A 144,179-nucleotide genomic window follows, 5' to 3' on the forward strand; every position below is an offset into this window, starting at 1 on the left:
ACCTCACAGATTGCCGATCTGGAAGTCGACCTGTCGTCCACGTGCCTGCAGGCTAGAACAGAGAGAATTATACTAATGGGAATTTAGCATCTTTTCCTTATCATAGTGGAGGTGACCAAGTACATTTGTGACCCTCACAAGGACGGCATCACCGATGAACATTCCCAAACCTCATTTGGTTGTCCCAGTTTTCACAAACCTCCCTTGTATCGATGCTTTAGACCCTTAGTGGTCCTCAACTGTGTAACTCAGAGCACAACACAGTAGATTATATCTCGTAATATCCAGCCTTGTTTTTTTTTATCATAGCTCTGTTTTAGTATAGTTAGTTATCTGTAATTCTATATATCGTGTCTTGGACAGTACAAAAACAAAACAAACCTACTTTGAAAATACACTGGAGTATTGAAGAGGCCCATGGCATGGGAAAAGATTGATAATAATATTCATCTAATTCTGATAGAGGAATCCTCACTCTGGCAGAAGAGGTGTCACACTCAGAACCCCACCAGTGGCTTTCAACAGACTTGTCTGCAATTTGGATCTAAGACAGAAGAGGAAAAGACCAGAGGGATAGGCAAACCTCAAACATGGGGGGGCTGGTAACTCTAACGACCCATGTCCTGCTTCCAAACTTCCCGTTCTGTGTCATGCCCCCCTCCTGGCTATAGCTGTTGAACTCCCAACTCTGTTCCACGGAGGCTATTTTCCAGCAGATGCTTATTTTGCTGCTGGGAACTTTCAGACACCAGCCTAGGACCTGACCCTTTTCTAGATAGTGTATCTAGTAATTGACAAATCCTTTTATTTCAGACATCTTTGAGCTTATGATCTTTAGTTTAGTTGTATACAGTTAGAAATTTTAAAAGGATGAGAAAATATAGCAAGGCTTCCTTCCTTCCTTCTACTCCCACTTTCTTCTTTTTCCCCTGCCTCTCTGCCTTCCTCCCTCTCTGCCTTTCTGTTTCCCTGCCTCCCTGCCTCCTTGTCTCCCTGCCTCCCTGCCTCCCTGCCTTCCTGTGTCCCAGCCTTTCTGCCTCTCTTGCCTCTCTGCCCCCCCTTTTTTCTTCCTCTTTTCTTTCATCCTAAGATCTTGCTTTGTATCCCAGGCTGGCCTCAAACTAATGATCTTCCTGACCGGTTCAGTCCTTCTTGCTGAGATAGGGGTGCACTACCATACCAGGCTACAGCCAGGATGCCTGACTGTTCTTGTCCTGCAATGCATTCTCATCTATTTCACTCTCCCAGGCATGCTCCACCCTCTGAGTCTCTGCTCCCTGATCTTGGATGAACTCAGATGCTCAGTGAGGTGGGAGCTCATCTTGCCTGCTCCTTCATGCAGAGATCTACACCCCCTCTGTACCGCTCTGCTTCAGAATCTGACCTCAAGATCCAATGGATGTAGCACCAAAGATACTGTCTTAGTTGAAATCTATCCGTGAAGATAAAGGTAAATTGGGCATCCTCCTTTGGTAAGCTTGCCATATCTGGGTCTGTTTGGAAGACTCTGAAAAGCAGTCTGGCTGGGCTCAGGAGGCATCCTGAGGCTGTTGTGAAGATCAAGCAAAGGGCTTTATAAATGTCAAGCGATATTATTAGCAGCAATTTGCATTCACAGAGAAGGGAGGGAGGCGCACGAAGCGAGGTACTCCAGGCACCTGTAAAGAGAACCTTCCCACAGCCAGCCTGCTCCTCTTGAAGTGTCCATTTCACTACCCAATTGTCTGGTGGCCACATTTCCATCTCCCTTCAGGGTACTGGTTTACTGGCGGCAGAGAAATCCAACCAAATTTCTGCAGGAAATGTAGACACCAGAAGCAGCCAGCAGAGGGAGGGATTGGCAGGGATAAGCAAAGCAGAGCCCTGACAGGTCTTAGAGATCTGGGACCCTGTGGTCTCTGCAGAATATGCTCCAAGAACCCCCAATGGAAGCCTGAGACAACACCTGGCCCTGGACACTCTGTTATTTGACGCTTCCCCTCTATCTTCACATGAAAAAATTTAAATGCAGGAATTAGGCACAGTAAGAGAGTAACCACAAAAAAATAATAAGATATAACAATTCACACACAGCTCTTGTGTGTCTGTAGAGGCCAGTCATGCTTGGTCTTAGGAGATGCCCGATAGCACTCAAAGGTTAATCAAGGTGTGCTGTTTCTAAGGTGGGGACTCTGGTCCTTCTGAACCCATTCAAGACCACCCTGTATCCATCTACAACGTTGTGATTGGTTGCCTGCTCTGGGCAAGGTACAAAAGCCACCAAAGAATCTACTAAACCCATTACCTCCAGGTATGTACTGCTCACTATAGAGTCCTATGCACAAGAGTGAGCTGTTAGTTATAGTCTCGGACTGAGCATTTGTTTAGTGCAAGGGGGGGGGGGACTCAATTTGTCCCTTGATTTCTGTTAAATGAATGAATGAACAAATGAACGAATGAGATTTTCTGTTTTGTAGTTTGGTCTCTCTCTCTCTCTCTCTCTCTCTCTCTCTCTCTCTCTGCCCATACAGTTGCCTTTTCAGGGGGAACACGGGGCCAAAAATGTACAGGGCCTAGAGTGACAGTACAGAGATGTAGGCATTGACCTCAGCTGGGCTGACCTGTGCTGGAGTCACTATGGGAGACCTCTGCTCTTCCGTTTCATCAAGCAATGGGATGGGGGTTGGAGGAAGATTCATCTGCTCATAGGCAGTGGTATGCTGGGACAAGCTGGAGGCAAGGCTAGGCCAACCTAGCCTTATGAGCTCCAACACTCACTGCAGGCGCCTGGTGTCCTACAGATCAGTCCTGGGATGGGGCAGTGCCCTTTAATGTGGGCCTGAGGGAATGTTGGCTCTCTCAGAGTTCCCTCCTCAGGTGTGGTGGGAGTGGCAGTTGAATGGGGCAGTTGGAGAGGAGGGCTCCCAGCAGGTGGGACAAGGGAAAGGAAACCTGAGGTCCACAGAGGAGGAAGCTAGGTAAGAAGGGCCAAGGGGCCATGGCTTCTGGTCACTCGTCCTCTCTCTTTCATCGTAGGAACTTGCTTTCCCCTGTGCAGGTAAAGCCCACCTCTGTTGCAACTCATGGCCTCTGTTTAGTCGTGAGGGGCCTTTGTCACCCATCTTTAGGTAAGACTGCGCCGCACATGTATGACCTTGTCTGCCCCTGTGGGAAGAAGCCATGGCTTGGGGTTTCCAGAGATGAAAGGGGCCTGGGACAGCCCTAGTTTTGGAGCCTTGTGGAATGTAAGAGAAAAAAAAAATAGAAACGAGACAGGATTTGAACATCTGTGACGCGCGGAAACCTACACTGAATAAGTTAGTCTTTCAGATGTGCATACACACATTGTCTTAGTCCAGGTTTCATTGCTATGAAGGGACACCATGACCACAGCGGCTTTTATAAAGGAAAATGTTTAGTTGGGGCCGGCTTACTGTTTGAGAGGTTTAGTTCATCGTCGTCATGGCAAGGGATAGGACAGCATGCAAACAGACATGGTGCTCGAGAAGGAGCTGGGAGTTCCACATCTGGACCTGTAGGCAGCAGAAGGAGACTGCGTGCCACACTGGGACCTCAAAGACCGCCTCCACGGTGACACACTTCCTCCAACAAGGCCACACCCACTCCTTATGGACCGAGCATTCAAACACAGGAGTCTATGAGCCAAACCTATTTAAACCACCACACAGAGGCACACATGCATGCTCACAGAGTACTGTTCACAATTTAACCGAAAGATCAGCCTTTTTTGAAGGGAGAACTTAAATTCACGTGGCACGACTGTGTGGTTCTCATAGGTTTACAATGGGAGCTCTTTCCTTTGCTCAGTCGTGGTAGACCATCTCTATGTTAGTGGGTGACCTTCTTTGGCGATTCCACCATGAGCTACCATTTTAGGGTTGAGAAGACTTGAATAGACCTCCCTCGGCCTCTGTGCTGCTTATCTGTGGCCCGGCCTTCACTTGGCTCTCCTTCCATCAGCCCCCAATTCTGATGCCAACTTCTCATCACTCAAGATTAGCATTGTGGGCTGGCTAGCCATAGGGTGCTGGGGACAGCCAATATGACTGACTAATAAGAAGCAGGGGCAGACCTGAGGAAAGCCACCTAAAGGGTCTCCTCTGAATGGAGGTAGCTCAGGTCTTGAAGGAAGTTCGGAGGTGGGATATGAGACATCAGACAGTTTACACTAATAATGGACTTATTGGTCTGGAGTGTAGTTCAGTAGCATGCGTCAAGTCTTGGATTCAATCCCTAGCACCAGAAAACGAGATGGGGCTTGGCGGGGAGCGGCATGGAGGAAGAGAGGGAGAAAAGGAGCGGAAGAGGGAAGAAAGGAGGAAGACAGGGAGGGAGACGAGAGAATTTATGGGGAGAGATGAGGACAGTGGCTTTTATCCTGGGAGGGTTTTCAGGTAAAAGCTGCCCCCACAAAGGATTGATGGAGTACCAAGGCAGGTGGCCATTGTAGACGTTAAGCAACACCAGAATTCAAATCTGAAATGTGCCCTTGTAAGAGGTCTGAGTTAGAGAGGCAAGAAAGAGTGTGAGAGAGCACAGGAGTGGGCGTAGAAGATGTTTCCTATAAAGCTGCCCTCTAGACGTCTTTTCTCCTCCCACTTTGAACAGAGTCAAGGACAGAGGCAGACAAAGCCAGTTCGAGGGGAGCAGCAGTGCTCTTGTGACTGTAAAGGTTAAGCAACCCAGAACCTCAGAGCCTGGGGCCTGAGGCAGAGCTACAGGCTGTGGCGCAGCTGAGCACTGTGCCTGCTTCTTGCAGGGTCTGATTATAGCTATGAGAGCTGTTGAGATTTTTGGCAAAGCAGGAGGGTTTTTTTTTTTTGTTGTTGTTTTTTTTTTTTTTCTCTTTTTAAGTGCTACTCTTAATACATGTTTTTTACAACTGAAAAAAAAATCAACTATGCAGATCATATAAAATGGACTTCTAAATTGTCTATGCCTGTGCTCTTTGCTCTAGGTAGAACACTCTCTGCTTCTGCCTGCCCAGCATATTGAAGTTAGGTTAGGATCCCTAACCTGAATGCAGCAAGGGGCCCAGAGACCCGTTCACAATCTCTTGCCGGTCTTCAGGAACGATGGCTGCAGGGTCCTCAGGAACGATGGCTGCAGGGTCCCTAACTTAGCGAGCTTCCTTCACACACCCCCCTTCACACACACACCCCCACGCCCACACACCCCCCTTCACACACACACCCCCACGCCCGTTCTATCAGAGCTGCTCCTGCTTCTCTGTGACTGCTGGCAAAGATTCCTCACTCTAGGCAGCTTCTTGCTCCTGCCAAAGGATGGCACGCCAGACGGGAGAGAGACGTTAGCCAAAGCACAGTTCCTGATTTGAAGACTCTCACTCCCCCTCACCCCGGGCCGCCAATTTTAGTAAAATACCATTCCAGCTGCAGAGCTTCCAGGATGTTTTAGGAAACCATAACTCGGCAGGCCCCGGGGGGTGTTCAAGGAAACAACTTCCCAGCACCAGTCTCCTACGTTATGGCCTTCTGGTGCTGGGCATTGTGGGATGTTTGACCTCTTAGACTAGTTGCTGACAGGAGCCTCCACCACTTAGAAGGCGAACGAGAAACCGGAAGTCCTCTAAACTGGAAGTCCTCTGTAAGGCAGGAAGGCTCTGGTCAAGAAGGAAGAGACAAAAGTCGAGCCTGGATCAGAGAGGAATAGAGGTTGGGCGTAAGCCGAAAACAAGGGGAAACAAGACAAAAAAACAAAACACAATGATTGCCTTCAAACAGCAGAGGCATCGTGTGGTCTGTCCGATCCCTAAGACCCCAGCCGGGGTTCACAGGGCAACGGCAACCGGTTCTTAAAGCATTGAACTCCTCTGGGGCTGGGGATTTAGCTCAGTGGTAGAGCGCTTACCTAGGAAGCGCAAGGCCCTGGGTTCGGTCCCCAGCTCCGAAAAAAAGAACCAAAAAAAAAAAAAAAAAAAAAAGCATTGAACTCCTCATTTTAAGATGATTTCAAAGTCACAGAAAGATGACAGGAATAATGATAAGAAATTTCAGCTGTACTCAGACAGAGCAAGCTACCAGGATGACTTTAATATTCTCTGCATGCATTATTTACTAGTGCTGTCTGCGACCTCTGGACCCCCGGTCTGTGCCCCGTGCCAAACTGCAGGTGCGCGTCCCCGTGCTTGGCTTTTACCATCATTATTGACTCATTTGAAAGTCTCGCATAATCTGCTGCATCCCCTCTGAATACTAATTTTTCAAGAATATGGATTCTTACGTAACCAGAATCATCAAAATGATCAGTATCTCCAGTCATCCAGCAATCAAAGGCGAGGTGTTTGACTTTAACTTAATGTTGCCACCAGTCCGCAGTCCTGTCAAACGTCTCCGGCTGTCCCATTCAAGTCCTTTAATGTGGTTTTTCTTGTTCAGCATGCCACATGGTGCTACTCCATCGTCGGTTTCCTCTGAGCAGGAACATTTCCTCACTTTATCTTCCATGATGCCGAGGTCCTCAAGAGCTCCAGCTAGTTTTGCAGAGAGCTCCCGTGGGTGTGTCCAGCCTTCCCTTTAGATCAGATTATGCATTTCCTACATAAGCATGACCTGAGAGCTGTCTCGAGTGGCGGCTATGTCACCTTGGCCTGGGGGTGGGGCAGGGGAAAGGGATTATATGTAAGAGGCTCTTTGCTGTGCCTGTCTCTTCTTGGTTCTCGCAGTTCCTAGATTCTGGAATTCTCTATCTTGAAATGATGGGTGCTTGCTTTCAGAACTCTTGGTTATTATTATTTTTTTCTTCTTTACCTGATAAGCTCTCCCCCCCTCTAATCAGGAAGGATCACAGAGCAGGGAGTGGACATGGGGGAAGACCTGGAAGTCAGAGAGGCTGTGGAAGTGGCTGGTCGGGGAACCCCATATGACTATCACAGGGGCGTGGCTGGAAGACAGAGCAGAGGGAGTACCAGGCCCTGGGGTCTTCTTTAATCTGTGGTTATGGCTGGATGGCATTTGGTTGAGAAGACCAGAGTGTGAGATTGCTGTGAATGCAGAAAATTTAGGAGAGGACTACAGAGATGGAGCTTCAGGTAGAGACGGCTGTGAGGGATTTCTCATAGGCACAAGGGAAGCCTAGTGGGAAGCGTCCTGTGGTCTTTCACTCCAGGGCCCTGTCAACTCTCTGTCTACAGAGTAGGAGAAAACCTCAAGCCTTTAGCACTGTTCAGCTTGCTAACCTGCTTTCTCAGATTCTCATATTCTCTCTCTCTCTCTCTCCCTCCCTCTCTCTCTCTTCCTCCCTTCTTCCCTCCTTCTCTCTCCCCCTCCCTCTCCCTCTCTCTTTCCCTTTCTCCCTCTCCCTCTCCCTACCCACCTCTCTCATTTTTATCATGTGTGCTAGCCTACTTCATTTGTCTTTAGTTTTAAGTGGTAATACACTGCGTCCACCGTGTACAGTTTAAGCTGTTTTCCTATCCGTGCGCGTTGAAATTGGCAAAGAGCCGCTATACAAACATTCTTGGAGAGGCCATCAAAATTGCTTTTCTTTCTTTCTTTCTTTCTTTCTTTCTTTCTTTCTTTCTTTCTTTCTTTCTTTCATGAGATTTCACCCTCTGAGGGTTGTCTGCTTGTGTGTTGTGTATTGCATTTCAGTACTGTCACCAAGAAGCATGAGAGAAGAAGGGCAGAGTCAGGAGGCGGTAGTGAAGCAGATTGCAAAATTTAGGCTACTCCATGTTCAACTGTGTCAGCAGGGAGTCGGTGTCATCTGCCACAGATGCCTGATCGCTGGCTGTGCTGCTAAGATAATCTTGAACTTGACCAATAAGATAATACCGACTTGATTTATAACCATTGGCACAGTTTACATTCTAACCAGCAGGGCTTAAGAGCGTCTGTGCTCCTTACCTGTGCCGAGACCTGCAACCTTCAGGCAGTATGTATGGCGACATTGCCTACTTGAAGAGTCAGAAATAGCTATTGTTGTAGTTTTAAACATTTCTGCAACTTAGGGGCCAGGCATGTTTTCCTGTGTGTTTTAAAAAGAGTGTGTTGTTGTTTTGAGACAGGCTCTTAGTATGTAACATGACTGACCTCAAACACAGTCCTGACTTGTCCTCTCAATGAGGGGACTCTGTGTGCCACTGCACCCGGCTCCCATGTTCAGTGAGCTCCTCTGTCCACTGCCTCCCTACATCTTCTATTTAGCTTCCTAACTGAAGTATTCACCCATTACTGGCCTGTGAAATCTTTAATAAATGGTTTATACATATGTGTCATAGTTAAAGGGCTGTATCTACATCAGCTCATTGCTTCTCTTTTTTTAAACTTTTAACAAATGGTGTCTTCTGATCAACAAGTTTGTGATTTCAGGGTAATGTCCATAGGCAAGCCTTTGACGTTTTGACATTTTACCTTTGCTTTAAGAACCACTTCCCTTTCTGAAGATCGTTAACGTATTTCTGTATATTTATGTCTTGTTGGAGTTTTCCTTTTCTGTCTCATTGGAGTTTTCTAGCTGCTTTGTGTAAATATCTACTTACCCAGTGGTGCTCTGGGTTGACTCTAGGGCATGCTAGGCAGGAGCCCTAACACCGAGCTGTGTCTCCTATGCTGGTGGTTATTACTTTCACTTTGAGACAGGGTTGTGCTAAGTTAGGGGGGACTTGAATCTATGATCCTTCTGCCCCAGCCTTCTAAATAGCCAAAGATTACAGGCACTCACTCCCCAGGACTAGCTATACCTTCATATTTAAAGCATGTCTCTTGCAGACAGCATATCTTATTTCCTGTCAGACAATCTCTGTGTTTAAAAACTGAAAGGTTTGGTTCACATACAGCCAATATAATTTGTGATAATGATCTGGTTTAAATCTATTGGCCCTCCTTTTATCTTCTATTTTTCTCTTATGTTTTGTTTTGTTTTTTAATTTCGCCATTCCTCATTGCCTGCTTTTTAGGTATGTGTGTGATAGACTATTTATATAATGTTTAGTGTCTTCCTCCCTGCCTTTCCTCTTCTTCTTTCGCTTTCCTCTACCTCCCTCTCTTCCTCTCCCCTCCCTCCATTTCTGTGTTTTCTTAGCTTCACCACCACCCTTACTTTAGTGTCATTTTCCAGAGCATACGCTGTGCCCTGATTTGCAGTGTAACCTTGCTATTGTGTGCTATTTCTTCTTTCTTCAAGGAGAGCATTTCTGTTTTAAACTTCTCAGATACTTGTCACTATCAATCTCAAGTGACACACATGCACCACATAGGTACAGGGAGGGGCTAGGCGTTGACGCTAACGAGACAGACACGAAGCCCACAGTCTGTTTAGCTAAACAGGAAAAGTCCTCAGCAAAGGAGAGTTGGGATTGGAACCCTAGTCTGAGCAGGAATTGGCCAAGGGAAGGAGGGACCAGATTGCTTCAGGTGTACGCACAGAGGCCTGGCGCAGTGAGGAGGGATTGGCACTTTGCTCAGGAGACATTAATACATGTAGCCTGGCTGACATTCGAGAGAGGGCAGGGCCCATATTAGCAAAAGGTTTAGACATTTTGGAAATTTCTGTCTCCCGATTGAATTAGGATTCTGGAGTTGTGTCTGTGGTATTCCGGTCATTAATATTCATTTACTGAGTGGAGAGATTGCGAGCAGATCTACTGCACATGAAATGTGTGCCTCTCCCATCTGGCTTCATGTGTCAGTTTCTACTTGAAAAGATTTTCCAGGTTTCGATAGAGGAGGGTTTTTTTTTTTTTTCAGATTTTTGAGAGAGAGACAGAAAGAGGGAGGGAGGGAGGGAGAAAGGGAGAGAGAGAGAGAGAGAGAGAGAGAGAGAGAGAGAGAGAGGCATATTGTTCTAGAGGCATGCCTCTTGTAATATAGGACAAATAAGAACAATTTCCCAAGGTTACCGGAAGCTTGGGGAAAGTGAGCTTCAGTTTCTTTAAGTCTGGTTGTCACAGATGGGACTGTACAGCTCACTCTGAGAGTAAGGAGGTCATTTGACCTTTTCCTGGGCTCAGTTTTCTCTTCATAATAGTGAGGCATTTGTGTGAGTCCATCGGAGGGACACCTCCGTCTTGGGCTATGGTTCACCAGTCATTTACTGGCCACTAACACCTTTGATCAGAATTGCTTTTTAACCACAAGACCTTCCAGAGAGAAATCGCTGAAATCTGAGCCCTGTGTATAAGTAACAATATGGGTGCAGCCTCTATTTGAGGCAGATGGAAGCCAATTCAACATAGCTTAGCAGTAAAGAGGCATTTATTTCTTGTGTCCGGGGAGAAGAATGTCGTGGGAACTCAGGGCTAGCACAGAGCTAGGGCTCAGAAAAGGGGTGGACGTTAGGATCTGAAGAGCCTGCTGCAGGGATCCCCACAAATGGGGGCAGCTGATCTGCAGGCCAGGCAGACTATGTTCTCCCCATCTAGGTTATGAGTTTTACTGGGGGCATTGGTCACAGAATCAATGGGAACATGAACTTGTCCCAACATGGCTGGTCCTGTGGGGTGGCCTTGTGGAAGTTCTTTGTGCACCCCGTGGGTATCCAGGTGGAGGTTACATGCATGTATAAACTCTTGGAGGAGCTAGATGAATAAAGATATCTGTGTAACTGAGCTCACCCAAACCCAGAAAGTGAACCCATTTTTCCTGGGTCTGTCTTGCTGGGCTGAGAACCAGCCTTGCCCGTGGGTTGACCCTCAAAGAAGTCTTCCGGGAGGATTTATGACTCCCAGACAACTGTACATAGGAAGAGGAAGGAAATGAGATGTGATTATTCAACTGGGGTGGAGGTAGGAGGTAGGAGGTGTGGTCAGATACCACCGACCTTCTTAGATCTTGAGAGCAATGGTAAAACCGGCCCGAGGACTCAAAACAAGCAAAGAGGCCGAAACAATGGCTTTCGGCTCCACCCCCAATGTCCTCATTTCTCAGTGGACCGTCCTTATCTTTGATTGTAGAGTGAACGTGTCTCAAAGCCAGGAGTCCAGGGCTCCAGAACACCATCAAGATGGTGGGCGAAGACCCGTACCTTATCTCAGACCTGGATCGCAGAGGCCGTCGGAGATCCTTTGCCGAGAGATATGATCCCAGCCTGAAAACCATGATCCCAATGCGACCCTATGCAAGGTGAGCCAGGAGGAGAAGTTGAGGTGCGCGGGGCAGGGCCCCCACGGATGGTCCGCGCTCTGCTTGCCATGGGCCGCTCCGTAAGTCTGTCCTTCTATCCATCTGTCTGCTTGTTTATGAATCACTGAGTTCTTGCTTCTTCCTGTGAGATACCAGCTCATGTGATGGGAGCCTTTCTTGTGCTTAGACTGCTCACAGCAAATAAACTTTTTATTAACGACTTAATTTAGTCCAGCTTCTCTATTCTTTACAACCACTCTGAAAGTTCTGGTCCCCTCTTCAGCTGATGGGGAAGCAACTGGAGAGAGGTTAAAATGTTTGCAGTTCAGCAGTCAGCCTTTATTTTTTCAACCAAGTACCTCACCATTTAACAGCTGAAAGAAAGCAATGCTTCCCCCCCCCCCCCCCAGCTTACAATTTCACTAGTACCCAGTAACAAAGCAACCTGGGCTGAGGTGGTTTGGGTGTCTCAGGTGGTCTTGACCAGTTTGCTCAGGTATCTGCTGTGCAAGGTGCATGTGCTTCTGAGGGTTCTGCGACTTCCAAGCACACATGCGCAACAATTCAGTGTATTTATTATTTCCTATATCATTAGCCACAACACCAGGCAACACTGCCTTTGCTGAGTAACAGAAGGCCAAGTGGTATCTCTTGGACTTACAGTATGCCTCAAATTTTATCTATTTTCAACAGTTTCTCAGTCCCTGTTTGTGTCTCTCTCTTTCACATACACACACTCACACATGCACATACACGCACACACACACATTCTCACACACACTCAATGCACTCACACAGTCAAACACACGCACACACACACATTCTCTCACACACGGACTCACACAGCTTGCACACACTCATGCACTCCAGTTTGACCATATTCACTCCATATATTTTTCAAGTTTTACGGCGTCAAGTACCATATCCTTGCCATCGACATGAGCACTAAATGTGAAGAAGGAGAGATGTACAGCAGCTCCCCACCCCTGGGTATCTCCACCGCAAAGATGGTAAATAAATGAGGGGCGCTCCCCAGAGGACAGGGACAGTGAGGTAAATGCACACTTCAACAGAATGTCTGTTAAAAATCGGGACAGTCAGAGCGAACCCCATGTAGGATGACGTGCAAATCCATTCAACACATTTTTTTTGAAATATAGTCCAATAAAAATATTAAGGACTATAACCAAAAATAATTAGGTTATAATCTAATAATAATTAGGAAGCGCTAAGCTTCGAGTATGATCGCCTTTGATTCAGGACAACATAGTTAAATGTGTGTTACTCAGTGTCGGCTGTGTTTAACAGCTGACCTGCATTATCTCCTGAACATTCACCATTCACCATCTGCTCTCCTGAGCTGGGGTAAGCTCGACCAAGATCTACCCAAGGGCTAATGATTGCAAGTCTCAGGTTCCATATGTAGCTGTGATTGCAGATTAGAGCCGGGGTATGAGGACAGGGAGCCCAGCATCCAGGAACCTGAGAGTGTTAATTTGCTCTAGGCTGGCACCCAATCCTGTGGATGATGCGGGGCTGCTGTCCTTCGCCACGTTTTCCTGGCTCACACCTGTGATGATTCGAAGTTACAAGCACACGCTGACCGTGGACACCCTGCCCCCACTATCTCCTTACGACTCATCGGATGTCAATGCCAAGAGGTACCAGGGTCACCAAGGGAGTGGCATTGGGAGCAAGGGGTTCCCAGAGTCTCTTCACCTGCTTTTGACACCCCTGTGGAAACTGACACCCACGCGAGCTGCTGACCCTTGGTGGTGGCTGTTCAATGAGATGTGGACCGGACTGCCTGCATTTCTTGCCCCAGTCTCTGGGGAATGTGCTGACATAGAGGACTATAATGTGATGCCGGGGTGGCTGTAGGATAAGTAGTTGGGGACACGCTTTACTCGGTGCTGTTTGGGCCCCTCCTGGGTTGCTGCATGAAACTCTAGGAAATCATTTCTGGTTTTTTGTTTTTTAAGTATCACCATTGTATGTCCGTACTGCAAACTACCCATATTCGCCAATTTTAACTTGTCAAAGTGTACCATTGCTTCCAACTAATTGATGTGATTTAGTAATGTTTAAGCAGTGGAACTATTCCCTACTGTCTCTGTCCCTTTACCAGAGGCAGACATCATTAACACGTTGGCGATTCTGCCTGATCTTTCCTAATCCCTGCAACCATTGTGTCATTGTGTGCAGAAAGATGTCTCCTCTTCTCTCTTCTCTCTTCTCTCTTCTCTCTTCTCTCTTCTCTCTCTCTCTCTCTCTCTCTCTCTCTCTCTCTCTCTCTCTCTCTCTCTCTCTCCTTCATGAGACAGGCCCTTGCTGTGTAGTCCTGGCTGGTCTAGGACTTGCTATGTAGACTAGGCTGGCCTAAGAACTCGGAGAGGTTCACCTGCCTCTGCCTCCTCAAGTCCAGGCTCTGCTTTTTATGTTGAAGTCAAAACATAGAACATGGGGCTGGAGAGATGGATCAGTAGATAAGAACACTGGCTGCTCTTCCAGAGGTCCTGAGTTCAATTCCCAACACCCACTCAGCAGCTCACAACTGTCTATAGAGCTGTATAGGATCTGATTCCCTCTTCTGGTGTGTAGCTGTACATACAAACAGAACACCCATATGCATCAGACAAATAACAAAAAGACAAACAAATATTTAAAAAAATTGAACACAGTTGCTTTTTCTAGTTGAAATTGTGTAGACTTGTTCATATCTGCACAAAGACATCAATCTCGTTCATGAGTGTTTTGCCTACGTGTGTATGAGCACCATGCATGCACTTGCTGCTAAAGGAGGTCAGAAGAGGGTGTCAGGTCGTGGAGTTACAAATGGTTGTGAGCTGTCACACAGTTGCTGTTAATGGCAAGCATCTCAACGGTCCCAAGCTTCGTTCTTTCTAATCGTTGCACTGAAATGGCTCCTGAGGACCTCTAATGTCTTAACCAAGGGAAGGTCCTCAAAGCTGCCATCTTTCTTTTTCCTGGGGGTTTCCCTAACTTTGACCACATGGCCCAAAGTATGACACATGCTGGAATATATACTCAAGAGGTTGAGTGCAAGTTGTGGTCTTGCTGTTAATTCCATGGGAAGAATTGACCTACCCCTTCTCCCTGCTCTGAAGAAATGTCAGCTATTGCTAATTTGCCTACAGTCTTGAGAAGGTTTCCAGGGAGCTTTGAGGGGCCAGATCAGGGTCGGTGGGGTGCTAGATTTTAATCTTGCTTTCTGGTTAGTGATATTCATCAGGATTTTTTTTTAAAAAAATTGTTTCCTTCCCAACATCAATTTAGACTATCTTCTCTCTGATGCTACCCTTTGTTCTCGTCTGATTTCCCTCAGGCCAGGAGATTAAGTATCAAATCAATGCTGACCAATGACCCCCCCAGCTCAGCCCCAGACCTCTCCTCGGAATCTGAATTCCACAAGCTCAGCAGCAACAGTAGCACTTGGATGCCTCACACGTTTCAGTATCTAGAGTGCAGGGTGTCTCATCTGGGTTTACATGGGTGTAGGCTTTTCATTTTTCTTTGCTTGTGTGTTGAATCCATAGCTACATATAGTAGGCAAGAGCTTACTGTTACCCTCTTGACCCTCAGTCCAAGCCTCATGATACTCTTCCTCTTTCCTAAAGTCTCTGTTAACCCCATCCTCACAGTTGCTAAGACTGGGAACCAGGGCTCTAGAATTGGTTCTCATTCTCTTTCCTTCCCACATCTAATCCACCATCAGGTCCTGTTGTCACCCCCGGCCCCCTGTCCTTGAATCTCCTCTTAACTTGCCAGCACTGTACCTCTGGCTTAATGCCCTTCGTGTCCTGTGTCCTTTGCTTTTGACTTGAATACCCACAGCCAACCATGCTCAAGGCCACCAAGTAATCTTTCAGATATGCAAATCATGTCATCACACTGGCCCCACATGGCTCCTGGTCTTCTTATGACTATGGGTATTGTAGACAGAGGCTGATGAGGCAAGGACTTGGGAGGCACCTAGTGCAGATATTATCAACACCTCTGACTGAACATCACCCGCCCGCCGCCCCCATCCACCCACCAGTCTACCCACTATTTACTTGTCTGGAGGAAGAAGAAAGAGAAATGCTACTTTCCCCGAAGGCATCAATTCCTGGGTGGAGGGCTGTGCCATGCACCTTCACACGGTTCGTCCGCCAAAGCAGTTCCAGCTGATTGGTGATATGGACTGTCTGTCCCTTTCCCCCTCCCCTTTTTCTTTCATTGCAGACTCCAAATCCTTTGGGATGAAGAAATAGAAAGGGTAGGGCCCGAGCGGGCCTCTTTGGGCCGTGTGGTTTGGAAATTCCAGAGGACCCGTGTTCTGATGGATGTTGTAGCCAACATTCTCTGCATCATCATGGCAGCCTTAGGGCCGGTGAGTGGGGTTGGCTCTTCCGAATAGTATCCTAGGTCCCCAGCTGGGTAAAGTATGTCGTTATGAGTTCCTCTATGAGTCAGTGGCTTTAGTTCATTGTCTTTATCTCTGTGTTCCTTGGGGGTGAATTTCCACAAAGCCAATTCTTGTCAAGCACAGCCACCAGCGCTGAAATTAATGAGAATGTCTGCCTGTAAAGTCAGCCTGCTGTCATCTGGGGCCTCCTGAGTGGAGCTCCGCCCAGCGGCACTCCCTTCTCTCCACTGTACTGTTTTACAGACAGTTCTCATTCACCAAATCCTCCAGCACGTTACCAACATCTCCTCCGGACACATCGGGATCAGCATCTGCTTGTGTCTGGCCCTTTTTGCCACCGAGTTTACCAAAGTCCTCTTTTGGGCCCTTGCCTGGGCCATAAATTACCGCACAGCGATTCGACTGAAGGTGGCCCTGTCCACGCTAATTTTCAAAAATCTGTTGTCCTTCAAGACATTAACCCACATCTCTGCAGGCGAGGTAAGCTGGGCTGGGAGGAGCTTACATTTGAAAAGTGGGCCCTGTTTCTGAGAGCGTGCGGGCGGTGCTTCCGGGATGGAGTACCGGCCCCGCCTCCTTTTCCGCCGTTCATATTCTGCAAATTCCATGTTAAGTGAGGTAATGGAGATGCAAGACAACACCAGGAAGTGAGACAGAAGAGGGCTCACATCTGAGCTGCGGAGTTTGAAATGCTGGCACAGGGATAGAGGGTGGTGTCATTCAACCCCTTTGATTGCGGGTGAGGGCAATAGGACTGTATAGATCACACTATAGGTATTTGGTAAAACTGATGGGTAAAGATGAGTGTAGTGAGGGGTTGGGGATTTAGCTCAGCGGTAAAGCGCTTGCCTAGCAAGCCCAAGGCCCTGAGTTCGGTTCCCAGCTCTGGAAAAAAAAAAAAAAGATGAGTGTAGTGTGAGCCTCTAATCCCCGTACTCAGAGGACAGAGGAAGAAGCAATGGAACAATTGAGGCTAGCCTAGGCTATGTAGTGAGAACTTGTTCCCTTCTGGGAAAAAAAATTCCAGTTGTGTAAGATTCCAATAGAATGCAATCATGTGCCTTCTACCTCAGAATTGACACTGTCTTAAGCCTCTAATCTTTGGTAATAAAATCTTTGCCACTTATTCAAAATAACCTCCGTGAAAAGAGTTGCTTCTGTTTCCCAGTGGCTCCTTCAACACGGTTCAAACCATCTTATGCCAATTATGAGTAGACCCTGAATGGAGGGAAACAAGAGCTGGGGACAGAGGTCAGCTAACAGTACCCACCTAACACGAAACCCTTGGTTTCGTCCCCAGCACCACATGAACCAGGTGTGATGGTTCCTGCCTGCATATTCCAGCACTTAGGGTCTAGAGGCAGGAGGATGAAATTCACGGTCATCCTTGGCTACACTAACAAATCTGAGGTCAGCCTGGGATACACAAGACTCTTTAAAAAAAAATAGCAAAGAAGAATTTTATCTCACTTTATCTAAAAGGGGTTTGGAAGATGGCAATTCAGGGTTTGGGAGAGGGAAGCTTTGAGAGTCTTCTCTTATTCAACATTTCCTCCTTACCACATGCCTCCCCTAACGATTCAGGACAATTGTAAGAGATCCAACCACCCTAACCCTTTTCAGAAAGTCAGTAGGAAGAAGGAGAAGAAACCAAAAATAATGTGCCTCCCTAGGGTTGAGCTCAGCTCTCCTTAGACATTCTCCCCAGGTCTCGTTCCATGCTTTGGCTTACATGTTGCTTTCAATCCCATAGCCACATGGCCACAGTCTTTGCACAAAAGGGAAAGAGAGTTCTCCTCCTCCTCCCCTTCCTCCCCTTCCTCCCCTTCCTCCTCCTCCTCTTCCTCCTCTTCCTCCCCTTCCTCCTCCTCCTCTTCCTCCTCTTCCTCCTCTTCCTCCCCTTCCTCCCCTTCCTCCCCTTCCTCCCCTTCCTCCTCCTCTTCCTCCCCTTCCTCCCCTTCCTCCCCTTCCTCCTCTTCCTCCTCCCCTTCCTCCCCTTCCTCCCCTTCCTCCCCTCCCTCCTCTTCTTCCTCCCCTTCCTCCCCCTTCCTCCTCTTCCTCCTCCTCTTCTTCCTCCTCCTCCCCTTCCTCTTCCTCCTCCTCCTCTTCCTCCTCCTCTTCCTCCCCTTCCTCCCCTTCCTCCCCTTCCTCCCCTTCCTCCCCTTCCTCCCCTTCCTCCTCCTCCTCTTCCTCCACATCCTCCCCCTTCTTCATCTCTCTCCATTTCCTTCTGTGATGATTTGGAGACAAGACTCTCACTGTGGAGCCCAAGCTGGCCTGGAACTCAAATTCCTCCTGTCGCCACCTTCCAGGTGCTGGGATCACACGCCTGTGCCACCATGCCCATCAGAAGAGTAGTCTTTTAGTTGGGTCTGCTGCTGCCTTGAGTAAAGCTGGACTGTGTTAATAAAGACACAAACAGCATTTCAGCATGATACCCAAAAACCCCCAGTAACCCTTTGCAGCTCTCATCTCTGGGATCCTCAATTCTATGAAACTAGCCCTCCAAAGTCATGTCAGAGAGAGACCACACAACTCTTCACATTGATCCCGCCTCCTGCCAATCAGAGCTTCGTGAAGGGTCCCAAGCCTGAACCTGTGTGCTTTCTTTCTAGGTACTCAATGTACTATCGAGTGATAGTTATTCCTTGTTTGAGGCTGCCTTGTTTTGTCCTTTGCCAGCCACCATCCCGATCCTAATGGTCGTTTGTGCCGTGTATGCCTTTTTCATTCTGGGGTCCACCGCTCTTGTTGGGATATGCGTGTATCTCATATTCATCCCGATCCAGGTAAGTTTGGGATGTGCAACGCAAAACACTTGACATTTGTAACCGGCATACACGCCTTCACTGAGTTGTACGGAGGGAATACACCGGAAGCCCGTACCCCTCTCTATAAACACAGGTGTTCTGTCTTCAGTTGGTCCTCTGTTGTTCTCTAAGAACTTGAATTTGAGTGCTCTGGGGGGAGGAGGGAGGCTTATGCAGTCTGCCAAAGTTCCTACTTTCCTTCCCTGCATCTTGGCATGTCATTATATCAGATTCCCAGTGGTTTCCTCCAGGCCAAGTCAGCTGCCATAATGCAGAGGAAGGACCGAAGATCTCCGCCAAGTCCCCTTAGAACTTTGTTTGGCACTTGTGTTCCGATCCCTGGATTTTTAGGCCAAGTGCAATTCAGCAGTTCTCCCTGAACACAGTTGTTTGTACCTCGATTTCAGATGTTTATGGCCAAACTCAACTCAGCTTTCCGAAGATCAGCAATTTCAGTGACAGACAAGCGGGTTCAGACAATGAATGAGTTTCTGACCTGCATCAAACTGATTAAAATGTATGCCTGGGAGAAATCTTTTATGAACACCATTCACGGTAAGATGAGCAGCTGCTTTGCGAAGCACTTACATAGACGGAGCGCACTCTCTTAAGGGGTTCTTCAAATTCTGCAGGGGCCGGGCATTGCAGTGAGGGCAGGTGCTGAGGGGGCCTCCTAAGGTGCTCTATAGGTCAAAGAAATTTTCCAAGGATTGTAGCAGTTTTGTAATAAACCCAGGCATCTGTTCTAATGAACCCAAGGGTGAGTGGCATATGGTTTTGCCTTTTCTGGGGCACAGGGAGCCTGGTGCTGGCTAGTTACCCTTACAAAAATAATCCACGAACATATTGGAACAGTAAAGGAGCTGTGTCAGGCTGTTTCTTTGACTTAGATGTCTACAGTCATATATGCACACATACACACTCACACATACATACACACACATATACACACACTCACATACACATACACACATACATTCATATACACACTCACATACACATACACACATACATTCATATACACACTCACATACACATACATACACATTCATATATACACTCACATACACTCTCACACATTCACATATACACACACATACACTCACACATATACACTCACATATAAACACACACACATTCACTCACATACCCACGCATACATACCCACACATGTACACACTCACATGCACACATATACACATACATGCACACATAGATACATACACATACATATACACTCACATGTATGCATTCACATGTACACACATACACACTCACATACACACTCACATACACACTCACATACAGATCACACTCCCAGATCTATCTCCTCCTTGTTCCCAGTGGCTTTATTGTACTTACATGACCCACAGACAGAATGTTTCTTGAGCTGACATGAGGATGCATTTGTAGATTGTTCTCTTGATGGTGGTGGTGATTTTTTTGTTTGTTTTTATTTTGTTTTGAGGTCATATTAACTCTAAATGCAAATCCTAGTTGCAGATACATTTACAGACTTGCTGATGTAGCTTAGGTGGTTGTCACTCAAGGACCAGAGTCACACCTCCATACTTGTGCATCAGCACAAATTCGGGATGAAGCTGTGCTTGTGTTTCAGAGACCGGTTCTAGAGAACATGTTTTAGTTCATGTGCTGTCTGTACCTCCAGCTCCCAGGATATGAGGGAGGAGGATTTTGAGGTTTGTGTCCCTCAACTGCAAAACAGAACAACAAAACAAAACAAAACAAAACCAAAGCAAAGCAAAGCTCGTGTCAAACAACTAAACCTTGCTCCTAAAACATAAGAGAACTCGTGTCATCCTTCACCGATGAGAGAGCTCCTATCTGGGACATCAGCAATTCAATAGGACTTCTTTAAGAATATAAAAATAATTCCTTCATATTCTGAACTTGATATAATTTAATTTCACTCTATTCTGATTCCCCTGGACTTAGTTCAACTTAGCCCAACTCAGGGTAGTTCAAGTCAGTCTTGGTTTAGTGGCTCTAGATCCAATTCCTACAACTCGCAGACCAGGGGAGCCACTACACAGTGGCTAGGAAAGGGTTTCCACCGAAAGGCTAGTGAGTATGGCAGGGCTCCAGACTAATCCAGAACCCATCTGCTTCTCTCCATTCCACTGCCACCCTGGTCCAAGCCAGTCTCTTCTCAGAGACTACACAGAGGTAGAAGCAGCCGATGCCTCTCCCCCGCTAGAAATCCATCAGTGGTCTCTGCTCACTTAGATCGTTCAGATTTAGGTCTCTCTAGTGAAGTCCTTCATTTGGCTCAGTAGCTCTCACCTCTGATGACTTTGTTTTCTAATAACTTTTGCTCCCTTTACTCCAGTCATGAGGACCCCTGTTTGTTTCTAGAGCAGCATCCCATGCTCCTCCTTGCTTCAAGCCCCTTTACTGCCTGGCCTTCTGTTAGACATTCATTTTGACTTTGTTTTGATCTTCGGTCCCCTCTCCATCCCTGACTTCTGGAGGCCACCTGGACCAGTGTTTCAAACCTGGTCATACCCTACCAGTGTCCTCTTATCCCTTAGCTCTGGTTATTTCTTTCTGATGACCAAACACAATTTGAGTATTTTATGTATCTGAGTGCTCTGTCTTCAGACGCACCAGAAGAGGGCATCAGATCCCATTAAAGATGGTTGGGAGCCACCATGTGGTTGCTGGAATTTGAACTCAGGACCTCTGGAAGAGCAGTCAGTGCTCTTAACTGCTGAGCTCTCTCTCCAGCCCCTAGACACAATTTGAAATCATCTCACTCAGTTTTTATTATCATTGTTGCTGTTTTTCTTTTGCAACAGTATTTCAGGTTAGCCTGGAGCTAACTGTGAAGCCCATGCTTGCCTCCAAGCCAAGATCCTTTTGCCCCCACCTCCCAAGTTGGTGGGCTTGTAGGCATTTATTTCCGTTTTTCCTCATTGCCTATCTTCCTCACTGGGAGAGGGATAGGACTCTGTTTACTGGCACAGCACCTGTCATAGTAGACACCAAACTAACCTCCCAAATGACTGAACCTATGATTCGCCATTATGTCAGGTAAACTGGGAGAGTACCACAAATTGCCTGAGAGAAGGTTGGGAGTTAGGGCTTAAGGGGAACCCCCCAGTAGGTGCAAAGGTGTGGACACTGTGCATTCTTTAGGAAAAAGGCAGGTGGACAGTAGAGCCCTGGATTCAATGCTTGAAAGGAAAACACTATCTCCTGCTGAGGTCCTGTTCTGTTCAGAAGGCACCATACTGTCTTCTCCTTGTCACAGTGGATAGAAGAATGTGGGATCCAGTGAGGTAAGAAAGCTGTGCTGTTACAGTGCCCATGGAGGCTAGAACTAGGCTGGTTACTATAAACATCAGGGAATACTTGTGAAGACGTAGCATTCTCTTGAAGTTTTGTGTCTGTTCCTGGAACACCTGGCAAGGGCCACGCTTTGAATGTCTCCAGGCTACTATACATGGCTGTGGCTCCGAGATGCTTATGATTCTTCCCTGCACCTAAACTTAGGGAGCAAGCACATAACAGCTCAACCACAGAGTCTGGGCAGTTGAAGGTCCACTCAGATGAGGCTCCCTGGGCCCGGATGGGCCTTTCCATCCTGTTACTCTCCACACTCTTATTCTGGTCTCACTGTGCCCATCCCTGTCTTGCAGAATCCTTGTCAGACTCCTGTCGAATCTGATTTGTGACTCAATCTATGGAGTATCAGGGCTGACAGGGACCTTGCAAACCATCAGCTAGGAGCACTGAGATCCTGGTTCTGCTAGGTTCATGTCCTGGAGATCCAATGTTTCATTTCACCTTCATTTGGAGAAGAATCAGGCAGAAACAATTCATATATTTTCATTCATATCGTTAACTATTCTATTGCTACAACCAAACATCATGACCAAGGACTCTGAGGAGAACTATTTAATTGGGAAGTTTCAAAGGATTTTTTTTTCCATGATCGGCATGGCAGGAGGTACGGTGGTAGGCAGGCAGGTATGGCACTTGAGCAGTAGCTGAGAGTTTATATCTTGATCTATAGGCAGCAAGGAGAGGGATGAGCTAGTTTGGGTCTGGCACGGGTTTTTGAAACCTCAAAGCCAACTCCCAGTGACATACCTTTGCCAGGAAGGCCACATCCATTCTAACAAGGCCACACCTCCTCATCCTTCTCAAACAGTTCCATTAACTAGGACAAAGCATTCAAACATGTGAGACAATGGGGGGGGTCATTCTCATTCAAGCCAGAACATTTTTCTTTCTCTTTGAGCAAGTGTGCATGTGCAGTATGCAGTATGTATACATGCTTGTGTATGTATGGGTGCAGGCGTGTGGAGGCCTGAAGGTGACATTTGGTGACACCTTCATTGATCACTCTTTACCAAGTCCATTGAGGCCAGGTCTTTCACTGAACCTGGGACTTGCTGATTCTGACTTGTCCAGCTAATCGTTTTGCCCCAGATATTCCCTTCTCTGCCTTCTGAGTGCCAAGATTCTAGTCAATGACCCTTCCTGCCCAGCTTTTATGTGGACTCTGGGAGCCCAAATTCTTGTCCTTGCAATTGTACGGCAAACATTTTACCTGCTGAGCCTTTTCCCCAGCCTGGGAGCAGTTCTTAAGGCTGGAGTTTGGCCTGCAGCATAAAATCACTCCCTGATCGCCTTCTCTTTTGCAGACATAAGAAAGAGAGAGAAAAAATTACTGGAAAAGGCTGGATACGTCCAAAGTGGGAACTCAGCCCTGGCTCCCATAGTGTCTACCATAGCCATTGTGTCTACTTTCACCTGCCACATTTTCCTGAAACGCACACTCACTGCCCCTGTGGTAAGAGTTACCTCTAACCAGGCCACTTTTGCACCCTATCCTTGGTGAGCCCCTGGTGAGAAGCCCCTTTCCATCATCTCTCTTGTGCCTGGCCGGCATCAGAACCCCCAGTTGCAATATACCAAATGAGGCCAGGATATTTCATTGGATTAATTAATTAGAGTTAAATTTAGCTGCTCCGTGCTAGAGGTTGAGCCCCCGGCCTTGCCCATTCTAGGTAACCACCACTGAGTGGTTGGACCAGACTCTGATTCCGTATGCCTGTGAGTGCTTGGGCTGAGCTCGGGAGGATCTGCCCACTATTCTGACTCTGTCCATGCAGGGCAGAGGTGGCTGTTAAGAGTTGAGCACAGTTGGTGAATTGGTAGGGGGTGGGACCACCGGTTTGGGAATGGGGTATAAAGGAGACCTAGAGCGCACTTGGCTGCTTGGCTGTTTTTCCCTCCTGTGGTATGTGCTACAAACAGGGGAGCTCTAGATTGTTCTCTGGTAAGGAGAAAGCAAAGGGATTTTCAGGCTATGGCCAGAGTCAGGGTTCTTCCAAGCTTGAGAGCTGGGCCTAATCTGTTGAATTCTTCACTCTCCCACTACCCAGCTGTGACCTGTCAACAGCCTTTGGCCATCCCAGGCTTTGTTTCCTTTGCCCACAAGCAGCCTGGTTGTAGCTCCTGTCAGTGTAGCTGGGAGGAGGGGGTGAGTGAGTAGTTTTACCCTGGGAATGAATCGTCAGGATGGGGTGAGGGTGGGGGGCCTGGGGACTCCTTACATGCTCTATATGACCTGCTTCCACCCACAGCATGTGGGTGTGGGTTGAAGCCTCTGAGGGGAAGGGGGATGGATGTGAAGCATGAGAGCTTTTGACAAGAGAACAGAACATTAAAAGATAAAAGAGGGGGTTGGGGATTTAGCTCAGCGGTAGAGCGCTTGCCTAGGAAGCGCAAGGCCCTGGGTTCCCCTGGGTTCGGCCCTGAGTTTGGTCCCCAGCTCTGGAAAAAAGAACCAAAAAAAAAAAAAAGATAAAAGAACGTTGAGCTAGAGGGGAAACGGATCTTGGCTTTAATTGAAGAAAACACAACTAAGGTAGTAAACCAAGTGTCTACAGGACAAATAGCTGGAGGAGAGTCAGCAAAAGCAAGGGAGGAGTATGGGGGCGTGCGGGGGGGGGGATAGGGCAAGGGATCAGGTATAACTAACTTCCTAGAGGAAACATAGCACCCCCAAGCGAGGATGTCAGGGTGGGGTGGGAGGTCATGAGGAGAAGCAGGAGCTTCTGCTTGGCCATCCTCTGTCAATCCCATCAACACCCACGTTATTTTTGTTCGTGAGAGGGGCGATGTCAGTTCAGGCTCTTTGGGTCCATTTCACTCTCACTGTAAGACTTTTTGGACTTGGTCAGGAGCCCAAAGCCAGAATGTGTGGCAATAGTGTCCTGCCCGAGCAGAGCGCTGCTCAATTATTGTGACTGCTTTTGATGGTCCCCAAACATATATACATGCGCGCACGCACGCACACACACACACACACACACACACACATGCACACACCCTCTAGTTCTATTACATCAAAGAAAGGAAAAACCAAATGATGTTAATTTTTCTGACATGATAATTTAGAAGAAAGCCAAGATCCAGACTAAATCTCCTGATTCAGAATCCGTTTGCTTCCCTTCCTCTGCTAGGGTCATGGCATCCTGAGATTGGCTTCCAGGTCAGTCAGGTAGCCTGTGTACTGTCCATTGAGATCTACTTTTTGTTGCTGTTGTTGCTGCTGCTGTTATTTGTGCCAAGGTGGTACTTTTGGATTTCGAGGGTTAGGAGCAGATGTGATAGAAGCCTTTGCTGCTATTCTCTTAGCAATGTAGAATTCGCTCAAACCTGGGACGGGCCTACAGGGCCTGCTCAGCAGCAGTCAAGGTCACCTGGGATCTGCCAGAGGAAGCTGTGTTATTAATTTCTTAAGTGGGGTAAACAGAGGCTGCTAGATGAAAGTCAGACATGTGAGAAGATGGTGTTTGAGAGATGAAGCCCTGCCCACCAGGGCACCAGCTGAAAGAAGAAAGTTTGTCTTTACCGAGGATCTCCATTATCCAAGGATACGGGATAATGGTCAATGGGGAAACCCCGACAGTCAGTGACTCTGGATCTGTGTGCTCTGCAGAAAGATGCTGTGGCCCCAGAGGGTCAGATAACTCTGACTTGGCCTAGATGAAAGTGAGTTAGGCAAACCTGGACAAGGCTTTGAATCAGCAGTCTTGGTTTGAATAAGGACACTTGTTGTGAATAAGGATATGTATGAAGATGATCAGTTGGGAGATAGTCTGGATGGCAAATAGGTATATGTTTCCCTACCTTTTTTTTTTTTTTTTTTGGCGAAAATTCCCAAAACAAAATAGATTAAAAAGCCACTGCTCCCAGTGTGCCAGCCCATGGTTTCTGAGCCGTGAAATGAAAAAAACATTCCTCTGTGAGTTCCAACTGTGCCACTGCTTCTTCTGTTAGTAAGCATGACACCCTCCCTCCCCACTCCCATGGATAGAGCAGCTTGGAGCTAAAGCAACTTGCAGTTTCTCTGTTTCCTCCTTCAGGCATTTAGTGTGATTGCCATGTTTAATGTAATGAAGTTTTCAATTGCAATCTTGCCTTTCTCGGTCAAAGCAGTGGCCGAAGCCAGTGTCTCTCTAAGGAGAATGAAGGTATAAGTAATGCTGGGTGAGTAGGGCAGAGATCTCACTTTTGGGGTGCCTGGGGTGATGCTTGGAGATGGGGATGGTGTTCAGATCTACTGGGGGCCTGGGTCGTGCCTGCAGCTGTGTGGACATGAAGAAGAGTCAGTGGGCAGCGGAGAGAATGAATGGCCAAGGTTTTGCAGGAGATGCTCTGGTGGGGGGGACATGACGAGAGTCTTTATTGACAGAGGGTGTGCTCCTAACCTCCCACAACCCGTCCAAGGTGGGAGCCTCATTCTCTCCAACAGTGCCACTGACTCTGCACTGACTCCACCCTCAGTTTGTCCCTCGATGAGTGTAGGGACACGTACCACCTCAGGGTTGTCATTGAGCCACTCTGTTCACCAAAGACAATCGGAGACATGTAAGAAATGAGAAGAGGGGAGGAGAGGAGAGGAGAGGAGAGGAGAGGAGAGGAGAGAGGACAGGAGAGGACAGGAGAGGACAGGAGAGGACAGGAGAGGACAGGAGAGGAGGTGGGGAGGGGTGAACAGAGAGAGAGACAGACAGACAGAGATAGAGAGACACACAGACAGAGACAGAGAGATAGAGAGACACACAGACAGAGAGACAGAGAGATAGAGAGACACAGAGAGACAGACAGACAGAAAGAGACAGAGAGACAGACAGATAGAGAGACACACAGAGAGACAGGCAGACAGAAAGAGACAGAGAGACAGAGTATTCATCTTAGGAGCTCTCATTCTGGTACAGAACCAGGGGCCCTCGTAAGCTCCGTGCTTATAAGTGAGTTGCTAGCATGGCATTTGATGGGTGTAAGGTTCCGACAGGAAAAGGAGGACATTCTTGACCACAGAATGGCAGCTTGGCTGTCCTGGGCTCCTGTGCCTGTTTTCTTGTTTCTGAGCCCTGTCCACTGTCCTCTCAATAGGGAGGGGCAGTCCTGTAAGCCAGGACTGGAAGGCACACGGTTGGCTCTTACGGGCATGCAGATCAACAGTCCCTCATTCACTCTGTATATCCCTGTACTGGAAAACAAGTGCAGGCGTTTTGGATTCTGGGAAGGGTGCTCTCTCTTGACTCCCAACCTCCACACTGTGCCTTCACCCTCACAGAGGTCTCCATCACTCGTCTTCTAAACGCAGCATGATTTATATAGGCCAGTCCTCTTTTTCTAAACCTGTTGTCCTCTGACCGATCTCACACTCAGTTCCTCAAGAGCTGTTAAAGTATTGGCCTGCCCACCAACACACCCCTCACCAGCACTGCGAACCCCTGTCTCTCCCAGGACTGTGCCTGAGCCCTTATCCCTGGCCCCGCAGTTTCTCCATCCTTGTTTCCCATCCTGTTTCTACCTTGAGCTGTGAGTTTCAGCAATCCCGGATGGCTTGTTTTATGCTGCGCAAACCACTAGACGGTGCTCTGTTCCCCTGTCTGCCCCGCTGTGGTCTCAACTCTCATTTTCCTGCTCTCTCCTCTCCCTCTTCTTTGTACAGACTCAGCTTAGGTACCAAACACACAGACTTCAAGAAAGGGGAAGAGTAGGCCTCGTCTCTGGTCACTAACAGGCTGTGTCCTTGTCATACTCGACTGCACAATTCTGTGCATGCCCCTTTCTCACAGACAACCTCTTCAAGGCCAGGAACCACTCTTGTTTATATGTGAGTCTCTACTATGTACCCCCGGAGGTCTGACATGTACCATTTAGTTAACTTGCAAGTGTTTTATTGAGCTGAGTGAGGGAGAGGACAAATGGACCTCATTTTCATATGAATCTGTCATGCAGTGAAGGCCATCCCCTGTGGGCAGAGGCTCACTGGCTTACAGACAAGGATGAACCGTAGCTGGTTCTGCATTCTCCAATGGGGGTGACCCACCCAGGCCTGAGGGTTCAAAGATACCAGTTCCAGACAGTTTGAATCCATGGACTATTTATGCTGCAACGCTCCTGGGGGAGTAACTTCTGATCAGTCCTGATTGTCTTAGGTAGAAATGCCAAGATTCTAATTTGGGGGTCGTTAGAGGATATTTTGGGAGGATTCTTACAAATGGATGACATCTACCCACTTACTGTTGTCTCTTTAATCTTAGAAAATTCTTGTAGCTAAAAGTCCCCCATCCTACATCACCCAACCAGAAGACCCAGATACTATCTTGCTTTTAGCAAATGCCACCCTGACATGGGAACAAGAAATCAACAGGAAAAGAGGCCCATTGAAGACACAAGATCAGAGAAGGCACGTTTTCAAGAAACAGAGGGCAGAGCTATACAGTGAGCAAAGTCTCTCAGATCAGGGAGTTGCCAGCCCAGAGCGGCAAAGTGGCAGCCCCAAGTCAGTACTACACAACATCAGCTTTGTGGTGAGAAAGGTGAGTGTATCGGTCAGCTTTGGGTTGTGATAGTGAAATATCTGAGGCAATTAATCTATGAAGGGCCAAAGTCTGGGAGCCTGGGGAGATGGCTCATTAATGAGGTGCTTGTCATGCAAACCTGAGGACTTGAGTTTAGAGCCCCAGCACCTACCTAGAAAGCCAGGTACTGCCGTGCACACCCGTGATCCCAGCACTAGGCAGGCAGAGACAGGGATCCTCTCAGAGATCAGTGTAGACAGACCAGGTTCAACGAGAGACTCCATATCGACAAAAGATGAGAGAAGAGTGATTGAGGGAAAAGCCAGAGTATGGTATGTGGAGGGGAGAGAGAGGAGAGAGGGAGGGAGGGAGAGGGAGGAGAGGAGAGGGAGAAGGAATGGAGAGGAGGGGGAGAGGGAGAGAAGGGATTATTTTGACTGAGTTTTGGATACAGTTCAAGATCAGGCTGTGGGCCTCTAGCAAAGGCTTGGGGTGGGTAGCAAACAAATCACATCGTGTGACAGGAAACAGAATAAAAAAAATGGAAGTTCCATAGTTTCCTTCTAAGGCATGGCTGCAATGACCTAAACACCCCTCCCTATAGGGTATCTGCTCCTAAAAGTCAACACTACTTGGTAACAGTGCTATCATAGGAACTAATGCCCCCTTGAGGGGAATTCAGCAACCAAATTGCAGCAGTAGGTGTGTGTTTTGAAGGCCCCACCCTGCCTCCTTGTGCTATGTGTCAATGGCTTTTCTCAAGCCCCACAAAATGCAGTTTGAGCTGGAGGTGATGCTGGGATGTCTCCAACCAGGTCTTCTGTCTTCCCTGTCCACTTTATAATAGTGTGCGTAAGTGTGTTGGCATCCTCTCAAGTTTAAGAGAAGATGGTTTCCACTGGTACTGATTTCCATGCCTCTGGAGCCACTGTAGTTCCGTTTCACTTTGTTGTTGAGAAGGAGTATTGCTGTGTAACTTAGGCTGGTCTTGAACTAATCGTCCTCCTGCCTCAGCCTGCCTGTGCTGGATTATAGATGTGGGTCACTACACCACCTACTGTTCTAGTTAGAATTTTGTTTCCCAAAGATGCTCGAGGCAGAATCCAAAGTATTTAGCGCATTCTGTAAGTGGCTCGGGTCTAGAAAGCTACTTCACGAATGCTGCCTGCACCTTTGTTGCAAATCCAGGCATTGCTGTTCACTGAAGACAGGAGAGAGCAGAACAGGAGGGCTAAAAAGCAGGCTCCTTACCTACCAGTTTCCTGAGCATGTCTGAGGAAATTAGGGCACAGGTTCAGAGGTCAGGGGGACCCTGAAAACCCCTGAGCCCTTACCAGTCACGGGCTTAAATAGATGGTCCAATTCATGTGACTCCAACTGACTAGATTTAAGGGTGTTTCTAATTTCCCATTATAATGTTAAGAGAGACAATCTACCCAGCACACGATTAACTTTTTTTAAGCTATTCCACCCACTACCCCATTTTGTGACTGAGGAAACTGAGGCACGAGGGTAGCTAAATAACAAGGGCTAGGTCACATAGTGGACTGCACCCCTACGGCATCCAACTCTGCTTTTGTTTGAAGACGGCGTCTCACCGTGAAGTCCAGGTTGTTCGGGAACTCACCAGTTTCCTGTCCGGGCCTCTCCTCTGTACCCTGCTCCCTGTCCTCTCGACCTATACCCCTACTCACCATGAAATACTGCTTTTGTACAACACAATGTGATTTTTTTTAAAAACCAGTCTAGCAAAGTAAATGAGTGTGAGCGTGTGTGTGAGTGGGAGTGTGAATGTGTGTGTGTTGAAGGGGTGGAGGGGAGGGCGTGCTCAGCCAGCCAGCCAGATACCATGGTCCTTCCTTCCCTCTAGAGGGAGGGCTGTAGAACCATTAAACAAAGCTGTGACTTTAGCCCTTGGCCTCTTCATGCTCCCCCTGTCTACATCCTGTTGCCCCGGGAACCTGGTGGGCACTCCTAAGGTGCTGCTGATATTGCTGTGGCAGGCTCAGAGTTAATCTTGTGCCGAGTAACGTAATCTCCCACCTTGCTGCGTGCTTTTTCCCATGCTAACGCTGCAGAAGGAGAGGCTCCATCATCACAGTGGTCAAAGCTCATAAGCAAAGGCCGGCCTCTCTTGCAGCTAAGGAGACCATCTGCCGCGTACGCCCTGAGAACGGTAGCTAACGTTTGATGAGCTGAGGACCGCTGACCTCAAGTCTCAGTTGTATTCTGCTCGGCAAAACCACTGCTTTCTTGTCAGTCTCCCCCACCTCTGAGCCTGCGCCCTAATTTCTTCGGACAGGCTCGGGAAACTGGTAGGTAAGGAAACTGCTTTTTAGCCCTCCGCTTGCTTTGCTGTCTTCAGTGAATGTTAACGCCTGGATTTGTGCAACGAAGGCGCAGGCAGCATTTTGTGAAGTAGCTCCTTTCCAGACCCGAGCCACTTACCAGCTACTTTCCTTCCGGCGCTGCCTGAGCTCTTGAAGAGACGGCTTCTTTGGCAGCTGCACGGACTTTTCTAATAGCGTCCACTTCACACGGTGGTTGTGAGAGCAGAGGGGCTGCGTACAAAACACTTAGCTTGTGGTAAGCTTCAACGCCGTCAGCAACCATCGCCCTCTTTTCTCTTTTAACAATCATGGCTAGCTTACGTGTCGCCCTGAAAAGCTCTAAATTCAGGCCATCCAAGTTCCTCCAAATTTAGCTCCATGGTTCCATGAGACGCTGTCCTCCAGGACCAGACGGGGGCAGGGATGTTACTATGCCCTTAGCCCAGAGCCTACGCCTGACGCCAAGTTCCTAATAATGTTTAGTGAATGTGCAAATGAACAATGAACTGCCCAGAAGATGAAGACTCCTGTGATTTATTCTAAAAAGCATGAGTCTAGGAGGCTCTTGCCTGGCCCGAGAGAATGGCTAGGACTCAAGGGAGGCCTGCAGGGAGCATCTATGAAGCTGGCCCGTACCGAGCATCCCACAACTCATCATTCTGAAGTGCTACTGTGATTTAAAGGGTGAGCTTCTCCAGGGTCGCATCATGGCTACTTGAAAATGATCTGGATTCCCCATATGTAGCCTCTGTCCAAACACAGTAACATTCATGCTATCAGTTACCCCAGGGACCTGTGCGACCCTTGCCTTACCTCTTTCAACTCCTTTATTCAATGCCGCTTGTGACAGGTGCTGTCCCTGGGCCCACGGTCCCGGGACCTTTAAAATGTGGTCACCCGTCTTCTATCTCAGAGTGCTACGACTTTGACAGTAGCCTGCAGGTAGTAAAGGGGTGTTGGGGTGCCATATGGATCTGAGCTCACTTTTTCTGAAGGTGCCTGAGCTTCCTAGAAGCCTGGAGCTTCATTTGCCTTCCGTGTGGGCTGATTTAGCAGAACGGGCATTGTCTTTATGGTGTCCTTCCTCTTCCTCTTTGCTCCTGGTGCTACCTGCACTTCCCAAACAAGATGCCTTCCCCCAAATTCTCACCCAGAGCATATCCAGGCCAGCACACACAGACACATCCACCTGCTGAGTACATTTTTCCTGTGCTTCCATTTCCAGTCACTTCCCCAATACACAGTTGACAAATTGCCTATTTCAGTTGCTCCCCTTCTGTCTATCTCCAACTAAAACACGAGCTCTGGGGGGACCAAGTCTGGGTCCCCTGTTGCGTTCATCCTCTGAGTGCCTCCTCCGTGACCCTGGAGCCAGGGTGAGGTGACTGCTGGTGCTCAGAACGGTGCCTGGAGCATCACAAGTACTCGGTGACAACTTGATGGCTGAGTTGACACAAGTTCAGCTCTGAATTCATCCCATGGAGATAGTGAAATGACTTGGTGTTCTAAATTGAGTTGTTATGATGAAAGATTTTTATTAAAAAAAAAAAGACTTCTGAAATCACCCAGTTCTCTCTTATTTGAAGGATGTCCCCACCCCACCCCACTCCTTACCCCCATCATATCCTCCTTTATCTGCCATTAGTGTCACATCGATGTGTGAGCAGGATTTCCAGGTTTCCAAAAGCCCTCTGGGTAGTCTGTTGGTTGTAGGAGGGAAGACGCTTAATTAAGATGCACATTTCTGCATCCTTGCAAGCTGTGCACACAAGGCTTGAGGCCTGAGGCTGCAGCTACCTACCGCCTTGTAGATGTAAAAATAGTAGCTTCTTGTCCTGCCTGGCCTGGTCACCATCAAGCCCAAGCCACCCCATCCACCCCCACCTCTACAACAATACGGGCGAGTAACTGTCTTGTCTCTGCTTCTCTGACAGGGAAAGGTCTTGGGGATATGCGGGAATGTTGGAAGCGGGAAGAGTTCCCTCATTTCTGCTCTTCTAGGGCAGGTGAGTGTATGGTGAGAGCTGGAGAGAGAGAGACTACATTGGCAGGACTGCGGAAAGGTTTCCTTGCTGTAGACTTTGTAGGGCTGAAGCAGCCTATAGGACAGTGGTCAAGCTTTGCGGCCCAGGGTCAATGTCAAGGATGCTGACAAGGATGCTCATCAGAGTCCCTTGGGTTGATGCATTTGGCAGCTCCATGCCTGGCTTGACAGGAAGTCAAGCCTTTTCACACCCCTTTGGGTTTACCTCCTGAGGACAGGCGTGATTGCTTCCTTCTCCCAGCTCTACATTAGTCTAAATAGGTGAGGAATTGTTACATCTGTGGCTTCTCCCATGGCTGTCCTGGTTTACAAAATCCAGCAAAGCAGCTTGGTGGAGAACAAAGGAGCTGGGACTCATGGTGACTTTTGATGAATTTTTGATTGTTTCCAAAACTCCAAATACCCAACCGAGGGCCTTGTAGCGTGACCCCAGCTGCTCCAAACACTTTGTATAGGAAGAGGGAGGTTCCTAAGTCTTGTCCTGTCTCTGCCACGTCTAGCTGTGAGACCCTATGTGGTAAGGTGATTTACAGGTGGTCTCCATGTTGCCATGTTTTGCAAGTTTCACCCTAAATGAATAAGGCAGGTTTTGAGGAGGTCGGGGAACCATCTCCCCCCTTGGCCTACCATTGTTCCTAAAGGGACAATTGATTGGCTGGGGTTGAAAGAATTTGGACAACCCCTAAAGGAATGGAGAAACGAGGCTCAGCAGACCTCACTAGAATGGGGATGTGAGTCTTGTAGGGACCAATGTGATCAACTTCTTAGACATCCCTTGACTCACTTCAGGAAGAGTGACTGCTTATCTCCTTCATAGAGGTGAGGAAGGAGAGCCTAGGTCTGGTTTGGGTAGGCTCTGTATGTGTGTTTCCGTGAGGGCCCTAGCGTCAGTGACACATTAGAAACCAGCCCCACTCTCTACCTATCAGTACAGGTCTCTCAACGAAGTAAGAGATGACCTGGCCCACGCTCAAACCTCCTGGCGTTGTCCCCAACTAGTTCCTCCATATCTCAGTGTGTGGATGTGTGATGGAAGGAACCTTGCCTCCCTTTAACCTCTACCCTCTGATTTATTCCTCGGAAACATCTCAGAGAAAATAGAACCCATCTTCCATGAAGCAGCGAGGGAATCAGACCTGGGGAGGGGCCTGGGGGCTAAGCCAGTGGGTACTAGATTGGGAGGACTCAACACTTTGTCTCAGTCACTTGTTTGCCATTTTCCCTTGGACAAAGAAACCGAGTCCCACTGGACCTTGTTTTATTCATCTACAAAATGGCCAAGATCAGTTACCAAAGGGAGTGTACGTGCCAGTTACAGCTGAGCCCTCAGAGCCAGTCACAGTGTCAGCTGCTCAGCACCGTCCCTGGAAGGCACCTGTTATTCCTAGAGCTGCTCTTGCTAATGCCATCTCCCTTCCAAGTGTAACTCAAGGCCCCTTCATTGTCAAAATAGCGCTGCATCGTGTGACACTTTCCCTACTCCGCCACACTGCCACTACCCCATGATCGTCAGCCCTACGGACGCCCTCTCCTGATAGCATTCCATCCCGATATCACCGATACTGTTTCCCACTGTCTACCAGAAACACACTTCGTGGGCTCAGCTGACGTGCCTGTGGCTACTCAGTGTCACAGACTGGGCCTCACGTGATTCCTAAATGGGTTGCTCGATGCTACCTACCAAAGCTCCACATGGAAGTGGATTTCCCACTCTTTGTGAAGAAGACGAAGAAAAGAGGAGTTCTGGCCCCCTGAAGCCTGAATTCTTGCATGTTTACAACCATGTGACTGAGCCAGGTTCCTTAAGTGGTGCATTCTGGGGGCGCCCTCTACCCAGGGGGTAGGCTGTGCTTTGCTCCTAGGAACCTGGCTAAGGAGAGATGGACCCATTTGGCATACCTAGTGGAAGGGGGCCTCTCATTACTCATCCATTCTTAAAGTATCTTGCTGTAGTTGGCCCAGGAGTGAGCTAAGTGTAGCTTGTACCGTCCAGTTGGCAGCAGGACTCATGACTACCGGCTCCCTAAATTTCCTGCCTCGCCCTCGAAAGTGTCCCACCAAGAGACCCTCATTAGCACAGTTGGGCTTACAGGGTGTGTATGAGACATCTGTCACCCACCCACCCCCTTATATTTGTCTGACTAATGCTCGTACAGTGAGAGGGCATTTGGGAGCAACGCTAGAGCATTCTAAGGGTTCTCTGGTTATCGTTGCTCCAGATGCAGTTACAGAAAGGGGTCGTGGCTGTCAGTGGACCTTTGGCTTATGTTTCTCAGCAAGCTTGGATCTTCCACGGAAATGTGAGGGAGAACATCCTGTTTGGAGAGAAGTACAACCACCAAAGGTATTACTAACCCGGGATGTATCTGGCTGGCACTGTGGTTGTTGACCCACCTGCTTCAGACTCTTAAGAAAGGCCACTAAGAATGGTGACTGAGTGGAAAGGTTTCTCTAAATGAGTTTTGACGAAACATCCGTGGGGTCTGCCCAGGAACTGGAATTTCTTTTTCTGACACAGAAGTTCAGGAGAGGCTGGGTCTACAGACCTGTGACCACATGGTCTGGTGAGAAGACGGAGTGGTTGTCACTTCCTTCCCAGGGCAGAGTACCATATGCTCTGAGGTTCTCTGTCACAGGGCGTATGTTGCCTCACTGGTGAAAAAGGAGCCTTGCAAGTTTGATTTAGGCTGCATAACTAAAACTTTGCTTGAGATCTCGAGCAGAAGGCAGGCAATCAGGCAGTCCTGACACGGTTTAGTCCACATGGGCACTATCTGGGTACGTCTTTGCTAGTGTCCTCAAATGATCTAATGAGATAAAAATCAAGCTTCTGATTAATAAATCTTTGATAAGTGTTAGGTCATTATCTTTAAGCTCTGGAAAACAGTGATTTCTTAGTCAGGCTTGTCTGAGGTAAGTTCCACTACCATACCTTTAGGGAGGCCCAGGTGTTATATCCCATTTTACTGATGGGAAGACTGAAGCTCAGAAGGGTGAGCTAACTGCCCACACGGCTCGAGTCTTGGACCTGTGCCCTGTGCTCCAGCATCTCTTGTTAACACTGGGGCTACCTGACAGCGGGGTCAGCCAAAAATTTCTCATACACTGTAGGACTGACGTAAGGAGTCAGACTTAGGAATCCGGTTGCAGTTTGGACTTCTCTTATTACCTGAGCCCACAGGCTCTGAATTCTATGGGCTGGCATTGACCAGCAAGCAGGAAGTCTGTGGCCTTTGCTCCTCTTTCCCTGGCTGTGATATCCACAGCAGAAGGCTCACATGTGATCAGCATCTCATGGCCACAGTCCCTGTTTGCCTACTCCCGCACCATCCCTACCTGGAATGTCTTTCCCCCACAGAAGCAGGCTGTAAGGACAGTTACTTAATTTACCAACAAGGACGTGGAAGATAGCCAATACTAACCAAGTGCTTGCCTTCTGCAGGGCACCATAAGGAACACAGTTACTGCTCCCAGTGTTGTCGTACAAGTTACTTTAGCATTGTCGTATGACAGATGGCCGGGCAGAAGCAACTTAGTAGAGGAAAGATTTATTTTGGCTCCTGGTTCCAGAGAGTTTCAGTCCATCTGAGCGAGGACATGGTAGAAGAATTTGTGGCTGTGGAAATATATGGCAAAGGCTGTTATCAGAGTGTCACAGTTACCAACCGTCCTTGGTAGAGACTCGCAGCTTGTCAAGTGGACAGAGGTCTCCCACTCAGTGTGGGGTTCAGGAGTTGAAATGAGAGCGGCACTAGGAAAACCAGCTATTCAGAGCAGTGGCCAGAATCTCAGGCTGTGGGCCACCATGGTGCCTTCGGGACAGGTCTGCTCACTGTGTATATGTCTAGGGTTGAGACGCAGAGAGAGTGGAAGCAGCAGAATGGCAGCTTCTCTCTCACCAGGGGCCTCACATCCCAGTAGACTGTGCGGTGGCAGAAGCCCCGAGAGGTGGACTTCTCCCAGGGGCTGAGTGGAGCTGTGCCTGGTAAAACAAGGAATTGGCCCAAGCAGCTTGTCTGGGCAGAGCTAGCTAAGTCCTCATAAGTCTAAGCTCCCAAGGCTTGAGCCTGGGTGATACCAAGGAGCAAACATCCCTGGACGCTCCAGAACTAGGGTTCATTTCCCACTTTTCCTCTTTCCCCAGGAGTGACGTCCTTCGTGCTTCATTCTAACTCTCTCCAATATGGTAGAGATGATGGGTGGGAAGAGTAGCTTACGGAGCAGAAGGGGCTTAGCAGAGGTCAGGGTTGACATTTGTTGACATTAGTAATCATGTGACAGTACATTGCTCCATCACATGCACCCTCTCTTCCACTCCTGGCCTTGATTCAGCCCTGTGCCTCCACCCACACACACCCTGGGTACCACTTTCAACAACTTTAGCCCACATCTTGATTCCCTTCTGACACAAAGAGCAACGATAGCAATTGACACCCCCAGGACTTTACAGTCACTGGTATCATTCCCGTTGCATGACATGAACACTGTAAAAGGAGAGAGACTAACTCTAAGTCGAGGAGACACCCCAGGGGTAAAGAAGACATGGTCTTTGGGATAAGGCAACTGGCCCCATCCCTGAGCATAGCAGCAGCAAGATCCCCGCCTTGTGCAGATGACGACGGTGATTCCTTTGGGAGCAGCCCAGGCATCCGTGCTCTGTGCTGGCCTTACCATTCTGGCCTCTATGCCCACAGGTACCAACACACGGTTCATGTCTGTGGGCTCCAGAAGGATTTGAACAGCCTCCCTTATGGAGACCTGACTGAGGTAAGCAGAGCTGAGTCCCACTTCCCCAGCTGACTCTGGATCCACAGCCACACATCGCAGAGGCACACTCTAGTTTCTGCCTATCATGGAGTCTTTGGGGTCCGCCAAGTGGAGGTGAACCCAAGCTTACTTGTGTTTGACTCCTCATGGTCTCTTCCACAGACCACTTCCAGCCCTTTCACCATCTCAAGCAGAGTTCCTGAGCAGAGTTCCTAACCTCAAGGCCCAGCTCTATCCTCAAATATCCAGGGTATTTCCCTTAGTTGGGAGTCTCAGGGCTTCTTCTTGCTCTCTGCCTCTGTGCAGCCCAGGAGTGCCAAGTCACCTTCAGACCCAGCCCCTAGGCTCCTTGTCCAAACTGCTGGCTTGGTTCTGGGTTGAACTTGCTGACTTAGGTGACCCAGAGCCCCTGTGCTACCCTCCCCTCTCTCCCTAGCACACCATACCTCTTGGACAAGCTCTCCCTACCACGACATCTAGCTCTTCTTCTAGCCTCTCACTCTGCCTGTCAGGAGCTGCTGGCCTTGCCGAAAGCACATGTGTGTGGCTCTGACTTCTCCCTCTCAGGTTCTATCTGTACACTCAGCCAGTGTGCTTAAGTGTCCAGCCACCTCCTAGACTTTCAGGAGCTAATGTAGCTCCACTGAGGAAGACTTTGGAGGTCCACAGTCAGCAGTGGTTTGCCACCAAGTGCTGCCATTAATGCTTCTTGGTTAGCACTTGGAGAATAGGTCGAGTGTTGGTTTTGTGTGTTCAGTGCCTGATGCTTAAATGTGAGTCCTGGTTCACACGTCACTTTTCTTGTTGCAATAAAAATAAAAAAGCGGTGGAGTGCGTTGCATGTACCCTGGCAGTCGCTAGTTCCTGCTCCAATGGGCCACTGGAACTAGCGCTAATTTATCTCTGGTTAGTATCTCTCCCTGCGGCTCTCTGCTAGCTGCGAACTCTGGTTCCAGCTACCCAGTAAAATCATGGTTCTAGAAGTCCAGCAGCGGCTGGCCTATCACAGCTCCCTGCCATGGATTCTGCCCACAGTCCCAGCAACTGCCCCCTGGTAGTTAAAGTATAAACTCCCAAATACCTGGCAAAATTGAGACTCAACAAACTGTAACCTGACAATCAGATTTATATGTTAAATTCTCAATCCACAATACATCCACACAATTATGACCAATTGATAAGGATATAAACCGCCCGCCTAGATAAGGTAAATTTGCCTACAGAAATCCATCCCAGCTACCTTGGCAATTCAAGACCACCTGGATCTGGGTCATCCTTCTCTGTCACCATCTTGATTCCCTTGCTTCTCCCCCACCTCTCTCCTTCCTAGACTTTTCCCTCACCTACCCTTCCTTCTTGTCCAATGATAGGCTTCGTCTTATCCTGGACCTGCCTTGCTGCATAATGACTTCATCCTACATTTCTTGCCTAGCTCCCAGCTCCCAGCCCCCAGCCTCCAGGCCCCAGCCCCCAGCTCCCAGCTCCCAGCCCCCAGCCTCCAGGCCCCAGCCCCCAGCTCCCAGCTCCCAGCACCTGACAATGAGCTCAGTAGCTGGGCATCTGAGTACAGTGGGATCCACTCTGTACTCAGGAGGATGGGATTCCCATCTTGCAGTAAACGTTTACTGTGCATCTAATCCATGCCTCAGGCCAGGTGTGAGGGACTGATGGTGTTTGCATGGCACACATATTTGCACACAAAGAAGTGAGCAGAGGGGTCCCTGGTCCATCTCCCAGGCATTTTCTCTCCTTTTCCCTGTTCACTATTCATTCTTCCAAAGTTCCCTACTCCAAAAACCAACCAAACAAAAAACACAAAAACAAACAAACAAAAAAAACCACCCCCCGTCTTGTGTTATTAATCAATATAGTGGACAGCGCTCTGGGAAGCAGGAGTCTTGTGATGGGCACCCCTTACTCAGAGTCAGGAAGAGCTGTTCCCAGTTGGCACTGTGCTTCCGTGAAGTGAGGGAGATGGAATTCTTTCAGTTGGCATTGTCTAGTGGGAGGGCTGGAGGAGACTGTGTATTCTCTCCTCCGGTCCCAAAGGAGACCTGGTGTACAAAGACCATGGGGTGCCAAGCAGACTTAAATGATGGGCAGTGCCATTATCCCCATCTACAGATTGGGGAGCGGGGTGTGAACCTCTCCGGGGGACAGAGGCAGAGGATCAGCCTGGCCCGGGCTGTGTACGCCAACCGTCAGCTCTACCTGCTGGATGACCCGCTCTCGGCAGTGGATGCCCATGTGGGGAAGCACGTCTTTGAAGAATGCATTAAAAAGACACTCAAGGGGAAGACTGTGGTGCTGGTTACCCACCAGCTGCAGGTGACTGGGAGGCCTTGGGAGGAGTACAGCACTTGACGTTCAAAGAGATGCCTATTCTGCCTAAATATGCCATTCCCGCCTGAAAGTGGCTTTACCTGGACAGGGAATGGGGAGGGCAGGGAAGGTAGGGGACACCCTAACTTCCTGATATCACTACCTGCTTCTGTCTGTGTATGACTTCCACTGGCCTAGTCTTTAGGATCTATGGGAATACGACCTTTCCTCCACCACTGGGTAGATTCTCTAGGATCAGTTGGCTCTGAGATATTGGTGCCAAGAAAACGAATGGGGATCCAGACAGGGATAAGTCAGGCTCTACCCAATCTCCAAGAGGACTCGATGGGCCTGAGGTCAGGGGCTCTTTCCTCACCCAGAAAAATCATGGCTCTTGTGATGAGGGGCCCATGCTCCCCAGTCTTCCTCTAGCCCAGGAAAGGCTCTGGAGGTCAGGACCAGTGGGCAATGCTAAGACTTCAAATCTCTTCTGCCTTCTGAGAACCTGTTCCCATTCCAATGGTAGTCTCCCTCTGGCTTAGGAGGATGGATCTTGCTGAAGAAAGGGACAGGGCTTATGTTAAGTGAACTTGAGAATTTGGCTGCACAGTCACAGACCTTGTTGCAACTGTCCCACAGACAGTTTTAAAGGCTTTGTGGGATCTAAGGCTTCTTCTCTACCTAAGATAATCCTGGATTTCCCTCTCATGCAGTCTCTCTCTAATCTCCTTATGATAAGTCCTGGAGATACTCTGCATACAAGTGCGTGCGTGTGTGTGTGTGTGTGTGTGTGTGTGTGTGTGTGTGTGTGTGTGTATACCTCAAAGTAGTAAACATCTCACAGACATTGGGAGGTGACCCGTTGGGGCACTGGTGCAGAAGGCCCCGTCTTTTTGTTCAGCAGACCTGATGTGGGTGCAGGAGGTGGATCTCATTGCCTTCCAGTGAAGGGGAAGTTGGGCTGGTGAAGGTTGAAGCAGAAGTAAGGTTGCCATAGCTATAGGGCTTTGCAGCCAGCATGCTGGTTCCCTCTGGCTGAGGCCAGGAAGACCACCCTGAGGAGAGAGGGCCTTCTCAAAAGACCCAGGAAACCCAGCTCCCACAATCCTCCCCACAATAAGCTTTCAGCATTCAAGTTTTGTACCTGAGGGTATCCAGTCTCTTTAGCAAGCGTGCCACGACTCTAGAAAATAGAGTCAGGTTAGGTAGACAAGAATTCCTAAGTCCTCTGCAGGCCAGTGCCAAGGTAGAGGAGAAGGCTGGTTGGATTTGGGCAGGAATCCCACGTTTTGCCTAGAAACGGTCTCTGGCCTAGCTACATTTTCAAGTGTGATTAACTTGCCACAGCCCGGCCTGTGACTGTTCAGTCTGTGGCATCAGTCTCCCTGAGGAGTCCTGGGTGCTGGAGGATGACACCTTGGTCCTGATAGGTGTGAGAACTGTCGCTCCAGTGTCGCTCGTAGGCGATAAACCATAGCACACGCCTGGCCCGTCTTGGATACTCACTAGCCCGTGGTGATCTTAGGCAAGCAGGTGCTTTCCCAGGGTCTCCAGCAGTCACACCTTCCCAAGGTCATTTTAGCCCACTTTTTGTTTGTTGGGAGATGAAGACGGCCACCAGGTGGCAGCATAATCTTGATACACTCTTCATCTCGTTCTTTGTGGGGGAGGGGAGGGCTCAGCTTCAAACCTGCAGCCCTGGGGCTTTCCAGAACATTTCCTAGCTGCTCTGACCTCAGATGCTTTGGAGTAGCTGGTCAGGACAGCCACTCATCTGTTTACTTGAGGAAACAAAGCGAGGCTAGCAGTCTGACCAGCTGCTGGGATCTACTCAGGGCTCAGCTTCCTAAGCATTTGCTACACAGAGCTACCTGGTGTTACCCGAGTAACACGAGCTGAGGGCTTGCTTGCGGGCCGAAGGGACCTTTGCTGGGCCCTTCCAATCCTGGGTGGTGGGCCCACACACAGGTAGAAAAGCCTGTAGATTGTAATGGGCCCTGGGTGCTTCCTTTTCTCGTGTGAAAGAGTCAACGGCTTAACCAAGCAGCTAGCTTTCCTGAGCTGCGAGTTGCTGGAGGTTGGGAGATAATATGTAAGATCAGACTGTGAAACACCAGAGGATGATGCGTGGAGCCGAGTCTGTCTTTGAGGGAAAGGTTCTGTCAGAAGTAGAAGTGGTTCCTCTAGGCACCTGGAGCTAGGTTCCTGCTCGGGATGCCTGGGGAAGGGTCCAAGCCATGGCTAGGGGAGACACAGGCTAGAACTATCCAAGCTACTGGAACTGTGCTGGTTGAAGCATTTGGACACCAACCACCCCATCAGGTGTGCAACCATCGTGGTAGCCCCCATGCTTTCAGGATCCGAATCAAGTTTAGTCAAGTGGGATTTGGCCTTGAACAGAGAAGTACAAATCAGGGAGTCTGGCCCTGCTGTGTTGGCTTACTTCTTTAGGTGGAATTGTTCCCAGTCCTGTAGCATCTTGCCTGCCTCTAGGAGGGGACTATCTGCCCTTTCTCTGGGCAGATCAATCGAGGAGTATTCTTTCTTCTTCCAAAATAGAAGCGAGTCCCTCTCAGCAGAACTCTTCAATCCCAGGTTGATGTGGAGGGTCTCAGCGTCAGAGAATGGGAAGTGTTTTGGGTACAACGGGGCATTGATTTTGCTCACATAGTTGCTGTGATGTTAAAGCTGGTGGGGGTGTGACCTGTGGCTTGGTTTCTATTCCATGGGCTTCTGACAGGACTAAGATCATATGTTTCCCAAACCTTGGCCTCCACCACAGTTGATCAGATTTCTTAGTAGGGTAGCTTATTCAAAGAGAAGCAGCAAAGGAAGTTTTGATTGCCTCGTTGTGGCAGCCAGAGTCCAGCTTCTGCACTGAAGAGACTGGGGACTAGCTCAGTGGCTCTCGACTGCCCCCTCCCCCCAACCCTGGGGCATTTGGCAATGCTTGCAGACACTTCTACTCAGGACAGCTAAGGAAAGGTAGAGACCAGAGAGACTGAAATAGCTTACGACGCAAGGGCAGCCCCTGAAGACAAGGAATTATTTACCTCCTAATGCTAATAGTGCCAGGATTGAAAACCCTGGTAATTCAGAGTGCCTGAAACAGCAGGTACACTTCTGTTTGGTAAATGGAAGTTGGGTGTGCCACTTCGGGTGGATGTGCTGTCTCTGCAGTTCCTGGAGTCTTGCGATGAGGTCATTCTGTTAGAAGATGGAGAGATCTGTGAAAAGGGCACCCACAAGGAGTTGATGGAAGAGAGAGGCCGCTATGCAAAGCTGATCCACAACCTCAGGGGACTGCAATTCAAGGTAAACTGAGTGGGATTAAGAGCCCTGAGTCATGGCTTCCTGCTAGGGAGAGGTCTGTCATCTCACTTTCAGAAGCCATTTCATTTTTTTTTCTCCAGGATCCAGAGCACATTTACAATGTAGCCATGGTGGAGACCCTGAAGGAGAGCCAAGCTCAAAGGGATGAAGACGCTGGTACAGTCAGATGACAGCCCCTCTCTCTCACTGCCCCTGGATCCTGAGTGGACACAGACCTTTTCGTTTATTTACTATACAATTTCTCATCCTAGTCTTGGCTTCAGGAGATGAGAGAGATGAAGGAAAAGAACCCGAGACAGAAGAATTTGTGGACATAAAAGGTATTTACCGCCTTTCCCCTTGGCTGCGTACCCTGGAGTACTTGCTAGGCATCCACTATCTGCATAGAGGAGCGGAAGCACAGTGGTTATTGCCTTGGGAACTGAGGACGGCAGTATGGTGTAGTGCGAGTTCACCCAGGGTAATGGCAGCTGTCAACTCGATCAGGTTGTGAAACCACTTGAGGATTAAAACCCTCTACTGGGTTCTTTCTGAGGACATTTCCAGAGACAGTAGCCAACAAGGCAAACCTACACTAAATGAAGGCAGCACCCTCTTCTAAGTTGGGACCCATATGGAATAAAAGGAGGGAAAGAGAACATGCCCATTAGTGCATTCATTCATCCTTTCTTTCTTTCTCTCCCTCTTTCTTTCTTTCTTTCTTCCTTCCTTTCTTTCTTTCTTTCTTTCTTTCTTTCTTTCTTTGTTTTGGGGCCACCATGAGCAAGAAATTGTCTCCTCTATTAATTAATATTATGCTACAATCATATCATTCTCACTTCTGTCTCCTTTTTCTAAAACCTCCCCTACACCCCCACACTTACTCTTTCAAATTCATGACCTCTTTTGCTTTACTTGATGTTGTTGGTGTGTGTATTCCTAAATATTAAAATACAACCTGCTCAATCCATATAATGTTGCTTGTATGCATGTTTTCAGGGCTGGCCATTTGTTGTTGAATAACCCATTGGTGTGCTTTCTCCTGGGAAGACATTTTCTCCTGCTTTCAGCAGTCCTTAGTTGCCCGTGGTTCTTTGTGTAGGGTTGAGACCTCATGAGCTTTCCCCTTCCATGACAGGAGGTCCGTTGGTATCATCGCTGTTCAGGTCATAAAACTGGGCACGTTTAACCTTAGTTTCTTGGGCTGGAGAGGTGGCTCAGCCATTAAAGGCTAGGCTCATAACCTTAGTTTCTTTATCTACAAAGGAGGGAAATGATAGACTTAACTTCAGAGAGAGTCTTGCAAAGATTAAATGAGAAACAGTCCTTGAAATGGCCCGCAAAGTGCCTGAAACATAATGACTTTGGGACGTCAGGTCTAGGTCATTTCCACATGCCACTCTGCCCTCCTCCTTCCCGAGAGGTCAAAGCAGCACGTGGAAATGATGTAGCAGCAAGAAAATGCCCGAGAGCCTCCACTCTTCACAATTAACAAAGCCGCAGAGGGATTGAGGCTGGATCAGGTTATACATCCATTCGATAATTAAGTTGTAAACATTGCATTGAGTGTTGAGTGCCATGTCCTGAAACAGGCTGTGAGGGAAGAGACATTCTGTCCCCAGGTTTTAAGGTATAGCCTGGTATAGGTCACCGGCAAATGAGTAGCTGTGCCGACTGGGGAGAAAGGGGAGTTGATGTAGGAGTGACAGATAGGCTGTGGAAGGCACCACAGAAGGGGCGGTCTTTGCACTGGTCATTCAGGGACACATAGGAGTTTCCTGGGTGTGATAATGTGATGAGAAAATGGGAGAGAGTGGAGGGCTTGAAGGTGAGGTTATGAGAACATTCCGGGGACAAACAAGGAAGGAGAGATGAGAGTGAGATTGACCAAGGCCAGCTGTCGAGGCTACCCCCTTTTCCTTAGAGGGTTGCTATTCTCCCCTTGTCCCCTGGGCACAAACTCAGGACTGCAGACTGTTTAGGGACAGGGATCACAGTGGGGTGACTTCCTGCAAGAGTTCTGACCCTCACTAATATGTAGAAAGAAACACACGCACATGCATGAGCTCACACACACACACACACACACACACACACACACACACACTTTCAGCTAGGTCTGGTGGCACAGGCTTGTAATCCCAGAAAAAGGGAGGCAGAGGCAAGGAGATCATGAGTCTGAAGTTTGCCTGGATGACCACAGCATATGCTGTTTCTTAAGCAAAGCAAGAAAATGAGTGATCAAAAATCAGGTGTACACAGCCCCACACTGAAGTCACTGATCGTCTTTGAAGCTCTCATCTTTTTACATATCAAGTGGAAGGCACAGCTGGATTTCAGAAAGTCAAAATATGAAAGAGAAAGTCTTGAGTCACTGGAATCTGTCACTGCTAATGCTGCTTGTGACATAAGCACATTTGGAAAGACAACCTTTTTTTATGGCCTGCAAGTCTTCCTGGACCAAAGGAAATCACTAAGATCCCTCTTGCCACCTCCTCCTCCTCCTCCTCCTCCTCCTCCTCCTCCTCCTCCTCCTCCTCCTCCTCCTCCCTCCTTCCTCCTCCTCCTTCCTCCTTCCTCCTCCTCCTTCTCCTTCTCCTCCTCCTCCTCTTCCTCCTCCAAGATTTATTTATTTGTTTTATGTGAGTGCACTGTAGCTGTCTTCAGACACACCAGAAGAGGGCATCAGATATCATTACAGATGGTTGTGAGCCACCATGTAGTTGCTGGAATTTGAACTCAGGACCTCTGGAAGAGCAGTCAGTGCTCTAAACTGCTGAGTCATCTCTCCAGCTCACCTCTTGCATTCTTTGTTGGAGGAGAGCTCCTGACTGTTCAACATCTGACATTCTGTCCGGGTTGGTGGAGGTGGGCAGGGAAGGAGACCGCTGCTCCTCATGTTACTCACCACCTACCCTTTTCTGGACAAGGAAATAGACTGTGAAACATCACTGGGGACAGACTCTGTCTCCCAAGGTTAGCCGCAAGGCCAAGAAGTGATTAGCATGGTGCTGAAAGGGCAGGGCACACACTGAAGACTGGACAGCCCTCCTTGACACCCACTGCTGAAGTATTTTCTCAAGCCCAGGAAAAGCCCAAAGGCTGCCAGTGGATTGGCTGAAAGGACTGTTAGCATTTGTGCTCTGGGTTGCTCTCATATGCCGCCTTTCCCTCATTTGCAGCCTGAGAAGAGAGTGGAACTTCCCAAAAACATTTGCAGGCTCCCAGGCAGAGCATGATGGGTCTTTGTCCACAGGCATCTGGGAGGCAGAAAAGAGACCTCGGACAATGTCCCCCCATCCACTTGTCTCATCACAGCAGTGCACACAGCCCAAGCAAACTCAGGAGCTCTCAATGGATATGGACAACATTGCAAACCCATTTGTGTCTTCTGCTTGACACCCAGTTCTGGGAGCCAGCACAACCCTGGACTCCCAGGGCTAAGCATTTAGTGAACCGTAGAGTCCTCAAAAGGCTCCAAGTCATGCGCCCCACAGGGCTGGCTGTAAGGAGGATCAGATAATATAAAATGAGCAAGGTGTATTAGAAAATTGAAGGCATGTGGAAAATAGGACGGGACCTTAGCAGTGGAGGGGAGGATGTGAAGGAGACACGCTAGCCTCATTCTATCCCCGCCCCCTCCTGTTGGCCGTAAGGCTCATGGTCATGTGCTTGTCTCCACAGCTCCCGTGCACCAGCTCATCCAGATTGAATCCCCCCAAGAAGGAATCGTGACCTGGAAAACATATCACACGTATATTAAAGCTTCTGGAGGTTTGGTATAAAACATCAGGTTTCTTGATTTAATTTGCATTTTAAAAATCTGTTTTTAAACTGTTGGGTTCGTGTTTTTATGATTCCGTCACCAATTACTCTTTTTATGCCTATGCTAGGGCTGCTTATCAGTGCTTTCATTTCTCCCTAAAACATAAAGTCTGATAATACAGCCCTTTAAATGGAGTCATTTTTTATCTCCATTAAAACTGCCAGCTTCTGTTTTATTGGAGCTGAGTGGGCAGCAGCCAGAAGCCATTGGTGGTTCTTACACACACACACACACACACACACACACACACACACACACACACGCATACACACATACTTACATCCACACACAAATGCATACACACACATGCATGCATACACACATCCATACACAAATGCAAACACACACACATATAAATGCACACACACTCCCATGCATGCACACACTTACACACATGAATGCATATACACACACTCACACACACACACTTACATGCATGCATACACACATACTCACATCCACACACAAATGCACACACACACTTACATGCATGCATACACACGTCCACAGACACAAATGAAAACACACACACATACAAATGCACACACTCCCATGCATGCACACACTTATACACATGAATGCATATACACACACTCATACATGCACATTTCCAGCACTCCCATACACTCCTATGCATGCATATACATACACATACTCACACACACACTTACTTGCATGCACACACACACTCATGCACATACACACACACTCATCTACACATGCAAATGCACACACACTCCAATGCAGACACACACACTCATGCACACTCACATAGTCAAACAAACTCACACAGACTTACATATACACACACACACTTACTTGCATGCACACACACACACTCATGCACATACACACACACTCATGCACACACACTCATCTACACATGCAAATGCACACACACTCCAATGCAGACACACACATACTCACGCACACTCACATAGTCAAACACACTCACACATAGGCTTACACACACACACTCACACACACTCACATAGTCAAACACACTCACACATAGGCTTACACACACACACACACACACACACACATGCATACATGGTCTGACTCATTGCACAAGAGACTATCTGCTTGTACAAGTCTCTTCCAGCAAGACTAGGGATCTAGGTATTTATTTAGAGATGGAGTCTATGTGTAGCCTGGACTAGCTTCTAACTTGTGACTTACCTGACCAAGCATCCTCGGATGTAGAATAACAGACTTGTCTTGCCACACTGGACTCTTGACTTGCTTTTAGCAAATACTGAATTGCTTCTATAAATGGAACATTGGATGAGCACAGTAACACATACCTGAGTCCTTACCAGCATGTGACCATGATCTTTTTCTATCCCAAATCCCAAGGACGGGGCTCAGGGTAGATGAATCGGTCGCTGGCTCTTACAACGGCAACCCTGTTTCTCCGGCAGGGTACCTGGTCTCCTTCCTGGTTTTGTGTCTCTTCTTCCTGATGATGGGCAGCTCTGCCTTCAGCACCTGGTGGCTGGGGCTCTGGTTGGACAGTGGCTCCCAGGTGAGTTTCCCTGGACATGCCTGAGTCTGAGTCTTGGGACAAAGCTGAACAGAGGTTTCAAAATAGGGAGTGACACCCAGTGGCATCCTTTGTCGCCTTCCCCCTTTTGGGGACACGGAGGCTCGTTTCTGGGCCATATAATTCAAATTCTTGAGATCTTTTTAGGTAAGCAAAGCACCTGAAAGTTTACACATCCATCTTCAGATTAAAAAGGGGGTTATGAAAACCATGATGGTTCCAATGTGTGTGGTAGTGTGTCCCGGGTAGGGTAGTATCAGTTTGACCTTTCCTCTGAGGAAGGACAGAGACACTCTCCCAACTTGCTGTAGCAAGGGGACCTGAAACAGAGGCAGCCTTTGAAAGTGCTTCGAGGCTGCCAGGGGGGGCCTTCCATTTCTCCTAGGTTTCCATCTTGGCCGGGCCCTTCCTGGGCAGGACCAATTCACTCCTTTCCTTCCTGCTTGCTGGAATCTTCTCCAGTTGTTGGCCATTGCTTTCAAAGCTTGCCCTGGAGCTCCAGGGAATGCGGGATGTGGGGGTTGAGGTGTTTGCTCATCTTCCAAGATTACACTGCGATAACAGTGTTGCTATGACATCAAAGTAAGACACGGTGTGTGTGGGGAGGGGAGAGGCTCTTTGATACACAGCTTCCCAAGGCTGTTCCCACATCACAGAGCTTTAAGATGCCTGCTCTGTGCAAATAAATCAAGATCTGTTTTTCAAATATGTGTATTCTTCCAAGTCTGCCCACAAAGGTTTGTCCACTCTTCAGAGGACCTCAGATGTAGGGTCAGGTGAAGCCCTTAGACTCCGGGCTTCCTCAACAGGCCACTGACAATGCAGCAGCAGGGGCGAGCCCCAGTGACGATTCCTGACCCCGGGTGCTGTGGGTACCACGGACAGCACCGCAAAGGCCCGGGTGCTGTGGGTACCACGGACAGCACCGCAAAGGCCGCTCTGCAAAGCAGAGCCTTTCATCAACTAACCTCCCCCCACCCTGCATCCCCCCCCCCCCCCCAGGGACGCTTTTGCCTCTGCAGGCGCTCATCCATCAGCAACCTCTGGTTTACATTTCCCCCATTACTGTAATCAGCAGGATGCCATTTAGAAGAAACATGCTTGTTTGCTCCCCAAAGGCATCCTTGACTTTTTTAGCACACAGCCCAGAGAAAAAGGAAACTGTCAATTTCTTGACAACAGGAGAAAGATGGCCTCTCTCCAGAAACGCTGCTGATGCTGTGTCCCCTCACTGGGAGGGATGAAGCCATAGTTTGTTGTATCCTCTGAGAGCCCCCCCCCCCTTCGGCTTGCTAGATTCCCTCTTTCTTGCCAGGGACTCCAGGGCAAGGCAGCAGCACCCCCACAGCTTACCTTTGGAGGCAGGCCAGGGGAGAGGATTGAGGAGCTGGACCACCTTACAGAGAGATCTCTGAATCTCACTAGATGGTGGTGGCTGCTGCTGGGTAGCTTGACAGGTGGGAGAATGGTCTCTGACTCTCTGCCCTGTCTGGGTTGCCTGAGGAGGAGCCAGGCCGGCTTCTTGGAATCCAGAGGTCCCCTTTGCTTCTGGGTCTTCTTGGCCTGGCAGCACTGCGGGTCTCTTGAGGCACAAGTAGCTTCCGGGACAGCTTACACTTGCATTTTCTCCACCGTCAGGGGCTCCTCTGTGGTAGAGTCAGGCAAAGCCCAGGCAGCCCCTGAGGGACCTGATTTGATTTTACCTACGTGACTCATTGCTGATGTGAATTTAAATTTCATTCTTTCTAAAACGTGTTTGTCCCTATGCATGTATGTAGGCACTTGTCCGTGTGTGAGTGTGTGAAGGCTGACTTTGTGTATCTTCCCTTTCTCCTCTCTACCTAAATTTTTAAGGTAGGGTTTCTAGAGCTCATTGTTTTGTCAAGGGTGGCTACCCATCTTCCCCCAAGTCCTGATACCGGGGTTACAGACCGGTGCCACCATGCTCGTTTTTAGATGCCAGTTAGGGAATCTGAACTCAGGTCCTCATGCGCGTTGGCAAATACTTTGCCCACCGAGCCATCTTTCCAGTCCTACCTGATTCACTTTTAACAGCCGTGCGCCTCTCTTTAGTTCCTTCTCTTCAGAAGGAACATCTGACATAGCCCCCACCTCTCACAATTGCATACCGTTCTTGATACTTCTCGGCTGTTGTTGTTGCCTTGCAGGTCATCTGTGCACCCCAGAGCAATGAGACAGCCTGCAACGTTAACCAGACGCTGCAGGACACCAAACACCACATGTACCAGTTGGTTTACATAGCAAGCATGATGTCTGTGCTGACGTTTGGCATCATCAAAGGCTTCACCTTCACCAACACGACACTGATGGCGTCCTCCTCCCTCCACAACAGAGTGTTTAACAAGGTATTAGCGCAGAGGGCTGCAGGCCCCCTGGATTGCTCAGTCCACAGGGCTAAGCAGGGCTGTGTAATGTGCCAAACATTGTGGCAGACTTTGGGGACAGGACCGCTCTCCTGGAGTCTGCCATCTTGTTTTCAAGGTGTCTTCCATTCATTTGAGTACTGTAGAGGGAAGCCAATTTCAGAGAGCAATAGCGGTACATTACAGACTCTTAGGCCAGGAGGGTGGTGGAGAAGATGTTTGTGTTGCTCCTAAGAGCCCCAGCTAGTGACAGGCTGGGAATGGACTGTCGTTTTCTGCTGCTGCGGCAGGCAACAGTGGTGGGTTGCCAGGGTTCTTACCAGAGCACGCAGGTATGCTCCACACTGTATGGGGTAGACAGACAAGTAGACTTGGCATTTTGTTTGCTTGGGGCTCAAAAACCCCTCCTTCCTCTGAGAGTACCAGGCTTCCCTCTCCCAGGAAGCACCTGAGATCTGCAGAGGAAAGTCCATACGTAGGCAGGGTCTCTCATGGCGGTGGTGGTCTAGGAAGAGGAAGCACCATCCTCATTTTCTGGAGGTCACCTGGCCCCCTGTCCTGTGCTTTGGGAAAACAGGTCTAGCTCCCACCGCTCTCACCTTCCTGACCTCCCCAGAAGTTCACCGAGAACGCACCGACTCAGCTCACTCTGCTTCTACCCTTAGATCGTCAGCAGCCCAATGAGCTTCTTTGACACGACTCCCACAGGCCGGCTAATGAACCGCTTTTCTAAAGATATGGATGAGCTAGATGTGAGGCTGCCATTTCACGCTGAGAATTTTTTGCAGCAGTTTTCTATGGTGGTGTTTATTCTGGTGATTATGGCTGCCTCGTTTCCTGTTGTCCTCGTGGTGCTGGCTGGCCTGGCTATTCTCTTCTTCATCCTTTTACGGTAGGGCTATACACAACCTGAAAATGGGAAATACCCAGACAGTACCCTCATAACACACACACTGAGTGGGGGTGGGAGAGGATATATATACATATATATATATATATATATGCATGCATATGCATCAGCTGGGAGGAATACCTGCTTCCTTCTCTGATGGGAGAATCCTAGATTCTTGGCACTTATTACACACCAGGTGCCATGGTAAGTACCTGGCATCCGTCTGGCTTTTTGGCCCCAGGGCAATGCCAGGAGGTGGGTAAATTATTAGGAGTTTCAGGAAACTAGTAGGCAGGCTCACCATCTGTCTGCTGATTCATTCCTAACCATTGGGCTCTGAGGGTGCATGTCTCCAGCCACTTTGAGTTTTGAGAAACAGCTCTTGCTGGAGCTAAAGATTGATGTGTACAGAGATGTGTGGAAGGGACTGGGGACAGTTCCTGAACGTGTACACACCCATCAGGAGGAAGCTGCAAGTGGGGGTGAGGGGCAGCAGTGGGATTTCTCATCAGGCACTATGGGGAGTACTGAGAGGGAGCGAAGAGCTGCTAAGTCTGAAAGGTTTGTGCCAGAACCCCAGCTTTGCCAGGAAGCTAGTTGGAGTACCCTGAGGTGCTGCAAATCTGTCCCTTCTCCCCTAAAGTTCTCAGTCATTAAAATGTGCACAGTGCCTGTGTCAGAGGAGCAGGTAGGAGGAAGGGGATTAGGTCCTCACCACTTAAAGCAAATTGGAGAGATTTGGAGTTTTGGAAGGGGCTGATGAGGGACAGGCGTGAGTGGCCATTGGACAGGGAAGGGGATTTGAGGGGCAGTGCCATTAGGGTTTTCAAGGGGGAGACCTTTGGGTGTCAGGGAGATTGGTACAACCAAGGACGACCCAAGATGGCGGACCGGTGTGCCGAAGAAGGTGGTCTGAGAAGAGAAGCAGTTGAACAGTCACAGCGTAGACTCATGCACCAAGTCTGAGGCAGTGGTAATGGCAAGTGCTTGAGGGGTGTACTGTGGCTGGAGTACTCGAACAGAGCAGGTGTGAGCACGGGAATTCTCCAGACTAGTGTCCTGGGATCCAGCAGAGCCGGCTCTCACCATTGCACCCTTGGTATCACTGAAGGAAGCACACACTTCCACACTCAGGGGTTTATTGTGACAACCAGTCAAAACTGTTTTCTGAGAGTCTATCACAAATACAAAGCCCGTCATGGGTGTCAGAGCTTCTGGTGGACCCCTCAGTGCTTCTATCCGTTCCTGTCACACTGTTGTTTGACTACTTTGGTTGCTGTCTCCTCTATTGCTATTGATTGGCTTAGTAAAAGCTTAAAAGAAATCCACCCGATATCATACTCAATCCTTTGCTGTGAAGACAGGAGAGACCGCAGAATGAGGAAAGCTCAGAGGTCAGAGCTCAGTGAATTCATTGTAAGCACATGGATAATTAGGTTAGGGTCCCTCTTTGGAGGATGGCCAGCAAATGTGCATGCTCGAGGGCATAGGTCATCTATCATCAGGACACTTGGGGCTTCCATGTAAGGTGCAAAGCAAGAGAGTCCAGTTTTGAACTCAGTTCCTGAGATTACCATGATGTTTGTACGAAATTCACTTTGGAGGGCAACCAGGTCAGACCCTCTTTCTCTGATTGGTTACTGACTTAGTAAGGGTTTTACTGCTGTGAACAGATACCATGACCAAGGCAACTCTTTTAAGAGCAACACTAATTGGGGCTGGCCCACAGGCTCAGAGGTTCAGTTCATTATGCATGGCAGCATCTAGGCAGATACGGTGCAGGAGGAGCTGAGAGTTCTACATCTTGTTCCAAAGGCAAACAGAAGACTGACTTCCAGGCAGCTAGGATGAGGGTCTTAAGCCCACGCCCACAGTGACACACCTACTCCAACAAGGCTACACCTCCTAATCGTGCCTCGACCTGGGGCAAGCCTATACAAACCATCACAGTCACCAAAAACTGGTTGGCTTGCGTTCAGGGGCTGCACTGTGCAAAATCTTTGGGTCTTCAAAGTTTAGAACCGTCTACTGCAATGCAGGCCATTCTTGCTATGGGAGCACTCGGGTCTGAAGGCAAATGAAGTAATGGTGTGCTCAAACTTCTCAGTAGACCTCATGCAGCCAGACAGGACATCCTGGAGAGGAATGGCAGGGTCCTCTCTTCCAGTTATTACCTTAACTCTGACTTAACTGCCACGTGGCAGGTGTGGCTGGACTACCTGTGCTGAGGCGCTGAGGGAGAGTTCTCCAGGACTACACCTTGTGACCCTCTTGGACCCTCTCATTCGCCCCTCCCCCACAGCATTTTCCATCGAGGGGTGCAGGAGCTCAAGCAGGTGGAGAACATCAGCCGGTCCCCTTGGTTCTCTCACATCACCTCCTCCATGCAGGGTCTGGGTGTCATCCATGCCTACGACAAAAAGGACGATTGCATAAGCAAGTGAGTTGATGGCCCCTGCTCCCGGGTCTCCCCACCCCGAGGCCCAGCCCTGTTGGGAGGTCCCGGACTGCTTTGCAACTGAGGTGGGGGAACGTTGGGGACAGGTAAAGGGCTGGCAGGATCAGGGGCTTCATTTCTAGCATTTGGGGCCCCGAATAAATGACTCTGTGTGTGTGTGTGTGTGTGTGTGTGTGTGTGTGTGTGTGTGTGAGAGAGAGAGAGAGAGAGAGAGACAGACAGACAGACAGACAGACAGACAGACAGACAGAGGGTGGGGGGAAGAGACAGGGGGAGGGACAAGGAAAGGGAGAGGAGAGAAGAGAGAGAAGACACACATATGTCATCCTGGGGATGAGCCCAGGGCCTTGTGCAGTGTTAGGCGAGTGCTTCACCTCTGAGCTACACCTTTAACTCTATATGACTTTGTTTTATTTCTTGCTAAATGGGTTCAATCTGGGAAAATATCGAAAAGCAGAACATATACAAAAATCACTTGTAGGCCTCAAATCCCAGTCTTGCTCATGTTTTCCTGTACATATTATGCACGAAATATGCATAGTCATAAATTGAGCATCGCAAATCCGAAAAGCTCCCAAACCCCCAAATCTTCAGAACACTGGTTGCCATACTGTGAAGGGAGAAATCTCAACATCTGACCTCGTGACAAATCTCACACTTGACCTCACGTGACAGACTGTAGCCAAGACACAGGTACAGTAAAACCGTGCATGAAAATGATCTGCAGATGCTGGTGCGCAGCGGCACAAGCCTGCGGTCCCAGCTACTGAGGGGGCTGAGGCAGGAGAGTGAGATCAAAGCCAGTCTCTATATATCCATCATGGTGAGACCTTAGTGAGACTTGGGTTCAGAAAAAGATCTAGGGACGAGGCTCACTGATTCGAGCGTTGCTTACCCAGCTTTGAACCCCAGTGCTGCGAGATACACTAAAGCAGGAGAAGAACCCGCAGCCTACCCCGGGTGAGGCACAGAAGGAGCAGTTCTGGGCATAGAGTTGTTGTTCGCTTCCAAACTAGCTCATTCTGCAGACACAAACATTTCAGAAGCGGAAAAGAATCCAGCTCAGACCGGAGAGATGGCTTAAGAACAGTGGCTGCTCTTCCAAGAGGACCCAGTTCTGATTCTGATTCCCAGCACATGGTAACTCACAACCTTCTGCAGCTGCAGTTCTAGAGGACCTGACGCCCTCCTATGGCCTCCACAGACCTTATACATGCATGTAGTGGCAGACATAAAATCAGGCAAAACACCCGTACATATAAAAGATCTGAGTTAATTAATTAATTAAGTTAAAAAAGCCCCAGGTTAGAAACAAGTCTGGTCCCAAGCATTTCAGACAGGATACTCACGTTTCTTCCCATGCTTTTATTCTTTCAACCCACAAGGTTTTCTTTTCGAAAGTTATTTTGAATATCGCTTTCATAGCACTGAACATTCTTCTATAATAGACACCTTTTAAAATATTTTATTAGTTCTTTGAGAATCCCATACAATATATTTTTGTTCAGCCTCCCATCTCCCATTTCTCCCATAGCCCTCCTACACACAGCTTTGAGTTTTCTTCCCTGCCCCTTTTAAAAATCCCATTAAGTTCAGCTTATGTTGTTCAACTCGTCTTAGAAGTAGGTCCTGGCTCTGTAGCCATCCCACCAGAGGTCACCTCACGTATAAAACTCTTTCTCTCCCAGGAGCTACTGAATGCCAATGTCTTGTCAGTTAGCAGTGGGGTTTCATGCCCACCTTCCCTCTTCTCCATGCTGGGATTCTGTCTGGCTTGAGCTTGGGCAGGTCTTCTGCATGTTGCCACAACTGCCATGAGTTCACACATGCACCTGCCCTGTCAAGTCTAAAAAACACTTTCCTTGAGGCTGCCTATCACTTCTGGCCTTAAAATCTTTCTACGCTCTCTTCCATGAAGATCTCCGAGTCTTGTGTGATAAATATGTCCCACATAGGGCTGAGCACCCCATAGTCCCTCATTTGCTGTATGCTAGCCAGTTGAGGGTCTCGGTGCTAATTGCCATCTACAGCTATGAGAAGCTTGCCTAATGAGAGGCACACTGATTCATGGGTATAGCAAATTGCTCCTATACATAGATCTGATTAGTTGAGATAGAGTCTTGAATGCAAGCCTTGGCCAGTATGTAATTTGCAGTCACACACACCCACCTCCTCGAGCTCATAAAGCTAATTTTTAAAGGCTGCATTTATGTATCGATTTTGATGTGTGGGTCAGTCAGCTTCAGAAGACTAGGTTTGTGAAGACTAGACTCGTGGAGTCATGTAGCCTCGGACTTGGAACATACCAAAGAAAATGTGCAAGTCGTAACTTCTGAACTAGAAGTTGCCACTGTTCTGCAACCCTGTGGAAAAGAAGGGTCAGAACAAGAACCAACGGTTCCTTACGGCAGGAAAAGGCGAGAGGGACATCAGACACCCATGAAGTAGTGACAGGATCTCTGGGAAGTACAAAGAGAAGTATGGGTGACCCACAAATGCAAACTACTATGACACATCTCTGGTCACAGGGCTTTCTAGGGGTTGCAGGGGAAAAGACTTCCCTGAAGTTGTCGTTGGGGTCCCAGCCCTCAACGGTTGGCTGCTATAGGGGGATGGGCTCAGGGGAGCCAATGAGAGAGGGAGATGAATGGTGAGGACCCACACTGTCCCCACAGATGCCACAGCGTTTGCTAACCTAAAAAAATAAAAAAGAATCAGTTGTTCGATATGACGATCCACAAATAAGGCCAGAAGAGATAAACAAACCTGTAGGTATGCAAATGTCACCTCAGAAAGAGGAGCTCAGATGATAATGCCTGGCACTGTGATGCCACAGGTCAGGATTCTTCCTCTGATGACTCTGTAGATAGGAGAGCAGCTAAAAGGCCAGAGTGAAACTTTCCAGAGTTCCCTGATAACAGTAGTGAGCTACTCAACAGAGGACACAAAAAAGTGGACGAAGTCACGCTGGGACATAGAGAGGACAGTTAGAGGGGAAAAAGAGAGAAAGAAACTGCCTAAGAAAACCAGCAATACGTGTGAAAAGGTTACCAATAAGGAAGAGAAATTCGTCAAGAAAACAAAACTAGAAACGTAACAGGAGTGAACCAAAATAAAAGCACTCGAGAGGCAGAAGCAGTCAGGTCTCTGAATTTGAGGCCAGCCTGGTCTACAGAGTGAGAAACCTTGTCTCGCCTTACACCCCCCCCCCCAAAAAGAATATTGAAAACATAGATGGACAAATCCCAGTACTGGTTAGTAGAGGAGAAAAAGATTAAAAAAAAAATCCAAACAAGTAGAAAAAAACTGCCTCAAAAAGTCACAGGAATTGGTAAACATCTCTTAATATTATAATCGTCAATGTAAGTGGCCTCAACTCATCAATTAAAATGTTCAGACTGACTAATTGCACAGGTGCTGTCCTAGTACTTGGGAGGCAGAGGAAGGAGGATCAGAAGTTCAAGGTCACCTTTGCTTAGCCTTGGCTATTTGAGACCCTATCTCAAAGTAACGAGAAGCAAAATCACTACCACCACCACCACCACCACCACCACCACCACCACCACCACCACCACCTCCACCTCCACCTCCACCATCATCACCACCACCACTACCACCACCACCACCACCACCACCACCATCACCACCACCACCACTACCACCACCATCACCACCACCACCACCACCACCACCACCACCACTACCACCACCACCACCACCACCACCACCACCACCACCACTACCACCACCACCACCACCACCATCACCACCACCACCACCACCACCACCACCACCACCACCACCACCATCACCACCACCACCACCACTACCACCACCACCACCACCACCACCACCACCACCACTACCACCACCACCACCACCACCACCACCACCACCACCACTACCACCACCACCACCACCACCACCACCACCACCACCACCACCACTACCACCACCACCACCACTACCACCACCACCACCACCACCACCACCACCATCACCACCACCACCACCATCACCACCACCATCACCACCACCACCACCACCACCACCACCATCACCACCACCATCACCACCACCACCACCACCACCACCACCACCACCACCATCACCACTCATCCGTGAGAAAATTAGACTTAGCTACCTGTTGTCACCAAGAAACATAGCTCACTGTTGAGGACATCCTGTGCTGAAGTTCGAGGGACAGGAGCCAGTCTACTAAGTGAATGGAAGTAGGAAAGAGGGTGGCGTAGTCCCCCTTGTATCTGTTGAAGAAGGCTTCGAGTGAAAATTCGTCAAAGAAGACAAAGCAGGAGCCACATATGAATAAGACGAGGACACAGCAACTATAAAGTGAAGCTGTGACGGTCGGTGTTGATTGCCGCGTGTGGTTCACGTTGTCCATCTGATGGAGAGGCATTTTGCCAACTCGGGTTCCTCTTCCCAGATGACTCTAGTTTGTGTCAGGTTGTCGAAGAACAACAAAATGAACCAAAACCAAAACAAACAAACAAACAAACAAACAAAAAACCCAAACGAAAAAGCAAAAGAAGGAACGACCAACCAGGACAGGGGCCCTTGTTGTGATAATCCTGATGGCAGTTTTCCGGTCTTGGGAGCTAATGTATGGCTAGAATGTGGAGGAGTTTGGTCTTAACATAATAATAATACATGTATATTCTCCCTCAAGTCACGGTTTAACAAGGGTCCGTGACACAGGACAGAGTTTCTGCACATGTGGACTTACAGCTACTTTGCTTTTCCTTCTCAAAGGCCTTGGGAAGGGAGAGTGATAGGCTGGGCCCTGTGGAAACTCTTTATTGCTAACCCAGCAAGGAGATACAAGCTTTCCACAAGTCCAATGGCAGGGTTTCAGTCGCACAGATTTACCTAACTGCACAGGACGCTGGGGACGGCAGTCCCTCCGTGTCAATGGTAGAGTGACAGTGGAATCTGAAAAACCTTTGGTATCTCTATTGCGCATCTGCTTTTCCCTACTCTTTCCTTTCTGGAAAGATAAGATATTCTGGGCAAGGTGGCGCTGTCCTGTAGTCTCAATACTTAGGAGGTTGAGGCAGGGAGATTGTGAGTTTTGAGGCTAGCCTGGGCTACATAACAATACCCTGTCTCCCAAGAAAGGAGGATAAGGGAGAGGAGGAGGAAGTGAAGAAGAGGAGAGGAGGAAGAAGAGGTGAGGGTGGTGGAGGGGGAGCTAATGATGTACACAACATTTTCATCTCTACTGAGACACTGAGGTCCCCTCAGGCAAAGACCCCTACTGAGGACTCTGCAGCTTGACTTTAGTCAGCAGTTAGTCCTGTTTTTCGTTTGTTTGGTTCTTTTTCTTTCTTTTCCTTTTTTTCCCTTTCCTTCCTTCCCTCCTTCCATCCTTCCTTTCCTCCTCCTCCTCCCCCTACCCCTCCCCTTCCCCCTCCTCCTCCCCCTTCTCCCTCCCCCTTCTCTTCCCCCTCCCCCTCCCCCTCCCCCTCCTCCTCTTCTTTTTTTGAGACAGGATTTTCTCTGTGTAGCCTTGGCTGTCCTGGAGCTCACTCTTGTAGAACAAACTGTCCTCAAACTCACAGATTTCTTCACCACTGCCTGCCGAGTGCTGGGATGATAGGCGTGCGCTACCACCGCCAGTTTGTTTGCTTCTTGATGGTCTCTGTCTGGAGTCCTGAACCACACAGACACTTCTGGTGTACTGATCATGAAGAATGTCCACAGAGCCATTCGACTCTTTGCCCTTTGACAAACCAAACAGAAGGATACTTGTTTCCCCAGAGTTTGTCCTCCAAGAAGAGTCTCCTATAGCCGGCTTAGCCTCACTGTGACTGACAAGCTCTCCCTTCCTGTAACACTTGCCTTTGAGAGAGCTCTGGCTTCTGAAGTGTATGGTACTTTCCACCATGCTAGGAGAAAGATTGTGCTATTTGGGAAAGCATTCTGACAAAGCCCTGGTGCAAACAAAACAAAACAAAACAACAAAACAAAACACAAACAGTAATTAGAATGGAAACAAAATCGGTGTGATGGTGTATGGGAGCTGCGTGTCTTCTTAGGGACTTAACACCCCAAAAGGCGTTCCTTTTCTTCCCCCAATTCCCACCATTTGTCCCTACAAGGCCCTTTCCACTGGGTCAAGGGCCCTTTAGTGGGCCAAGGAATGAGATGTCTCTCATAGCACGCCTAAAATTTCAGTCTCTGATATTTTCTGCCTGGAGGTTCCGCACCATAGGCAGGCTGCGCTGTGTGCACGCCGTGAGTGAGCGCATGCTACTAGCGAGTGATGGGAATGAACTTGTTTGTAGTGGGGAGGTATTCTGTTTTTGCTTTTTAACATCTTTTCTTTGAGGCCGGTTCTCTGAAACTCCCACAGGGGCAACTAGGGAAAGCATCAGGAAGGAGCATACCTGAGCCATTCTCCCTGTTTATCCAGCTTCCTATACAGATGTAGTAGTACGTCACAGTGAAGGCCCGCCAGCCCAATGCACAGCCGGGTGCCAGCTCTGCCTGGCATTGCTGTTTGAAGTGTATTTTCTGAACTTCCTGGAGCACTCTGCCGGGCAGCATCCCACTACATCCCATGGCTGTGGTAGCCTCTTTGCACCCTGTCATAGAGGCAGCTTGAATGCCACATTCACTCTACACATTCAGCTAAACTGAAGGGACTATCAGGATGCACCTAGCTTGTGTCTGGGGAACGAATGGGAAGACCTGGGTTGGGTCTTGTCTTGGATCCACTGGCTATGCCATTTTTCTGTCATTCTGTCCCATGCAAAGCTCCAGACCCAGTGGACAGGCAACAGGGATACAAGATATCAGTTTCCTGTCTTTGAAGAGATCCACCCCCGCCCCCCCCATCCCTTTTAAAGCAATGATTTGGCTAGCTGGTTGGTTGGTTTTGGAATGGGATCTTGCCATGTAGTCCAGGCTAGCCTTGGGCTTCTGATCCTTCTGCTTTACCCTCCCAAGTGCTGGGATCACAGGTGTGTGCCACTCTGCCAGGCTCAAATGATCTCGATCTTGGAGAGAGGAGATGGGGGCAGGGTAGGCCAAAGCCCTCCCTTGCTAATCTACCACGGGCACCATTGACTACCCCTGTCTTTAAGATTAGAGGAGTCACTTATAGATTCCTCAAGGCCTGCGAAGCTATAATGTGAGGTTTTCTGCAGTTTTTGTTCTTAGCTGTGGGTTCTGGGAGAGATAGAGAAGGCCCACTTAGCACCCTTGTCGACTGACACGTGAAATTTCTCCGAATGTGTGCAAATCAAAGACGCCTGTAGCAGCAGCGGGGGCTGGGTATATATGCTCATTTTTTGTGACAGTCACCTTGTGGGAAGGAGTTCAAAAACACCTTGTCTTGGTTCTGTTAGAGCTCCAATGTCCCGCCGACAGCTGCAGAACCCGGCTCTTACTTCCTGTTAGAGCTCCAATGTCCCGCCGACAGCTGCAGAACCCGGCTCTTACTTCCTGTTAGAGCTCCAATGTCCCGCCGACAGCTGCAGAACCCGGCTCTTACTTCCTGTTAGAGCTCCAATGTCCCGCCGACAGCTGCAGAAACCGGCTCTTACTTCCTGTGATTGTTCCACTGCAGGTTTAAGGCGCTCAATGATGAAAACTCCAGCCACCTCTTGTACTTTAACTGTGCACTCAGGTGGTTTGCTCTCAGAATGGACATCCTCATGAACATCGTCACCTTTGTCGTGGCCTTGCTGGTGACCCTGAGCTTTTCTTCAATCAGTGCTTCATCCAAAGGCTTGTCCCTGTCTTACATCATCCAGGTAACCGCTGGTGCGTGGCTGAGCTTGGCCTACCGTGCATTAGGAGGAATTTTTAGATGGACTCAGCAAAAGGGTTAAGGAGAACAGAGCTTTGACCATGCATGACGTCGTTGACATTTGGGGCAGTCGGGTGGGCCTCAGGCACAGCTGGATCTTGACTCTTGGTTTTTGTCTCCTTCTGTGATGCCTTCCACATCATTGGGCAGTGGGTGACAAATGGTCTCTGAGATCCATAGGAAGGGGTAAGAAATATCGGGTTGTCTTTCTTCCCTTGACTACCCAACAGAAGCCCGTACTTTATTCTTAATGTATTGATTTGGGCATCCAAGAACTACTTACTGATTTGTTGGGAGTGGAATGATTGATTTGGGACAAGGCGTGGAGCTGGGCCCAGTCCACCTCACCCCCAATCCACACATCTGCTTCATAGTGGGATTAGGAGAGGCAAGTACAGCTTCTTAGCAGCTCGCGGCCGCTTGGGTTTTAATAATAATGCACTTGGCGAGGACACATCATTCCTGTGTCCTTTGGGGATGATAAATGACTTCCTTCACTGTTCTCAATGACACCGTGATGTTTTCTGCAAGTCTCACTTCGCAGATGAGAAAAATGAGTGTGTGGGCCACTATTTAGGCTAAGGTTGGTTCCTGAATCGTGTCCGTGGGAATGTGCTTCCCAGTGTCCTGTCTGGGAACTTTCTCCATTGGTTATATATATCGGATATATTTATATCTTTAAAAAAGATTTATTTGTTCGTTTATTTGTTATGTATACAATGTTCTGCTCGCACGTATGCCTGCACACCAGAGGAGGGCACCAGATCTCATTATAGATAGTTATGAGTCACCCCGTGGTTGCTGGGACTTGAACTCAGGACCTCTGGAAGAGTAGCCAGTGTGCTTGATCTCTGAGCCATCTCTGTAGCCCTGGTTTATTTATTTACTTACTTTATTTTTGTGGCAAAGGTCTTGCTATGAGTCCCAAGCTTGAGTGCTTCCTGCTTCCGGTTCCCCATGCTGGGATCACAGTCATGTTCCACCGTGCTCCTCCATGTCCCACAGTGCCAGACTCTGGGTCCTTTCTGAGGAAAGTCAAATCTTTTCTCAACTTAGAAAATGCTCTCCCTCCCTTACTCATATTTATGTCACATGTATTTGCTTGCATGTATGGTTGTGGACCTCATGCAGTGCAGTACCTGTAATGGCCAGCAGAGGGAAGTAGAGCTCCAGAATTAGAGTTCACAGGTGGCTGTAACCAACATGTGGGTTCTGGGGACCAAACCCAGGTCCTCTGGAAGAGCAGCCAGCACTCTCAACGGCTGAGCCTTTTGTTTCCTCATTTGAACACGTTTCTTCTGCTTTGCGATTCAGCCGTTCTCTTGAATTTTCAGTGTGGCAACCGAGTACTTGTGTATTGAGTTTTCACATGCTCTCTCTCATTCCTTAAGGACTGATTTTTAAATGGCTGAAGTTTGTTCTTGTTTTTCCTAGGCATATTGACACTAATTATCAGATTATCAGCACTCACCCCCTCTTAAAAAAAAAAACCAACCCAAAACCACAACCAAAACCGAAACCCTTTTGTCTTCTTTATTTTGCTGTCTATTTTCTCCAGGGTCAGTTTTTCCTCTTGTTTATCCGGTTCTTGCTCTTTCCTGCCCTTGGCTGGTTTACCTCTCAGATCATTTGTATTTAAGGATAGGAGAATGGTTTGGCTTTTCATGGTGTGGCTTCATGGCTCCCTTTCTGGAATATTCTCTAACTCTGCAGGTACTGGACGTGAGAATTTCTTTTTTAATTTTTATTTTAATACACTCGCTTCCCTTTCCCAAAGCAGGAATGGGGCTATAGGCACTAAACATTAGGACTGAAGTGTTTTGGCTTTGTTTTCCCCTAGAGTAATGTTCTTAGAGCCCTGTGTATATTCCTCAATTTCTTTACAGAAGGATGTGTATACATGCACACATCCTCTGTGCATGCACTTAGGAGAACCGTGTATATTTGAGATTGGAAGGAAGATGAGGAAAGGCATTGATGGGTCCATAGAAGCAGTTGTTTGTGGACCACCGGCCTCCTTCTTTGTGGCCCCTTTCTCACGACGGGGGAGGGGGACTTTCGCTACCATTTTAGCAAAGGCTCTCATTGATGCTCTCTAGTAGAAATATGTGGCTTTTATGACTTGGGATCGCCCCCATGTCCTGGATGTGGAAGGTCTCCTTGTTGAAAACACCTGCAGCATCATTTTAACAGCGTGTTTGGGTGAAGCTATAGAGAGTGCATAAACTACCAACATGACCATCCCACGGTATGGTTAAGGGGAAGGTTTTTATTGCAGGTATGACAGACATGAGCTAGAGGAAGTTTAGGGGAGGGAAGGGTGTGAGAGGGACTGGAAGGCTAGGGCTGACTCTGACATGTGCAACAGGTCATATGATTCTGAGGGAGCCTGGATGCCAGCATGGGCTTTGGCATGCTAATAGGTACCGCCATGGGTCTCTTCGCTAGAGGTAGGGGGAATGGCTCCTTTTGGTAGACATTCAAAGAGCTTCACAATTTCCTGAGAAGCGCTGGCTTTTATCTAGCCAGCAGAAAACCTCCTGTCATCCAGGTTGAGATCATTTCTGCAATATTGGACTGGGGTTTGGGGAGCCGGAGCTTCCTTTGCACCTGACAGACATTGTCAGTGCTCTGAGGTGGAAAAAACGAATGTTCCTTGGTTAACCAGTTTCCACCATTGGTAGTGGATGTCTTCGTTGTTGTCTCTTAAACATCAAGCAGATGAAAGGTTTGCCTTAGTTGGTCTAAAATCAGCTTGCCTCAACTAAGGATGTACTTTTGGGCAATACTCTCAGCTTTCTAGGAGAAGGCTGCCAAACACCCCTGCAGGCCCAGAGGAGAATTTGCATGCCCTGAGGTATGTTAACCCTTGCTCCCCGGCTGGCTGTGGGCCCTTTTGCCATGAGTTCCATCCAGAGAGCACAGAAACAAAGTGGCAAAGCTTCCCGTGAGGATAGAGGGATGAGAAATTGGTGTTCACCATCAGCAGCACATCTCAGTGCAGTGGTGAGCCCGCGCTTACCTGGTCTGCATTTGAGCCAAGGTGGGAGTTCTAGACCTACATGGGCTGCTAGACACTTAGGAACTGACCTTCTCATCTTTAGCAGAATGTATCTGCGCCCTTCTCGGAAGCACTGAACATTCTCATTCTGACCAGAAGTCGTGAGGCAGGCAGGGGCTGTGTTTTTTGCCATCTGGGTGCTTTCTGCCCACCAGGCCTTAGGTTCAAGCACACAGCTCAAAGAAGATCTTGTTCCGAGGGAGGGGATGGGGGCAAAATCACCCACGTTGAGGCCTATTGCTCCAAAAGAAATAGGAAGACACAGGCCAGTGCTAACTAAGCAGGGAAGGTGGCAAGAGGCCACTGAGATCTCTCCAAGGTTCTGGAGGACCCGCCCCCACCTTATTCCTCCCAGCCCTGTTCTGGCCGCACTGCTCCCAGCCTCTTGCCAGGACTTTCTTAGGTTCTGTGTGAGCATTGATGCCACCTCACACTCAAGTCTCAAGCAAATGTAGATTTGGCTATTGGGAGGAGGATGGTGGTGGTGCCTGGCGTCCCAGATGCCATTTCCCAAGATACCAAGGGACAACTGTGAAGATCCCAGTCTCCTCACCCTGGCATGGTGCACCTGAACAGAAGTCTCCACTTAGACCGGCCTCAGTGGTTTTACAATGCCAGACTTTCACAAGCACACCTCCACAGCCTTCTCTTCCCCCTTTCTCCTACCTGCTCCTGTACTGCAACAAACCCCATGAGCTTGGTGGCTTACAACAAGAGGGACGTATTCTCTCACGGTGTTGGAGGCCGAGAGCCTACCTACCCTGTGTTTGTTTGTCAAGGTTGCTTTTCTCCTTAGGGCTCCAGGGAACGATCACGTTTTGGTCAGCTTTCAAAGGTTGGGGGCATTTCTAGAGGTTGGAGCAGCACTGGCTTAACTTCTGCTTCAGTCTTCTTTCCCCCTTATTTTAGGGATCTTTCCCTCGTCTTTCATTAGGTCTCTGGTAGGACCCAACCAGGTAAGCAGGGTGCTTAATCACGGCTGCAAAGGATCTCTCCAAGGTCCTGGAGGTGCCCCCTTACATATCCAAATGGGCTAACATTCTTGGGTTCAAGAGACATATCCTTTGCAGTGGGGGAGAAGGCATACTGCCATCTGCCCCATTTATGACTTGCACTCAGCTATTGGAGTTAGATTCTAGGGGATTGTGGCCTAAAGAGGGGTTCCTTTGGCAAACTGTTTCCCTGGGTCTGTACCCAAATTTTTTTTACATCCAGAGCAGGTGTATTGCAATGGTCCTCTGGCTTCTGCTGGAGGTTTTCAGTGGCCTTTCTGTCCCTGATTTGGTGAGTTAAGGTGCAGGAGCAGGGTTCAGGGTCCCACCAGGCGGCAGCAAGGAGCCAAGGCCTGGCAATTGGGCTCTCAGTAGGCATCTCCTCTCTAGGCAGTTGGGACTGGCTCACAGGAGCGATCAAGGTGGTGGGATGATTCTCACCATCTGGAGTGAGAGAGAAAATGTAAATACCATTTGTTTTTAAATACAAAGGAAGTGTTTAAACCCAAAACATCCCAACAGGAAACATGGCCTTCTGTGTGCCTGGCTGGGAGTGCCAGCCTCTTTTGCAAGTTGCCTGAGCTCAGCCCAGTAATTTGAAGTGGAAGACAGCAGGGGCCAAGGGAGGGAAAGGGGCACCCCCTCAGAAGCTAGTTACCTGTTTCTTCCTAACAGCTCAGTGGACTGCTTCAAGTGTGTGTGCGAACAGGAACAGAGACCCAAGCCAAGTTCACCTCTGCAGAGCTAATGAGGGAGTACATTTCGGTAAGGAATGAGGGAACACTGGGAAATAGGCATGTTTTGATATTTCTCTAAAGATTGACCTAAATTCTGTGTGTGTGTGTGTGTGTGTGTGTGTGTGTGTGTGTGTGTGTATGTGTGTACATGGCCGTGGAGGACAGACATGTTGGGAGCTGGAGTTGGAGGTGTCTGTGAGTGTGTGTGTGTGCTGGGAATCAAACTGATCCTCTAGGAGAACAGCACATGCTCCTAACCACTGAGCTATCTCTCCAGCCCCCTATTTTGCTCCTTTCCTCTGTTTCCAGTTTGCGATGGGATCCTTTTAGTAACTGGACTCTGATCTGTCACCCACCAACTTAAAACCTGTATCCACAATCCAAGCCCAAATTTGGCAGCTCACTCTGGTTTCTAAAAATTAATATTTGGTTAAAGTTAAAAATAGTGGAAGAAGGTCGCTTCACCTCTCTTGTGAGCGCTTTCTGGCGCAGTGTAGGAATATAGTTTTAAGAGAAGAAGTCTATTTAAACACAGCATTCACTTTTGGGGGCCTTTGGGCAGTGTTTGGTCCTGCTCACAAGCTTAATGCAGCACCCTAAAACATTTAGAGTTCTGCACCTCCATTCCCCTTTCAAAATGCCTCCATGATCTGCTTAATGCACAAACCTTCGCCGTGTGTGTAAGTCTCTCTGTGAATGTAGAGGGACTTGCAATCCCCATGACTGTTTCCTATATGAGCAGGAAAGTGTTTGAATTAAAATCACATTTGAACTAATTATTGAAGCATATATTTTAAATTAAATCTCAAGCACAAATTCACAAATACTACAAACACTTAGAGCATAAAACAAGCAGATTCCTTAAACTTAAATACATGGCTCATGCAGACGTGGTTTCTTTAAAAATATGTGTGTGTGTGTGTGTGTGTATGTGTGTGTGTGTGTGTGTATGTGTAATTCCAATCTTCTAGGGGTTAAAATACCCCCTAAGAAGGCAAATCTTTTCTCAGCTAATGGAGGTTACTTAGTGTCGAGAGACTTGGGCTGGCCAGGTGCCCTGATGGAGCATGGAGGACTCCTCGTTTCTGAGAGAGCCGTCATAGCATGAGGTGAAGGGCTGGTCTCCTAACAGAGCCTGCTTTGTATTCATTAGATTGTGGGGTTTCAGGGATGCTTACAAAGAGAAGGAAATTCATTTTTTTCTGCTGATGTCTAAAGATCTTTGGACTTGGCATTCTGCATTCTTGGTCGTCTTCCTGTCCTTAGCACCATGATGACTTTTGTAGACACCGAAATTAGACTGAATTCTGCACGTCTCGAGGTTCACCCTGGATTTGCCCTACAGCTTCATGATCATTGTGCTGATAAACTAGCCCAGGCCCATAAGGCCCAGGGCAAGCTGTCTCTTGCTTTCCCCTCTACATTATCCATCCTTTATTGGGCTCCAGGTCTACATGACTTTCCTTTTTATTCCTGGAGTTGTTTAAGGTGGTTGTGGCTGCCAGGGCTTTGCAACTCCCTGTTTCCCCGGTCTGAAAGTTCTGGACAGAAATTCTTGTAATTACACTGTCATTTTTCCTGCCTTCCAGGCCTCCGTTCTAGTATCATCCCCTTAGAGATGCTTCAACCCTTAAATAATTTCATTCTGCTTGCTGCTACCTGCTATGGAGATTGCTTTCTGTGCTTTGTTATGATACTCTTGTTCTTGTTGCTGCTTGGGTTTTGATTTTTGAGACAGGGTTTCTCTGTGTAGCTCTGGCTGTCCTAGAGCTCACTTTGTAGACCTTGGCTGACCTTGAACTCACAGGGACCCTATCATCTCTGCCTCCCAAGTGCTGGGATTGAAGGTGTGAACCACCACTCCCAGCCCACAATACTCTCTCGTATTACCTAATGTGCTCCCATTGAAATGGGACCTGCTTTTTTTTTGTGAGGAGTATCTCAGGTACCCCACGTTGTCCTGTAACTCAATCCTCCTGCACCAGCGTCCTGAATGTTACAGTTATGAGTGTTCAGCACCATGCCAAGCAGAAGTCATGTCCTGAATGTTATAATTACAAGTGTTCAGCGCCACACTGAGCAGAAGTCATGTTTCTTACAGGGTGGTGGGTCTCATTGACCACCACAGGCTCCGTTACTGATAGGTCTGGACTTAGTGAGTTAAGTCAGGGGAAACCAGTGGCAATCAAGTTGGTCAATGGCTCTAATTCTGCTTTTTCAGACCTGTGTCCCTGAACACACTCAATCCTTCAAAGTGGGGACCTGTCCCAAAGACTGGCCGAGCCGTGGGGAGATAACTTTCAAGGACTATCGGATGAGATACAGAGACAACACCCCTCTCGTTCTCGATGGGTTGAACCTGAACATCCAAAGCGGGCAGACAGTTGGGATTGTGGGAAGAACGGGCTCTGGTGAGGACACACTCTGCATTTGTTTCCTTGGGGTTGTTTGTTTGAATTTGCTCCCCATGTGCCTGTGAAGCCACATCAGAGCAATGTGCATGAATGCTGGATTTTTATCTTCCCTCAAATCTCTTTACTGTAAATTAGGGTTTCAGGTGTGACCAGGTGTGGAGAGTTGGACGCAAACACACAGTAGTTTTTGGATTAATTAAATGAGAATAATTCTGGAGAAATGGGGCCCAGAAGATGAATTGTGCGCTAAAGGCCTCTGCTGGGACCGACAGGTTAATGACGTTAGGGCAGCCTGGTTCCCCCAGCATGAACAATGTATGCTTTGCAGAGTCATCCACACGGAGCCAGTTTCGTTGCACCAAAAAATCCCCTTAATTAAATGCTTAGACATGACAGAGGCAAAAGCTGGTGTTGGATTCATCCTCCCTGCTCTTGCTGTCCCCAGGTAAATCATCACTGGGCATGGCCCTGTTTCGTCTGGTGGAACCAGCCTCTGGCACCATCTTCATTGACGAGGTGGATATCTGCACTGTGGGTCTGGAAGAGCTCCGAACCAAGCTGACCATGATCCCCCAGGATCCTGTCCTGTTTGTAGGTACAGTAAGGTAGCTGTTTTCAACCATCGTGCATTCCTGCTTGGAGACGGTGACACTGAGCCAACCAGCAGTTGAGAAATTGCTAGGCCATGGCTGTTCTTGGCAGTCTTAGCTCAGGGAACTGGGCTGCTGGTGTCTGGTTTTTAGTAAAGCTTTGGAAGGAACTGGGGAACAGTGTCCTGAGCCTTGGCTGGTACTTCAGAAGCTCTATTATTAAAACATTATATCATTATTAATATAACATCACCATTATATCATTACATTATTAGCACCAACATATAATGAGTAGTGATATTAATTGTTTTAATAATGTTAGTAATACTATTATTCGTGATTTTATTATACACAGAGTGAGTGGGTAGCTCACAGTTGGCCCCAACAGCCCTATCTTATGCCTGTGTTCCAGCGTTACACCAGGCTTAGCAATGACCACTCTCAAAAGCACCCCCAGGGTGCACAGTAGACTGACTAAGTGGTTCCCTGGTTTGTATGTGCAGCAGGCTTTTGGCAAGTGCATTAATTCATCCCCACTTCAGACTGGAAGATGATTAAGTATAAGAAGACGAAGGTTGTGACTTACACAGGCTCAAGGTGTGGTGTCTAAGCACAGGGGGCTCCGAGTATCTGAGCTGGTCCAGGGAAATGGGAAAGTCCTCTCGTTGGGCACTGGATGAAGTAGGGAGACTACCCACTCAAAGCTGATCACATGAGTGATGCATCGCAAAACACACAATCCATCCCTCAGCGGGGCCTGGAATCTGGGCTTCCCGATGCTGCTGCAAGGGATGCTGGGCCAAGTTTCTTTCTTTTGTCCTTTCTCTGCCAAGAGCTGCTTTGCTCTACACTGATGCAGTCAACCATGGCATGGTTGTGTTTGCTCTGTCTCCTGGTAGGGTTTTTCATTCCTGCCTGTCTTGTCGCCAAGGTCTTTGCTCCCCCACAGAGTTGTGGGTCCTTGGTCTTGGGGCCTGGCTCTCTGAACAGGCTTTTTCCGTCCCACCTCTTCTTGTCTGCCAACATGCTATGGGGAAGAGAGTGTGTCCTTACCTTTTACGGCATCCGACAGCCACTATGGACTTCCAGATTTCCTGTCTGCTTCCCGTACTCTCATTGTCTTCTCTCCATTGTGTTATCCTTGAGGATCCAGCTTGCTTTCCTTTGATTCACTGCAGGTACAACTTGGATCCCTTGGGGAGTCACACCGACGAGATGCTCTGGCATGTTTTGGAGAGAACATTCATGAGAGACACAGTAGGTCTTTGGGGCTGTCCAGCACAAGTCCCAGACTCCTGTCCCCGGGGCCAGCACCTAGCCAGGTTTATTTGCCGGGGGTGACATACTTCAGCCAAGTTCAGTCCTTCCTTGTTCCTGATTATCAAAACCAGCTACAGTACTATTTGTTGGCTCCCTGGCTGATCCAGTCTGCAGCTCTTCATGAGTCATCTTTCTTGGTCGTCAGCCCAGCCCTCGGCGGCTAGTGCTTTCTTCCTTCATTTTTGAGATGACAAAAATTAAGGCTTGAAGAAGCAATGTGTCCACACCAGTGAGTAGCAGGATGGAGACTTGAACCCAGGTCTGCCCGGGTCCAAAGTGATGGCTGGCCTGATGATTTAGTCTATGGCTTCACTGACTTTATCAGAACAGATGAGCTAAAGAATGATGGATTGGGTGTAGCTTGTTCTGGGATTGCAAGTGTGGCTGGCTTGAGTTCTAGGACAGAAGACTTTGTCCAGTTAAGCACTGAGATCAGTAGCCCCAACGTGCCAGGGCAAACATCTCCCAGAGCCACTTTGGTCTGCTGTTATGGATAGATAGACTTTGTCTTGGCCTTCTAGAAAACTCCCTCATCCCCTTTGTACTTTATTCATGAAGAGTTGTCACCCTGCAGGCCATTTCCATTTGCTTAAATGTTCCCTAGAAGTATATGGGTGATTTGTCCTTTATGGTGAGTCATGGTGGCTTTACATTATTAACATCTCCCTTGCCCTCCCTGCTGCTTGTTTGCAGTATTGAAATGATTGCCATTTTGTACTTTGTTTCCCATTGTAAAATAAAGGAAGCTGATGAATGCAAGAGGAGGGGGGCAATCAATAAGACGATGTAGGACGATTTTATAGATCACCAGGATAAATGTGTCATTTTCTGTGTTTTATAGATAATGAAACTCCCAGAGAAATTACAGGCAGAAGTCACAGAAAACGGGGAAAACTTCTCAGTAGGAGAACGCCAGCTGCTTTGTATGGCCCGGGCACTTCTCCGTAATTCAAAAGTAAGGAAACAGCTTGGAAAATGGATTGGTCAAATTTTGGATATTCCCTGCAGTGCCGCTCAATCCAGGAGGCAGACAGACACAAGTTTGTCTTTCAGCAAAGACAGAGCACTGCAGTAATTTAAAAACCGATCACTTTCTCTTAAGACAAACTTGTGAAGGGTAAAAAATTGAAAAATAACAGCCATTTTCTGGAGCAGTGCCTTCCTTATCCGGGCTTTGCCTTGGGAGGTCTCTTGATTACATATTCTCTCCACTCCTAGGAGGCTTGAGTTTGAAAAATATGCTCTCAACTTTTTCCCTTTGTCCCTGAATAATTCTGAATCCTCAGGCACAGTACCTAGAACACCCAAGAAAGCCATCAGAATGCTAGCATATAAGATTTTTTATATATACTTTCCCAAGTGACTTAACCAGCCTTACTTACAGATCCTGAGGGGGGAAAATGCCTCTCTCGCCTCTCTCTCTCTCTCTCTCTCTCTCTCTCTCTCTCTCTCTCTCTCTCTCTTCTGGGGGCTAGAGCCAGGGCTCAGTGGCTAAGAATTTTGCTGCCCTTCCAGAGGACCTTGGTTTGATTCCCAGTATTTATTTACATCATGTGGCTCACAACAGCCTGTAACTCCAGCTCCAGGGTCTCTGATACTCTCTTCTGGACTTTGCATTTATATGTATGTATGAATGTAGCCACACAAAGACACATACATGTACACATAACAATTGAGATAAAGAAAGAAATCCTATTAGCCGAGCATTTATAGTGGTGAATGCACTGTGTGGGTTTTAAGAGGTGTCAACAGAAGGAAAGAGAAACCATTTAACACTACACTGTGAAGTAGCTCTGTGGCTTTTGTGTAAGATATGAACCCTTCACATGTGAGGAAATTAGGTAAGTTGACAAGATTAAGTCTAGCTAGGGGTTGAGGTTAAACCTTCAAACTATAAAATCCAAGCAGCACTTTGTCAAGCAGAATGATGCTCCTCTCAGCTCCAAAATGGTATCCTTATCATGTACCCCAAACTTGTATTTGGACATTAAAGATCTTGAGATAGGAGAATTGTCTTGGATCTGGCGGGTCTAGTATCTAGCATATTCCCACGTGTCTTCTTTATAAGAAGCAAGCAATAGAGTCAAAGACAGCTGCAAATGTGATAGCAGGAAAGGTCTCTGGGTGGGGAATACCGGCATCTTGCAGGCAGAAGGGGTGCAGCCCTCAGTTGGATTGCAGGGTTCCCAGGTTCTTGGCTCCAAGGCTATACATTTTCCTCTTTGCACAGCTTTGGCTTTTACAGTGCTTCTTCCTTAACAGATCATTCTCCTTGATGAAGCTACTGCCTCCATGGATTCCAAGACGGACACCCTTGTTCAGAGCACCATAAAAGAGGCCTTCAAAAGCTGCACAGTGCTGACCATCGCTCATCGCCTAAACACTGTTCTCAACTGTGACCTTGTCCTGGTCATGGAAAATGGGAAGGTGCAGGAAGTTCTGGTTGGCATCCCCTCCTCAAAGGCTTCCCCAGTTGGGGCTATGTGGTGTGTATATTTTCTTTCCCTGAAAACTTCAGTTCTTCTCTGATTTTCAGGTGATTGAGTTTGACAAGCCTGAAGTCCTCGCTGAGAAGCCTGACTCTGCATTTGCGATGTTACTAGCTGCAGAAGTTGGACTGTAAAGGTCCCGTGGTTGGTTTGAGAGGAGACAATGGATGTGTGAGAGGAGAAGCCTGAAGGTAGAGTCAAGCAGCCCTGGCCACAGCCCCTCCCACCCATGGAGCACAGGGTGAGCTGGGGCTGAGATGTGTCCCTTGCCCTTCTGGTCACCTCCCTTGGCAGACTCAGGGTTAGTTCTGGATGGTGAAGAATCCAGACAAAGCTGGGGGGTTGGAAGCTGCCTCTCACTTCTGAAAACCCCAAGGGTCCTCATGGTCCTCATCAATACTACATAATGCTCGAGAATGGGAACATTCTAACTTTCCGTCCAAAAGCAGTAAAAGCGAATGAGATGGAAAATGCCCAAGGCTGGAGGTAACAGCGCTCCTCGCTTTTGTTACCAGACAAGAGAGAAGGGTTTTCTTTCTGTTTAATTTCATTCCACTCTTAGCTAACTATGTGGCAAGCAGTAACCGCATAGATCTATAGCACGGAAGACTGGTGATAGTGTTTGGCATGAGATTTTTTTTTTCCAAAGAAATCATATTATATGTTACAGTTGATCTGTTAAAATAAGCAGAAAGCAAAACACTGGGGTTTCTGAATAAATGACATTTTAATATCTTCTTTATCAGTCATTAAAATGCAACGAGAAACCAAATGACCCTGAAATTTTGCCTTGCAATTATTTTACTGACGTTGTCTCTCTTTGAACGATGCTTTCTCACGAACCTCCCACTGCAATCTCCCTTGGCTCAGTAATGAATTTATGCAGTTGTTTACCAGTCTCAAGGTCTTCTATGAGGATCAGAGGAAAGACCTACCTGGTAGCCCCAGTGTGATTACTGCCAGCTCAGAGTAGCGTTTGCCACACCTTGGGTTGAAGGCCCTCTTTATATTTCTGGCGAGGATGACGGGTTCTTGTGACGTTTGCATGAGGTTCCCTCTACTTCTTTCCAGTCCCAGACCACACCTCAGGTATGGCATGCAGCAGTGTGGTCAACAAAGCTCCTTCCGAGCCTTGGCCACACACTACCCTGCATCTAGCACTTAGGAACATTCAAGAAACATGGCAGGCCTGCTATGTCTGCCTTCCTAGTTCACCAGCATGCTAGAAGATTAATCTAGAAATTTCCATCAGTCTGTGATGGTTTTTAATGGTTGTCAATTTGACAGGATTTTGGAGCTAATAAACCTTGGGGATGCCTGTGAGGGAGACTACATTAGGTGGGTACTAAGGATATTGGGCTGAATAAAAAGGAGAGAGGTAGTTGAGTACCAGTTTTCAACTGTGTCTTCTCCTTGACTGAAGGCACCATGTGACCAGCTGCCTCCTGATCTTGCTGCTGTGCTTTCCCCGCCACGATGAATGGCATCCCCTTAAACTATAAGCCAATGTAAATTCTTGATTCTTTAAGTTGCTTTGTTAAGTACTCTGTTGACAGCAATGAGAAAAGGTTCTAATGAGAGAATAGAACCTAGAAGTGGTATTGCTTCAGCCATAGGCCTGACCATGTCATTTGAAAGTTTTCAGAACTGGTTTGTGGGACGGATATGGAAAAGTTTGGAATCTGGGGCTAAAGCGAGCCTGGACTGCAATAAGCAGAGTTTGATGGGCCATCCCCGTGGGAATGTGGACGACCAGACTGCCAACAGAAAGGAGCACAGTAGAGACCTAGCATTGGAAGTTGGGAGAACTAGGCTAGAGGCAAAGACAAATCATGTCCCTGCATTTGATGTGTTCCCTGAGAACTCAGGTGAGGCTGGATCAGAAAGTAATGGACTAATTTGTTTAATAGAAGGAATTTTAAGAAAGGGCAGCATTTAGGCTGTGACATGGTTACTATTCATTGCCCTTATCCACGTCTACAGAGAGAAAGAGCAACAAAAATGGAGCAGAAATACATGAAAAATATGCAGGTTACCAAAGGCTAAAGGAGTGAGCTCAAACTTGGGACAAGGCAGCTGAGAGCAGCTGTAATTATTAAGGAAAACTAGTAAAGAGAAATATGTGCTCTGCATGGAGACACTAAAAAACAGAAAAGAAAAAAAAAAAAAAAACGGCAGACAGACAGGCAGATGTGGAAACCAAATTCATTTGAAAGGAGAGCCCATGAATGGAAAATGATGTTGAAGGGGTTTCCTGCTCAAAAACAGCTGCCTAGGGAAATGTTTCTCTAGGATCGGCACCCAGAAGCCACAGCAATTGTGGCCCAACAGGGCCAGGCTACATCTTGAGCTGACAGCAGAACTTGGCAATGTTGTTCACTTGGTATGGGTTTTCCATCATAGAAGTCGGGGAGGAAACCCAAGAAGGAACACTGCTCATTGACATGTTCTCTGTCTTGCTTTCTGTAGCTTTCTTCTAGAGTCAGCCAACATCATTAGGGGAAGGTGTTGTCCACAGTGGGTTGGAGCATCCCACATTCATCATCAGTATGAGTCCTCACAGACACCGCCTCTAGCAAAGTCTGACCAAGGAAATTCCATAACTAAGGTTCCCCCTTTCCAGGTGACTTTAAGTCATGTTGAACTGACAATAAAGACTAATCAGTACAACCATTGTATGGTTCATAGTTAAGAGTTCTGTTCAGAGTTAAGAGATGGTCCTAAATCTCTGAAGAGATTGACTTTGAACTTTTAAGCAGTGTTGTAATTGTCACAAGTCATGGGGATGTTTGATGTTGAAATGAATGCACTCTGCATGCATGCACTCTGAAATGATGGTGAGCCTATTGGGGCCAGATATCAAGGAATATCAGTTGACAGGATAGATTTGTGATGGTTAATATCATCAGCTTGACAGTATCTGGACCATCTAGGAGGCAAACCTCTGGGCCTGACAGTGAGGGAGTTTCTAGATTGAGTTAATTGAGACAGAAAGACCCTAAACGGAGGGGCACCAACTCACAGGTTGGGATCCAGAACTAAACACAAAGGAAACATGCTGTGAGCTGTAGCTCACTATCTCTCTGCTTTCTGGCTTCTCTAACTCTGCTTTCTGTTTCCATGTGTTCCCCACTCTTAACATACCATATGTCTTCTTAAGTTACTTCTGGGTATTTTGATCACAACAATGAGAAGTGTAAGTCATACCCAATCCAACAACCACTGTGGCAAAAAGCTGGTGGTTTACCTCTACCCAGCCATTCTGTATCTGATGTCTGGACAGGCCGCAGGCTAGACCAGAGGGAAAGCAAGTGCAGTTGGAGCCAGGTGGAGGTCTTAGTCAAGTGTGGTAAAGCCCGTGGCAGGCATTTCCATTGAATCCTGCTATCAGCGGATGGGACACCCTCAAGAGGATGTGACTGAAAAAGACACAGTGAGGTGATTCCTTTCATGGACAACTTTATGACAACTGTGGCCCTCCTGCAAAGGGACACTCCGATCATCAAATTTAGAGTCACAGAACTTTGGACAAGTTGCATAGCTTCTTGATGGATACCCAGCAACTTCTTTGACACAACAGTCTGACCAGGCTGTCCCTGGTGGCCATGGGAACCCATGCCAGTCATAACTGACATGTTATATGGATGAAGGATGCTTGACTTTCCTCTCCAGGTCAGTCTGATAATGTGCCCATGACTTCAAGAAGACTTTTTTCAAGGTCCAGGGCAGTGGCTCCTTTAGTCATTGGAAGCAATGACTCATGCCCTGTGGCTCCTGTCTGCCCATGCTCTTCCTGTTGTCCTAGCAGGAGAGAATACTGATATTGATCCTGATGTTTGCCGAGCCTCTGCAGTGTGCCAGACACCATGACAAGCAGTTTTTTTATGAATCATTTCACCTAATCCTTGTCTCACCCTGTGAAATGCAAGATGAGGCTTCCTGAGGAGAGGAGTTTAGCTCCAGGCACACAGGCACATAGGAAGGAGAGGACAGAGGTAGCAATTGAACCCTGGCCAATCTGATTCCAGGGACTTTGCTCCTAAACCCCTTTGTCCATTCTCCTGGCCTGCTCTGAGACAGTGACAATTGTCAGGATCACACAGGGTCAGGGGGTACAGATCATGGGATGGTCTCCATGACAGTCCTTGACCTTCATGACTTACTCTTCCTGAAATGTCATCCAAGGTCAGACTATGCTGACTAGCCCGTGGTCTTCAAAGTTGGTGTGCTTTGTTGAATCCTTACCATGTCTTTGAGAGATATCCACCTGCCATGATCTGAAATTTATGCCCCTTGAAACCTAATCAGAAGTACAACGGTATTAAGAGCCTTGGCTTATAGGGCGATTAGCTTATGAGGGCAGAGACCTCATGTGTGGGATTCAGTGTCTATACAAGAAAGGTTTGACAGAGTTGGCTCATCATTTTAACCATGGAAGACACGTTAAAGTCAACATTCATGATGTAGAAAGCCCCATCTGGTACTACTACTCAGTTCCAGAACAATTAGCAATCAATTTCTGTTGTTTATAAATTATCTAGTCTATTATATTTTGCTATTACAACATAAGCAGTACTAGTATTATAATACTGATGGGGAAACTGAGGAACTGATACAGTCACCAAGATTACCCCACTATTAGAATTTAAATACCAAGCAGGCTGATCCTAAAACCTGTTTTATTAATTACTTTTCTTATCGCTGTTTCAAAATACATGGCAGAAACAGTTTGAGGGAGTTTGAAAGGCTTATTTTAGGTCAAAGTCTATCATTGTGTGGAAGGCACAGTGAAACATCTTAGGTCACCTCACAGCAGGCTAGGGAGCAGAGAGCAAGAGAGGAAAGGAAGTGAATAGCCAGGAATAATATATCCCCAAAGACCAGTCCCAGAGACCTACTTCCTGCGGCTTTGTCCCTTGCTTTCTGAGGTCCTAGAACCTTCCAAAATACTTTGACCATCCAAGAGGACCAACTGTTCAAACCATGAGCCTATTGGGAACATTACTTACTCACCCTGTGGCATATGTTCTGTTAAATTCCATCTGCTAGCAACTTGAGACCTTCTGATGACAAAAAACAGTGTCCAGAGGTGAAAAGCCCACGTATTGGTCAGTCTTGGTTATGCTGCTAATGACCCCATATCCTGATGGTTTATTTCTTGTTCATGTGATATGTGTACCAAAGGTCAGAGATATTTGTCCTTTATCTTCTTCACTGTTCACAGTCAGGCTGACAGAGCAGACTCTGCCTGGAATATCGTCAGTTTTATGGCAGAGGAAAGGTAGATGTGGTAATCAGGAACAAGATATGGCACTTTAGCCTACAACTCATGGGCAACCTAAGTCACGTGGCCACTCCTGAGCCACTCCAATGTATGGCGCATACTCCACCTGCAGGACCGTGGGTCACAGAAGCTCAGTTTGCTCCTGCAGGAGGTTGTACAACCAGTGCTCTTCTTCGGAGCAGCAGCAAAAGTTCCAAACGGTATCCACAACCTACCTCAGCCTAGGTTTGGGTCTTGGTTCTGCTGTGGTGTACTGTACCTGTGCAATACCATTCTCTGAGCTGAAGGAAAAGGGGTTGGCTTTCAGCTTAGAAGAAATGAGGACAATTTCTAGAACATGAGCAGAATTTAGACAGAGGGCTCATCGTCCCCCCCTCCCCCCCACCACAATCCATGGTTTCTTCAAATGTGTGATGTATAAAGTTGAACAAAGTTGAGCCAAGTTCTTTGCATTCTCCTGGCATGTACTTGGATGCTCATTAAGAAATAAGTTCTGTGACATCTTATTCTCGTTTATCTTGGTGTTTCAGCTTTAGAATGCTGATACATACAATGCTTCATCCACCTACTGGGTTATGAATTAAAACCTCTGGAATCTCCTCAATGGATGCCAACAAAGAATGGAGGAGGCCACTTACACTGTCATCATAAATCAGTAGCAAATTACTCCCGATGTAGTTTGTAGTCAGTTGTATCCCATGTTTGAGGAGAGTTGGAATACAACAGGGATGCAAAGTGACAGCCACAGGCCAATCACAGCCGGTCACATTTTAAAGAAATAAAGATTCATTGGAAAGCATCCAGACTTGTTTTTAGATGCAATCTTTCCAACAGCTTTCACATTCTAATGGTGGAATATGGTGCCTGTACCAAATGTAGGACTTCAAAGCCAAAACATTTACCTCATTGGCTTTTTCTGAAGTGAGTTCATTGACTCCTGGCTTAAGCATGTGAGAAGACATGAAGGTTGTGGGGGAGGGCCATGGAAGGCTAGCTCTCTCTCATCAAGTCTCCATGGGGTTTCCAAAACTGCTGCATGGTCTGAAGTTTCTGACTGTAGAACAATGGGACAGGATCTTGTTTATGACACTGACATACTGATCATCAATCACACAGTCACCCTACCTCCAGCCTTGTATTATACATATACTTCAGGCCATCTCAGGTTAGACTTCATGCAGCTCCAAGGATCATAAACAATTCTTTGGGCTTTGCTGAGCATGGCCAGAGGAAAAGAGAGCCATCGCTCCTCTGTAGTTAAATCTGGCTTCTTCCAACTTAGATGTGGCCTAAAGGGGCATCATTTTAACATCAATTCATAGCTCACCTCAAATCTTTGGGCTACCTATTCCCTGCTCTGCCCCCCCCCCCGCACCCCCCACCCACCGCCCCTGGTCAGAGAGACCGAGCTCAGATTTTCTCCTGTCCAAGTGAACACAGTTCTGAAGTTGGCTCAAGATCATCAGTAAAACTGAGTTATTCTTTGCTAGGAGTTGGAATCACATGGGCCAGTACAGCATGATTTAAAACGAATTGAAAAATGCAAGAGGTCAGCTTTGGGTCAGATGGACGATCAAAGAAATCACTTTTCTTTTGGCTCTGTGTGGAAGGTCACCTCTGGGTGAGGCTAAATGGAACACTAAGATCTTCAAATAAATGCTGCTCTCCACAGAGCTGCCCCGCATGATGTCACCGTGTGCATGCTCATGGCTCTTGATGAAGAGCTGTGGTGGGAACAGCATGAAGGGGCCGAGCCAAACCAGCTCCTGCCATCTTAACACAAGACTTGGACAGATTGTTCTTGACCCTCTGCTCCAAGGACATCTAGGTCTTTCAGCCTCCTTCATCTGGCTAGAAGCATGCTCACGGATTCTTAGTCTATAAGTTGTTCTTGCGAAATATGTAGAACTTCAATTGTTTTAGGCATGCAGCTCAGCAATGCTGAGTTTATTTTGTTGTGCAGACATGTTCAAAGCCTTTCATTGTACCGAAGCCCTGACCCCCATTAAATGTCCCCTACAGGCTGTACTTTGAAAGCTGGTACCTGGCTGGTGTCATGTTGAAATTGAATCCTGTGCTTTCATTTCAAGAGGCAGGCCAGGAAGGCTCTGCTCTTTGATAGATTCCCTCAATGTCTCCATCAACCAGGAAACCTCTAGTAGGTATGCCCCCCTTCCGACCAAATTATGAACTGAATAAATTGCTCCTTTTCTGGCATTTAGTTATAACTGCAGAAAACAGAGATACCATTCCTTGGGTGTTCTGTACTTCTTGTTCCTATGAACTTGAAGTCTAGTTGCCCACACAAGCAGAATCATACAAGGTTTGCCCTTTTACACCCGGCTTCTTTCAGTTAGCATAGTGCCTTTAAGGTTCACTTTGCTGTGCCTGCATGTGGATTTCCTTTCTTTCCCAGGCTACCCTGACCAGAGGTCAGTGAAGCCATGATTTGACTTGTGTTTCCCTGATGACTAGCAGCATTACACAGTGTTCTCCCACTAAGGCCCCGGGTCTATTGACTTTGCATTTCTTTTTAAAAAGAAATTGCAAGCAGCATTCTTAAATGAGCATTCTCATGGTGTCAATTCAAATACAAACTGTAATTATTAGCTGTGGGCAAAGCACCTGTGAGGCCTATGATTAAGATTTTAAACCAGCTCATGAGTACCACGCATGCTGGTGCAGCCTGTAACCCCAGCATTCAGGAAGCTGAGGAAGGGGGACCATAAGTTAGGGGCTATCCTGGGATATAAAATAATAATACCTTGTCTCAGAAAGGAAAACCAAAAGAGAAAGTCCAAACAAACCAACAACTAACCAACACAAAGCAACAACTGCCTGGAGGGTCGGATGATTCTTCTCTTCCTTTGAAGAGATGGTACGCCGTACCCATTTCCCAGTTTTCTTAGTTGGGAGACGGTTCTCTAACCTGGAAACTGTCCCACATTCATTCAAAGACTGACAGGGAGAAGGAGGAGCCTAGCTTCCAGTTTACTGTTGTTTCCACGAATGTCTCTGTCTCAGGATGCTCTCTAGAAGGGAGAAAACAAAAAAAAACAAAACAAAACAATTCTTCTCCCTAGGCAACCTATCATATTAAATAAATGACTTTCAGGTGTCAAAGCACATATAGCAAATTGGCAGCGGATGGTTAAAGCTGGATGGGGAGCTCATTGATTCATTTATTTCAAGCATTCATTATTTATTCACTCATGTAGTATTTTGCTTGATCATTTGCTTTTCTGATCCTGCCTCTTGCCTTCAGCCTTCATTTTTAAAAGGAGGTATGAGACTAGAGAAGTAGCTTAGCGGCAGAGTGCTTGCCTAGGGTGCACAAGGTCCTGTGTTTGATCCCTAGCACTCTAAATAGATAATCAGAGAGAGCAGCGAAGGCCAGAAGACACAGGTAGACTTGTGGAAAGGAGTAGCATCCTTGTAAGTGACAAGGGCTGGAAAAGTCTGTTCCCGGTTGAAAGAGACATTGGACAAGTCCTGGGAGCCTGATGGAGGGAGACATCAGAATTGCACCTGCCAGTCCTTAATGGTGCATGCCACCCCTGTGGAGCAAGACATTCTTGACAGGTTTGTGGTAGGGGAGAGCCAAATCCCCTCTGGGCCGTGCAGCCATTTAAAAGGTTTCCTGCTTTGATTCTGCAATGACTGCATCAAAGATCATCTGCATAGCAGGATCCGTGAGGAAACACCAGGCCACTCTACACTGAGAGTGCATTTGGCTTGGCAACCAAACGGATTATTTGAAGTGGTCATAATGGCACTACAATCCTCATTAAATTCCTCAGCTTTCTCTGATGGAGGGATAGTAGAGCCAAGTGTCCTCGTTCTGGGCAGATGACATATCTCTGTCTAGACCGATGAACTGGAGCCTGGGAAGCAGGGCATGGAGCAGAAGGCATGGACTTTGTGATTCCAGCAAATTCTGCGAGTGTCCCTCTGTTCCACTCCTCCAGTGTAGTGTGCTTCAGTGCACTCCCGCTCCCTACAGTTGGTAACATTCAGTTCCTCCCCGGGGCCTGATAAATTGCTCAAAACCAAGGGGAGGCAGTAGTCCTAAACACTCCTATTCCTGCAGGGCACCTCCGGCAGACCTGTTTGGCTCCCGAGTTTGAGGATAATTGTGAAGCATGATTTCCACTTCAGAGTCCTCTGTGGGCTCAGACTAATTAGCCCTGGAATACTTCACTGAACCTTTTTTTTTTCTAGAATTTTCATCTTCCTCTTTCTAGTCCTTCAGTGCCCTGATCCTTCCAAATATTTTCCCCGAGAATACCTCCTTGATAAATTATGAGCATATACATATCAAAGGTATTTCTGGGAACTCTGACCTGTCCTGGGAGGAGGAGTGTCAAAGAAATCTGAGCTCCAACTCACACCCACCATTTCCAAGTTTCAAGGACCTTGGAGATGATCACTGCCCGTCCCCAGGCTTGAAGTTGGGTTCTTGATATTACCATCCAGAGTGGGCCTGGGGTCTAAATCAGGTCAATTATAATGTCATATCTCTGTGACATCATGAAAAGTTTGGGCTGGACATATGGTCCACGCTGTGCTATCTGTCAAAAACAGGCCTCAGCTGGCACTAAGTAGGAGAGATGAATTATCCCTTTCGGATAATAGATAAATTAGTCTCTTTTAGAATTTTTAAGTTTTTAGATGCCTCTTTTAATGTCACAGGGACTGTTGAAAGATGAGGCCAAGGCAGAAGAAAGCAGAGTGGGGAAAGCCAGAACGTGTTATTGTGTACCTTTCTTATTGGCAAATGTGTTAGCTTTTCAATACAGCAAAATGCCAGAGACAATCGATTAACAAAGAGAACATATTTGCTTTGGCTTCAAACCTTAGAGCTTCCAGTTCATGACTGGTTGGCTCTGTTTGGGCTTCTGGCACAGCAACAGAAGGTCATGGCTGGGGATGTAAGACAGAGCAAAATTGTTCACTTAATGGTTTGGAAACAATGACTAAAAAAGGTAGACAGAGAGAAATCACAGACCCACAGTCTCCTTCGAAGGCACCTCCTTAATGGCCTAAAGACCTCCACCTTTGACGGTTGTTGGACTCTCAACGCTGTAACTCTAAGAACTAATCCTTTTATCTACTGGCCCCTTGAACATACTCAAGATCCAGACTACAGATTTGCTGCTGTTGGTCTGCCCCAGGATGCTAACTCAGGATGAGCCCCCAGAGCTTGCTGGTCCCAATCACATGTACCAAATTCCATTACTGTGTCAGAGAATGCTATTTTGTACTCTGAATGGGGAAAAGGACCCTCATTGGATGCCCAGGCCAGCTAATAGGGTCAGTGTGTGAGCTAAGGGCAGTTACAGGTTCAGCCTTCCCCGGATTATCCTAGGGGCATTGCTTAGGCTGTTGGCCTGTCCCCAAAGTCTTGCCATCATCAGACACTGTTTTAAGAATCTTATTCAGATTCCCTCACTGATTCTCAGAGCAGTGCACTGAGTGTGTGGACTTTGCTGGTGGGTGAGGGTGCTGTGTTGCTCTCTGAAGTCATGTTCAAGATCCCTGTCCTCCCTTACCTATGGGACGAGTAATTGTGCTCTGTGTATAGAATGTACAGGCTCACACAAAGAGCACTTGTGTCTCAGTAGGTGGCACTATTTTGGGTGGTGGTAGGAAATTCAGGAGGTAGGGCATACCTGGGGGAAGGGGCGTGCTCTCGAAGATTGTAGCTAGTCCCTGGTCTCATTCTCTCTATTTCCTGGGACACTGGGCCTGACTCTGCCTCTTTGTATCCTTCACTCTGTGATGCTTACGTGGTCCACATACAGTAGAGTTTGCCATGATGAACTGAAGTGACTGAAACAATGAGCTGAAATCAAGCTGTCCTTGTGGTATGTATATCAGGCATTTTTTTTATCACTACAATATAAAAGTAACTCACACAATTACCCTTGTATGAAAGCTTATTTGCTCTCCAGCCACGTGATGGCTTGTTGGCGGCACCATCTTTGAAGAAGAATCCATATCAGACAGTAGACCTGGTTTGTCTTGATCTTCAATATCCAGTCTCTGGACCCATGAACAATACATTTCTATTTCTCATGAATTATTTATTTCATTACAGGCTGGACAGAGACATGGCGGCACAGGAGCGCATATCCTTAAAAAATACCACGGAATATTTTCAGTGCTTTTGCTTCTTTACTCTCCTCCCATACCACAACAGTTTCTTGAATTGGGATTATTGGCCTTCACTCAGCGTTTTACAACATAAATAATAAAAATAAAATAAGTTGCCCATAGCCAAACTTCTCCAGGCCAGCATTCACTTATGAAGCAACAAAAGCTCGGAATTGAAAGTGTGTGGCTATTCACACCCCACCATGACATCTGTTAACTCCATGACAGACGGCATCTAACAGAAGAGAGACATCTGTATATAAGGAGGTTGAGCAGCCTGGGGTCTGGAGTCAATCTTCTCATACCTCTAGTCTACATTTTTGGTCAGTATTTATCTGAATTCATTCATATTCTCTCTCTCTCTCTCTCTCTCTCTCTCTCTCTCTCTCTCTCTCTGTCTCTGTCTCTCTCTCTCTGTCTCTGTCTCTCTCTCTCTCTCTCCACTCCATCTCCACTCACTCCCAACTTCCCACCTGAAAATAACTTTCCTTGAATTCATAGTTACTGAGTAGCTACATAGTAGCGACAGTCACGTCTGATAGAGGCCAGCTTGTAATAATTAATTTTCATTATTAACTTTTCTGGCTCCAGAATCATCTAGAAGAACCTCTGTGTGTGTCTCCCAGGGCATTTCTAGAGAGGATTAACTTAGGAGGGAAGACTCACTCTGAACATGAGCAGCGGTACCCCATGTCCTGTGGGCGAACATGGAATAAGAGGGAAAGAGAAAGCTAGTCTAGAACTGCCCCTCCCGCCTGCTCCCTGGCCTACCATGCTGTGGGTGTCTCTGCCCTGCCACTGCCTCCCCTCATCACAATGGACTGAATCTCCTGAAACCGTGACCCAAAATAAGTCCTTCCCATTTTGAGCAGTTTTACCATGTATTTTGGTTATAATAACCCAAAGAAAATAACACACAGCTCGCACTGAATGTCAAAAGGATTTTTAAGTTTTCTTAACATTTTAAGGAACAGAAAGCCAAGGAGAGAGAGAGGCAAGAACATGATCCAGAGATCAATATCTCCAGGGAGCAATAGGGTTTCTATATCAGAGAACAGAGGGCTACTGTCTTGCCCTGCCCTTTATAGATTGGGAGACTCTATGAGAGACTTGAGTGGTGTATTCCATTAGTCAGACAGACAGGCAGCTGTAGTGTACTATCCCTATTGTTAGCAATCATAGAGACCATAGCCAAGGTGAATGGGTAAGAAGAGGTTAGAGAGAGAAACTATGTAAGTAAAGCTCAACATGCTGTGGATAGTGAGAAAGGAATTCAGCAGAAGCATCGAGAAGCCAGGCACTGTTCTCTCCTTCTGAAAAGTGAACCATGTGGGTGGACAGGCATCTCCTGAGTCAGGATGTAGCACGCATAGAATTAATAAAGGCAGTAGCATTGAAATTCATTGCATTTGTAGACCCAAGCAGAAAGCAAACTAAATTGACTTTCAAAAAAAAATATGAGTCCAAGCTAGGGGCAGAAAGAAAACGCTTCTGATAATAGGTGGGTGGGAAGAGGTGCTGGGGAGAGGTGGAAAGACACTGAGAATGATTATCCATCCAAAGCTCTTCATTTGAAGCCCTTGGTGACAGCAATCTCAGCAATGAGCTAGCTGATTAAATGGAAACACAGAACGTGGCAGAAATTCAAAGAGTTGGCACCAGAGAGAAGGCTGGGAACAAAAGAAAATGTGGACAGGAAGTGAATGTGGCAGGCACCACATAATCATGCTTACCGCTCATCGCTGCAACAGAGTCCCCAGGGTCAGATACCCTCAGGAGCGGGAAGCACTGTGGTGCCTGTGTTACCGATGGCAACAGTACTACACTGGGGAAAGAAAGCAGGACCATTCAGTGGCCCTACATTTCTACGGAGAAATGAGTGAATCACAAAAGCTTCCTATATACTCCAGGCCTCACTCATAGTTTCCTGTAGCTTCACTGAAGCCAGAGCAATGAGTTGATCCTTGGCCAGACAGTACAGTTGGTGGCTTCTGTTCACCCCCGCTTCCAGATGAGAGACAAACTGATATTCCTACCTGTAGACTCCATAGGTCACTCCATCTACTTCTCCCTCACCACCCCAGCCCCTGGCTGCTGGGGGTGGGGTTGCAAATTCTTTGCAATTTTGTAAGACTAAAGTAAATGACAATTCAACATGGATGGTCATGAGGAAGAACCATTCTGTACCCTACTGGATGACTCTTCTACTCTGGCCAGGGATGACATCTTAAATGGTGGAGCCCCAACCTTCAGAGCTTTTGAGTAGGCATACTAAGAATTCTCTCTTCATCTTCCTTCTGTTGCTGACAAGAGGAGTAGATAGGAAACACATTTTTGAGAGGTAAACTCCCAACACCCCAAGAGTTATCTTCCTTGGGTTGAGACTTGGTCTCAGGAGCATAGCCTGAAAAGTCTAAGTCATACATTACCTCGCAAGTGCTAGCCACTATCCAAGCTGACACCTGAAAAGCAATCATGATACCAGGAAGCTGTCTCAAGATTTGATTACTTAAAACCAAGAGGCACTGGGGAATACTAAGTTCTGGGTATTGTGGATCACTAGGTCCCTGAGATGATCAAGATCCAGAAGTTTCCCCCATCAACTGGGAGGCAGATTTATAGAAACATACTAACAATTTGTGAGATGTTTGTATAGAAGGGCCAGAGAGCTTCATTCCAGAAGCCTGAGGGTGCACAGGGGTCATGAAGACGCCCCATGGAGATAGTGTCCTTTGAGTTGGCTTTGGGGGAGCAATTTAGTAAGTAAAGAAGGCTTGGGAAACATTCAAGACTTAAGGATTGCAGTGCATCTTCTCTGGGCTTCTCTCCTGCACTAACACCTTCTACAAAGCACGGACAGCTACCTTAGCCCCACCCCTCCCACCCTCCCCTCCCTTCATTTCTGTCTCTGGTAGCTCCTGAGTGCCTGTCCTAATAGCATTTTCTCTGTTTTCCCTGTCTTCCCTGCTCTACTGGGGCTTTTCCAGAGCAGATCTTGTCACTGGGTTTCCAGAGCCCAGCAGCATCACTTTCCAAGAACAGGTACTAAAAACATCTGAAAAGATAGCTCAGAAAGGAAGCAGATCAACTCAAAGCAATGGAAGATTTTATCTCAGACCAAAAGAATTCTGTGTTCTGGGGCTTCAGTCTCTAGAAATAACATATAGGCAAGGAAGGGCTACCAGGCGGTGCCCAGGGATCCAGCCCATTTGAAAGAACTCCACTGAGCCAGGAAGGGACTGACTCTAAAGTATAGGAGGAACAGCAGTCCATGTGGTAAGGACATGGAGGTCCCACAGGCTTTTTGACTGTGTCAGGTCCCCAGTGTGTTGGCTTTTGACCAGAAAACTCTTTTCTAATTTATCTAAGAGTCTCTCTGACTTTCTGGAATTTCTGTTAATACATTTCATCTCCTTGATGGTCAGTTCCAAATATCACAGTTCTTATTGATGCTTCCCCAGCCTGAGACCTAAAACTCGTCCTGTGTCCAGGAATCAACAGATAATAGATGAGCCCTTGCGGCAGAGGGTAGGGGAAGACCACTGAAAAGGGCAGAAGCCAGAAAATACTGGCATTGACTTGCCAGTAAGGAGCAAGGAAGGCACAAAGATGATTCGAAACAGGTTGTTGCTGGAAGTCGCCAGTCCATTTGTGTTGGCTAGTAGCCACACTGGGTGTGGGTGAGTAGAGTTACTTACAGACTGAGAGCTGGATGTCCCTCTGTCTATGCAGCTTTTAAAGCTCTGAGCCTCAAAACCCAGCCCTATGGTGAGATGGAGGCTAAGAGAATCCAGCCCAGCATCAAAAGTCATTTGAAGGCCACCATGCCTGTCCTTGGCACACACACACTTACACACACACACACACACACACACACACATGTGTATATATATATATATATATATATATATATATATATATATATATATATATTCAAACACAAAGAGCACCAACATAGACCTCGGTCACTCCAGCACATTCCTCCTTTCTCTCATTCATTTTTCTTAGCCCTTGAAGCACCTTGGGCTCATTTCCCCCAGCATCCTAAGTTCTTCCTTCTGACTTCCTTTATTTCCCTTGCCTCTCCTTTTCTCCGGGCTTTGATTTTAAAGAGCCCTTGGAGGGGCAGGGGCTATCCCAGTGTAGATGCTCATTACTGGGGAGAACACTAGAAGAGGTTTGGAGAGTGCTCCTTAGAAGCATCATGTCCCATCTCATATAAAATGATGTGGCACAAAGGGAGACCCAAGCATGCATACGGCGTGTTCAGACAGAATTCTCTGAACCTGCTATGAACTACTACAGAGGTTTCCTGGGACAACTCAGTGCAGTGTTCCCGAAACACTTTCTGTGTCCTTCTAGAGGCAAAGACTCCCAGACTGTATTGGAATTCAGAGGGTGCTGTATGCTGCCGGTGACTAGAATCCAAATGTGGGTTTGGCCCAGCGTTTCATGGCTGATTTCTCATATCCTCAACCACCTTTATTAATTGCCTGTGATTTGACAGCAGGGCACATTTCAAATTTTCCCACTACAAAAACCATCCTATTTCGAAATATTACAGGCATTGCTACATTGCGTGAATAATTCCCAGGCCTGGAATCAGTCTTGCTCTAACTGAGCGCTTGAGGAAAGATCCCTTGCCACCTTCTGTTCCTCTCAGATGTTGACTCTACCAACATAACCACTCAGTTCTAAAGTATATTTTCCTGTCAGTATCACGGTGTGAGGGGGTTGGTACCACTTCCTCGTGGCAGACTCAAAGCAGAAGGGTTAATTCTGTCCCAGCAGCTCAAGTTTTGTGCGGAGTGTGAATTCACAAGGCCTTAGTCTAATTTCCACAATGCAACTGAAGTTTGAGGACTGGAATTCAAAGAAGAAACCACAACAGCAAATAAACCTGTTAACTGCTCATGCCATCTCTGTCTCAGCAGGCTGAACCTTTGAGAGGAAAGTCCCGAAGCCAAATACTTCTAGACAGCCCAGTGTTTACCAGCAAATATCTTTCCACCTTCACATCCTGATCTTCTACTCCATTCTTGGCTTCTTTCCTCTTAGGAATTCTGTGACAGGCATCAAACCATGCTGCCTGACTGGGCCTGGTGAACAAACCTGTAATGGCAGCTGAGGAGGTTGAAGGAGGAGACCAGGATACATAGTAAGACCTGGCCACAGGAAACAGATGACCAGAGGTGCATCTCGGTGGTATCTCACTTTCCTAGCATGGTCCTGAGTTCAATCCGTAGCCCTGTAAGACATAATAACAAATGAACATTATTCACCTTGGTCCCTCAAGGTGGACTGTGAGAACAGCCTTCCCCAGTTAAATGCATTTGGAAAAGGACTCAGACTTCCTTGGAGAGTTTGACAGCGGAAACAGACCGAGTCTGAATAATTTGAGTTGCCCAAGAACATTGCCTAGGACAGAAATTTCCATCTCCTGACAGGTGAAAGGATTGTAGCAGGAAAGGAAAACAGACAGTCTGGGTTTCTTACAGAGCAGAAACTCAGTCCTGCCGAGGAAATATGTGCTTCACAGACACCTCACCAGAAGGGCAGTTAGAGAAAGCTTGGGAATTTAACATCAGTCACTGCTCTTCTGGTGAGGAGCTGTTCTTGGGGAGTGATGGCTTCTTGTCTGCCTGGCTTGCTTCTACTAAGGAAATGGAGCTGCTGAGAATCGCACCAAGCCAGGGTACAGATGGACACTGACCGCAGCCACCAACACTATAAGCCTGGCATTTTCAAAACCTATTCGTTCACAGGACATTCTTTTTCAAAAGAACATTAATGCATGCACAGTGTGGTGCTTTGAAGAAGAATGACTTCCTCAGGCTCAAAGATTTGAATATCTGCTCCCCAGTAAGTAGCCTGAGCCTTGGACTTCAAGATCTCTGTAATGGGTGAATTGGGGACAGTGAAGAGGTCTATAATGGGTGGGATAGGGTGGGTAAAGTGACATGTAATGGAGGGACTGACAACAGAGGAAAGGTCTGTAATGGGTGGGCTGGGGACAGTGAAGTCTGTAATGGGTGAGTTGGGAGACAGTAGAGAGGTCTGTAATGTATGGGCTGCAGGATTTTGAAAAGGTATGTAATGGGTGGGCTAAGGGACACTGGAGAAATACATAATGGGTGGGCTAGGGGACCTTTCAGTGTGCTTGTCAGGCATGCTTGCTGGGTCAGGAATTCACTGAGTGAGCAGGAAGGTGAGTCTCATACGGTTAAAAAGTCTTCAGTTTGCTTCTGTTTCCAAATGTAGATGGCAGGAAGGGGGGACAGCTATGGCATTTCGGTCTTGCTTTCCTGGCATTTCCAGTGATGATGGTGTCTCTTGGCTCCCTGATGAAACGGCTACCCTGACTTCATTTCCGTTGGAGAGCACAGCTACTGGATTTTGAATAAAAGGTGGAAGACTTATGGGCACTCACAGACTAAATGTTCTCTGTATGCCCAATCACAGAACTGAGCTCCCCCATTGTGTATGTGTTCACTGGATAAAGGAAATGCTGCTCTGTTCATTGAACGGGTCGTTACTATAGGACAAAAAGTTCACAATTGACTTGTCTCCACCATCAGCCTGCATAGTACCTTCCAGTACTATGAAAGCTGAACAACAGGAAGGAAGCTTCCTAGTCAGCATTAGTGTGATGTTTGCATGCTCTGTGACCACAGCGTGTGATGTCATCAGCAGTAGGGTCTTGTCATCAAGTCATTGGGAGAGAACAAGAGCAACGTCAATATCCCATACTGTATAATGTCGTAGAAGGAACATTTTCTTCTGTATAGAGCCATTCTAACTAAACTCTTATAAATGTCAACCTCTTGTTTTGAAGGTCAATTAAAATTAACAAGTTAAAGATAATAAATTAGAATTAGAAGGTAGAGATCCTGCTTCGCTCGATAATGGTGTTCCTGGAAACTACGGATTACTAAGAAAAAAAAATCTGGTGGGAGAGGGGTAATATCTTTTCATGAGCTGTTGGTCAGGCTCCAAAGGTCTTCAAAACAATAAAGCCTCTTGCTATTCTTCCTGACAGCTCACCAGAACTAGATGGCATGACCCTATGGTTGACAAAGCACACAGCTTTTTTTTCCTCCAAAATATGGAGAAGTCAAGTTGAAACTGAAAGTTTCTTTCAATCTGGCTAGCTTTCATAATGTCAGAAGGTATATGCAGGCCGCTGGGGAAGAAACGGTATCATATGTCCTTCTCAGCTGTGAACCTTATTAACCACTATACCCACCTACTAGGCAAGGTGTGTCCACCTCTGCAACAGTGGCGTGACTGTTATAGTGGTACCAAGCCACTTTCTGATTGAATTTGAATCCTCTGCAGGGAAGAGTTTATATCTGGTACTGTAAACCTACTCAAAACTCCATAGTTGGGAAGGTGGTTGGCCCTGGAAGAGAATTTCCTACTGTTGTTTAGCTAAATATGCAGTATTTAAATCCATAGTTAAATGCTAATTTCATTTTTAATCAGGAAAGCTTCTCTTTACAATGTGCAGTGGTAAATGCAGGGACTCCTGGATGCCCAGGGTGCTGGGAATAAGGAATGGGTGAGTGCTCAATCCAAAACAGCACATCTGTAGCAGTTCCTTCAAGGCTTAGAGAATGTTAAAAAATAAAAGAGTGAATAGAACGAGTGTAAGAGACGGAAGATAGGAAGAAGGGGGCAAACTGCTGTGTTCTGACCAATGGAACCATGAACTCACAGCCTCTGCAGTTGATTGTACTGGCTTGCATAAGACTAGACCTATGAACAGCCAGTCCCTGAGAGGGGAGGAGATCACAAGGGTTTACCCTTCCTGGTGAATAACTGGCCATTGATAAAATTCTGGGAAAGGAGAAGTCTTATCTTCTGGTGTATGACTACTGGTGAGCTCGCCAAGCCCCCATTTGATAGTTCCATATCCACTACCATTGATATATAATCCTGGTTAAACCAAACAAGGCTACATAAATATGGGAAGGGAGCCATAGTGGGGAGGAGATCTGAAGCCTGTGCAAGAGAGATAAGGGAAGTAAGAATAATCAGAATGCGTTATATACAAGTATGAAATTTTCAATCGACAAATTCAATTAATAAAACCATCTGAATTTTCCCTAGAGGTAACCCAAAGGAGTTGGGGGAAAAGTTAGTGAGAAACAAACAAACAAAAAAAAAAGAATATTTTTTTCTCAGCTACCACATGGGAAATCCCAAGAGAAATGGCCTCCCCCTAAGCCTCCTGTGTTAAGGAGACAAGTGCTTGTCAGTATCTTAACTCAGAAAGTCGGCCTGTCTGAACACAGCTCCTTAGCCTGGCCATGCTGATTTGGGTCTTTCTGGTAACAAAGTTTTCATTGTTCAGAAAGTCAGAGAAATGAATTAACCCCCGGGGAACATGTAGATTTGGTCTCTTTAATCTTCTAATAGCGTTCTAAGAGTGTGAAGAAAGCAAAACAAGCCACAATTTGCTCGCCAGGAAAATAAAACAAAAGCAAATCTGATTCTGTAGAACCAGCTGGGCTTTGCCTACTGCTTCATCTTGGAGAAGATGACTGTGGTCATTCCGGTGCAGCTCTAGGACCTTGAGCCTCCGTTTACCCTCTGTCTTTTGACACCGCACCCTTTCTTCTTCTAAATTCTTTTATTAATTTGTTTTCCATAAACAGGTTGTCCTTTAATTGGAACAAGGAAGGGAAGCAGTCTCTCTGTGGGAGTGGAAACTCTGACCCATACACAGGGTGCTTGGGGTTGTACAGGGAAGAGAGGGACCTTTGGGGTGGAAGATTCCATCAGCAGGTCTGTTCTTCTGCAGCCTCAGAGCTGTAAATACTGATCGGAGGTTGAGTATGTTGATTTTCTTATCTCAAGCTTCCCAGTCCTAATAATCTGCAGAAGCTGTTATCAGAGACACATTTTTTCTGTCCAGAGTTTCTCAGCTCACCTATAGTTTTCAGATCATTAGCCCTTCATTCCAGACCCTGAGGGCATACATCTTAGTTATGACTTATTGGTGTGAAGAGACACCAGGACCATGGCAACACTTATAAAGGAAAACATTTAATTGGGGCTGGCTTAGTCAGAGGTTTAGTCCATTATCATCGTGGCAGGAAGCATGGCATCGTGCAGATAGACATAGTGCTGGAGAGGGAGCTGAGAGTTCTACATCTTGACCTACAGGCAGCAAAAGGAGAGTGTGTACCACACTGGGAGTAGCCTGAGCGTAGGGGACCTCAAAGCCCACCCCCACAATGACACACTTCCTCTAACAAGGCCACACCGCCTAATATCCTGTGTATCCTGGAAAAGTGTGAACAAACATCTGCTCACCTCAGACAGGGCAGAAACAATACACCAAAGAAACATTTCTACTCAAGCCTAATATGGTAAACCAGAGAGTTTACTGAGGTCCCTTATAAGAGTATCATCTACCTCTCCAGTACTATGTCTGTCACTCGCTATGAGCCAAGCATTCAAACACATAAGCCTATGAGGGCCATACCTAGTCAAACTACCACAATATATATGAGGCAGGGGACAATGTATTCTTTGAAAGAGACAATGCTAAGCTTGACTCTAGAGGAAATACATGACCTAGGGAGGGGGACAAGAGCTAGCTGTCAGATACTTAGCTTTTTCTCAGATCCATCCATTGTATAGCTGTTTCCCTCCAATTGAAATGTTCCCTCCTGGAGGAAGGTGGGAAGCTCACAAGACTCAGGAAGTAGAAGACAAACAGGAAACAGACAAAGCCCAGGAAATAAAAGAAACCGACAAGACTCAGGAAGGTCCTGAAAGCTATAATATCCAGAAAGACCCTTTCCAAAGTTCTGTAAGTACTGCCAATTGTAGGAACAGGATACTTCAGCTGGCTGATTTCCCTGTAGCAAACTCCAAGAACTTCATCTTTTTTGAATTATAACCATGCTGGGGTGGTCTTCTGGGTGATGCAATTGCCTTCGAGGCATCCACTTTTCTGTAAGTAATTTCTCACTAACACTCCTATAAGGAACCTCAATAAACTCACTGGTTTCTATAATGGACTTGAGTAGAAATGTTTCTTTTGGTGCCCTGTCTAGGGTAAACAAATGTTTGCTCACACTTTTCCAGGATACATGGGACACAGCTGCATTGTGTAGCTCACACAGTCTCACAGGAAGCCACACTTCCCTCCCTTCCTTGTTCCTAGGGTGGGATGAGAAAAAAGGAGACTCTGGTGGATTTCTTCCCATTTCTGTATCTGTGGTATCTCTAGGAGATGTCCCATCCGTGGTTTCTGCTTCTATTGGAAAGCCCTTCCCTCCTTTGTCCCCGGTCCTTCCTTGTCAGGAGTCCTGCCATGTTTCAGCTCCCACCTGGGACCTGGCTACATGTGGATGCTGTAGCATGACTTCCATCCTTTTTCCATCCCTTGGTGACAGTGACTTCCTGATGCTGCCGATTTCTGTCTCTTCACTATCCTCTGCTGGGCTTCTTGGCTCTCGCATTACTTGGATCATTAGTTCCAGATAATTAAACTGCTTCAGTTTGGAAGATCTGGAAGAGTTTTTATCTTTTCTGATTATGTCCCATTTAACATGACAATCTGCCCTATAAAACGGACACCCAAAAATTCCCTTTCTTTCTTAATAGGAAAACCGATTTCCCCAAACTAGTGTCAATGTTATCGCAAAGAGCCACAGAGAACACTCAGTACCACAGATCCTACAATTAACCTCTTTCTTGATATGGAACAGTCAAGAATTTTCATTAGAACCAAAGCCCAGAGACTTATCAACAGGTCAATGTTCATACAGGGTTCGAACCTGCGCCCTGACTATGGTGTTGCTCTGACTCCTGTCCTGTTCTCTTCTTGGTTCCCAAAGTTGACCAAGCCCCTCTACCTTGAATCTTCTCAGATCTTTTCTGTTTTCTTCTGTCTTTAGAAAAAAATTGGGATAGAAAAAAAATCCTCACATTTTGCATTTCAAATCTTCTTTGACTTCTAAGGTAAGTCCTAAGTCATATCTGCTATAAATGGCAGAATATAATGCTAGGCTGCAACTATGGGGACACTTCCCTGGATAAAGATGTCATCTCCAAGCCTCCAAGCCTCTTCCTATGGGTGAGTTTCCTGAGGACATTTGCAAGATGCACACAAGATTAAGAGTAGCCCGCTCATCTAAGGGACATGACTCATTGCTCCGAGAAGAGGGAAGGCCAGGACCCATTATTAAATATCTTTAGGCAACAGGTAACAACCGTTGATGTAAACTCTCTTCCAAGAACATTTAAGGACACAAACTAAAGATCTATGTCCCTACCCAGTCCCTGGAGCCAAACCTAAGAAAAGAACTTAGTTGTGTCTAAAGGTTCTTCAGAATGACAAATTAACTAAGCTTTTTATAAACGGTGGCCTTGGGGATGAGGAGGAACTGGGCTATTCCCAGCGAGTCTGCTCCATTGAAGCAGGAAGCCTGCTGTCTTACAAATGAACCTATATGGAGTGGCTGGCTACAACAGCAAAGGTCCCCATTAGGAAAGAAAAGAAAGGAATGCAACGATGAAGCTGGAATTGACCTGATTTCTTACTGGCTAACTCTTACATGGATTCGAGAGAAATAATACAGAAATTGTTTAAGGCTTTGTGTGCATGTATGTGTTCCTGAGTGTATGTGCAGATACATATGTCTGTGCAAGGATGTGCATGTGTATGTGTAGATGAGAGGTTGACATTGGGCATGCTCAATCCTCGATCCTTAGTTACTTCTCCTTTTAATTTGGATAGAGCATTGGTCACTGAACCTGGAGCTCACTAATTCAGCCATGCTGGTTAGCCAGGCTAGTCAGCCAGTTCTTGACCACTACTGTGCCTGGCTTTCACGTGAGTACTATGGATTGAACTCAGGTCCTCATGCTTGCACAGCAATTGCTTCACTGACTCAGCCAGCTCCCAGGCCTGCTTCAGGTTTCTATCACCATCATCATCGTCATCGTCAACATTAGCATCAGCAGTAACACACAAGTATGTGTTCAGTCTGCCAGGTTAGGTATCTTTTCAGGATAACAAAGTGGAACATTTAACTATGAACATTGTATCTGCACTGAGACACAAGTCCATCAACCAAATATCAACCGTTTGCTGACTGACTGTGAGGTGCTAAACCACTGGTTCCCAGCATCACTATACATTAGAAATAGTGGGAATATTTGAAATGTTGCAACTGTCTGAGCCTCACATCAGATCAATTACTAAGGGCCTAGCTTTGTATAGTATACAAAGCATAGAGCATGTTTAGTGAGTGGGAAGTTAGGTATAACTTGTGCTTTAGATATGTTATGCTTACAAAACACCTTGAAATATGTAACAGCAAGCCAGGATAGTGGCTTACATCCGTAATACCTACACTGGACCCAAAGGCAGAAGGATTACTGTTAGTCTGAACCTATTCCCAGTGAGTTCCAGGCTAACCTGGAACACAGAGCAATACTCTGTTGGTTGAGGAATAATCAACCAACCAACAAAACAAACAAATAAACAAGCACGCAGAGCTAGACAGATGGGTCATGGCGTCAAGGCACTTACCATGCAAGTCTGATTTCAGGAGTTCAATTCCTGGATCCCATGGCTGAAGGAAAGAACTGACTTCTGAAAGTTGTCCTCTGACTTCTGAACATATGTACTGGGGCATGTGCACATTGTCACTCACATGCACACATCAGACATCACATACATATACACATATATTACACACACACATATTCATTTACTAATGAACAATAATAGTAATGATAACAATAAAAAACAACTAGTATCAATAGGGAAAAGGGTCCAGCACAGGGATAGGTTCCAAAATAAATAAATAAAGATAGTAGAATCACCCTCTGGTTTCCATCTGTGACCAGAGCTGACCCTGTGCCACAGCTCTCAGTACCCAGATCCCACCGGGAGAGAGCTGGTCTCCCAGGAGTGCTGGCACACAGAATTACAGGGTCAAGCCATTGTCAGAGACAGCAAGAACAGCTAGCACCAGAGATAAGCAGATGTTGAGAGGCAAGGGCAAGAACCTAAGCAACAGAAACCAAGGCCACCTGGTATCTTCAGAACCCAGTTCTCCCACCACAGCAAGTCCTGGATACTGCAGCATACAAGAAAAGCAAGATTCTGATTTAAAATCATATCTCATGATGATGTTAGAGGACTTTAAGAAGGACATGAATAACTCCCTTAAAGAAATACAGGACAACACAGGTAAGCAGGTAGAAGCCCTTCAAAAGGAACACAAAAATCCCTTAAAGAATTTCAGGGAAACACAACCAAAGAGGTGAAGGAAATGAACAAAATGATTGAGGATCTAAAAATGGAAATAGAAACAATAAAGAAACCACAGAGGGAGACAACCCTGGAGATAGAAAACCTAGGAAAGAGATCAGGAGTCATAGATGAAAGCATCACCACTAGAATACAAGAGATAGAAGAGAGAATCTCAGGGGCAGAAGATAACATATAAAACATTGACAAAACAGTCAAAGAAAATGGAAAACACAGAAAGATCCTAACCCAAAACATCCAGAAAATTTAGGACACAATGAGAAGATCAAACCTAAGGATAATAGGTATAGAAGAGAGCAAAGTTTCCCAACTTAAAGGGCCAGTAAATATATTCAACAAAATTATAGAAGAAAACTTCCCTAACCTAAAGAAAGAGATGCCCATACACATATAAGAAGCCTATAGAACTCCAAATAGATTGGACCAGAAAAGAAATTCCTCCCGTCACATAATAAGCAAAACACCAAATGCAGAAAACAAAGAAAGAATATTAAAAGCAGTAAGGGAATAAGGTCAAGTAACATACAAAGGCAGATTTTTCAGAATTACACCAGACTTCTCAACAGACTATGAAAACTAGAAGATCCTGGACAGACGTCATGCAGACCCTAAGAGAACACAAATGCCAGCCCAGGTTACTGTATCCAGCAAAACTCTCAATTAACATAGTTGGGGAAACCAAGATATTCCATGACAAAACCAAATATACACAATACATTTCCACAAGTCCAGCCTTATAAAGGATAATAGATGGAAAACTCCAACACAAAGAGGGAAACTACACCATAGAAAAAGCAAGAGAGTAATCGTCTTTCAACTAACCAAAAAGAAGATACCCATACAAGCAAAATTCCAACTCTAACAACAAAAGTAATAGGAAACAACAATCTTTGGTTCCTTATATCTCTCAACATCAATGGACTCAATTCCCCAATAAAAAGACATAGACTAACAGAATGGATATGTAAACAGGACCCAGCATTTTGCTGCATACAGGAAATACATCTCAGTGCAAAGACAGACACTTCCTCAGAGTAAAAGGCTGGAAGAAAATTTCCAAGCAAATGGTTCCAAGAAACAAGCTGGAGTAGCCATTCTAATATCAAATAAAATTGACTTCCAACCAAAAATTACCAAAAAAAAAAAAAAGAAAGAAAAAAAGAAAAGGCAGGACACTACATATTTGTCAAAGGAAAAACCCACCAAGATGAACTCTCAATTCTGAACATCTATGCTCCAAATGCAAGGGCACCCACATTCATAAAAGAAACTTCACTAAAGCTCAAAGCACACATTGCACCTCGCACAATAATAGTGGGAAACTTCAATACCCAAATGTCAGCAATGGACAGATCATGGAAACAGAAACTAAACAGAGACACAGAGAAACTAACAGAAGTTATGAATCAAATGGATTTAACAGATATCTATAGAACATTTCATCCTAAAACAGAAGAATATACTTTCTTCTCAGCACCTCATTGGTACCTTCTCCAAAATATAATCAGTCACAAAACAGGCCTCAATAGATACAAGAAGATAGAAATAACCCCATGCATCCTATCATATCACCACGGACTATGGCTGGTCTTCAATAACAACAAAAACGACAGAAGCCCACATATACATGGAAGTTGAACAACATTCTACTCAATGATAACTTGGTCAAGAAAGAAATTAAAGACTTCTTAGAATTTAATGACAATGAAGGCACAACATACACAAACTTATGGGACACAATGAAAGCAGTGCTAAGAGGAAAACTCACAGCTCTGAGGGCCTCCAAAAAGAAACAGGAGAGAGTATACACTAGCAGCTTGACAGCACACTTGAAAGCTCTAGAACAAAAGGAAGTAAATACACCCAAGAGGAGTAGACAGCAGGAAATAACCAAACTTAGAGCTGAAATCAACCAAGTAGAAACAAAAGAGACTATACAAAGAATCGACAAAACCAGGAGTTGGTTCTTTGAGAAAAATCAACTAGATAAACCCTTAACCAGACTAATCAGAGGGCACAGAGACAGTATCCAAATCAACAAATTCAGGAATGAAAAAGGAGACATAACAACAGAGACTGGAGAAATTAAAAAACTCATCAGATCCTACTGCAAAAGCCTATACTCAACAAAACTGAAAAATCTGAAATAAATGGACAATTTTCTAGACAGATATCAGGTACCAAAGTTAAAACAGGATCAAATAAACCATCAAAACAGTCCCACAACCCCTATAGAAATAGAAGCAATCATTAAAAGTCTCCCAACCAAATGAAACCTAGGATCAGATGGGTTTAGGGGAGAATTCTATCAGACCTTCATAGAGGACCTAATACCAATACTGTCCAAACTATTCTACAAAATAGAAACAGAAGGAACACTACCCAATTCCTTCTATGAAGCCACAATTACACTTATACCTAAACCATACAAAGACCCAACACAGAAAGAGAACTTCAGACCAATTTGCCTTATGAATATCGATGCCAAAATACGCAATAAGATTCTCACAAACTGAATCCAAGAACACATAAAAAAAATCATTCATCATATCAAGTAAGCTTCATCCCAGGGATGCAGAGATATTCAATATATGGAAATCCATCAATGTAATCTACTATATAAACAAACTCAAAGAAAACAACCCACGTGATTATTTTATTAGATGCTGAGAAAGCATTTGACAAAATTCATGATAAAAGTTTTGGAAAAATCGGGAATTCAAGGCCCATACCTAAACATAGTAAAAGCAATGTAACAGCAAATCAGTAGCCAACATCAATCTAAATGGAGAGAAACTTGAAGCAATCCCACTAAATCAAGGACTAGACAAGGCTGTCCACTCTCTCCCTACTTATTCAATATATTACTTGAAGTCCTAGCCAGAGCAATCAGACAACAAAAAGAACTCAGAGGGATACAAATTGGAAAAGAAGAAGTCAACATATCACTATTTGCAGATGATAAGATAGTGACCCCAAAAATTCTACCGGAGAACTACTAAGCCTGATAAACACCTTCAGCAAAGTGGCTGGGTATAAAATTAACTCAAACACATCAGTAGCCTTCCTCTACTTAAAGGATAAACAGGCTGAGAAAGAAATTAGGGAAATGACACCCTTCACAATAGCCACAAATAATATAAAATACCTTGGTGTGACTCTAATCAAGCAAGTGAAAGATCTGTATGACAAGAACTTCAAGTTTCTGAAGAAAGAAATTGAAGGAGATCTCAGAAGATGGAAAGATCTTCCATGCTCATGGATTGGAAGGATTAGTAAAGTAAAAATGGCCATCTTGCCAAAAGCAATCTACAGATTCAATGTAATCTCCATCAAAATACCAAGTCAATTCTTCACAGAATTAGAAAGAGCAATTTGCAAATTCATTTGGAATACCAAAAATCCAAGATAGTGAAAACTATTCTCAACAATAAAAGAACTTCTAGGGGAATCACTATCCCTGACCTCAAGCAGTATTACAGGGCAATAGTGATAAAAGCTGCATGGTATTTGTACAGAGACAGACAGGTAGATCAATTGAATAGAATTGAAGACACGGAAATGAACCCACACACATATGGTCATTTGATCTTTGACAAAGGAGCTAAAACCATCCAGTGGAAAAAAAGATAGCATTTTCAACAAATGGTGCTGGTTCAACTGGAGGTCAGCATGTAGAAGAATGCAAATCAATTCACTCTTATTGCCCTGTACAAAGCTCAATTCCAAGTGGATCAAGGACCTCCACATAAAACCAGATACATTCATACTAATAGGAAAAAAAGTGGGGAAGATCCTCGAACACATGGACACTAGGGAAAATTTCCTGAACAGAACACCAACGGCTTATGCTCTAAGATCAAGAATCGACAAATGGGACCTCATAAAATTGCAAAGCTTCTGTAAGGCAAAGGAAGAACAAAAATACTCACAGGAAGAAATATGGAGACAAAGTCTGGAGCAGAGACTGAAGAAAGGCCATCCAGAGACTGCCCCACATGGTGGATTATTCCCATATACAGCCACCAAATCCAGACTATATTGCTGATGCCAAGAAGTGAATGCTGACAGGAGCCTGATATAGCTGTCTCCTGAGAGGCTCTGCCAGAGCCTGACAAATATCTAGGTCGATGTTTGCAGCCAACTATTGAGTTGAGAACAGGGTCCCCAATGGATGAGTTAGAGAAAGGACTGAAGGAGCTGAAGAGTTTGCAACCCCATAAGAACAATATCGATCAACCAGACACCCCAGAGCTCTCAGGGACTAAACTACCATCCTAAGAGTACACAGGGCTGAACCTATGGCTCCCGCTGGATATGTAGCAGAGGATGGCCTTGCTGGGCATCGATGGGAGGAGAGGCCCTTGGTCCTCTCAAGGTTTGATGCCCCAGTGTAGGGGAATGTCAGGGTAGGGAGGTAGGTGGAAGTTGGTGGGTGGGTGGGGGAACACCCTCATAGAAGCAGAGGGATGGGGGATGGGATAATGGGTTTCTGGAGGGAAAACTGTGAAAGGGATAAAATTTAAAATGTAAATAAAAAAGGGGGAAAGATAGGAGAATGACCTGCATGGGGGTGCAGCAGAAACTTTGGGAGGGGTATGAAATTGCCAGGGTATAAAGAGCAAACGAGTTCAAGAATGGGTTCAGTCTGTTTGTGTTGGAAGTTGTGTATCCGACAGAACTCTGGTTACACATGACTGAACACCAAGGCAACGGCTTTTTAAAAGGCAGAAAGAAGGCTGGGTAGGGTGAGGCACAACTTTAGTCTTAGCAGTCAGGAAGTAGGGCAAGCAGATCTCTGTGAGTTTGAGGCCAGCCTGGTCTACATATCGAGCTCCTGGCCAGTCAATGCTGGGCAGTGAGACACTATCACGGAAAGAGAAAAAAAAAAGGCAGAAGAAAAGTTTATAAATTGGGATAACCAGAGGCATAAGGTGAGGGTGGGTGGCCTCACATGTGGTCATACAGCTGAGTTTAGCTCCTCAAAATGTGTTATGGATGACAGGAAGCTACATCCTCCTGTGGCCGCATCCCCAGGCACACACTGTGGTCCTGGTGGCCTCAAGCTTCATTCTATTCACTTAGAAGTCACAGCAGAACTGGAAAAAATTTCCTGAACAAAACACCAATGGCTTATGCTCTAAGATCAAGAATTGACAAATGGGATCTCATAAAACTGCAAAGCTTCTGTAAGGCAATGGACACTGTGGTTAGGACAAAACGGCAACCAACAGATTGGGAAAAGATCTTTACCAATCCTACAACAGATAGAGGCCTTATATCCAAAATATACAAAGAACTCAAGAAGTTAGACCGCAGGGAGACAAATAACCCTATTAAAAAATGGGGTTCAGAGCTAAACAAAGAATTCACAGCTGAGGAATGCCGAATGGCTGAGAAACACCTAAAGAAATATTCACCATCTTTAGTCATAAGGGAAATGCAAGTCAAAACAACCCTGAGATTTCACCTCACACCAGTGAGAATGGCTAAGATCAAAAACTCAGGAGACAGCAAATGCTGGCGAGGATGTGGAGAAAGAGGAACACTCCTCCATTGTTGGTGGGATTGCAGACTGGTACAACCATTCTGGAAATCAGTCTGGAGGTTCCTCAGAAAATTGGACATTGAACTGCCTGAGGATCCAGCTATACCTCTCTTGGGCATATACCCAAAAGATGCCCCAACATATAAAAAAGACACGTGCTCCACTATGTTCATAGCAGCCTTATTTATAATAGCCAGAAGCTGGAAAGAACCCAGATGCCCTTCAACAGAGGAATGGATACAGAAAATGTGGTACATCTACACAATGGAATATTACTCAGCTATCCAAAACAATGACTTTATGAAATTCATAGGCAAATGATTGGAACTGGAAAATATCATCCTGAGTGAGGTAACCCAATCACAGAAAAACACACATGGTATGCACTCATTGACAAGTGGCTATTAGCCCAAATGCTTGAATTACCCTAGATGCCTAGAACAAATGAAACTCAAGACGGATGATCAGAATGTGAATGCTTCACTCCTTCTTTAAAAGGGGAACAAGAATACCCTTGGCAGGGAATAGAGAGGCAAAGATTAAAACAGACACAGAAGGAACACCCATTCAGAGCCTGCCCCACGTGTGGCCCATACATATACAGCCATCCAATTAGACAAGATGGATGAAGCGAAGAAGTGCAGGCCGACAGGAGATGGATGTAGATTGCTCCTGAGAGACACAGCCAGAATACAGCAAATACAGAGGCGAATGCCAGCAGCAAACCACTGAACTGAGAATGGGACCCCCGTTGAAGGAATCAGAGAAAGAACTCGAAGAGCTTGAAGGAGCTCGAGACTCCTTATGAACAACAATGCCAAGCAACCAGAGCTTCCAGGGACTAAGCCACTACCTAAAGACTATACATGGACTGACCCTGGACTCTGACCTCATAGGTAGCAATGAATATCCTAGTAAGAGCACCAGTGGAAGGGGAAGCCCTTGGTCCTGCTAAGACTGAACCCACAGTGAACGTGATTGTTGGGGGGAGGGCGGCAATGGGGGGAGGATGGGGAGGGGAACACCTATAAAGAAGGGGAGGGGGAGGGATTAGGGGGATGATTGCCCGGAAACAGGGAAAGGGAATAACACTCGAAATGTAAATAAGAAATACTCAAGTTAATAAAAAAAAAAAAAAAAAAAAAGAAGTCACAGCAGAAAAAGTACATATCTTTCCAGTAGGCCAGACTTTCCCTCCCACACTATACTTCCTATATGTACACACACACACACACACACACACACACACACACACACACGCACGCACGCACGCGCGCGCGCGCGCCACTCTGTCCACTTGTTTAACGCTGCTGCTTTGGGCTTATTTGAGTTACAGCCGCAGAGCCATAGTCCTAGTGACCATATGGTTGGTACAGACTACAGTATTTACTATCTGGGTCTTTACAGAGAACGGCCGCCAATCTCAGTGCCAGCAGTTAAATGCCTCAGAGTAGGGCTCTCATTTATCGGCTTAGAGCCCCTCGGGTGGTAGAAAAGGAACATAGAATCCCCAGTTCGAGGACTTTCTGATGACTTTATTCCCCCAGCAGTAATTTTCAATTTCTCCTAAATGTAGATCAGTTTTTTCCCCGTGGGGTGTGCCTCTTTACCTGTTACGCCACAAAGAGCAGAGGAGTTTGGGGTGCCCACTCTTACCCCAGCCAATCAACAAGTACAGAAACAGAGAGCTAAGCCCTGCTACTGAAGGGGTGCAGAGCACCACTAGACCAACGAAAAAGGGAGGAAGGGGCAATCACCAGATAGGAGACCCTAAACCGAAGTAAAAACGCCAGTCACCGTAGAGTTGGTGTTCGCCCCACTCTGGAGCCCCTTCTGGTCTGAGAAGTCTGAGATGATTACCAATAAGCTTTGTTTTTGTCTTGCTGCTTTCCTGTCTAACTTTTTAATTGGCACAATAAGCAGTCCGCGTGCTAGCAGACGCCATAATGCCACGCCCCTAGACCTGGCGAATGCTAGGCATTCTCTTAGTGCTTCTGGAATGAATGAAGGCAGGGGATGTGGGTACTCGTTTGCTCTAAAGACTAGAGAGAAACATTGACAGAAGTCGTCGAGGGACTCCTGGGCGAACAGAGGGATTCTAGAAGGGCACGTTCCTCAGAAAGTGGCAGCTAAGCCTGAGGCCTGAGGAGAGGGTTTTGGATCGGGATGTCGAGGCAACATTGCCGAACTTCCCAAAAGCCGAGATGTGGTGCACCGAAAAGCAAGGGGGGTAGAAACCGTTGAAGTGTGCTTCAGCGTGTGTCTTGGGAGAGGAAAATGTTTTTGTGAAGTTGAAGTGAGGATGACCTTTTTAAAAAAATTTTTATTTATTATTATTATTATTTTTTAACTTTGTATGAAGGTATGGCTCAAAAATTTCATTTGTTAATTCTGAACCAGCAGAGAGCTCAGTGCTGGCAGACTCTCGGTCTTGTCTAGCCCGCCACCAGATTTCCTATTTTGTAAATATTTATCCTTCCTCACCTGCCTAAAGGAGATGGATCACAGGTTGTCTTGCTGCTGATTGGTTGTAATAAAGATCCGACAGCCAATAGCGGTGGCAGGAATTAGGGAGACTCTGATGGAGCCACTGCGGCAGGGCTCCTGTGGAAGAAGGGAGCCACAGATTGCCCAAGGAGGTCAGGGATCAAGTTCGTTACCCAAATCCTAAATCACAAAATTAGTCCTGACATAATCTCTGCTTTGTCTTTCTCTCTTCCCCTCGTTGTAAACAGCTCTTTCCCTCACTAGTTGTGTGTGGTCGCGATCTTTACCACCGCAGTATGAATCTAACCCGGATACTGAGTAAATGCTGTCAGCTGCCCCAGGACTCTGCAGATTCCCAAGCAGTGAGAAAATGCCTCACCTCACAGCCTGCACCCCCGCCCAGGCCTTCAACCTTGAGTTTGCAGTCTCAAGAACTCTAAGAGAAAAAAAAGTACTTCCTTTATAAATTTTCCTATTCTCAGGTATTTTGTTACGGCAATGGGTTAGTGAGGGAGTCCCAGAATGGCCTCCGCTCACACAGGTGTTCCCAAGTCCATTTCCTGCCCAGCCCTGGGAAGATTGGTACTTCTGACTGCTCCTTGGGTGTCAGAGGAGACCTGGGGCCTGGGGGAGGGGGATTTGTCAAAGTGGACTCCACCCTCATTTGCTTTTTGTTACTGTGACAAGACGTTGGCCAAAATCGCTTAGAAAGGAAAGGGTTCATTTGTTTCGACTTAGGCTTCATTTTAAAAGTCCATTACTGAGGGAAGCCAGGACATGAGCTCAAGGCAGGAGCTTGCAGGGAGTAAATGAGCAGAAAACATGGAGGAATGCTGCTTAGTGGCTTGTTCCCAGGCTTGCTTTCAGCTTTCTTTCAAACCTGCCTAGGGATGGTACCACCCACAGTGGGCTCTCCCACATCATCAATCAAGACAGTGTTCCACAGACATGCCCACAGTCGAGTGTTCAGCTAAGATTCCCTCTCCCCAGGTGACTCCAGGTTTGCTTCAAGCTGACAGCTAACACTGACTATGACAGGCTCCCGGTGAGTCAGGTTCCATTCAATGCTGAGATCAATACCCAGGAACTCTGCTAGAATGTTGTTTCCGAAGAGCTTTTGCGGTTATGACTTCTCTGGGAAAAAAAAGTTCCTTCAGCTGTCACCCAGTCGATGAGTCTAAGGTTTTTTAAGTCATTCCCTGGGAATAGAAAATTTCTCTGGTTTTTTAAGTCATTCCCCGGGAAGAGAAAATTTCTCTGCTTGGTCAAGGATGCTGTCACGTCTGTCTTACTTCGGCAGCTGGCAACTATTTGTGAGGGCATGTGAGAATTCAGAGGCCAAAGCCAGAGGTAAAGCCAGGTGGTCCACCCTTCTCTCTCTGATGGCTCGTTCTTCTAGATTCTCTACTCAGGGCCTGGCAGCCGTTTCCTGCATCCAGACCAATGGCTGGGAGGCCAAGAGTGTTCCTTCTACTAGCCCCTTGCTCAGCATCCCCATCCTGGGGAATCCTAGGGGTGTCCCTTTTCACAATGTTGGTATGAGCATTGCAGTATTCGGTATGTTTGCTGACCCCAGACCCTGCCCAGTCTTCTTCCTGGGGTCCTTTGCTGTCCTAATGTGCTCCAGCTTGCTGCCACTAGGGGCTGCTGTGGTCAGGGTATAGAGTCTAAAGCAGAGCTGTTTACAAAGAGGCGAAGAGAGAAAGACAAAGCAGAGATGATTTCATGACTAATTTTGTGATTTAGGATTTGGGTAATGTACTTGACCCCTGACCTCCTTTGGCAGTCTGTGGCTCCCTTCTTCCACAGAGCCCTGACACAGTGGCTCCATCACGAAATCTTCCTCAGTGGTACAGGCAACTGTGTGTGGCTGACACAAGCTGTTCTTGGCGCTTCATCTCCAAACCAAGACTCGGGAAGATTCTTCCTTTGAGATGACTCTCACAAGGATGCAGATGGGAAACTGAGCCTTAGGGGTGACTTTTGGGTAACAAGCATGGGAGAGAGCAATGGAGAGTGGGGGGCAGGCGTGATCAGTATGATTCTGATCCTGTAGTTCTCCACTGGGCTAAAATTAAGATAAAGGACTTGCTTAACCGATCTGAGCATTCATTTAGTACCTGGTGTGTGCAGGAAGTGTTATTCTAGTTCAGCAGTACTCTGTAAGCTTTCTTTGGTAAAGCGGGATGGAGATTTGGATGGGGGACTGGGGAAGAGTTGAGGGGTTTTGAAAGCATGGTTAAGAATAGCTAGGAAAGTAAGGAAAGCTCGTACGTTGTGGCTATCTAATGTACCAGGAAATAGGAACTGGAAGGGGGTAACAGTGGATTGAAGGGCGAGAGGCAAGACTTTCTTTATTCCCTGGGGTTTAAAGCCATGGAAGTGGAAAATGGGTCCCTGCTGAAGTCAGATTTCCTATGTTATTGAGAGGCCACAGTGTTCTTCTTCTTGTCATATCTTGGACCGAATTTACTTAAGATGAGCAATTGATCACAAAGGGCATACAGCCGTGCTTATCAAGTTAGACCTTTTCAATCTGACAAGAACTAAAAACAAACACACAAAAACAAAACAAAACAAAATAAAACAAAATGAAATCACTTTTGCTGGTTGAAAAAGGTCCCCAAAGGAGCAGCATTAACCATAGGGTCCTTGTGCCATAGACTTCAGTGTAGACTTTGGGCACACCTACAATTTAGCCCTTCAGGGTTCTTCAGTGGGTCTGAAATTTTTGTGAGGCAAAATCCAGGCAGGACTTTTGTCCACACTATCTTTGGTTCGACTCTGGGAGCAGAAAACTCTACAGAAGAAGAAAACTAACTTGGAACCACAGTCCCTAGGTCCTTGTGCAAACAGAAAGCCTTTGGCATTTATCCTGTGGTCCCCCTGCCTTGGAGTCTTGTATATTGTCCATCATTCCCCATCTCTCGGTTTTCAAGACAGATTGTTGAGGGATGAGCAGTCTAGGGAAGGCTTTCTCTGATGCCCAAGCATATGGAAGCTTCTCATGGTCTACCCTTTGAGCATCAGGGCCAACACGCATGGGGCTGGACCCATATTTGGCATTTTTGAGATGCTCAGTTAATATTGTACTCCCTCCCCTCATTCCTGTGAACAAACAGACATCCTCCCTATCCAGAGTTGTTGACCTGGTGGTCTCTGGGAAGGCAGGGATGTATCCTATCTTGGGGCTGTGTCCCAGGTTAGGAAAGGATAGAGTGTGGCTAGCTTCTAACAGACCTGGTAGAAATTAAGCTATTCTAAAAGACACTTATGTCTTCAACTTGACTGTCTGACCATTGAAACAATGGTCCCTCCCCTAAAATGGGCATTTACCCTGGAATCTCACAGCAGGGGAAGGAAAAGGTGCTAGCTATTGGAAGAACTTGTGTCCCAGAAAGAGATTCCATGAAGTTCTCCAAACTTGCCAGACCACATTATGAAATGAGATTGAAGGCCAGACAAGGATGGGTCGGGGGTGGGGGTTGGGGGGAGCCAAATCTTGACAGGACTGCTTAGATGTGCAGATCCTCAGCCTCTGTTTAAACTTTAACCTCAGGATCCCAGCAGACAGACTTGAGGGGTTTGCTGATCTCTTTGATCCCATGCCCAATGTGTCCACATTGAATAAATCTTCTTTTTCCGATTTTCATTATTAATTTGGCTCTTTTAATTGGCTTATGGAGGATGAGTGGCCAGAACTGACTTGGGGTACAAGTTACGACCCTTAAGTTTTATAACTGGCTCTGTTGAGGCCAGAATGCATTTTCTTTGGGCTCTCCAGGAATTCAACCAGGGTGACTGTGGAAGTGGAAAACCCAGGAAGCAGGCTCAATAGAGAATGGGTGGGCAGACGGAAGACTGAATTCCGCTGAGAATCATGGCGGGGGTTTTAAGTGTTGTGGATTCTGCATGAGTTATGTATTTTCTGCTTAAAAAGCATCTGACAGATTTAAATGCATCAAACCGAGCAACTTTGTCTTGAGATGCGTGTGTGCATGCGCACGCACACACATACACACACACACACACACACACACACACACACACACACACACAGTTTCAGTAGCATCACAGTCACCAGGGATGCTTCTCTTCTGGCATAAAACCAGACATGGACTTCCTCTTCCTTTGATCACAGTCCCAGCACAGAAATCTCTGGATTTATGTAAATATCGAGATGAATTCGTATGTCTGGAAATCACGCCCTGTGAGATTTCTTCATTTTGTCTTTTTTTTTTTTTCTGTAGAAGGCTCAGCACTCCGAACCCTTAGATGGGAGTGACTATTAGCCCCAAACTCCTGAGGATTTTCACACGAAATACCCTGCCCAAAAGTTGCCATGAGCTGCGAGTACCACTAGTAGCCCAGGAACAACACAACTTTTCAGGTCTCATGCTGTGGCTTAAAAGTCTTGTTCCCAAAACACAAGTGGGAAACTTAGTCCCCAGTATAGCAGTATTGGAAGACAGGCCCTGTGAGGGGTGTTAGGTCACAGGGGCATCACCTTTATGATTGATGCCGATCATAAAAGAGCTTGAGGCTGGATTTGACTTTGTATGTTCTCTTGCCCACGCGATGGCTCCAATCGCTTTACAGTGTAGCTAGAAGATCCTTACCAGATATAGCCTCTCAATCTTGGATTTTCTGCTATCTGGAACTGTAAGAAATATATTCATTTGCTTTTATAAATTATCTAGCCTGTGGTATTTTATTATAGCAAAACAAACTGAATTAAAGCATCAGATGAATTGATCTGCCTTTACTTAGACTTCCATATGATCAAAATTGTGTGTGTGTGTGTGTGTGTGTGTGTGTGTGTGTGTGTGTGTGTGTGATAGCACAGGTCTAAAATCTGAGCACTAAGAGCCTGAGGCAGGGGGATTGTGAAAGTTTCAGGGCAGGGCAGCCTGGCCTATGCAGCAAACCTTTGTCTCAAAGAAAATACTTGCAGAGAGGCACTGTCCTTCGTTCTCGCAGAGCTTCCTCTAAGGTCAGCCCTAGACTCGGCAGTGTCATAGTCATTCCTGAGCATTTGAAGCAGTACGCTATGGGAAGTAAGCCCCTAATCTCTACACAATCATTAATTCATCAATACAACGATTTATGGTGTGTCTACTCTCCGTGGGTGAAGATGCAGCTCTGTGTCCTTGCCACATTCCTCCACGCTGCCCCGAGTGCAGACAGTTATCAAAAGGCCATGACTCCCGTGACCCTTCATCCTGTCTTCCTCTAGTCTTCTGCTAACCGGAGTTGTCAGAGCTCTGGGTGCTGACTCACGCAAGATGTATTTCTTGAACCTTTTTTTAGAGCAGGTGCTTAAGAAGACTGTCTATGTCTTAAGAAATCTCACAAATTACTAATTTAGGGGGAGTTTGCATCTGTGCTTTGAAAGTAACAGTCCAGGAGTCTGTGCTGCAAGGTTGACTCGGAACTAACTAGCTGGTGTCATGGCGGGGAGAGTTTCTTTCATTTCCCAGAAGTCTTCAGTGTGCGTTGAGGCCATTGACATACATTAGCAAGAGCCCTCAGATTCCGAGGTTTATCTGATGCTGTGAAAGGAAGGACAGGCACTACCCCCACCTCCTGATGCTCCCCTCCTCCAGCATCATCCATAGTTGTTCATCCCAGCAGCAACCAGAGCTGACACAGGCTCAGCTCTCCCCCTGTGAGCCTGTCCACTGTGTCTTTCTCAGCTCTGTTTGGCAAAGAAATTCTTCTTAAAAGGACAGATTGAATAAAGCAGAACAAACCCTTTGTTTTCTGTCAGTCCTTTAACGCCAACTTCCACACCAGGCAACTGTTTCTTTTCTCTCATAACAAGTGAGGAAACTGAGAGAAAAAGAAAACCCACGTCCCAGGGAGATGGCCCTGCTTCATCCCCAGGGAGAGTCAGACTCTCAGCGGAAGGCAAGCTGAGAAGCAGTGAGCTGGAGGTGTGATTTAAGGGGCTGCATGTGCCAGGCCTGCTCCCAGGAGCGCTCTGCCAGGAGAGGGGTGGTCCAGGGGTGGATGTTCTGTGCCCACACAGAGGTCAGCTGAGGTCTTGATGCCCAGACAAGCTCTTTTAAGCATCACTTTGCTGCAGACAACAAACAGGGTGCCAAACACATGGTTGGTGACTGGATGTTTGATGGTAAAAGATGGCACCAGGGGCAACCTGGAGAGGTTGTCTGGAACTCCCTTTGCAGTCTTACGCTTCTCCCCCCCCCCAGGCAACCACAGTTTAATAGACTTTAGACCATGGGCCCCTAGGTATGGGAACCCTTCTGCTTCATCATTATCTTAACCTTGTCCTATTGCTTTAACAAAACACCATGACCTGTGTGATTTATAAAGAATGGGACTGTATTTCTCATACTTCTGCAGGCTAGCAAACCCAAGACAATAGCACTAGCAAATCACTCTGTTTCCGAGATATTCTCTCTCTCTCTCTCTCTCTCTCTCTCTCTCTCTCTCTCTCTCTCTCTCTCTCTCCCTCTAGGGGGATAGAAGCTTTGTCCTTGCATAGTTGAGGGAACGGACATCCACGCAGCTTTGCATTTGTGAGTTTGGGGTTCTTCCAGCCTAATTATCTCCTAGAGGTCTATCTCTTAATATTAGCACCTGGAAATTTAGGGAGACAAGTAGGCATAAGCAAGAGCAGCCACGAGTCCACCTGGAGGCCCAGGATTTTCCCCTGTGATTTGGGAATCAGGATCAGTTTACCTGTAGTTGCGTGGCCCCAGGTAAGAGGCTAGTGGCTTTGCATGGTTGTAAAACCTTTCAAGTCTGCACCAGTCAGGGTTCCCACTGCGTGCCATAGAAGTCACCTTTGACCTATATACAGATGGACGCATATAAGCAAGATGGGAAAGGGTGGAGCTGTTCTGCTTCTCAAGTGTGCTGCTGTCAACTCTGTTATTGCCACAATGAAGGGTTGCCAACCTTTGGCACCCTTGCCCGAAGCATTTTTGTCAACATTCAAAGTCTAGAAATAAAAGATCCTTTGCTGCATTCCCTGGTGACTTCTCTGTAGCAAAAGGTGAGCATTTATTTCGCCTTAAGACTGCCACAGTAGAGAAGGCAAGAGGCAACTCGAGGAGACTGGGTTCCAGGTAACTTAAGATGATAGTGCTCACTCAGTACCGACGGATGTCTAAGCTTCCCTGGTTTGTCTGTAGTCTGTCTTTTGAATACCCCAGAGGCAGCATCTCATAGGAAATGCCCCCGTGTGAACGAACACCCACCATATCCAAACTCACTGTCTTCTGTGAAGTGGGGCTGGTCCTGCCAGGCCGGCATGGTGGCTGTGAGGAGTGGGTGAGGGATGGTGGGATGTTTCTTGAAGAGCCAAGCACATCCTGTGACTGAGGGCGATAAAGCTGCTCTGAACGTCAGCTGTGCAGCTGCTCTCCCTCCTTCCTGGCTCAAGTCCCCGTTCATGAATTCTTGATCCGGTTTGTTTGTTGTTAGTTCTTTCCTCTGCTTTGTTCCTGGGAGGGTCTAGCTTCAGGTAGCAGTGTGTCATCCCGAGTGTCCTGTCAGGCCAGTGTTTGCTCTCACCTTGGCTCTCATGTCAGCTGTACTTGGTATACTGAGGACAAAGGCTTTGGTGAAATCACCACTCCAAGTCTCTCACTCCCTGCACGGTGTCCATTTGTAGACCTCTGTGTTGGTTCCCATCTACTGCCAGAGGAAGCTTCTCTGGTGATGGCTGAGTGAGGCACTGGCCTATGTTGTACAGCAGTGTCATTAGGAGTCACGTTAGTACTATGTTTTCTTCATCAGAATAATGGTATTAGGTTTCCCCCTACAGCCATAACCTATCTAGACTTAGATTCTCTGGCACTTTGGCAATGGCAAATAATGGCTTTTGGTTTTATTTTTTGTTAGTTTTTTCCTCTGGTTTAGGTGTCAGGGGATTTGCAGCTTCATTGAAAGAATTAGGCAATGTTTCTTTAGTTCTATTATTCAGAATAATTTGAGGAATTTTGGTATTAATTTTTCCTTGAAGGTTTGGTAGAATTCTGCACCGAATGGCCTTGGACATTTTTTTTTCTTGAGAGGTTAATTCTATTTTGTTAGGGGATAATGACCTGTTTACATTGCTTATTTGGTTTTTATTTCACTTTAGTCAGTCCATTATATCAAGAAACTTATCTATTTTGTCTTAGGTTTGTCCAGTTTGGTTTTGATTTTTAAAGTATGTCCTTATGAATCTCTGGATTTCCTTAGTGTCTGTTGTGATGTCCCTCTGCTCATCCCTAATTTTATTAATCTGGATCTTCTCTCTTCATCTTTTATTTAATTGCATAAGAATTTCCAACCTCTTCGATTTTCTTAAAGAACCACCTCTTCATCTCAATGATTCATTGTGTTGTATTTGTGTGTGTGTGTGTGTGTGTGTGTGTGTGTGTGTGTGCGTGTGTTTCAATTTCATTGATTTCAGCCCTGGGTTTGACTATTTCTTTCCATCTACCCATTTTTAATGTTATTTCTTCTTGCCGTTTTAGGGATTTCAGGTGTGCTACTATGTTATTAAGGTAGGAGCCCTCCAGTGCTAATGCAAACATTTAGTGCTATGAACTTGCTTCTTAGAACCACCATCATTGTGTCCCATGGGTTTGGATATGTTATGTTTTCAATTCCATTCAGTTCTAAATTTTTTTTTAAATTTCCTTCTTGATCTCTTAATTGACTCTTTTTTAATTCTGTATTGGATTGTTCTGTTTCCATAAGTTTACATACTTCCCGTTGTTACTGATATCCAGCTTTGATCTATAGTGATCAGATAGGATGCAGGGTGTTATTTCAACTTTCTTCTATCTGTGGAGACTTACTTTGGATCCAAATACATGGCCAGTTTTAGAGAAAGAGTTCCACAGGCTGCTGAGAAGAAAGTATATATTTTTGTGTGTGTTTGGGTAGAATGTTCTATAAATGTCTGCCAAGTCCATTTGATTTATGATTTTATTTAGCTCCAGTATTTCTTTGTTTAGTTTTGTCTGGATGACCTGTGTATGTATCAGGGTTGGGTACTGAAGTCACCCACTGTTTTGTTAAAATGAATTGCATGAGTTCATCTGCCCTGCTATTTGTATGTGAAAAAGAGAAAGGCTATTTAGAATGATATTCGTCAAGCTTCTAAAATAGTTGCATTATTCTAATGTTAAGTATTGGGGGAACTAGGTTTGGGATAATTTTACTTTCTTCTTTATAGATTTGGTACCACTTAAATTATAGTAAACTCAGACTTTCTTTTTTTAAAGTACCATCACAATCAAGTGTGTTGGCACATACCTGTATCCAGGAATTCAGGAGGCTGAGCCAGGAGGAACTTGAATGCTAGACCAACCTAGACCATGCTGAAACCCTGTCTTAAAAATTATATTGCTTTCCTCAAAAGAGCATAAAAATATAATTTTGGGACATTTAGAAAATCTGCCCTGGGACTGAGTCATTTAAGATGTATCCTTAGGATAACATACTAAGTAAGCATTTGTGTTTATAGACCATACAACTATGTCTGTAGGCCTTGCTGATTTAAGCAGGCACTGTAATAGTCACTTTTCTATTGTTATGACTAAAACATCATGGCCAGGATAACTCACGGAAGAGTCTGCACCAGCTTACCGTTCTTGGAACCTGTGCTGATGAAGGTGCATGGCCACAGGAAGCTGAGGGCTCACTTCTTGAACTGCAAACATGGGGTAGAGATAGTGAACTAGACAGGGTCTTTACATTTTCAAAGCATTTAAGTGCCCAAGGTTGTACAGGACATTCCTCATTCAAACACACACTTTTCTTTTTAATGTAAAACCTTCCAATTTGAGAATTTTTCCACATGTTGTTGGAAAGCCAGTCCACCACTGAGCTCTACACAGGCTTTGTTGATCCAAGCTTTGATGCAGATCTGCTGAGGCTGGGCAGAGCATAAGGAATGGCCTCTGTGCTACAGGCAAATGCATTTATTATGATCAGTACTTCCAGTGTGAAACAAAGGGAGAATTCCCAGTGAATGAATGATGTGGACGAAGAGCCAAAGGGAAGGTTTTGACTCCCCAGTAGCAGCAGCAAGCTTAACACTGTGACTTAAGACCAAGCTTAGTGTTCCCACTGCTGCCAGTTTGGGTTTGATATAGGGACAGCCCTATGCTTTAAGACGCTCTCGTGTTCACATTATTTTTCCCTTGGTGGCAATTTTTCTGCTCTAAATTCTGGGACAGTGAACTAGGAGCAAATGCGGATTTGGGAAAGGCTAGACTGTCGAAATCCTCCTTCCCAACCAAGTAGAAAGCACTGGCGAGATGGGTAATGCAGAACCTCTGAAGAGCAGGCAGTTTAAATTTTAATCGATCTAGCAAATTACTGCTCCCCACATTCATACAGAATTCATGCAAACCCAAGCTCATCCTGACACCAAAGCACCAATGCCAACACAGGGATTCCAACTTGAGGCCAAAAAGCAAGGAACACATGGCCTGCCGACTGAAATCTTAGATTTCTTTCTTTCTTTCTTTTTTTGCCATAAAAATCAGGGTATTTTTGTATATGTATACCCATAGAGAAACGTAATTTTTAGTTTATTTTAATGTAAACTGACTATGCTGTATCTATACATATAAATACATTTGAAATCTCCCTTTGCAACAATGTTGGTTTTGGGGAGAAGGGATAGGAGTCCAAGGTTAACAATGGAGAAGAAAGAGACCTCAGCAAAGGGACAGCAACATTACTTCTCTTCTTCATTTTGTTCTTAAAGAAATAGAGTCATAATTTACCTTCACAAGTAGAGATTACTTCTAAATGTTTGGGGAAAAAATAGAAAGATCTAAGCTGAGTTATATGCACAACAATTATTTCTTTGAAGATCTTAAAAACTGTTTTTTTCTTTTGCATTCCAAGTGTGTTTATGATGCAGCTGATTTCATGAGGTCACCTGGAATGAATGAAAATTTCAAATAGAGTCTTTTGTTCTAGTCCCGGATGTTTCATGTAACTCAATACTTCTTGAAGCTAAGAAGATGTTCATGGGCAGCTCATGGCAGACATGGGTCAAAACACTGAGTGAGTGCAATGGATGAATAGATGTAAGGATAGATGAATGGATGCCTTACTGGGTGGGTGGGTGGGATGGATGGACGTGCCCACACACATAAGTAAGTGGGCGATGAATGGCTGTATAGATGGGTTCATCTAATGTGAGAGACGATTGTCTGTTACTTTAAATGACTCTGAGCACGGCTTACATAAAACTTGAAAAAAAAATCAAGGGAAATTAAAACACATTCTTCCTTGCTGTCAACTGACTTGATAAAAATAGTATTTCTTTCCTCAAAAAAAAAAAAATCAAAATCAGGGCTGGAGAGATAACTGGTTAAAAGCACTGGCTGGCTCTGCTATACACAGGAACAATTGCTCTACTAAGTTCATAGCAGCTTTATTGGGAATAGCCAGAAACTGGAAAAAACCTAGATGTCCCACAACTGAAGAATGGATGATGAAAACGTGGTATACACATGCAATGGAATGCTATTCATCTGTTAAAAGCAAAGGTATCACGAATGGCAGGCAAATGGGTGGAACCTGAGAATCTCATCCTGAGTGAAGGAACCCAGAGGCAGAGGCGCATGGTACGCATTTGCTTACTCGTGGACATTAGCGCTGAAGTACAGCCACAACCCACAGACCCGGAGAAACGGGGGATGGACATTCCTAAGGGAAGACGTGCTAATCCCCATCAGCAGGGAACCATACGGAGCCATCATGGGATGTGGGTGGACAGAGGAACTGGGTGGGAGGGATCTGGGGAGGGGTCAGGGGTATCGATCAGGTGTGAGGAGAGTGGGGGCAAGAGAGGGCTGGGAGCAGGAATGGAAATCGTGTCGGGGATCTCTGGGGTGACTAGCTGGAGACCTGGGATGGGAGAGGATACAAGAAGTCTATGGGGGTGACCCAGTTTAGGTTCCTACCAGAGGGGCTTAAAAAGCCTGAAACAGTCAGCTCCTATAGCCAGGCAGGACTTCCAGGGGAGGGAGGGGGACATCAATTCACCCATAAAACCTTCAACCCAAAATTTGTCCTGACTACAAAACATGCAGGGGCAAAGATGGAGCCGAGACTGAAGGAACAGCCAACCAGTGACTGGCTCCCCCGAGACCCACCCCATGTGAGAGCCAGCCCTGACACTATTAATGCTACTCTGCTTTGCTTGCACACAGGAACCTAGCATAACTGTTGCCTGAAAGGCTTCATCCAACAATGGATGAGGCAGACACAGAGACCCACAGACAAACATCAGAGCCTGGGGAATCTTTTGGAAGAGTGGGGGATAGAAAGTCAGAGGGGCCAAGGACACCACAACAAGATCCACAGAGTCAACCATCCTGGGACCTTGGGGCCTCACAGAGCCTGGGCCACCAACCAGGGAGCACGCCTGAGCTCGACCTAGACCCTACACATTTGTGCAGCTTGGTCTTCATATGGGTCTCCTAACAAGTGGAGCAGGAGCTGTCTAATCCCTGCCATCGGATCCCCTTCCCAGCTACTTGGACTGCCTGGTTGGGCCTCCGTGGGAGAGATGTGCCTAGTCCTGTGGGGACTAGATGCCCCAGGGAGGTGTGATACCTAAGGGGGCTCTCCCTCTCTGAGAAGGGCAATGGGGGCAGGGATTTGTAAGGGTGGGACTTGAAAGAGAGAGGGAGGGGGGCTGAGATCAAGATATAAGGTGAATAATAAAAAAGCATTGGCTGTTCTTCCAGAAGACCCAGGTTCAATTCCCGGCATCTACATGAGCAGCTTAGAACCGTCTATAATGCCAGTTCCAGTAGCTCTGACACCCTTTTCTGAGCTCTGTGGGCATCAGGCACACACACGGTACACAGACAAAAACACATATAATTAAAAAAATCAAAATGAGGGGCCTCACAAGACAGTCCTAGTTATATAGCATGTTGAAAGGTGAGATTTGGCAGGAACTAGTGTACAATGAGAGGTTTTTGTTTTCAAAGCAACGAGGGGACAACATACAAGTAAATAGTGAAATTGTCTAGAAGTTCAGTGGGGAGAAGGGGTAAGGGATTCAAATCACAGCTCCCTGTGGTATCTTTAGGGTAGCAAAGCTGTTGGGAAAACTGACAAATAAGAGCTGCACTTCAACAGAGACAGAAGAAGACAGGCTACTGTCAGCCATGTCTGCTGCCATCCAGAGCACAGCTCCAGAGTGACAGAGGAACCTGTGGGAAGAGAAGCTCTCCCAGGTTCAGAGCAGTTTGATGGGAGAGACGGGGGCGACGCTTCCTGGGTAATGATAACTTCTCCCCACCTTCAGTCCCCACTCCAGGTGGTTGTCCTGTCCCTTCTACCCAGCTCTTTGTATCGCTGCACCTTCAGGCGTAAAGGAAAACCATGGTTGATTGAGAGGCGCGATGCGATGCTCTCTTTCACCTGGTCATTGCAGCAACAGCGCACCCTATGGAGTCCCTGGTCATTGCAGCAACAGCGCACCCTGTGGAAACCCTGGTCATTGCAGCAACAGCGCACCCTGTGGAGACCCTGGTCATTGCAGCAACAGCGCACCCTTGACAGACCCTGACCCGAAGCCTCTACTTCTCCCGAATTCTAGAAGGCTTTCAGCAGGCATCTTGCTGAAGTTACTTTTTGGTTTATGGCCAAAGCATTTTTAGGGGCTCTGCCTTGCACGGTGCCCTGGAGTTCCTGGCTTTCCAGAGCTGTCAGGCATTGTTAGATTAGTGAGACGCAAAAAACAATGGTTTGAGCACTTCCTACAACTGTCTGACCAGGCAGTGGGACTTTGGGTGGAAAGAAGAGAGAATGAAGTTGTCCCCCACTTCCTGTTCCCACCCCACACAAAAGCTGCCAGTGATTGACTTTGGAAGTGCCACATACCCATCTCTGCTTAAAACACATGCTGTCAAACTTGTTTTTCTGGTCCTTGAACAGTTCTGTCAAATGCCCTAAGTCATGCTGTCAAGAGAACTCTGTTTTTTTAACCGCAGTGCCTGTGGATCCCAAGACACTATCTTTAGCTGCTTGCCAAATGGGATGGAGGGAACCGATGCTCTATTCCCCATCCCAGCCTGACTGAGTGTGAGAGCTGGTGACAAGCTAAAAAAGCTTTGACTTAAGTGTATCCAGGGGCCAGGCAATAATGCAAACAGGCAAAGTGGCCAGCAGTTTTGTTCCACCTATAGGAATCAAGTCCTCAGCATGGTGGTCCCAGACACATGGATCTGTCCTTTTGGCAAGAAGCCAGCCAGAGGGAACGGAGACAACAGGATAGAAGGGTGCTACTGTGCTGTGGACAGTTCAGTTAGTCCAAGAACAGGTTCCGCCCAGGGATATCAAAGAAACTTCTTTATATCCATCTTTTTGAAGGAAGCCTCTTCTAACTTCAGAAGCCCTACCAGGCTTCTAGACCAGGACATCTATTCACATGACCTACCTTTTGCAAAATGTAGCATCTGGAAGACACCTACAAAATTTTGTTTCAGTTTCTTCATCTATACAATGGGAACAGCAACAGCATCCCACTAATAGTCATATTGCTAAGCTTAAGAGACTCCACGTAAATGAAGGACATGGAACTTCTGGGTGAGCAGAAAGCAGAGGAAATGGTTAAAAAATGGTTAAAAAAATGATTAAACTTCCCAACAAAAGAGAGCCAATCCACCGTGACCAAAAAGCTCCTCCCATCCAAGACGCTGGCATCTAAAAGGCATTTCCTTTTCTCTCCACCCTCTCTCTCCCTGCAAAGAACATTAATGGTAAGATAGGTGTCTCTTCTTTTCTTCCCCAGAGAGAAAAACAAACTTTTATGCAATCAAATTCATGTTCCATCAAGAACTCAGAAGACAAGCTAGGAGAGAATTCTAGAGCCAGGTGGAATTCATTAATATTCCGCGAGAGACGGAAAGTTGAGGAGATAGTGGAGTCATTATAAGACATTTAAACACCCACCACAGAGAGAAACTCCTAATGGGTGAGTGTAGGTATAATTTAATGCTTGCATTTATGAGAAAGGCCAGGAAATGACAGGTCTGTAATTTTGACTTCATGAAGGGGAGGTAATGGAAGTGCTGTGCAGACTCCTAGCAGTGGAACGCTGTGAAAGTTATTATTTAATTAGGGGCTGTAAGCACAGATTCAAATGAGAGAAGAACTCGAATTTTGCAAGCAGGAGGTTTATTGTCATCCCAAGGAAATGAAGAGGCAATAGACAGTGACTGGCCAACTGCTCCAGGGACGGGGTCCTACCAACCCATCTTGGAAACCTGAGCCCAAAGAACCTCACGATGCCTCCCTCCTTTGTCACTGAGAACTCTTGGGGTCAGCCTTAACAGAAGAGCATCGGTGAGGTCTTCAGCCATAGGAAGGTGAAGAGGAAAGCTGGCTACTTTTGGTGATTGAATTGGGAGAGGAAAAGGTTGACTGAATGCCAAAGGGGTTGAGTTAGGACAAGAGAACCAGAACGAAATGACAAAACAGTTAGGAGCTTTGTAGCCAAGGGACAGCATTTTTCAATCACATCCACAAGGGGATGTGCTACCTACCACCCAGGAGATGAAGCCAGAGGTGGGGGCGATATAGCCAACAAGGGCTAGCTTCACAGTGATTTTATACATTCCGATGTCCCTGTGGCCGCTGCAAGATCACTGTGAGTTACGGTGATGTTGACACGCTTGGAAGGTCTCAGCACTAAGTTTCCTTAAAGAGAAATGAGGAGCTGGCAAGATGGGTACACTGGCTGGTTTTGTGTGTCAACTTGACACAAGCTGGAGTTATCACAGAGAAAGGAGCCTCGGTTGAGGAAATGCCTCCGTGAGACTCAGCTGTAGAAGGAGGGGAGGGCCCAGCCCATTGTGCGTGGTGCCGTCCCTGGGCGGGTAGTCTTGGGTTCTATAAGAGAATTCTACAAGCTAAGTAGGGCAGGGGGAAGCAAGCCAGTAAGTAATCCCTCCATGGTCTCTGCATCAGCTCCTGCTTCCTGACCTGCTTGAGTTCCAGTCCTGACTTCCTTTGGTGATGAACAGCAATGTGGAAGTGTAAGTTGAGTAAACCCTTTCCTCCCCAACTTGCTTCTTGGTCATGATGCTTGGGCAGGAATAGAAACCCTAAGACAGTGGGTAAAGGTAATTGCTACCAAACCTGATGATCTTAGGAACCCTCACCATGGAAGGAGAAAATTGACTTCAGGAAGTTCTACACACACACACACACACACACACACACACACACACACACACACACACCACACCACACACACCACACGCACACACCACACACACACACATACACATACACATACATCCACATACACACACACCACACACACCACACACACACATACATACATACACACAAAGAGAGAGAGAGAGAGAGAGAGAGAGAGAGATGCACACACGCACGAGCACAGTAATTAAGGTGATTAATTAATGAAGAAGCCAGAACAGAGGACTGTGTGGTGCTCAAGGAACCATCTCCATTGGTGGGAAAGGAAGGGGAGCTTATGGTTATGCCTGGCACCAGCATTTTTCCAAAAATGGACCCAGAGAACAAGCCAGAGCCTGGCTTGGAGAGCCCAGGAACTATGGTTCAGCATATGGTGCTCAGCAACTTGGCTGCCAACTCTGAGGCCTCATGAAGAAAAGCACTCCTTCGTTCTCCTTGAGGACATCAACCATCAGTTATAGGCAACTCGTGTCTGGATGCCTTTCCGGGTCAGAAGTGTCTGCTGGTCTAGAGGGTAGAACCATGGGAGATGCCCAGGGAGGAAGACGGATGTCATTTGATCAGGGTGACAAGGATTCCTATTCTGGCTACAGCTCTAATGCTGTGACTTTGGAAAGCATGCTATATAGTCTCCCTATATAGTCTCCATGCTTTACACCTACGAGACAGGCAGGGTTATAAGCTATAGTGTGAGTCATATGGAAGTGTGCTTTGGGGAAGGCAAATTCAATCATGAAGACAGTGTACGCTAAGAAGGCTGAGTACTGAGACCAGGCCCAGGGTGATGGGAGGCCAGGGAGCTCAAATGAAGGTGAAGCATGTGAGGAACACCAAAGTGATGTGACCAGGGAAGTTACACAAAAGGAGAGCAGAATCAGCTCAGACGGGGTGTGGGTTCTAAGCAGGTACCGTCTGGAGCCTACTCTCTGAAGGCAAGTTTGCAATTTGTTTCTGAAGCTGCACCAGACAACCCCCAACTGTGGAGCAATTTTCTCTCAGAAACCACTGTGGGTGCCTCAGTCTGGAGAATGTCACAGAGTCCCCATTTAATTTCCAAATTTGTTTCCAGACTTTTTTCCTGGCAAAGTCTGAATATTCTTTCTGGACTGTTCCTGAACCTTCTCCACTGTCTGTCCCTTTTGGAAAGTTCTTTGGTTCCCTGCTGCTCCTAAGGAGGCAATGAGGTATCTTCATTTATCAAGATCGACACCATCATTTCTGACTCCGTAATCATTGCAACCATTCAGCCCTGCGAGGATTTCAGGAGCCTGGGACAACTTTAGAGACTGGTGGTCGAGGAGGTAGATACGGTCCTCTCCAAAACACAAAAACTGCAAAGTGAGAACAGTATTTATTTTTAAAAGACATTGGGTTATTTTTTTTTTTTTTTTGCCTCACAGTGGCAAAATTCTGGATAGAAAACACTTGGAGGTACGGGGGTCATACCTTACCTCATGGTTTCACAGAGTTCAATCTATCAATGCTTGAGTCTGTGTATTTGGGTGATACATTGAGAAGACCAGGCTAATTCCATGACAGACTTCAAATTGGCAGGTAAGGAGATGAGACCTAAGACCTGGGCCACTCCAGGTAAGCCCAGGCAAGTCGATCACTAACAGAAAAACCCCAGGCTCCAGCCCTCGCACCCCGATAATGGTTCCAGAATGCCTAGAGATAAAGTAAGATAAAGCTCATCTACCGGGAATTCCAATGTGCTTCAAATCAGGCCTTCAAGCTCACTTGGTTGTCTCTCTGTCTTGGTAATGAGAGACCCCAGCATGCTGGACTTCTGCAGAATAAAACGCTCTTTGCATTTACATACTATTTGAGTCCAGAGTATTATTTGTTATCGAATCATGGTTCCTTACAACCTTATCATGGTGGGAGTCATTTCATGGCAGACAGGAAGTGGGGGGCATCGTGTTGGTAAGAAACACCCCAGTGACTCACTTCCTCCAACTAGGCTCCAATTCCTACTTTTCAACACCTCCGAATAATGCTAGCGCACTGTAAAACATCAAAGGTCAAACCATTTACTATGCCAGAGTCCTGGGGATGTCACTGTCTGTGAAATACCGTCTGAGACACCCCAGAAGTGTGCTCTGTTACTCTCCGAGGATTTCTCAACCCAACCAACTTGACAGTCAGAATTAACCTTTGCTGTCATAAAAAATAATTCTGACAGACGTATTTATTCTTATGTGACTACTGTACCTAGGAGGGGCTCTTTGGAAGAAGATGGTGGGTGTTGTGGGGCAGATGGAAAAGCCTAGGTTCCGCACAGCATGCAAAGTGCTCCCCCTGCAGCTGAGGCACAGACTCCTAGCTTGGAACCCCCTGGTTTATCTCTTCTCGCCTCCTCTTCCTTCCTGCCAACCCCCAACTGTCATGAGAAGTAAGGATTTGACATGTATCTGCTGAATTAATAAGTGATTGCAGGGCTCAGAACTTGTTGTCCTTGAGATTCATTGTCATAAACAGACCTTGAGTTGTGTAAAGGAAACTTTAGCCTTTTACTAATGACCCGATTTTCCTTCTATCAGCAGCTGTGGGAATAAGAAGCTCAGCGTAATTGGATCATTTTCCTGAAAATGATCAGAGCAGTAGCAAATTATGTCTGTGTGATGGATCTTCAGCATTACCAGTTTTTTTGGTCAAATTTGTAGGCAAATTATTGTCTTAATTCCAAAATGATGTATCCAAAGATTTTTTTAATGTGTCAGATGCAATGGAAATTTGTAAGGAAATATAAACGGAAAGCAAGATGGATGTGTCGTATCTAGTGCTTTCATTAAAAAAAAATCAAATAAAATTAGTCTTCGCTCATGAGTTGGAAAAAGTATATCCTCCATGAAGAAAAGAAATCCAGCTTCAAGGGATGATACAGCAGGCTCAAAGCTGTTGAGGAGAAATTCAAAAGCCACCATCGAAAAGCTGACATTTCAAGTTTGCATCTGAGAGCCAAACTACAAAGGTCACGTCTGAGACACATGCTCAGAAACGCGCTTTCCCTCAGCCTCAGGTGTGAGGCATAAAGTGGTATTTTCAGCAGAATTACTAGTCCATGTCAACATGAGCCCCTCAGCTGTCAATCAGACTGGAAGCAATTGGAGGGCAGAGGCTGTCACCCCCTCCTGGGTCTGTCTTCACTTCCTGCCACAGCATCCCATGCTTAACTGGCATCTAAATGTGTGAATATTCATCAGTGTGCTTATTTGCACTTAAATGCACGTAGCCTATTCCCACTAAATTCAAGACCAGACCAGAGCACAAGAGATGGGTGTTGCCTTCTAATGAGAACACACCTGAGAGTTTTCAGAGCTTCCGGAGAGGCTCTAACAAAAACCCCGGGACCCTAATGATCTGCTGGCTCAGCCAAGCAGAAGGGTGTTGCATGCTATATGATCTTACAGGAAGCCCCAAGGGAGGCCCCTGGTCATTCTCATCTTTGTGAATGAGCACACATCTGGGACATTTTGTAATGACTCCAAGAAGTGGAGTTTTAATGTGTGATCAAGGGTCTTGGAGATTCACAGCGTCTCTGCTGTCACACCTTACAGGGTTGTGGGGTGTGCTACAGGGAAAAGGGAAATGTCCTTGGGGATTATGAAGGGTACTCTTAACTGGCATCCTGATTGGACAAAGGAACACTGGGACGTGAGTGCTGGGCTTCCCTTCGATACCATTTCCAGAGGTGGTCATAAGAGCTCTGCCTCATGAGTGGATTAATCCCTTGACTGATTCATTGGTTGCCATGGTGAAAAGGAGGAGGTGGGGCCCTGTTAGAGGAAGCTGGTCCCCAGGGACAGAGGACTAGATCTTGCCCCACCCTTGCCTGTACCTCCTTTCTTCTGCCTTCCAGACACAGTGATGTAAATTGCTTGTCTGCCATGCCTTCCCACCATGATGAAGTGACACTTCCGAAAGAGTGAGCCCAAATCATCTCCCCTTAACTTGTCAGCTTCAGGTATTTTGTCACAATAGAAAGCAATAAATGCAGTCACACAGAAGGCCAGTGATTGTACCTCTGCTCCCTCCTGCTCCCCATCCTGCTCTCCCACCTGCTCCCCGTCCTGCTCCTCATCCTGCCCCCTCCTGCCCCACTCCTGCTTCCCTTCCTGCTTCTCCACCTGCTCCCCACTCCTGCGCCCTCCTGTCCCCTCCTGCCCCTCCTGCTCCCTCACCTGCTCCCCCACCTACCCCCCTCCTGCTCCTCCACCTGCTCCTCCACCTGTTCCCCCTCCTGCTCTCCCACCTTCTCCCCCTCCTGCTCCCCCTCCTGCTTCCCCTCCTGCTATCCCTCCTGCTTCCCCTCCTGCTATCCCACCTGCTCCCCCTCCTGCCCCACTCTTGCTCCTCCTCCTGCTCCTCCCCCTCCTCCCCTTCCTGCGTCCTTCCTGTTCCCCCTCTTACTCCCTCATCTGCTCCCTGTCCTGCTTCCCACCTGCTCCCCCTTCTCTTCCCCCTCTGGCTTCCCCTCCTAATCCTTCTGTTCTCCTTACTCTCCACCCCTATCCTCCCTCCCTCCCACTGGATCCTAATATCCTCCTGTCCCAGTAGACATTGTTCTCATCGGTAGGGAGCCTCCATCATTTGTTCTGTAGTCTGGCCCTTTGCATTTCCTTCCTGATTCCCACAATAGGCACCACTATCGTCCTTTCAGAGTCAGTTGAGTGTTAACCTTCTGGGTCAGTAGGCATCCCGCTTGCCTGGTGCTATTGTCCTCCACACTTGGTCCAAGGGCTCTTTGTCCTTTGTCTTCTGAAAGCTCTGGTTCTTGCTGGGCAGAAAGTAGAGAGTTAGGATGATATTCACAGGTTCCCTTCTCATCTGCTCCTTTGTCTGCAGGAATTGGTTGACCACCTACTGTGTGCCAGCTCAGACTGGAAAGAAAGGTAGCTAAAAAGTTTGTCTATAGAAAGGCAGATAGGGTAGATCAGGAGGAGGGTAGATCAGGCATGCAGGCATACTTGAGAAGCAGAACACTGCAACTTTAATTTTAGTACCCTTTATTTAATCTAATGCATCCAAAGTGCTACAATTTCAGAAAACAGTCAAGCGTGTTACTTTTTTTTTTTAAAGAATAATTCTTTAAAGTCTGATGTGTCACTTTTACCCAAAGTATAGCCATTTGGATTGGCCACATTTCAGACGCTCAGCCAATGGGACCAGTGGCTATCACATTAGACAGTACGAGTCCTGAGAAGCAAGTGACTGGGAAGATTATTGGCAGAAGAAGAAGAAGAAGAAGAAGAAGAAGAAGAAGAAGAAGAAGAAGAAGAAGAAGAAGAAGAAGAAGAAGAAGAAGAAGAAGAAGAAGAAGAAGGAGGAGGAGGAGGAAGAGGAGGAGGAGGAGGAGGAGGAGGAGGAGAGGAAGAGGAGGAGGGGGGGAGGAGGAGGAGGAGGGGGGGAGGAGGAGGAGGAGGAGGAGGAGGACATAAAGTTAATGCCTGCTAGGGGCTGCTCACAGAGGTGTTAGGAGAGGCTGGGTGTCTGGGTGTCAGGGCTGGGGAATGTGTGAAAGACCCCCAAAGAGGACCTTTCCCTCAGGAGGAGTCCCAAGCGCCCAATGACCGAGCCGAGTCCACTCGGATGCAATCAGCAAGAGGGTTTATTGGAAAACACAGGTACCTGCGGGCACACAGTCTCTTCGGAGGACTTGCGCGCCCAGCAGCTCCAGCATGGGGCTTTTATAGGGATTGGGGAAGCAGAAGCGGGGAAGCAGAATGCATAGTTACAGGGATTGGTGGATTCAAACGAGGCACATAGACATGTTCACATATGATTGGCTATTTCACATGATGAGGTAATAAGGTATAGCTACACACATTGGCAGGTTTGGGGCGTCCTGGATGTCGGGGGCTGGGGGCTTATCTCTTCCTGCCAGGTGGCCTGTGAGTCAGATCCGGTACTCCTGGTCTGTTCTGCATTCCTTTCCTTATCTTTATGGCTTGCCAGTCCTGCCTAGACAGTGTTTCCTGTGCTCCTTTATCTTTATGGCCTGCTAGTCCTGGCTGTAGGGCTTAGCCCTCGGTCTGTGACCTTTTGGGGTTTATTCTTTTAATTTTGTATCTGTGGCCTTTTGGGGTTTATTCTTTTAATTTTGTATCTCCAAACCTAGAATTCGTATAATTCTCCTTTCATGTGTAGAGATGGCAGAAACTCAAGCAGAAGAGACATCCCTGTTGGAGTCTGCTTCACTGGGCTGATGGGAGCCAGGAGCAGAAACAAGCCAGAGGAAGGGATCTGGGGCAGCATAGGTGCACCAGCCACAAGCTATGTGAAAGAAGAAAACTGTGTGGTTTCCAGCAGAGCAACACACAGTTTGGCCTCTGAAGACTGACTTAGTTTTCATTGAGTCACAATATTTGTTGAACACCTACTATGTGTTGGAGGCTATTAATGATTTAATGGTTAATAAATCGGTTCAGGTCTCTTCACCATGGGAACCACAGTATACTCAGGAAGGAGGGCAATAATAAAGAAGTGCATGTGAGTAAGATTGTTTTACATGCTGGTAAAGGTGCAGGGGAAGGGGAGTAAAGCCCCAGCAGGCTGAGGGCACAGTTAGGCTGCATGGTGATCTAGGCACATCCACTTGCCCCTCCACCCACTCCTCATCTTTCTCCTGCAGCTGAAGGGATTCATTGATGCTGGTTTTGTAGTCTTGATCACCATGCTGCAGTCACATAAGGCGTCAGTTAGGGGAGACCAGATGAGCGATATGGAAACTCAGATGTCTCAAATTACTATTCAGTCAGAAGAAAGAGAACTAATTATATTGGTGCATACCTTTAATCCCGCCCCTTGGGAGACTGAAACCTGATAATCATGAAGCTGAGGCCAGCCTGGGCTACATAACGGGTTCCTGCTTAAAGGGGAGGAAGAAAAAGTTGGGGAAGAGAAGGAGGTTAAAAATCCCACAGCCCATGATGAAAACACATCATGGAGGAGCAACAGGGAATCTACAGTAACCACACTGATGTCTGGGCCACCTGAATAGCGTTGCTCACACGCAACAGGGTGTGCTATATCAAACAGCCTTCCCAGACAGGCTGCCCGTGCTGAGGATACCAAGCCAAGTAGCCTCTCCTCTACTAACACAGCAGATTTGCCAGATACAGTACCCAAACCACTCAGGCCACATGGAAAGAGCCAGGGAACATTTCCGTTTCTTCTGCTGGGCGCTTATCCTGGTGGGAGGTGGGAGTCGCCATGGTGAGGATAACACAGAAGTCTGGCTGTGTCCTCGTGGCTTCACTTATGACAACCTGCCCATGGCTATCACTGTCACTGTCCCCATTTTAGAGGTGAGAGACTAAAGCACGGAGACATGAAGGGTGTTTGTCTAGGTTCCATCGCTCCCAAGAAACTCAACTCGTAAGTCAGCCTGTTGTGTTGCTCTGTCTGAGGATGGGAGCATTCCTTCCCTCTACAGATAGGCTGCAGGGGGCTAGGGACATTTACAAGGCTCGGAAAACGACAGGATTCACAAAGGCCCTTCCCAACGTGACAGGGCCAGACAGCACAGACGTCCCTCCATCTTATGTTTTTCCTGAGGCCATTTTAGACTTAATTAAAATTTGTTCTCCGTGATGGAGAATCCCGTGGGAAATGACCCTACTCCATTCTAGGACCCCCGAGGTCAAGGGTGCCCCAGCTAACTTACCTTAGTTTCTGTTAAACTGAGTGCGTGTGTAGATCTCCCCCTCCAGCTGCCAGTTGAGATTCCAGGATGTGGATTTTGCCGTTCAAAGCCCCTTGATCTAAATACTTGCCACTACGCTTGGGTCCTGAATACCAGAATGTAGTCTCATGTGGCTGGAATAAAGACTTGCCATAAACTGTTCGGAGTGGCCTCTCTCATGGAGCTCCCAGTAACGCCTAGTGTGACTAGGTCTCCAAAAGAGGGCATCCCAAATGGCAGGGAGAACAGAATTGGGGTGAGCTGCCAGCACACCGTGCAGCATGCTTTAGGGGTGCAGCTTCCACTTACTTGGGGGTAAGGTTTTCAGACATGTAGCTGTCTTTAAATCACCGGTGTCCCTGTAGATAACCCTTCACCTCACAGGCTTACCGGGCTACAGTAGTTCCTTTACTCCACTGTTGGTGCACTTTCTATGGCTGGGAGATGTTTATTCATGTCTCTCCCCCCTCCAAAAGAATTCAGCTATACAGCTACCATGATAGGCAAGGAGTACAAGCTTCCCAGTGCCTGGGAAGAGCAGAGACAGGAGACAGAAGAAGACCGCCACATTTTGAAGGGTGTCTCCCTCTCAGCTCTGGGAGCCAGGGTCCTATCCCAGAGTAAACCAGATGTACCAACCAGTCTTTGTTTCATTTGTTTCACTCAGAGAAAGACACACTTAAAGAACTCAAAAAAAAAAAAGATCAGCCGCTCCTCCTAGCAATTTTGGGGACCATCCATCTGACAAATGGATTCCCTCCCACCTCCTGCCTCTCTTCTCCTAGCCTTACTCTTTATGGATGGTTCGTGCCCAAGCACACATGCAGTGCGCTTACTTTGTTTTCTCTGTTCCTTTTGCAGAAATTACAAAGTGATAAATTTTCATTGTAGAAATAATTAAACCAGCATAGAAAATTTACGGCAGAGGAGGTGAACGCCTCCCTCCCTTCCCCTCACCTTTTCGGTAGTTTCCTTTCAGTTGTGATAAACACTAGGACCAACAGAAGTTTGGGGAGGAAAAGCATTTAGTTTATCCCTTTTATGCCAAGCGTGGGTTGCATGAGAACAAAGACGTGCGTACTTGTCTGTCTTGCATACTCTCCTATCCCCAGGAGAGAGGCCGGCTTGCTGTATTTAATTGAGTCCCAAATAACTGACTGGGTGGGTTCACTCCTCAGACTTTACAAATCTTGAACGTTACTCCACCCTGGACAGACAGGCCTACCTCATGCTGTAATCTGGATGTAGTTAATGTGAAGCTCTCCTTATTAATGGGTGCCTGGGGGTCTTGCAGTGCTTCTGTCACAGTGCAATGAACCCCTGTGTCACTTTCTCTCTTTCGTTAGTGAGTAGTGGGTACAATTGTACAATGTGAAGGCATTGATTGTCACGTTTCCAGGGGTGTGTGTTCCCGCCCTCATTATTCTGCAGCCTCCTCCCCATGTCTCTGCATCTTTCTACATCCCAGGAGTTCCCTGGGATGAGAAAGCAAAGGCTTTCATGTCCATCTTTGAATCTGGTTCCGTATAGGAGAGAACACATATGAGGAAAAATGGCAAGGCTCCCACTTGCCTTATTTCCTATGTGTGTTCTCTCCTCTATGGTCTAACTCACTTGACTTGATCTCCCGTTCCACCCCCATAGGAAACATAGCAAGTGGGAGCACTCAACCTTAGAACTGTGAGGCAGGTGAGTCGTGGCCCTCTGGCCAGCTAGCCTTACCTGGTTGGCGAGTCCTGAGTCCCAGTGAGAGGCCCTGTCTCAACAAACAAGGCAGATGGCTTCTGAGGAACAAAGAAAAAGATTGGCCACTACATGCATGGGCACAAGGTCTATGGGCACCTGCACACACACACACACACACACGCACGTGGAATGTGGGGGACCAAGCAGACAAAAGCTGTCTTAGAAAACATCAGGTGTTGGGAACTTCCCCCCGGAGAGCTCCTCAAGAATTTGCTGAGTAAACACCCCATTCTAGAAGTGTCACAACCGCTATAGGGGCGGAATCCCCCACTACCCCCTCTAGAGGGCTAAAGATAGCTCCCTGCCGGAGCTTGAGTGCATGTCATACTTATTAGCCAATAGATTTAAAGGTCAATATGCTTAGCCAATAAGTTTAAACTGTAACCTTGCTGATGTAATTTGTACCCCTAAATGGTATAAAGTGTGTGCCTTTGTTCCCAGGGGTCGCTTCTGCCCCGATTGCAGAACGGCCCCAGTGCACTGGACTAGTAAACCTCTTGTTTATTACAAAGATCTCCGTCTCTGTGTCTCTGTGAGTGACATCCCGGACACAGGGCTCGGTGGGCTTTTCTCGAGTCTTACATTTTGGCGTATGGGCTGGGAAGTCGTCCTACTCGAAAAAGCGGTGACAGAGAACGGAGGAAAAGCTAAAACAGGTACCGCGGTTGTCTTAGTCTGCATCTGTCTTGTCTAAATGTGTGTCTAGGTTTTCTGAATCTGTGCGGCCGCTGGGGTAACGGTGAGAGACCACTGTGTCATTCGGGAGTTGGAACCGGTACCACGGTTTTGGAACCGGTATCGTGGTTGTCTTTGTATCTGAATCTGTGCGGCCGCTGGGGCAGTGGCGGGAGGCCTCTGTGGAACTTTCTGGATTGGTCTGGTCTGGAGAGAGTAGGGAGGACTATACTCCTTTTGGAACCTGTTTGCATGTGTACTCATGAAACTCACGGCAGGACGCTCGTGGCAGGAGTGTATCGGTCTTGTACTTTGCTTGCATGTGGACTTGGACTGATGACATTTTTAGACAGCATGGGACAGACTGTAGCAGCTCCCTTGAATTTGACTCTTAAACATTGGGCAGAAGTGAAGTCTAGGGCCCACAATATCTTAGTAGAGGTGAAAAAGCATAAATGGGAGACTTTTTGTGCCTTGGAGTGGCCTTCCTTCGAGGTCGGGTGGCCAGCCGTAGGCTCTTTTTCCTTGACTCTTATTCAATTGTTCAAACAAAGTGTCTTTGGGACAGGCCCTAAAAGTCACCCATATCAGATCCCGTATATTCTGGTCTGGGAAGATTCGGTATCTAACCCTCCCCCATGGGTAAGCCCTTGGGTGTCTGTTCTCGCTGTACAGGACCAAGCCAAGAAGAACGTCTTCACGGACACTGAAGCTGACCTCCTCCCTATTGCCCTAGTCTCCGGCCCCACAAAGGTCCGGTCACCAAATCCCCGGCTGCAGGTCCGTCGGCCCCTCCAGAGGAGAGAAAGGGGGCAGAAAGTCCGCTTTTAGGACCAGAGGGACCTGCACAAGGGACTCGAAGCAGGAGAGGGATGACCAGACAAACATCTTGCCGCTCGAGCCTATGGACACCCCGACGATCAGGACCTCCAGTAGCCAACTTATACAACTGGAAGACTCACAACCCCTCTGAGAATCCTCAGAGTCTAACTAACCTCATTGAATCTCTCCTCTTTTCTCACCAACCCACTTGGGACGACTGCCAACAACTTTTACAGGTTCTGTTCACCACTAAGGAGAAACAACTATTCTCCTCAAGGCCAGGAAAAATGTCCCTGGGGCAGACAGGCAACCCTCCCTTCTACCGATAGATATTGATGTGGGTTTTCCACCGACCAGACCAGACTGGGACTTCAACATGCCTGAAGATAGGGATCACCTGAAAGTCTATCGCCAGGCTCTGCTGGCAGGTCTTAGAGGGGCGGTGAAATGCCCCACAAATTTGACAAAGGTGAGAGAGGTGGTCCAGGGACTGAACAAGTCTCCCTCAGCTTTCTTAGAAAGGCTCATGGAGGCTTTCTGCCAGTTCACTCCTTATGATCCCAGCAGTGAGGAGCATAAGGTTACGGTTATGGTTGCTTTTATTGATCAGCCGAGCTGAGATATCAGGAAGAAGTTACAGAAATTAGGAGGGTTACAAGATAAGTCTTTGAGGGAGCTGGTGCAAGTTGCTGAGAGAGTATTTTATAACTGAGACAGAAGAGGAAAAGAAGACAGGAAACAGAGAGAGCAGGAAGCTAGAGAATTAAGGGGAGAAAAGAAACAGGAAAGAAATCTTCACAGAATCTTGGCCACAGTAGTTAGAGAGTCTAGGGAACCTAGCAAGGTAGTACCTGGGAAGAGAACCCCTGGCCAAGGAGCAATGTGCCTACTGTGAAGAAAAGGGGCATTGGGGAGAGATTGTCCCAAGAAAAAGAAAAAGGGACCCTAGTTTCAGAACAGAAGCCGGCAGGGCCTAAAGTACTGGCCATTCAAGGGGACAGTGACAGTGAATAGAGGGGATGGGGTTCGATTCCCCTCCCCGAACCTAGGATAACTCTTACTGTGGAGGGGAAGGCCACGCAATTCCTGGTAGACACGGGAGCATAGCATTCCATCCTCCTGCAATCAGATGGGGGGATTTCTAAAAAGAAGTCCTGGGTCCTAGGGGCCACAGGCAACAAACAATACTCATGGACTATCCAAAGAACAGTGGACCTAGGCTTGGGCCAGGTAACCCATTCATTCCTTGCCATCCCAGAATGCCCTTGCCCCTTGTTGGGAAGAGACCTTCTCACTAAAATGGGAGCACAGATCCATTTCCTCCCAGAAGGTCCCCAGGTTAGAGGCCGACAGGGAGAACCCATCCAGGTGCTGACTATGAAATTAGAAGATGAATATCGACTCTTTGAGAATAAGGGTCACCAGGACTGAAGATAAAAACTGGTGGTTACAGAAATTCCCACAGGCTTGGACTGAGACAGCAGGAATAGGAAAAGCTAAGAATCAGCCTCCGGTCCATGTGGACCTAAAAGCCCAGGCCAGCCCAGTCACCATCTGTCAGTACCCATTGTCTAAAGAAGCTTGAGATGGGATTAGGTCCCATATCCTGCACTTCCTCCAATTAGGGATCCTGCAGAAATGCCAGTCCGCATGGAATACTCCTCTCCTCCCAGTAGGAAAGCCTGGGTCCAGTGACTACTGACCTGTCCAGGATCTCAGAGAAGTGAACAAAAACGAGTTGCCCAACCTCCACCCTATGCTTCCTAACCCATATAACCTGTTGAGTTCCTTGACACCCTCTAGGACCTGGTATACCATACTGGACCTCAGTGATGCCTTCTTCGGTCTATTCCTGGCCCCTAAGAGCCAAGAGTACTTTGCCTTTGAGTGGAAGGATCCGGAGTCAGGCATAACAGGCCAGCTCACAGACCTGCTTACCTCAGGGCTTCAAGAACTCCCCCACTATTTTTGATGAGGCTTTGCCACCTTTGAGCATCCAGTCCTCAGGTATCCCTCTTGCAGTTTTTAGATGACCTCCTTTTGGCTGCATCCAGTGAAGAACTGTGCTTGGAAGGGACTAAACATCTTCTCACAGAACTGGGGGAATTGGGCTATCGTGCTTCAGCAAAGAAAGCCCAAATATGCCACCAAAAGGTCAGTTACCTGGAGTACCTGCTCAGGGAGGGGAAGAGATGGCTGTCAGATGCCAGAAAGGAAACTGTGTTTCACATCCTACCACCCATGAGTCAGAAACAGGTTAAAGAATTCCTGGGCATGGCAGGCTTCTGTTGCCTATGGATACCTGGGTTCACTGAGATGGTGGCCCCTCTCTACCCTCCCACCAAGAATAAACAGCCTTTTGTATGGGGTGAAAAGGAACAAAGAGCTTTTGATGCTATCAAAACAGCCCTCATGTCAGCCCCAGCTCTGGGGCTTCCTGATAAGACTAAGCTGTTCCACCTATATGTGGCAGAAAATAAGTGCATAGCCAAAGGGGTTCTGATTCAAAAACTGGGACCGTGGAAGAGGCCAGTGGTGTACCTCTCAAAGAAATTAGCTCCTGTGGCCTCTGGGTGGCCCGCCTGTCTGAGGATTGTGGCCACGGTCACAGTGTTGGTCAAGGATGCTGATACACTGACTTTGGGACAAGACCTGGTAATATCAGTCCCACACTCCCTGGAGAGTGTAGTCCTCCAGCCTCCTGATCGTTGGCTCACAAATGCCCAAATGACCATTATCAGACATTAATGCTCAACTCTGACAGGATCACATTTGCACCCCCCACAGGCTTAAATCCAGCCACCCTTCTCCGGGACCCCAACCTTGAACCTCCCATCCACAATTGTCAGCAAGTGCTCGCTGAGGCACATGGTTGGTGCAAGGACCTGTCTGACCAGCCCTTGGCTGACGTGGAAGAAACTTGGTACACAGATGGGAGTAGTTACCTAGAAGAAGGGCAGAGAAGAGAGAGCAGGTACAGCTATGGTGGATGGGCAGCAGGTTGTGTGAGCACAAACTTTGCCAGAGGGACCCTCTGCTCAGAAAGCTGAGCTCATTGCTCTCACAAAAGCTCTTGAGCTAGGAGAAGGCAGAAAGATCTACACAGATAGGACTCATGCCTTCGCCACAGTCTGTGTCCATGGCACATCTACCGACATCTACCTCAGGAGGAAAAGAAATCAAGAACAAGTCTGAGATTCTGGTGTTACTAGAGGCCATGTACAAACCAACAAAAGTGAGTATTATCCACTGTCCCGGTCACCAAAAAGCTGATTCCTTTATAGCTTGAGGAAATAATTTGGCAGATCAAGAAGCTAAGGTGGCAGCCTCCAGAGCAACTCCAGTGATGGTGGTCAAAGAACTTGAGTTGCCTGAACCCAGATTTCAGTACTCCACTGAGGATCTGGCAGTCATTTCAAGGGACCCTGAAAATCATTTTGATCAGAAGAAGAGGGTCTGGGTGACCCCATCAGGTAAGAGAATGCTGCTACAAGAGCAGGCAAAAGCAATGAGAAAGCAGATGCTTCAGTGGACTCATCTAGGGGTAAGCAAGTTAACCCAAAGAGCCTTGAGATCTAAGTATCGTATTCTAGGACTGAAACATCTGGTAGAACAAGTGGTTCACAATTGTGTACCTTGTCAGAAGGTCAATGCTTGCAGAAACAGAACTGACCCCAGTAAAAGATACCAAGGGGACTGGCCAGGAGTCTACTGGGAGGTAGACTTCACAGAGATCAAACCAGGCAGGTACAGCTACAAATCTCTTCTAGTTTTTATAGACACCTTCTCAGGATGGGTAGAAGCTTTCCCTACCAGGCAGGAGACTGGAATGGTGGTGGTCAAGAAGATACTAGAAGAAATTTTCCCCTGATTTGGAGAGTCCAAGGTAATCGGGTCCGATAATGGCCCTGCCTTTGTTGCCAAGGTAAGTCAGGGAGTGGCCAAGTATTTAGAGGTCGATTGGAAACTTCATTGCATTTATAGACCTCAGAGTTCAGGAAAGATAGAGAGGATGAATAGAACTCTAAAAGAGATCTTAACTAAATTGACCATAGAGACTGGCTCAGACTGGGTGGTGTTCCTTCCCCTGGCCTTGTTTAGGGTCAGAAATACCCCTTCCTGCTTCAGTTTGACTCCTTTTGAGATCCTGTATGGGACCCCAGTGCCCCTGACCCTGCTAGGGGACATTATTGAGCCAACCTGTCACAGTAGTAATGATTTATATGCCAGGTTAAAAGGGCTGCAGGGGGTACAGAAGGAGGTGTGGTCGCAGCTGGCAGCCGCCTATGAGGCAGGGACCCCTGAGCCATCCCATTGGCTCCAAGTTGGAGACTCAGTCTACGTGCGGCAACACCAAGCCCAGATATTTGAACCTCACTGGAAAGGACCATACCCAGTGTTGCTGACCACCCCGACAGCCGTGAAGGTAGATGGGATAGCTGCCTGGATCCATGCATCCCATGTGACGCCTGATACTTCAGCAGCAGAAGAAAACAAAGTTCAACTCAGCTGGAGGATCCAGTTTACTGAAGACCCTTTAAAATTAAAAGTCACCAGGAGAACCAAGGGTGAAGCATCTCCTCCTGACAATGGTACTATATCTTAGTCCCTTTCCCTTGGGCCCAACTAATGCCAGCCCTCACCAACCACATAACTTAACCTGGATGGTGATAAATGACTCGAGAGACATAGTATGGAGCACGTCCAAGGTCACCACACCCAACCAATGGTGGCCAGACTTGTTCCCTGACATCTGCAAACTGGCTGTTGGGGCCACCAGCTGGGACCTAGAGGGACACTCATATCTTCAGAAGGTCCCCCTTACCTGTCCTTCAGAATGGCAGGTCAGAGAACGTGCATGGGGAAGTTGTTGTCACGCCCACTGGAGAAGTTTACTTCGACACGAGACTTTTATGTTTGCTCTGGGTTCCATTGGGATAGATCCCTTAATCCTATAAGTGTGGGGGTAGACTCGACTTTTATTGTAAAAGTTGGGGGTGAGAGACAATGGGACAGGCATATTGGAATCCTACCTCAAGTTGGGACTACACCAGAGTAGCTGCTAACTATTCCCGTGGAAATTATGGGGAAGGGGATCCCTATATAGAAGAGTGTAAATGTTATTGGTATCACCCTCTCCAGGTCACTTTCACTGAAAAGGGAAAAAAGGCTACAGATTGGTTAAAGGGATATAGGTGGGGCCTCAGAATCTGTTACAGAGGACCCGATGAGGGGTTAATATTCACCATTAAATTACGGGTAGAGGCCCTTTATGCCTCCCTTGGTCCCAACCCAGTTATAAGACCTCAGAAATCCCCCACTCCTTCAAGGCCATCAGGAAAGATCATACTCACTGTGGGCATGTCACCCGTGGCTCCCACCATTGAACCTCTGGGAGACGGCTTTCATCTCCTTAATTTAGTTAAAGAGGCTTTTAAAACTCTTAATGCTACCAATCCCAAAGCTACAGAATCATGCTGGCTATGTTATGATGTGGCCCTCCCCTTATTATGAAGGCATTTATAGGGACTGTCAATCAAACAAAGGAGGTCAACCAGTGTAGGGGGCAACAGCGAAAGTATGTCAAACTTACTCTATCTGCAGTCACTGGGCCGGGGTTATGTGTGGGGGAAAAATTCCCCACTCACAGAAATTCCTCTGTAACCAATCTTTATCTACCCCACCTCATGGGGGGATACCTCCTCCCACGTACGAAAAGATGGTGGGCCTGTTCCTCTGGTCTCACCCCGTGTGTCAACCTGCAAGTCTTGAGAGATACCCAAGACTTCTGTGTCCTGGTACAGCTAGTCCCCAGACTTACTTACTACCCTTATGGAGAGCTTTTATCCCATTGGGATGACAGCCTGCCAAGGGCCAAGAGAGAACCCCTAGGCATTACGGTCTCCATCTTATTGGGTCTGGGGCTAGGGGGAGCAGGTGCTGCCATGGGAGCCTCCATCTGTCATACAAGATCAAAACTTTAAAGGCTTGCAGGCTGCCATAGATACAGATATACAAGAATTGGAAAATTCCATCTCAGAACTTCAAGAATCCTTAACCTCCTTGTCAGAGGTAGTACTCTAGAATAGCAGGGACCTTGATCTCCTGTTTCTCCAACAAGGGGGTCTTTGTGCTGAGCTTAGGGAAGAATGCTGTTTTGTTGTTGTTGTTGTTTTTTTATAGACCCTTCAGGAGTGATAAAAGATTCTATGGCAAGGGTTAGAGAAGGACTGGCAAAAAGAAAGAGAGAAAGAGAGCAGAACCAGGAATGGTTTGAATCATGGTCAACTCTTCGCCCTGGCTCACAACTTTGATTTCCGCCATTACGGGGCCTTTAGTGATTTTAGTACTTATGCTGACCTTTAGACCTTGCATTTTAAATCGCTTGCTTACGTTCATTAGGGAACGTATTAGTACAGTACAGATTATGTGCTGAGACAGCCATATCTAGAGTTAAATCGAGATGAGGTATAGCAAGATAACAAATGATCTCAGGATTGAGATATTCCCAAGGAAAAGGGAGGAATGTGGAATGAGGGGACCAAGCAGACTAAAGCTATCTTAGAAAACATCAGGTGTCGGGAACTTCCCCAGGGGGAGCTCCACAAGAATTTGCTGAGTAAACACCCCATTCTAGAAATGTCACAACCGCAATATGGGCGGGATCCCCCACTACCCCCTCTACAGGGCCAAAGATATCTCCTTGAATCTTGTCATACTTGAATGCATGTCCTACTTACTAGCCAATAGATTTAAAGGTCAACATGCTTAGCCAATAATTTTAAACTGTAACCTTGCTGATGTAATTCGAACCCATAGAACGGTATAAAAAGTGTGTGCCTTTGTTCCCGGGGATCGCCTCTGCCCCGATTGCAGAACGGCCCCAGTGCACTGGACTAGTAAACCTCTTGTTTATTACATTGATCTCCGTCTCTGTGTCTCTGTGAGTGACATCCCGGACGTAGGACTCGGTGGGCTTTTCTCCAGTCTTACAGTGCGCATGCAAGGAATTAAAGTATTTGGGTCTGTGATTGCCAATCTTCTTTATCAGCTCGATGGACTGGAAAAACGAGATTGCTTAGTGAGGCAGGTTTGCCAGAAGAGTCCAGAGAGGAAATGACTTAAGTATAGGCACCATCCTGTGCGGCCTGGCCCTGGAATTTCCTTCTCTCTGCTTCTGACTGCCAATGTGTTACAACCAGCTTCCTCACACACCCTTCAGCCTCAGTCTCAGGCTGCACCTTCCACCAGGCCTCCCTGCCATGATAGTAATCACTTACATTGTGAGCCAACCTTAAGTTGCTTCTTGTCAGGCAATTAATCAGGTCCAACAGAAGCATAACCAATGCAGGTCTTCTCAGCTTAGGACTTGTGACAGTGACAACATTGCCTCAGGTAAGAAACCACCTGTTGTTTAAGACAGGTTCACTTTTCTAAGGGCTGTTTCTCAGTTCAGTCAATCAGTTCACTTAATTATCCTGATCAGATGGTTTGATGATAAGGATTGTCACAAACATCAAAGCACGATTTGCAAAAGACCTGCAACTGCTGTCCCTTTGGGGAACACCTGACTCCTGTCTTCAGGGGGACTGGCAGGATCAATGAAGGGGTTTTATAGTAGTGAGCAGCAAGGGGCTCCCTGCCCTGCCCAGGGTTGCTTGGGTGAAACTCTGTGGTAAGTGTGGTATAGCATCACTAAGTGTGGAGTAGCAGCACTAAGTGAGGAGTAGCAGCAGTAAGTGTGGAGTAGCAGCAGTAAGTGTGGAGCAGTATCACTAAGTGTGGAGTAGCAGGGCTAAGTGTAGAGAAGCATCACTAGGTATGGAATAGCAGTGATAAGTGTGGAGTAGCATCACTAAGTATGGAGTAGCAGGGCTAAATGTGGAGTGGCAGCAGTAAGTGTGGAGTAGCACCTCTAAGTGTGGAGTAGCGGGGCTAAGTGTGGAGAAGCATCACTAGGTATGGAATAGCAGTGGTAAGTGTGGAGTAGCATCACTAAGTGTGGAGTAGCAGGGCTAAATGTGGAGTAGCATCACTAAGTGTGGAATAGCATCACTAAGTGTGGAGTAGCAGCAGTATGGAGTAGTAGTAAGTATGGATTAGCAGGGCTAAATGTGGAGTAGCAGGGCTAAACGTGGAGTGGCAGGGCTAAGTGTGGAGTAGCAGGGCTAAGTGTGGAATAGCAGGGCTAAGTGTGGAGTAGCATTAGTAGGTATGGAATAGCAGTGGTAAGTATGGCATCACTAAGTGTGGAATAGCAGCAGTAAGTGTGGAATAGCAGCAGTAAGTGTGGAGTAGCAGCAGTAAGTGTGGAGTAGCAGCAGTAAGTGTGGAGTAGCAGCAGTAAGTGTGGAGTAGCAGCAGTAAGTGTGGAGTAGCAGCAGTAAGTGTGGAGTAGCAGCAGTAAGTGTGGAGTAGCAGCAGTAAGTGTGGAGTAGCAGGAGTACGTGTGGAGTAGCAGCAGTACGTGTGGAGTAGCAGCAGTAAGTGTGGAGTAGCAGCAGTAAGTGTGGAGTAGCAGGAGTAAGTGTGGAGTAGCAGCAGTGAGTGTGGAGTAGCAGGAGTAAGTGTGGAGTAGCAGCAGTAAGTGTGGAGTAGCAGCAGTAAGTGTGGAGTAGCAGCAGTAAGTGTGGAGTAGCAGCAGTAAGTGTGGAGTAGCAGCAGTACGTGTGGAGTAGCAGCAGTAAGTGTGGAGTAGCAGCAGTAAGTGTGGAGTAGCAGCAGTAAGTGTGGAGTAGCAGCAGTAAGTGTGGAGTAGCAGGAGTACGTGTGGAGTAGCAGCAGTACGTGTGGAGTAGCAGCAGTAAGTGTGGAGTAGCAGCAGTGAGTGTGGAGTAGCAGGAGTAAGTGTGGAGTAGCAGCAGTGAGTGTGGAGTAGCAGGAGTAAGTGTGGAGTAGCAGCAGTAAGTGTGGAGTAGCAGCAGTAAGTGTGGAGTAGCAGCAGTAAGTGTGGAGTAGCAGCAGTGAGTGTGGAGTAGCAGGAGTAAGTGTGGAGTAGCAGCAGTGAGTGTGGAGTAGCAGGAGTAAGTGTGGAGTAGCAGCAGTAAGTGTGGAGTAGCAGCAGTAAGTGTGGAGTAGCATTACTAAGTGTGGAATAGCAGGGTTAAACGTGGAGTGGCAGCAGTGAGTGAGCTGGCTTCTCCTTGACCCCATGAAGAGAATGAAGACCTGAGGTGGAAAGCAGGCCAAGTGATGGAGAAAGGCGAAGGCCCTGGGCCCATCAGTTCCTGAAGACAGGCCATGAGACTGTCAGGCTCCTGATTTGGCCTCCATCACTTAAGGATTCCTCATTAAGATGCTACTCTGGGGTACAAACTGTCAAGCTGAGCACAATAATATATTTTCTGGTAATTTAAAAATAGGAGTGTAATTTACATGAGTGGTATTTACAGATCATAAGGGTACATTTGACTGATTTTTGACAAACACAGGCATGCTTCCACTAAGACTTATGGGAACAACTCTTGCATACCTTCCTCAGGGACAACCGTGTTAGACTTAAAAAAAAAAGCCAGAGTAGCTTTATTTGTTCTGGAGCTTTCTATCAGTGGAGCCAGACAGCATGGCCTCTTTTGGCTCCTCCTTGTTCTACAAGGCATATGTTCTGTTGTTTGTTTGTTTTGAGAGAGTCGGGTGGGGCGGGGGGGGGGGGTAGGATACCTCTGTGCGGGCCAGGCTCCCAGCGATAGATTTACAGGGACGCCAGGAGCTCACCTTTCCTTCTCATTTCCTTCAACCAGGCATGAGATCCCGTTTTTTTGGGGCCCTCTAGAGGGGGTCATCGGCACCCACCTTCCGTGCACATGGTTTGGGAAGACTGGAGGGGGAGGGGTGGGGCTGGTTGTGTTACAGCTCTGAGGGGAAAGGTGTCCTTCCTGGTAGTCAGAAGCCGAGGAGCCACACCGCACAACAAACCTCATGCATTTCTTGGGAGGGGAAAAAGCTCAGGAGGGTGGTTGCCTCTGCTTGAGGAAGAAGCAGCAGGGCGCCGAGCACAGCACTGGGTTTATATAGTGTTTCTTTGGGGGTGAGGGGGCTTTCCAGAGTGGAGATTTCCAGGCTCGGGGTTGGTGGGATCTCAAGTCCTGGGTTTGGGCTCTTTACTCCGCAGATTGGGAGCTGGGTCAGTTAGAGTGTTAGTGCAGCCGGAATGCCCTGTGGGTGGAAGCTGGTGGTTGAAGGTTCTCAAAAGAGGAGCCTGGTTTGCCTTGAAGCGCTTACATTGGTGGCCTTCCTAGCCGTGTTTGTGGGCGAGACTTGACTGGGAACAGGGCCATACTCCCTGGCCTGCCTACCAGAAGAAAGATTACTTACAGCTATAAAAGGGCAAGGTGCAGTTTAAAACAGCACATCAAAAGCTTTGCTTTTGAATTTAAAAAAAGTTTTGCCTCTAAGTTGACACCTGATTGAAATGGAATTTTCTGAAGGGCTCAGGAAGCTATTAGTTGTGAGTCACCCATGAGCCCTAGCTCTGCGTGGGCCGTCATCATTACTCAGCAGGGATGACGACTGGGCTGGATCCTGCTGTTTAGAAAGCTCTCATTCTTGAAGATCAAACCTAGTTCCTGGACCCTCAAGCCTTCTTCTCCACTCTTCCAGATCCTTTAGCCAGAGCTATTGAGGTTAAAACCAAGAAAAGGTAACTTAGATTGTTTGGAAAGCTGATGGAGCAGCTGTGTGGAGGAAGAGAGGAAGAGAGAGAGAGAGAGAGAGAGAGAGAGAGAGAGAGAGAGA

At 47.0% G+C, this 144,179-nt stretch overlaps 1 protein-coding gene across 12 annotated transcripts; it reads left to right on the plus strand.

Annotated features, from left to right (window-relative positions):
* Nucleotides 1–2,829: 2,829 nt before the first annotated feature.
* On the plus strand, nt 2,830–79,148 carry Abcc12 (ATP binding cassette subfamily C member 12). Of its 12 annotated transcripts, XR_005496627.2 has the most exons (31): nt 2,830–2,957; nt 10,916–11,084; nt 12,590–12,745; nt 15,330–15,477; nt 15,757–15,993; nt 18,129–18,302; nt 18,731–18,878; nt 22,997–23,145; nt 25,730–25,837; nt 27,923–28,201; nt 32,448–32,519; nt 34,777–34,901; nt 37,252–37,324; nt 39,428–39,652; nt 42,827–42,961; nt 43,060–43,135; nt 43,231–43,299; nt 46,643–46,732; nt 48,209–48,312; nt 50,499–50,696; nt 51,380–51,606; nt 53,909–54,046; nt 61,659–61,845; nt 66,630–66,719; nt 68,913–69,102; nt 69,551–69,710; nt 70,874–70,952; nt 71,857–71,970; nt 73,278–73,457; nt 73,552–73,695; nt 75,143–79,148. XR_005496627.2 is itself a non-coding variant. In XM_008772375.4 (30 exons), the coding sequence occupies exons 2-30, from the start codon at nt 10,966–10,968 to the stop codon at nt 73,636–73,638; spliced, it is 4,137 nt and encodes a 1,378-aa protein (XP_008770597.1). In that variant the 5' UTR covers nt 2,830–2,957; nt 10,916–10,965; the 3' UTR covers nt 73,639–74,279.
* The last annotated feature ends 65,031 nt before the right edge of the window (nt 79,149–144,179 follow it).

This window comes from Rattus norvegicus, chromosome 19, assembly GCF_036323735.1.
Source record: "Rattus norvegicus strain BN/NHsdMcwi chromosome 19, GRCr8, whole genome shotgun sequence".
In the NCBI taxonomy this organism is placed as follows: Eukaryota; Metazoa; Chordata; class Mammalia; order Rodentia; family Muridae; genus Rattus; species Rattus norvegicus.

What these genes read in the sequence shown, in the direction of transcription:
- Abcc12 (XM_008772375.4), top strand. Translation starts at nt 10,966, where the DNA reads ATGGTGGGCGAAGACCCGTACCTTATCTCAGACCTGGATCGCAGAGGC. An exon ending in TTTTATGAACACCATTCACG is followed by an intron (nt 18,879 to 22,996) that starts GTAAGATGAGCA and finishes TCTCTTTTGCAG; the next exon opens with ACATAAGAAAGAGAGAGAAA. An exon ending in GAACATTCATGAGAGACACA is followed by an intron (nt 70,953 to 71,856) that starts GTAGGTCTTTGG and finishes TGTGTTTTATAG; the next exon opens with ATAATGAAACTCCCAGAGAA.